The following is a 144,179-nucleotide window of genomic DNA, read 5'->3' as shown; positions in this document are numbered from 1 at the left end:
AGGCTTCTGTACTTCTTTCCCAATATTAAGAAGAGGGCATGTCCTGGGTGGTGGGCGTCCTCAAAGTTGGACGTCGTCTTTCGAAGGCACTGCTCCTTGAAACTGTCTTGGATACTACGGAAGTCCGTACCCATGACTAATTTTACAAGGTTTTGCAACTTACTTCGATCTGGTGCCATAGCAACCCCCCCCCTTCCCACCCCTACCATACCAGACGTGATGCAGCCAGTCAGAATGCTCTCCACGGTACATCTGTAGGAGTTTTCAAGTGTTTTAGTTGGCAAACCAAATCTCCTCAAACTCTGAATGAACTTAAGATTTATTTCTCGCGGGCAATTGCAGGAAAATAAAGATCTACAATAGAAATTATGAAAATCTATGTATAAATACTGACAAACAATCAATGTGTAAAAGAAGACAAGTTGCGCAAATTTAAAAACAAATCCTGAGAGCGTGAGATGTAGAGTCCTTGAAGGTAAATCTATAGGCTGTGGAATCAGTTTGGAGTTGTGATGGTTGAAGGACAATAACTATTCCTCAACCTGGCAGTGCGGAACCTAAGATTCATGTACCTCCGAACAAATGGCAGCAGTGAGAAGAGCTCCTGGCCTAAATGGACGGGGTCCTAAGTAGAAGTATTAATGGTAAATCATAACGAGTATATACTGCATAGAGAAAGGCCATTAGATTACCCCCAAGGCAGTTTTTGTACTCCACTAAAGCATTCCTTCCTTTGTCTCATCTGAAACTCATCAGCGTTGTTATCTATTCCCTTCTGCCCAGTCAGCGTGTATGGAGATACTCCACTCTGTACAGGGGACTACACCTCTGAAGTGATGTGGTGTGCCTGGTCCATGTGACACGGCGCTAGTGGTGGGGGAGGTTGGATGCCAAGGGCTAGTCATAGAACTGCTGCTGTGGTCAGTGTACATGGTTTACCATCCCCCTCGTCAGTAATTGCCCCTCACTTGCCCCAAGTGATTGCTGTTAACTTTATAAATAGTTCTATGGGATCTATTTGAAAATTCCCCATTATTGAAAGGCCTAGATGGAGTGGACATGGGACGGATGTTTCAAATAACGAGAGAGTCTAGGATCAGAGGCACAGCGTCAGAATACAAGAACATCCCTTTAGGGCAGATGAGGAGGACTTTCTTCGGGTAGAGGGTGGTAAAACTGAGGAATTTATTGCCATGGATGTCTATGGAAACCACATTATTATTTAAAGAAGAGATTGATTAAGTTCTTGATTAGTTAGGGTGTCAAAGGTTACTGGGAGAAGGCAGGGGAATGGAATTGAGAGGGATTTTAAAAAAAACAACAATCAGCTGGGCAGACTCAATGGGTCAAATGGCCCAATTATCTCCTATATCTTATGGTCTTGCATCACACAGGCACTTCCTATAAGAATTTAATAAGAACTTTAGATCTGTCTTCACTAGGGAAGACACCAGCAATCTCCCAGATGTATGGATGGGCCAAGGACATAGGGTAACAGAGGAAATGAAACAGATTGACATTAGGAAGGAAACGGTGATGAGTAGACTGATGGGACTGAAGGCTGACAAATCCCCAGGTCCAGATGGTCTGCATCCTAGGGTACTAAAGGAGGTGGCTCTGGAAATTGCGGATGCATTGGTAATCATTTTCCAATGTTCCTTAGATTCAGGATCAGTTCCTAGGATTGGAGAATGGCTAATGTTATCCCACTTTTTAAGAAAGGAGGGAGGGAGAAAACAGAGAACTATCGTTCTGTCAGCCTAACATCAGTAGTTGGGAAGATGCTAAAGTCCATTATTAAAGATGAAATAGTGGCATATCTAGATAGCAGTGATAGGATTGGGCCGAGCCAGCATGCATTTACCAAGGGCAAATCATGCTTGACTAATCTATTGGAGTTTTTCGAGGATGTAACCAGGAAGTTAGACAAGGGAGATCCAGTGGATGTAGTGTACCTCGATTTTCAGAAGGCATTTAATAAGGTCCCACATAGGAGATTGGTGGGTAAAATCAGAGCGCATGGCATAGGGGGGAAGGTATTGACATGGATAGAAAACTGGTTGGCAGATAGAAAGCAAAGGGTAACAGTGAATGTGTGTTTCTCGGAATGGCAGGTGGTGACTAGTGGGCTGCCACAGGGCGTAGTATTGGGACCACAGCTGTTTGCCTTTATCTAAATCGTTGATGTAAATGGTATTGAGAATAACATCAGCAAGTTTGCTGATGATACTAAGCTGGGTGGCAGTGTGACATGTGATGAGGATGTTAGGAGAATTCAGGGTGACTTGGATAGGCTGAGTGAGTGGGCAGATACTTGGCAGATGAAGTTTAATGGAATAAGTGTGAGGTTATCCACTTTGGGAGTAAGAACAGGAAGGCAGATTATTATCCGAACGGTGTAGAGTTAGGTAAGGGAAAAATAGAAAGAGATCTAGGAGTACTTGTTCAGCAGTCACTGAAGGTGAATGAGCAAGTGCAGCAGGCAGTGAATTACAAAGGGAATTGAGTACAAGAGCAAGGAAATCCTTTTGCATTTGTACAGGGCCCTGGTGAGACCACACCTGGTATTGTGTACAGTTTTGGTCTCCAGGGTTAAGGAAGGACATCCTGGCTATAGAGGAAATGCAGCGTAGATTCACAAGGTTAATTCCTGGGATGTCCGGACTGTCTTAAGCAGAGAGGTTAGAGAGACCGGGCTTGTACACGCTGGAATTAAGGAAATTGAGAGGGGATCTGATTGCAACATATAAGATTATTAAGGGATTGGACAAGATAGAGGCAGGAAATATGTTCCAGATGCTGGGAGAGTCCAGTACCAGAGGGCATGGTTTGAGAATAAGGGGTAGGTCATTTAGGACAGAGTTAAGGAAAAACCTCTTCTCCCAGAGAGTTGTGGGGGTCTGGAATGCACGGCCTCGGAAGGCAGTGGAGGCCAATTCTCTGGATGCTTTCAAGAAGGAGCTAGATAGGTATCTTATGGATAGGGGAATCAAGGGATATGGGGACAAGGCAGGAACCGCGTATTGATAGTAGATGATCAGCCATGATCTCAGAATGGCGGTGCAGGCTTGAAGGGCTGAATGGTCTACTTCTGCACCTATTGTCTATATTACACCATCTAAATTATAGACACCCCGCACCACTGGTGCCATGTCACGTGGGCCAGGAGCACCACATTCCTGCGATCAGCAGAATGGTTTTAGAATTGGAATCAATTTATTTTTGTCACGTGCACCAAGGTACAGTGAAAGAGTGGACAAGCTTATCTTGTGTACTGTTCATACAGAACAAATCTTTGCAGTGTGCATTGAGTTGGAACAGGATAAAACAATGAGGTACTGTCGAATTAGGTGTAACAGAGAAAGTGCTGGTAAACAATAATGTGTAAGATCATAATGAAGTAGATTGTGAGGTCGAGTCCGTCTTATCGTCGTAGGCAAATAATTCAATGGTCTTATTACAGCAGGGTAGAAACTGTTCCTCAGCCCAGTGGTTTGTGCTGCAGGCATCGGAATTTAGAGATACAGCACAGTAACAGGCTCTTCCAGTCCAATGGCATGCATGCGACCCATCAACTTACTAACCTGGTTGTCTTTTTGGAACGTGTGGGGAAACAGGGAGAACATACAGGTTCCTACACAGTGGCAGAATTGAACTGGGTTGCTGCCACTATTAACAGTGTTGTACTAACCGCTACAATACCATGCTACGCTATCTGTTGGGTGGAAGTGGGATAGGGCATTTCCGTGTACTTCATCTCCTCCTTTCTTCCCCCCTCCCTCACCTCCCCCCATTTCCCCTGCCCTAAGCTGAGCCTCAGCGATTGGGGTGGGTTAGTGGAGCTGAGCAGAGTTGGGTCACTGAACAGACTCACCCTTGCTGAGTCAGTGAGGCTGGCCGAAGAGCAGCTGAGTCCCAGTTCCACAAAGCAAAGGTACAAGGTGAGGGGAGAAAAGTTCCTGAAACTAAAACAAAATGGGAGAATCTGTCGAAAGTGTCTGCAGGGGGAGAAACAGGATTAATAATTCGGGTTGAAGAAATGGGTTGGGGTCGAAGACAAGTTACTCTTAATTTGCAGGGACAATGGAGAGGGGGATGGTTAGGAGAAAGGAAATATCTGAGATAAGGCGAGATTTGGTTTTATGGGGATGTGGAGGTCCGCTGGTTGGTATGTTAATAAGGGCAGTTGTGGGGGGTGGTTGGGGCCACAAAAGCTGTGTATCGTAGGCTGTACTTGAGACGTGTCCAGTAGAAATGTGTCTGTCAGTGGACGGAGAAGAACTGAGCTAATATACATGATATTATGTACATGAGGAGACGTGATAGAAGTGTTCAAAAACATTAAGGGTATAAGTAAGGTAGCTGCCAGCTGGTACTTCAAAAATAATCAATCAACAAGGACATGGGGCTATAGGTGGAGATTGGTTAAAGGGAGATTTCAGACTCACATCAAGAAGCATGTCTTTACTCAGTGAATTGTCGACACATGGAGCAAGCTACCTAGTTGTGTAATTGAGAATGTACCTTGGTGACTTTCAAATCTAAACTCGATAGTTATTTCAACACACGTTGTGAATAGGAAACTTTGTTGGGCCAAATGCTCTCATCAAGAACTTTCAAATGTTTGGATAACTTGCAGCAGGGCTGTCTGGCACTGATAGAGAGAGTGAGTTATCTAAAATTTATTCAAAATTTAAAGTATGCTGTTGTCCTTTAGATTCTGCTATACAGAGTCAATTAAAATTTTGCAAATCATACAGGTCAGAATATTTAAATTCAGATATAATGGGGTGGGGGGTTGGGTAAGGTATCAGCTTTGTGCCTAACTCAGAGTGCTAAGTGTAATTCAAATGGAGTTCATAACCAGTCTATTCAGGGTCACAGTCCTGATGTCAAAGACGGCAGCAATCATCACTGGGAAACAAATAGATTTTAAAATGAAATCTTGAAAAGATGATTGGCAAATGCTGGAAGAATTCAGCAGGACAGGCAGTATCTATGGAAATGAATAAAGATGTCTCAGGCTGAGACCCTTCATCAGGACCCTTCTGACCTGCTGAGTTCCTCCAGCATAGTGTGCGTTAGTGTTACCCTGGATTTCCAGCATCTGCAGAATCTCATCTTAATATATTGGTCTTGATGTCTAAGAACTTGTCTTTTGATGAATCCTGACCTATTAATGAATTGATGGGTTTTGAGTGCAAAAAATCTGTCATCTGCCACCTTATTTTCATTGGACAGGAACAGCATGAATAATGGCTTAAAGGCAGGGGGATTGCAATTGCCAATCAGAGGTTGTGCTATGATTATTTTTCTCAGTTTATGGTAAAGCCGAAACTGTGAGAGAGAAAGAGAGGCCCAGATAAGTGAAGTAGTGTTAGAAAATGTTACCTTAAATTAGTAGCGTAAAAAGAGGGGAAAAGGAAAACGTGGTGAGGTAGTGTTCATGGGTTTGTTGTTCATTCAGAAACCTGATGGCAGAGTGGAAGAAGCTTTTCCTGAATCATTCGGTGTGTGTTTTCAGACATTGCTACCCCCTCCCTCATAGTAGCAATGAGAAGAGGGCATAACCTGGTGGTGGGGGTCTTTAATGACTGCTGCCACTGTTTTGAGGCATCACTCCTTGAAGATGTCTGAATTGTGGGGGGGGGGGGTTAGTACCCATGATGGAGCTAAGGGAGTTAACAACTCTGCAGCTCATTTTGATCCTGTGCAGTGGCCCCCTCATATCGGACAGTGATGCAACCAGTTAAGATGCTCTCCACGGTACATCTATAGAAATTTGTGAGTGTTTTTGTTGGCATACCAATTCTCCTCGAACTCCTAATGAAACATAGCCACTGTCGTGCCTTCATCAATATGCTGGACCCAGGGTGGATCCTCAGAGATGCTGACACCCAAGAACCTGAAATTGTTCACCCTTTCCAATTCTGATCCCACAATGAGTCTGGGCTGTTCCCTGATCTGACCCTTGAAGTCTACACTCAGTTCTGTGGTCTTGCTGGATTTGGTTGGAAGGTTGTTGTCGTAACACCCATCAACCAGCTGATCTATCTTGACTCTGTATGCCTTCTCACCAGAATCTGAAATTCCCCAAATCATTGTGTCGCCAGCTAGCTTTTAGATGGTCTTTGAGCTGAGCCTAACCACAGAGTCACTGGTATAGAAAGAGTCGAGTGGTGGGTCAGGGAAATATACTAGAGGCGGAAATGTTACACTTGGTCTGTACATGCTTGGTCTGCTGATGAGGAAGTCGAGGATCCAGTTGCAGGTGATGCAAGGCCACGTAAAGGGCCAATGAGATTGCATCTGCTGTGGTGACAGGCAAATTGCAGTGGCTCCAGGTCCTCACTCAAGAAGGGGTTGATTCTAGCCATTACCAACCTCTCAAAGCCCATCATCACCGTAGATGTGAGTGCTACTGGATGGTGGTCATTAAGTCAGCTCACCCTGCTCTTCTTGGGTACTAGTATGATTGTTGTCCTTTTGGAGAAGGTGGGAGCTTCTGACTGTAGCAAGGAGAGATTGAAAATGTCTTTGAGCACACCTCTCGGTTGGCTGGCACAGATTTTCGGCGTCCTGCCAGGTACAACATCTGATCCTGTTACCTTGTGAGTATTTACCCTCTTGAAAGACATTCTGATGTTGACCTCTGAGAAGGAGATCACACGGTCACCAGATGCTGTGTGTGCAGATTGGTGGGTTAATTGGCCGCTAAATTCCCCCCACACCACTCCCCCCCCCCCCGCCCATGTTGCTGGCACCGTGTGGGATGGAATGTTTCAGGAGTATACAGAATTAGAGGAATGGGATTGCTCCCTTGGGAGCTGGGATGGACCTGATGGGCAGAATGGCCCTTTGTTATGATGTGATTAAGTGTGTAGTACTAATCTCAGAACACTGCTTCATCCTGGACTGTATTCACTTCTCAATCAACATTGAAAACAAAAAAGCTGCTGGAAACACTCGGCAGGTCAGGCAGATTCCATGGTGAGAGACGCAGTGTTAATGGTTCATGTCCATAAAGCTGTCTGCCCATCGAGTCTGCTCTGCCGCTTAATCATAGCTGGTTTATTTTCCATCTCTTGCCTTTTCCTCGTAGCCCCTGAAACCATTATAGTCAAGAACCTATCAATCTCCACTTTAAATCTACGCAACGACTTGGCCTCCACAGCAGTCTGTGGCAATGAACTCCACAGATTTGCCACCCTATGGCTAGAGAAATTCCTCCTCATCTCTGTTAGAAAGGATTATCCGATTCTGAGTCTATGCCCTCTGTCCTTGACTCTCCAACTATTGGAAACATCCTGTCACCGTCAATATTCAGTGGAGTTCAATGAGATCCCCCTCCCATTCTTCTAAACTCTAGTGTGTACAGGTCTAGAACCATCAATTTTTTTGTTAATTAATCAAAATAAACCTTATTTATAAATAGACAGTCGTTGTCAAATGCTCCTCATAGGTTAACCCTTTTATTCCTGGTGTCATCATTGTAAACATCCTCTCTGATTCAGCACAACATTCCATAGACAAGACATCGCTAACTCCCCATCGGGGCTTTCAGGTTGCTCCAAAGACGCAGCCAACCCACATCCCAGTTGCTGCCTCTGGGATCTTGCTGTGCACATCAGCTGCTGCGTTTCCCGAGTTACAACTGAGGCCAGAATTCAAAGTTAACCCTTTGGCCGTAAGGACCTTGGAGACCTCCCACTGCAGAGCCCTCTGAATGTTAGTGGGAATCGCTAGAGGAATTGCATGCTGGCGTAGGCAGGTTGGACTTTAGCTGCAGTTGGTGGGACCACATAAAGGGCATTGTGTACTGTACTGGTCTCCTTATTTAAGGAAGGACATTAATATGCTAATAACAGAATCAGGTTCATTATCACGGATGTGTAATGAAAGTGGTTTTGTGGCAGCCATACAGTGCAGGGACATAAAAAGGACTACAACTTGCAATATAACAAGAAATAGTACAGTAAGAAATGGACTAGTAAGGTCATCTTCATAGTTTCATGGTCCATTCAGAAATCTGATGGCAGAGGGGAGAAAAGCTGTTCCTAGAATTTTGATTGTAGGTCTTCAGGAGCAATGAGAAATGGAGATGTTCCGGACACTGGGGGTCCTTAATGATGGATACTGCCTTTTGAAGGTGTCTTCGGTGGGGCGTGTGGAGCCTGAGTGTACAGCTCTCTGCAGCCTCATTCAAACCTGTACAGGCAGCCCTGTGCTCTCCACCATACATCTGTAGAAATTTGCTAGTCTTTGGTGCCGTACGCACCTTCTTAAAACTAAGAGTCATGAGAGTATAGCAGTGGGCTAAGCACAATTCCTTGAGACACATCTGCATTGTCACTGAGGAGATGTTACTATGGATCCACACTGCCTATGGTCTACCAATGAGGAAGATGAGGAATTGGCAGGTTATCCTAGTAGGAAGGTTGCAAAAGGAAGCTTGTGTCCATAAGGATTTGATGGTGGACTTGGGTCTAGATTGGAATGGTTAAGAACTGGAAGGATCACAGCAAAGTGATGGTGGGGATGATGTTGTCTCTTGTGGGAGAATCTAGAATGGGTTACTGTTTTAAAAAGTAGTCTCCTCTTTATAACAGCGAGGGCCAAACTGTCCCGGGCCATCAGAGAGGCAAAGCGTGCACACGCCCAGCGAATCCACAGCCACTTCCAGAACAGTGGTGACATGCGGCGCATGTGGAAAGGCATCCAGGACATCACCAATTACAGGACAACATCACCTGCCTGTGCTGGTGACATCTCCCTCCCAGATGCGCTGAACAACTTCTACGCTCGTTTTGAGGCAGAAAATGACGTGGTGGCGAGGAAGTCCACCCCTCCTCCAAATGAACAGGTGCTGTGTCTCACCGTGGCTGACGTGAGAACCCTGTGCAGGGTCAACCCACGGAAGGCTGCTGGACCAGACAATATTCCTGGCAGAGTGCTTAGAGGATGTGCAAACCAGGTAGCAGATGTTCTCACTGACATCTTCAACATCTCCCAGAGCAGCGCCACCATTCCATCGTGCTTCAAGGCTGCCACCATTGTCCCAGTGCTGAAGAAATCTTCAGTGTTCTGCCTCAATGACTACCGTCCGGTTGAACACACATCCATCATCTTGAAGTGCTTCGAGAGGCTCGTCATGAGGCACATCAGGACCCTGCTGTCCCCCTCACTGGACCCCTGCAGTTTGGGTTCTGTCCCAACTGTCCAACAGACGATGCCATTGCCACCACCCTCCACCTGGCCCTAACCCACCTGGACAAAAAAGACTCATATGTTCGAATGCTGTTCATAGACGTCAGTTCAGTATTCAACACAATCATCCCTCAGAAACTGATTGGAAAGCTGAGCCTATTGGGCCTGAACAACTCCCTCTGCAACTGGATCCTAGACTTCCTGACTGGGAGACCTCAGTCAGTCTGGATCGGGAGCAGCATCTCCAACACCATCACACTGAGCACAGGGGCTCCCCAGGGTTGTGTGCTCAGTCCACTGCTGTTCACTCTGCTGACCCACGACTGTACTGCAACACACAGCTCGAACCACATCATCAAGTTCGCCGATGACACGACCATGGTGGGTCTCATCAGCAAGAACGACGAGTCAGCTTACAGAGAGGAGGTGCAGTGGCTAACGGACTGGTGCAGAGCCAACAGCCTGTCTCTGAAAGTGAATAAAACAAAAGGGATGGTTGTTGACTTCAGGAGGGCACAGAGTGACCACTCCCCGCTGAACATCGACGGCTCCTCGGTGGAGATCGTAAAGAGCACCAAATTTCCTGGTGTTCATCTGGCGGAGAATCTCACCTGGTCCCTCAACATCAGCTCCATAGCGAAGAAAGCCCAGCAGTGTCTCTACTTTCTGCGAAGGCTGAGGAAAGTCCATCTCCCACCCCCATTCTCATCACATTCTACAAGGGTTGTATTGAGAGCATCCTGAGCAGCTGCATCACTGCTGGTTCAGAAATTGCACCATCTTGGATCACAAGATCCTGCAGCGAATAGTGAGGTCAGCTAAGAAGATTATTGGGTTCTCTTTCCCCGCTATTACAGACATTTACACTACACGCTGCATCCACAAAGCAAACAGCATTATGAAGGACCCCATGCACCCCTCGTACAAACTCTTCTCCCTCCTGCCATCTGGGAAAAGGCACCAAAGCATTCGGGCTCTTACGACCAGACTATGTAACAGTTTCTTCCCCCCCCCCCCCCCCAAGCTATCAGACTCCTCATACCCAAAGCCTGGACTGACACCAACTCACTGCCCTCTACTGTTCCTATTGTCTTGTTTATTATTTATTGTAATGCCTGCACTGTTTTGTGCACTTTATTAAGTCCTGGGTAGGTCTGTAGTCTAGTGTAATTTTTTTCTGTGTTGTTTTTACATAGTTCAGTCTAGTTTTTGTACTGTTTCATGGAGCACCATGGTCCTGAAAAATGTTGTCTCGTTTTTACTATGTACTGTACCAGCTGTTATGGTCGAAATGACAATAAAAAGTGACCTGACCTGACTTGATTGACTTGAATTGTTTTCACTGAGGGGGGATAAATTGATCTCTCATCCTGGAAGGGTGATTGAAGAAGAGTTTGAATATTTTTAGGGCAGAGATGGTGGAGGTAGAGGGGACACACTCAATATTTTAGCACCAGCTTTTACCCGCTTGCTATCAGATTTCTGACGGGTCCGTGAACACTACCTCACTATTTCTCTCACACTATTTATTGTAATTTATATTAATTGTTGCATGTTTTGCATTGTACTGCTGCCATAAAACAAAATTCATGATAATGACTGGGAGGGGGGCTGTAAGGGATAAAGTGGTGAAATATTACTGGGGAGATGACGATAATAAGTGTAAATGGGTTTGCAGAGTTGAGGTTGTAGTCAGATCAGCCTTGATACAATTGGATAACAGACTAGTTTGGAAGGGCTGAGTGGCCTCCATGGACTAAAGCCCCTGTATCTGTTTTCCCCAAGATTTCTCTTCCAAAGACGTAGCACCCTCATTTCTCTCCGATGTTCTAATGGATCGGGCAATAGTTTGTCCTCGCCCGCACTCCACAGATACCCATTCCTCCCCTTGCTTTTGCACTTGGGTTCAACCATGGGCAAAGGACCTCCTGACAGTCTCACTATGCCCCCTTTCACCAGGGGTGCCAGCCTGGATGACAGGGACCAACTGGATGGTGTGTCTGACTAGAAAGACAGTAAACAACTTTTTTTTTCATTCCTTCTGCCTGAACAACATGATAAAATATTAACCATGTAGCAAACAGAGGAACAAAGCTCTGAGCTGGAATTATGTGACCTGCAGTAACAGCCTAGTACATGGTGCACAAGGTGAGATAGTGTGGTGATAATTACCCAGCAATGGTAATGCCTGCACAATACACCATTCCGGCTCCTCCCACCCCAGAGAGGGTAATGGACTGGTGTGGCAGGGGCTTCGCTCTATATCTTCCTCGGTACTGTTCTGCCTGGGCACTGTGAAAGCATCACAGGCGATTGGGAGGTTTATTGTGTCTAACCTGTCTTATCTTTGCTTCAGGAATAATGAGACAGGACTGTGTAGAGGGGGATCTTCATTTCAAAATGTGTGCAAGAAGATTTAAAAATGTATGAGGACAGAATATCCCTGTAACTCTTTTGGGAGCATGGTATTGTTCCGTAACTTAACACTGCCATTTGTCAAACATTTACAAACTTCGAGTGAAATGTTCATGAGGATTTCATGCAAATTACAGGTTTCCAGGCAATAAACAGGAGGTTCATTTGTGGTTCAATGGGGAAGGGCCAACTGGTTTCTTTATAAAAATGATGAGATTAATTTACAAATTCACAATGCTCAAAGCAATTTTAGATTTGAATGGAGTCCTCACTTGGCAGGAAGTACCCGGTTCACTGGTCCTGGAAAACCTCCAGAGAGTGAGTGGACTGTCTCTTCCTGTCACTCCTGTGAGAGTGAGGGAGATTTTCCCCATGTCTGAGCCTTTCTATGCCTGTCCCAGAAGTGTGTGGAATGGAAGTGCAGGAAGCTTCGCCTGTGTTTAACTCCTGTTGTGCCTTCCACAAGAGTCTGAGATAGTGTGGCAGGATCTTCCCTCTGTGTGTGTGTTCCTGTCCTGGGAGTGTGTGATGAGATATTGTGTGCAGGGAGCCTCACACAGTGTTTAACCCCCACTGTGCCTTATAAGACCATAAAACATTGGAGCAGATTTAGGCCATTCAACCCATTGAGTCAACTCTGCCATTTGATCATGGCTGATCAATACACTTCTCAATCCTGCCTTTCTCATCCTGACATCAAGTATCTATAAACCTCTACCTGAAAAACACCAAATAACCTAGACTCTGCAGCTGGCTATGCCAAAGAATTCCACAGATTCACCAACCTCTGGCTAACGAAATTCCTCCTCATCTCTGTTATAAATGGACATCCCCGTAGTCTGAGGCTGTGCCCTTTGGTCCTAAACTCCCCCACCATAAGAGGCATCCTCTCCACATCCACTCTATCCAGGCCTTCAACATTTGATTTGTTTCAATGAGATCCATCTCTTCCTCCGCCATTCCTCTAAGTTCCACTGAGTACAGACCCAGAGCCATCAAATGGTCTTCTTATGACAAGCTTTTCATTCTTGGAATCATTTTTGTGAACCTCCTTTGAACCCTCTCCAATGTCAGACACATCCCCTCTTAGATGAGGTGCCCAAAACTGCACTCAGTACTCCAAATGAGGCCTCCCCAAGGCCTCGGCATTACAACCTTGCCTTTACGTTCTAGACCTCTTGAAATGAACACTAACATTGCGTTTGCCTTCCTCACCACAGACTCAACCTGCAAATTAACCTTTAGGGAATCTTGCAGAAGACTCCCAATTCACTTTGCACCTTGTATTTTTGAATATTCTCTCTGTTTAGAAAAACAGACTACGCCTTTATTCCTGCTATCAAAGTGCATCACCATACACTTCGCAACACTGATTTTCATCTGCTGTTTCTTTGCCCATTCTCCTAATCTGTGTCCTTCTGCAGCCTCCCTTCTTCCTCAAAACTACCTGCCCCTCTTCAAATCTTCCGCAAACTTGGCTACAAAGCCATCAATACTGATGTACATCATTGATGTACAACGTAAAAAGAAGCGGTTCCAACACCTGCAGAATGCCACTAGTCACCGACAGCCAACCAGAAAAGACTCCCTTTGTTTCCACTCTTTGCCTATTGCCAATCAGCCAGCGCTGGTATCCAGGAGTGTGTAACAGGGCGGTGATGGGGCAGCTCCCCTCTTGTTTAATCTAGCTGTGCCTGTCTGGGACAGTCCGGTATATAATATGGAGGTCCTCTCTCCATGTTTAAGCTCTGCAGTGCCCACTCCAGTGGAGTGTGATGGGACGCCGAGTTCCCTTGGGGCAGGTTTTCTGAGGCCATGTTTTTTATTGCAGTCTGGGCGGAATCTGCAGGAATATCAAAACCAGGCCAAGCAGCTGTTCCGGAAGCTGACCGAACATTCTCCGACGCGCTGCTCCCTCGAAACCGGCTCCCTCATGTTCCAGTAAGTGCGGGGTCTGAGTGTGTGTGTGTGTGTGTGGGGGGGGGGGAAGGAGCGTTCTGAGTGCTTGTTTCAGACCCCCCCCTCCACTTTGCTGAGGCTGTTGCAGGGCAGGGCCCAGCTGGTCCTGTGTGGGGATGGGCTAAGAGGAGGTGGTGTTGGGAGGGGTGAATGTGGTACACAGATTTAGGTGAGGGGGCAGAGTCTAAATGGAGGCACTGGGTAGGAGGGGAAGGTTTTGTCAGGCTGTCTCCTTACTGGAATCCAGTGTTGACACTGGCTGCTGTGGTTACAGTGGACCTCAATCCTCTTCCCCACCCTCAACCACTCTTAACTCCTAAATCCCAGGACAGCTGCCATGGCCCAGGATGGTCTCCATGGCTGCTGAGAGGGATAGGGTGGGGACGTGAAGGGTGTCAGAGCCAGGAGTGGATGGGAAGGGCAGACTAAAGGGTGAGAAGGTCTCTTCCCACTGTGAGAGATGTAGAGGAGGAGGTGGTTGCTGGTCACCCGGGCATTGATGGTCCAGCCGCCTTCCTCTCCCCTTGCCGATCCCACTGCTTCATTTCACCCAGTTTAACCCCTTCCCACCAGCCCACATGGTGAACTTCCAATTGTTCATGTCTTCTGGCAGGCCCCTTCCTACCTTCGATACCTGGGGTGGGGTCTTCTCTAATAGACTGTGACTGGTCCCCGTCCAAACTCTCGTTTTCTCCCCCCACCTGTTGCTTCAGCTTGCTTGCTTGTGAGGGCCCAGCATTAATGGAATCTTGCTGTGTGCCAACAGTTACCTCATTGACCGTGGTGTCTGCTACCTGGTGCTGTGCGAGGGCAACTACTCCAAGAAGATGGCCTACACGTTCCTGGAGGACCTGCAGGCAGAGTTCAGCGAGCTGTACATTAAGAAGGTGGCCACTGTCTCCCGGCCCTATGTCTTCATTGAGTTCGGTGAGACCGACACCCGAGGGGCCCTTCGGGGTGGTGGTGGGGTTGCAGGAAGGGCCAGTAGAGTCGGGGCATATCTGTGGCAGGCTGGTCTGGACTGGCCTGTCTGTGGCGGATGCTTTCACTGGCCTGCACATAGTCTGGAGCGGTCACTTGTTAGTGCAAAAGGCTATAAGGCATTGGAATCTGGAATCAGGCCATTCAGCCCATCGCATGTACTCTGTCATTTTGTCATATTTTCTCTCTCAACCCATTTCTGCTTACTCCTCATAATCTTTGACACCTTTACTAATCTGGTACCTTTAAACTCCACTTTAAATATACACAATGACTTGGCCTACACAGCCATCTGTTACAATGTACACAGATTCACCTCCTCTCTATTCTAAAGGGATGTCCTTCTATTCTGGATGATGCCCTCTGGTTTTAGACTCTCCTACTATTTGTAAACATCCTCGCCCATTCACTCTATCGCAGCCTTTCAATACTCTGTAAGTTTCAAGAAGGGTCCCACAAGTTCACTCCTATTTACTGAGCTCACAATTTACCCCACCCTGTCTGTGTTTTACCCCTTCCTCGTTTTCCCAACCCCTGTTGCATAACCAAGATGGGGAAGGGCAGCATGTGGCGCCTGTGGTGGTTGAACATCCCAGTGGTACGGTATCCCCTCCCTTGGCCGTTGCGAGCAGTGAGTTCCCTGCGTTGGTCACGGAGCTGGAGGGAATATGAGGGATTCGGCCTGGAGTCTCCCTCCATCTCTGTCTGTGCGAGGCAGCTAGCGGCTGGATCTGTGGGGTGGGGCCTCTGGGGACAAAGGCAGGAAAACAGAAAAAGAGGTTACCAGGGAGACGGTGTCTCCGGGGAGATGGCTCAGCTGCCATTGTTGGTCCCTTAATTAGCCCCTGGGCCCCCAGTTAATTAGACATCGGTGTTCTTGTTCCATATTAAATGTTCCCTCCGTTCCCCCCTCTCCACATCCAGGGAGCCACTTGGGAGACCTGGATGCAGGAAGATCCCATAAACATTTGGAGATGGAATGGGGGTGGGAGGCACTTGCTGAAGCAGAAGCCTATCTGGCCTGTTTGCAGTGGGCTGCTCTGGGTGGGGCCTGTCTGTATACGAATGATGGTGAATGGGGCAGGTAATTCACAGATTGGGTTTGAGGCAGTCGTTTATGATCTGAGTAGAAGCTCAGGGGGGTGGGGGGGGAGGTTGGAGAAGATGAGAGATAGCAGGGAAACTGGCCTTTCAGCCCACTAATTCTGTGCTGACCAACAAGCCCCCATTTCTACTAATCCCATTTATGCTCCCCACATCCCCATCTATGCTCTCTAATTTTTTATATATATATATCTATCTAGCTGTACGGCCCAACCTTTGCTCTGAGCAGGATGTTTTTTAACACCGCCTGAATGTGTGGTACTTAACATAAAAGGGAATTCTAACTGCGTGGCGATGAAGGCTACGTGCACGGCAGCATTTCTGTCACTGCGTAACTTGGTGAAAACAGTGACCACCATTAACTCTTTCTTTCTTCCTGATATTTCCCGTCACCCACGTACTAGGGGCAAATAACGCACCCACCTGCATGTCTCTGGGGTGAGGAAGGAAATTGGAGCATCCTGGGAAACCTACATGGTCGCAGGGTGAATATGAGAACTCTACGACCAGAGAGTGCCGGAGTCCGGGTCCTCTGGAGCTGCCTTTCTTGCTGTGCCCATTCATTAAACTTTAACCTCCGCTGCCCAGAGGAGGGGGTGTATGCACCCTCTTTGTTATGCCCAGGGTATTTTTGCTCTCTGGTGGCTGGGGTATTTTTCCTCCTCCAATCTGGGCAAGTGTGGATTTAACCTGAAGGGTCACACAAGTAGGGTTGGGGGTGACCTCCAGGAGGTGCCCACTACGGTGGATTGGACGTTGAGGGTCTCCCTCCCTGGCGGGGTGGGAGAGCAGCCCTTGAGGCTCTCCACATGGACGGTCCCAGGGGAAACCTCCGGTCTCCAGCTGGAGAGGGTGGAGAATGGGGGCCGGCTGGAGCAGGGAGGGGCTGGGATGGGCGGTGTCAACTGCAGGAGCAGGAGGCAGGAGCAGAGAGGTACGCAGATGCATTTGGCAGAGGAAAGGTGGGAGAAGGATCAAATGCAACACAATGCTCGATGCAGATGGTCTGGATGAATGGGTGATGAGATGTGAGCTAGGATACTAGGTGACTACCCCTGAGGGAGGTGGGGGTTTGAGATGGAGAAGCCTGGGTTTAAGGGTCTTTCTCTGTGCAATCCTGGACTTGGATGAGGAGGGAGGGGGGCATTAGGGCAAGGTTGAGCAGGTTGTCCGGGTGTGGCATGGGACCGCCCATCCCAACTGATTATCAAAGGTGGGGTATGTTTAATCCTTCACTCACCGCTGAACTCTTCTCCTGTGGAGCCTGAAGAAATTTGTCATGTTCCTGTCAACACCCAGGGATTTTTACCGATTCACCTTAGAAAGCACCTGATCTTGATGCATCCTGGGTTGATACGGCAACTGACCGCAAGGAGCTGCAGAGAGTTGTCGACGCAGCTCAGCACATCACGGAAACCTCCCTTCCATGGACTGTCGACACTTCTTGCTGCATAATCCAAATTCACCCCCCACCCCCTTTTCCCTCTTCCACTCAGCAAACCCCCACAACGTGTACCAACAGGCTCAAGTTCAGCTTCTGCCCTGCTGTTATAAATCTATTGAACAGTCCCCCAGGTGTAAATTGGACTCTTGACCTTACGATCCACCTTGTCATGATGTTGCACGTTTCTGTCAACCTGCACTGTTATTCTGTTACTGTTTTACCTTGTCCTACCTCCATGCTCTGCTGTGTCTGAACAGCAGGCATGGCAGGCATTTCACTGTGTCTCGGGACATGTGCCAATAACAAACCACTTCTGATCCCACGTCCCCTCCCGTCCACAGACACCTACATACAGAAGCTGAAGAAGTCCTACAGTGACTCATGGTCTCGCCGGAAACTGGGCTCCATCAACACCGAGCTCCAGGACGTCCAGCGCATCATGGTGACCAACATTGAGGAAGTGCTGCAGCGGGGGGAGGCGCTGTCCGGTGAGTTCGTACCCACATCTGGACAAAGATGGACACGGTGTCCCGTGACGCAAAGTCGTGGAGCACTGCAGCACAGGAATGGGCCCTTCTGCCCATCGATTCTGTGCTAAACTGTTATTCTGCCTGCTCCCACGGAGCCACACCTGGACCATACCCCTCCCATCTATGTACTTGTCCAAACTTCTTATGTGACTGGATGGTGTTCTCAGTTGGGTGGGAGTTCAGTGGTGGGGTAGGGTTTGTGGAGGGGTTGGGGCCCCAGCTTCCACCACACACCACAACCCTAACGCACCGTGACTGCCTGCAACGTTCTCCGTGCTTGCTGCTCTCCAGTACGTTGGGCTCCTCAGCTTAACGTGGGATTCCTCATCACAGCACCTCCTTACTCCCACTTCCAAAGTGCTCTCAGATTCCCTGTGTATCCACTCTTCCCCTCTTTCTATATGCGCACTCTCTATTCCTACCTCACCTGTTCTGGGATCCATTCCAGTTCCTGGTTTCCATTCCTGCATGCAACTGCCCCCTTCATCCCATCTCCTGTCATTGGCGGTCTCCCCCACCCCCTCCTCCCAGTCTGTCGATCTCAATCCCGGATGCTCCTGAGGTCACGGCCCCTCTCTTCCCTTCCCACCTGTGTACAGGCTCCACTCCCACTGGCTTGGTGCCAGGATCCTCTCCCACTCTCTTGTGTCTGACTGCACCCTTTATTCTGTCCCCCGTCAGGTTTCTGAGCCCCCCGCCCCCCCGTCTGTGTATCCTGATCCTGGATGTTCCTGAGAACTGTTCTCTTCCCCTTCCCACCGAAGGGAGGGCACTTCTCCCACCTCGCTTGGTGCTGGGATCGCTTCCTGGTTCACTATCCCCATTCCCCTGTGTTTGAACATACCCTTCATCCCGTTTCCTGTCGACATCTGGGGTCCTGTCCCTGATCCTGACTCTCTTTCTCTCTCTCTCTCTCTGCGGATCTTGATCCCGAATGCCTACTATTTTCACCTGTGCACATTCCACTCCCAGGGGTCTCTCTCCCTCTCTTCCCGGTTATGCATCGACTCCACTCCCAACTTGCCCCGTGCTAGGATCCTTCCCAGTTCCGGTCCCTGGTGTCTATCTGAATCCTTAGCCCTATCTCCCATTGCTGCCCGGGTTTCTGACTGTGTCCTCGATAGCACCCCTTCCAGATCTGCAGGACCCGATTTGAGGTTCTCCTCACTGGGGATGGGGGAGGGGGTGCTCTTTCCCCTCCCGTGCCAGCTGGGCACATTGACTGGTCTGTGGTGCGGTGGTTGGGGATGGTGAGGAAGCAGGTCTGTACACTACCCCTGTTCTAAACCCTTTCCTCCTCCCCTTTCCCTCAGCCCTCAACACCAAAGCCAGCAACCTGTCCAGCCTCTCCAAGAAGTACCAGCTCGACGCGAAGGAACTGAACTCCAGGTCGCGTTTCACCAAGGTGGCGGCCACGAGCGTCTGCATCTTCATGGTGGTCCTGTACTTCTGGTGGTTGTGAGACCACCTGCGAGGGAGCGCTGGGGACACACGGCGAGGGCAGAGGAGCGGGAGGCGCTGCTGGGCACTGAGCAGCGGGCCTTCCTGCTGCTGGTCTCTGTGGGGGCGGGGAAGGAGGCGGAGGGATGCCCTCTCTGCGTAGTGTGAGTTGGGTTCTGGGGGAGACTTGCAGCCTGTGTTGGAGGCCGGCTGTCGTTCAGTGGGTGTGGATATCCTCTCTCACACATTGTTTGGCGAGTGCGCCGCTGCTACCGCAGTTCGGATGCAAAGCCACGCTTCCTTGCTGTGTGTTGGGTACGGAGTGACCCTCCCTCCATTCTGAACCATGGCGTGGATTCACTTTCGAGTAACGCTCCCTCAACACCATCTCACTACGCTGGTTGGACACAGAGTAACCGTCCCTCGGTGCCGACCCACAATGTAATTTGGATATTGGAGTTAACCCTATCTTAACGCAGTCCCAGCTCCTGGGTTGGACTCGGAATAACCGGTTTCCCTTGCAGTACCCTTCCTTCGGCGCCGTACCATAAAGCGAATTCTATACGGGATAACTCTCCCCTGGCGCCGTCCCGCAGCGCGGGTTGCACAGCGGGTAACTCTCCCCTGGCGCCGTCCCGCAGCGCGGGTAACTCTCCCCTGGCGCCGTCCCGCAGCGCGGGTTGCACAGCGGGTAACTCTCCCGCCGGGCCGTCCCGCAGCGCGGGTTGCACAGCGGGTAACTCTCCCGCCGGGCCGTCCCGCAGCGCGGGTTGCACAGCGGGTAACTCTCCCCTGGCGCCGTCCCGCAGCGCGGGTTGCACAGCGGGTAACTCTCCCGCCGGGCCGTCCCGCAGCGCGGGTTGCACAGCGGGTAACTCTCCCGCCGGGCCGTCCCGCAGCGCGGGTTGCCAGCGGGTAACTCTCCCCTGGCGCCGTCCCACTGCGCGGCTTGTTTACCGGGAACCCTTCCTGGACGAGGCGCCGGATTTCATCACGTCTGTACTGTGTGTAACCTGGGGTCGGGGGATGTTCCCTGCAGAGCTGAGCTGCCCGCCGCTGAGGCCCCTCCCCAGTGAGCGGGGAGTCCAGACTTTATCACTCGCCCGTCAGTGGCGGATTTGTTGCCGGCGCTGGCGCCAATTCTCGGGACGGTATCCAGCATCGTCGCACGTCGTCGCCTTCCCCTGCCCACACCCCTCGCCCCTGCCCCAGTGTATGACCGCCGCTGAATCTGGCGAAGGCCGGGCCTCGGGCAAGAACGAAAGGAACGGAGACCACACTTTTTTCCCACACGTTTTGATGCGATGGTGTAAACCACCCCTCCCTACCCGCGCATCTCTCGAAACGTTCTTTGGGGGCGGGGATTGAAAGGTAGAGGCGATCTGAGTGGCTAATCTGTGGTGGAGTGGGGAGCTGCCTCTTGGGGTGGGGTGCTCAGCACAGTTGCTAAGGTATGTGTGTTTGACCCGGGAGGAAGGTCGAGCCCTCAGGTGGTGAGGGAGATTGGCGGGAATGGGCCTGCAGCTTGCTCACTGACCCGCGGATTGCGTCGGACATGGCTGTCTTCGATAGGGAGGGTGGGAGAGGATTAGAGATCCACGGATGATTTGGTCGTTTCTCCGTCGATTCCTCAACCTTTGCCTGGGCGAGATGCGGGTTGGCTCACCCCGCACTCAGCCACGAGAGGCACCGGACAGGAGTTGGGCTCCAGCCCATCGTGCTTGCTACTTCAGAGATGCTGCTTCCTGTGTGCAATGCCCTGAGCTGATTCGACAAGACGGCGAGGAGAGGGTGAATGGACACCAGCCTAAGTTAGGGAGCCCTGGAGAGCGGGATGGGGGTGAGGGTGGGTGACTTAATCGTCCTTGCTTTCACGCGGGGTCCGGCTGAGCAAGTTCCTGGTTGGTGTGTGTGGGATGTGGGGCGAGTGGGACGGGCGGGATGAGGGACTGGATGCTCGAGTATTGCCGAGATGCGTACGTGATCCTGCCGGGTTCGCACTCTGCTTCGCCCTTGTCGCCGCGATTGGGCCTGCCGTCCCCGGAAGACTCACCCGGTACTGATGCACGGGAACGAGCGTCCCTCTCAGGGGGCTTTGTCCTCCTCCAGGTGCGCCAGGCGGGGAGCCTTCTTTGGGAGGCGCTGCGCACAGACTGGATACTGACGGGGTACGAGGCCACCAAGGGAGTGGCGAGCTGACTGTGTGTGGTGTGCCTCGGAGCTTCCCGGGACGTCCTGGGCAGAAGGAATTAGACGTGGCTCCTGAGGGTGAGCTTGCTAAACGGAGAGATGCCCCTCCCCCTCCCGTGGCCCAAGGTCCGCACTCTCCTGTGGTTAATGCCCACTCTGCTCCGAGACGCAATCTGGAATACTTTGGAGAGTAGGGGTCTGGAGTGCAAGGACTCTGGTCGGCCCACTGCGCACGTGTTTGCGGGCCAGGACCCCAAACATCACGAAACAAGCAACAGCCTATCAGGCCACCCCATCCTGTGAGTGCAGTGGCTCCTGATAGTGTAACCCCCTTAGTTAACGGATTGGTGGAGTCACACAGTCCGGTCGCAGGCCCGTCGACACGTATGGCCTATGCCCGTTTGGCCCGCTGCCTTTCCTATCCATTGATCTGTCCAAGTGCCTTATCGATCAGAGGGACGAGTGTTTTCACTGTGAAAGCAAAACTCCTATTTTATAAAATATCAAAAATAGCCTCTTTAATAAAATGCTGCGTTAAAGTAACCGCAAGAGATTAAGTCTATGTATAATAGAAATAAATATTAAAATACAAATACGCATAGAATGTGGCCGTTTGGCCCATCATACATTCTTAACCGCTCCCCGATTCCTGGGGGGGGGGGGGTCGGCATTACAATGATCGACACCGCTCCCCTCCGATGTTCTGAGAATGAAGGTGTGGTATCGAAGTGAGTTCAGCATCTGAGGCAGAGGGGAAGACCCACCCTCCTCCCCAGAGCAATAAACACAGGGCAGCGCAGGCTAGGGGACAGTAAAGGCCCAGTCACTGTCCGTGTGGCCGGGACTGTCGGAGACATTGCCCCTGGAACTGGTTATTCTCGCTCCGCGCCCCAACCAGATTCACCGGGGCACGTCCCGCAGATGCCCTCGTTCCAATCCCCCATCGAGCCCAAGGGCTTCGGGGTATATGGCCAACAAAACGTGCGGGGGGGGGGGCATCCAGCTTGTTCGTATGGAGCTGGGGAAGGAAATCCTGGCCCTCAGGGTTAGGCGAGGGGGCGGGTGCAAGTGCGAGTGTCGAATTTTGGGAACAGCCTCTCCTGTGTTCTCAATAACCGAAGTTATTGACCTCCTTATTCACTGGATCCTATTGTGATAGGGGATCTTTATCCCATCGAGTTAATGACAGCTCTCCCATTACAACTTTTCTCCCTGGATTTCCTGCTTCGTGCTCACCTGCCCATCTACTTCCTTTAGATCCTCTCTGAAGCTAATCGTCCTCCCAATGCAGGAGGTCGCTCAGCCGATTAGATCTCTAGCTTTCAGAGCGGAATTCGCACCTGTCCCTCCCCCTGCGACTGACTTCCTCTCACCTCTGATTAACTTCACTTTCACAGTCTTCAAACTTCCCCTTAGTTCCTTTTAGCATTGATCTACACAGATTCCCCACTTTTTTAGTGCCATGGACCGGTACCATTAAGCAGTGGACCCCAGGGTGGAAACCCCTGATCTACATTGTGTATTTGGGGGTCAGCGCAATCCAAGCGGTACAATGTCCAAACTCCGCCGAGGTAATGGCGGAGGTCGGGTTTGAACCCAATTGTCTGGAGTCCAAATCGAGGCACCTCGCTTGTTGCGTCCCTGCCTATTTCGCGACCTTCTGCCTGGCTGTCACCCTGCCTGCTGGCTTCAAAGCTGGGACTTCTACTTTCTCCTTTTGCCCCCGTCCTGTTCTAGCCTCCCGACTGCTGCCCGCGACTGTTCTCCGACCTTCTCCCACCCTGAACCCCGGTCAGACCACCTGCCCCTGTAGTTTTTTTCTAACCCTGTGCAGGAGTTATATTTAAGTTGCTCGGAGATGGAGGTATTTCCGAGGAGAGGGTGGCTGGGAGAGAGTTGTTGGATTTCTCTGGCAAAGAGATTCGCTTTTTATTTGTCCGAAGCCTCTCACTGATCGAATTTGGACTCCGCTCTCACGCAGCCTGCCCCCGCCCACAGCCCAGTTTCCCTCACGGGGCAATGGCCCTGAGGACGCAAGTCTGTAAATACTGAGGGGTTAGGGTGCGGGGAGAAATTCAACCGTCGAGGCATCAGAGAGAGACGGACTCTTTCCCCTGGGAACCGAGATTAGGTTCCCCTACTTGAGGAAAGAGAGCGGAGTAGGGTGAAAGGCGAGGGGGAGCTTCTTCGCTCAAAGCGTTGGCGCGTGTATCACATGAAGGGTGGATGTGGCTTCAGCTGCAACGCTTAGGAGGTACACGGATCTGGAGGGTTATTGTCTGCGAGTGGGTAGATGGGACAAGGAGTCGACGGGCCGAAGAGTCGGTTTCATATTTGTGCTGTAGTTTGGGTGGTAGTTCGAAGAAGAGCCCGTGGGTTAGTTCCTGAGATATGAGGGGTAATTGCAAGTAGAATGACGACTGGCATAAATCCACTTGTGGGACATACACGAACAGCAAAACAAGGGTCCAGTCATTGAAGCGTCTTCTGTCCCGAAGAAGTGAGATCTTGTAACACTCTGTCCCGGTGGGTCATCAAATATATTTACAATGGAGGTAGATAAGATAGTGGAAAGATCAAAGAGTTGAGGCTGATGGAGAAACTCGCACAGAAGAGTTGAGGCCAGCGTGGATCAGTTGTGATCATACCGAATAGCGGACAGGCTTGAGGGGCTGAATGGCCTCATGTTTACCTGAGTTCAGGGTGATTGGAGGAGGTGAAGGAGATAGGGAGAGGTCCGACCATTGGGGGTGGGTTGTTTGTTGAAGTGTGGAGGAGGAAGGGGCAGAAGAGGTGGAGGTATTAGGGCGACAGAGCGGCCGCAGACTGTCCTCAGAGCGACCCTGAGCCTCGCCGCTCTGAATCCCTCCGAATCTCACTAAGAAAGCGAGATTCCCACACCGTTGACCCTGCAGTAGCTGATGAAACTACCAAGCTTCACTACCTGTGTGGGGAGGGGGCAAATGAGGCACAAACAACCTCTCTTACTCTCATGCTCCAAGGGCTGAGGGCTGATCACTCCATCCTCACCCGCCTGTTCTGGGGAGGGGTTGGGTAGTGGGGGGTGACGAGTAACCCCAGCCCCAACCGTTCGCCCCAGGCGTCGTGGGTGTAATGGCCACCCCCACCCATCCTCTCGTCCTAAGAGGGGTATACGATGAGCTCCCGCCTTAGGATGGGGGACTGATGAGCCCGTCGGACCAGTCGGAGCGGCCGGAGTGAGGTGACGAGCTGGACCAGGGGTCGGGAGACTCGGGCGACGGAGTGAGGAAGGGGTGGTGGCCCTGCCGCCGGCTCGGGGCCTCGGTGCAGGGAGGCGAGATACAGCCGTGCTGGGAGGGGGGCGTTGGGTAGAGTCCGGGGGCCGGGATGGCAGGCCTCTCGGGAGGCCGTCCGTCCCCCTCCCCATCCGCGGGTGCCGGCTGCAGCGGCCACTCGGCCCGGCCCAGCCCGAAGACTGGCGGCACCCACAGGTGGGGCTGAAGACGAGGGTCGGTTCGCACCCTCCGGGGGCAGCCGACCCACGGGTGCCCAGGGATCCCGGGGTAGCCCGGGTGAGGAGTAGGGAGGGGCAGCGGGAAACCCGGTGGCGCGCAAGCTCGCGGGAGGTAGTGGGAGTAGTTAAGGTCGATATGTGGGGGCGGGCGGGGCGTTTCGGGGCCGCTCCCGACCCCGGGCCTGGGCCCCGGCCGCCTCCCCTTCCTGGGGGTCTTGAGGCGGGGGGAGAAGGCGGTCGATGGAGGTGGAGGGGGAGGTGGTTCCCGGACGGGACCTGGCTCCTCCAGCAGCCGCACGATGTCGTGGTGAGAGCGCTCGATGGCCACGTCGTGGGGCGTCCGGCCAAGGAAGTTGGGGGTCTCCCGCTGTGCCTGGCTTTCCAACAGAATCCGGGCCGACTCGTGGCTGCCTTCCCTGGCAGCGATGAACAGCGGCGTCTCCTCCTGGAGGGTTGTGGGGTGGACAGGAACAAGGAAACGAGGAGGGAGAGGTTAGCGGAGATACCCGAAAGGGAGAACCGCACAAATCCCGGCAATGGCGACTTGGGATGTGGGGTTACCGAGCGCCGCAAAAGGCCTGGGGCACAGGATGTCCTCACCCGCGCCACACACACATCGTCCCAAAAAACAGACTGCTGGGATCAGGCACACAATCCCGTCACACACTGCAGGGATCAGGCACACAATCCCGTCACACACTGCTGGGATCAGGCACACAATTCCGTCACACTCTGCTGGGATCAGGCACACAATCCCGTCACAGACTGCTGGGATCAGGCACACAATCCCGTCACAGACTGCTGGGATCAGGCACACAATCCCGTCACAGACTGCTGGGATCAGGCACACAATCCCGTCACACACTGCTGGGATCAGGCACACAATCCCGTCACAGACTGCTGGGATCAGGCACACAATCCCGTCACTCACTGCTGGGATCAGGCACACAATCCCGTCACAGACTGCTGGGATCAGGCACACAATTCCGTCACAGACTGCTGGGATCAGGCACACAATCCCGTCACAGACTGCTGGGATCAGGCACACAATCCCGTCACAGACTGCTGGGATCAGGCACACAATCCCGTCACACACTGCTGGGATCAGGCACACAATCCCGTCACAGACTGCTGGGATCAGGCACACAATCCCGTCACAGACTGCTGGGATCAGGCACACAATCCCGTCACTCACTGCTGGGATCAGGCACACAATCCCGTCACACACTGCTGGGATCAGGCACACAATCCCGTCGCACACTGCAGGGGTCAGGCACGCAATCCCGTCACACACTGCAGGGATCAGGCACACAATCCCGTCACAGACTGCTGGGATCAGGCACACAATTCCGTCACAGACTGCTGGGATCAGGCACACAATCCCGTCACAGACTGCTGGGATCAGGCACGCAATCCCGTCACAGACTGCTGGGATCAGGCACACAATCCCGTCACAGACTGCTGGGATCAGGCACACAATCCCGTCACAGACTGCTGGGATCAGGCACGCAATCCCGTCACAGACTGCTGCGATCAGGCACACAATCCCGTCACAGACTGCTGGGATCAGGCACACAATCCCGTCGCACACTGCTGGGATCAGGCACACAATTCCGTCACAGACTGCTGGGATCAGGCACACAATCCCGTCACACACTGCTGGGATCAGGCACACAATCCCGTCACAGACTGCTGGGATCAGGCACACAATCCCGTCACAGACTGCTGGGATCAGGCACACAATCCCGTCACACACTGCTGGGATCAGGCACACAATTCCGTCACAGACTGCTGGGATCAGGCACACAATCCCGTCACACTGCTGGGATCAGGCACACAATCCCGTCACAGACTGCTGGGATCAGGCACACAATTCCGTCACAGACTGCAGGGATCAGGCACACAATCCCGTCACACACTGCTGGGATCAGGCACACAATCCCGTCACACACTGCTGGGATCAGGCACACAATCCCGTCACAGACTGCAGGGATCAGGCACACAATCCCGTCACACACTGCAGGGATCAGGCACACAATCCCGTCACACACTGCTGGGGTCAGGCACACAATCCCGTCACACACTGCAGGGATCAGGCACACAATCCCGTCACACACTGCAGGGATCAGGCACACAATCCCGTCACAGACTGCTGGGATCAGGCACGCAATCCCGTCACAGACTGCTGGGATCAGGCACACAATCCCGTCACAGACTGCTGGGATCAGGCACACAATCCCGTCGCACACTGCTGGGATCAGGCACACAATCCCGTCACAGACTGCAGGGATCAGGCACACAATCCCGTCACAGACTGCTGGGATCAGGCACACAATCCCGTCACAGACTGCTGGGATCAGGCACACAATTCCGTCACAGACTGCTGGGATCAGGCACACAATCCCGTCACACACTGCTGGGATCAGGCACACAATCCCGTCACAGACTGCTGGGATCAGGCACACAATTCCGTCACAGACTGCAGGGATCAGGCACACAATCCCGTCACACACTGCTGGGATCAGGCACACAATCCCGTCACACACTGCTGGGATCAGGCACACAATCCCGTCACAGACTGCAGGGATCAGGCACACAATCCCGTCACACACTGCAGGGATCAGGCACACAATCCCGTCACACACTGCAGGGGTCAGGCACACAATCCCGTCACACACTGCAGGGATCAGGCACACAATCCCGTCACAGACTGCTGGGATCAGCCACACAATCCCGTCACAGACTGCTGGGATCAGGCACGCAATCCCGTCACAGACTGCAGGGGTCAGGCACACAATCCCGTCACAGACTGCTGGGATCAGGCACACAATCCCGTCACACACTGCTGGGATCAGGCACACAATCCCGTCACAGACTGCTGGGATCAGGCACACAATCCCGTCGCACACTGCTGGGATCAGGCACACAATCCCGTCACACACTGCTGGGATCAGGCACACAATCCCGTCACACACTGCTGGGATCAGGCACACAATCCCGTCACAGACTGCTGGGATCAGGCACACAATCCCGTCGCACACTGCTGGGATCAGGCACACAATCCCGTCGCACACTGCTGGGATCAGGCACACAATCCCGTCACACACTGCTGGGATCAGGCACACAATCCCGTCACAGACTGCTGGGATCAGGCACACAATCCCGTCACAGACTGCTGGGATCAGGCACACAATCTCGTCACACACTGCAGGGGTCTGACAGAGTAATGTCACCCTGTATCTTCCATTCATGCACACCTCCGCGCACAGTCGCACAGTAGCGACCCTGCACGGTCCTGTCTCACACACACCCGGAACGAAACATGAAGTAATCCGTCCCCTCACACCATCCCACAATCAAGCACTGAATAAGCTCGCCCTTCTTTGACTGGCGAGTCAGTGAGCGGCATCGCTGCAAGGCGGGAGCCATTTGAAAAGAGGGCGCCTCGTCAGGAGTGAGTTTTATTCAAGCCCATAAATAGAAGGGAGGTGTAACGGCAGCGGCCGATGTTGGAACTGGCCTGTGTTAGCGTGGTCACGTTTTAGCTCAACCGGCTAGAGAAACTGGAGAGAACGAAAGGGAGTGCGAAAGTCGGAGGTAAGAGCAGGTAAACTTTTTTAATTGTTTGTAAATGGAGCCGTGAGGTAATGTTACAGCTATATAAGACCTTAGTTAAACCCCACTTGGAGCACTGTGTTCAGTTCTGGTCACCTCACTACAGGAGGGATGTGGATACAATAGAGAGAGTGCAAAGGAGATTTGATTTACAAGGATGTTGCCAGGTTTGGAGAGCATGCCTTTTGAGAAAAGGTTGCGTGCGCTTGGCCGTTTCTCCTGTGAGGATGGGGGATGAGAGGTGACCTGATAGAGGTCTATATGGTGACGAGAGGCATGGATCATGGGGCTAGTCAGAGGCTTTTCCCCAGGACTAAAATGGCTAACACCAGTGGGCATAGTTTTAAGGAGCTTGGAAGTAGGTACAAGGGGGATGTCAGAGGTAAGTTTTTCACACAGAGAGTGGTGGGTGCATGGAATGCACTGCCAGCGATGGTGGTGGAGGCGGATACAATATGGTCTTTTAAGAGAGTCTTAGATAGGTACATGGAGTTAAGAAATAGAGGGCTGTATGATAGGGAAATTCTAAGCAGGTTCTAGAGTCGGCGCAACACTGTGGGCCGAAGGGCCTGTAATGCGCTGTAGATTCTGTTTCTATGTAAATCCTTAGTTCAGTGTAGGCAGCATGGCTAAAGCAGTGGACTGCTCCTCCGATGAGATGTGGGATGTTAAGGTATGTAACAAACTCCCTGATGACTAAATCTGCAGGGAGTGCAACCAACTTCGGCTCCTGATTGACCAAGTCAGGGAGCTGGAGCTGGATGTACTTAGAACTATCCAGAAGGCTGAAAACCTCATAGATGAAACCCTTACGGAGGTGGTCACACCCAGAGTGCAGGTTTCAGGTAGTACATTGGTGACCACCTGGAGAAGTAAGGGGAGAACGCAGTCAGTTCAAGGTTCCCCTCACTGACGAGTGTATCCTTTTGGATACTGCTGAGTGGTGGTGGTGGTGGGGGGACAACCTGTCAGGGCACAGCAGCAGCTGGACTGTGGCCAACTCTGAGGCTCAGCAGCGCAGGAAAAAGTCAGGCAGAGTGACAGGAGACTTGATAGTTCAGAGAACGGACTGGAGTTTCAGTGGCCGAGAAAGAGACGCCAGGATGATGTGTTGCTTCCCAGGTGCTTGGATCCAGAATGTGTCAGACTGGCTGCAGAAGGTTCTCAAGACAGAGGGCGAGAGGGCTGTGGTGTGCATTGGCAGCAATGACCGAGGTAGAATGGAGGAAGAGGTCCTGCGCAGTGAGTATAATGAGTTAGGGAAGAGGCTGAAGAGCAGGACCTCCAAAGTAGATGCAGGAAAGGTACAAAAACAATTGGGTTGTTGTCATGGGGGAGGCAATTTCCCTACTATTACCTGGGACCTTTTTAGTGCAAGTGATTTAGATGAGGCAAAATTTGTTAGGTGTACCCAGGAGGTAAATCGTCATGCAGATAGCCTAAGAAGATGGGACAGTGTATTAGTTCTGCTGATGAGTAATGAGCCCGGTCAAGTGACTGACCTTTCAGTGGGTGAGCCGTTAGAGAACAGTGACCACAACTCCTCTTTTAAGATAACTGTAGCGGTAACCCTCTGGCTAACTGGTGGTGCCACATACTAGCCAAGGCAGGAACTGGATGATACTTTTGATGAATGAGTGGCTGAGGAACATGTGCAGGGGGCAGGATTTCAGGTTCTTGGATCTGAACGCCTGGGGCATAGGCAAACTGGGCAAGAGGCAGGGGTTGTACCTGAACTTTGGGGAACCAATAGCCTGGCAGAGAGTTCCGCTAGTGCTACTCGGGAGGGTTTACACCAGTTTGACAGGAGGAGGGGACCAGAGCACCAAGTCAGAAAGTGGAGGGATAAGGAGGAAGACAGATGTCAGGGCTAGTTCAAACAGGCAGGAGCAAAGTAATAGATACAACAGTACGGATAGTTTGAAGTGTGTATTATTAATGCTTGGAGTATTATGGGTAAAGGGAATAAACATGAAGCATGGGTTGGTACACGGAACTACCAGGGGTGATTGATAAGTTTGTGGCCTAAGGTAGAAGGAGATGAGTTAAACAGCTCTCATGACAGGCACATGCAGGTAAACTGAAGTTAATAAGTCATCGGGGTGATTGATAAGTTCATGGCCTAAGGTAGAAGGAGAAATTTCCTTCAAACTTTCTGCATAATCACTCAAAGAGTTGAGCTGCATGTTCACGTAATGAGAGCTGTATAACTAATTTCTTTCTACCTTAGACCACGAACTTATCAATCGCCCTTCATATGATGTTGTGACCATTACAAAGATTTGATTAAGAGAAGGACTGGAATAGGTGCTCAATGTCCCAGGGTTCTGACATTTTCGAAAAGATAGAGAGAGGGGGTAAAGGGAGGGGTGGTGTGGGTGGGGGGGATGTGAGGAATTAGGCTACTGATCACGGACATCACAGCTTCACAGAGAGGGAACATAATGGAAGGCTTGTCTATGTCTATGTGGGGAGAACTCAAAAATAGGAAGGGTGCATTCACTGTGATAGGATTGTACCAGAGACCCCCCCCCCCATAAGTTACCATGACATTGAGGAACAAATATGCAGGTAGATTCAGGAATGGTACAAAAACAACTGGATTGATGTCATAGGGAAGATATTTTCCCTAATATAAACTGGGACTTCCTTAGTGCAAGTGATTTAGATGGGGCAAAATTTGTTAGGTGAATCCAGGAGGGTCTACAATACCAGGGGGCTGTACTAGATCTGGTGTTGGGTAATGAGCCTGTCCAGGTGACAGACCTTGCAGGGGATGACCATGTCTGGAACAGTGACCACAACTTAAGTTTTAAGATAACGATAGATAACCCTGTGAGAGAGTATTAAACTGGAGTAAACAAAATTTCCAGAGCATTAGGCAGGAACTCAAGAGATTTAATTGGGAGCAGTCTTCTTTTTTGGACAAATCAATATATCTGACATGCGGAGGGTGTTTCAAGCACAACTGCACAGAGTATGTTCCAGTCAGGAGGAAGGACAAGGACAGCGAGATAAGAACCTTGGATGTCGAGGGAGATGATGAATTTAGTCAAGAAGAAAATGGAAATGTATGTAATGCTTAGGAAGCTAAAATCAAAACAGAGCCTGGAGGATTATAAAGAAGCCAGAAACAAATTCAGAAAGAGGATTTGGAAAGGAAGGAGGCACCATGAGAAGTCCTTGCTGAGCAGGAGTAAAGGGAATCCCGAGGTATTCTCTGCATACGTGAAGAGCAGGAGGATAACCGGACAAGTGGGGGGGAACCTGTCAGGGATAACAGGGAGAGGGTGGGACCTCTCAGGGATAACGGGGAGAGGGTGGGACCTCTCAGGGATAACGGGGAGAGGGTGGGACCTCTCAGGGATAATGGGGAGAGGGTGGGACCTCTCAGGGATAACGAGGAGAGGGTAGGACCTCTCAGGGATAACGGGGAGAGGGTGGGACCTCTCAGGGTTAACGGGGAGAGAGTGGGACCTCTCAGGGATAACGGGGAGAGGGTGGGACCTCTCAGGGATAACAGGGAGAGGGTGGGACCTCTCAGGGATAACGGGGAGAGAGTGGGACCTCTCAGGGATAATGGGGAGAGGGTCGGACCTCTCAGGAATAACGGGGAGAGAGTGGGACCTCTCAGGGATAACGGGGAGAGGGTGGGACCTCTCACGGATAACGGGGAGAGGGTGGGACCTCTCAGGGATAACGGGGAGAGGGTGGGACCTCTCAGGGATAACGGGGAGAGGGTGGGACCTCTCAGGGATAACGGGGAGAGGGTGGGACCTCTCAGGGATAACGGGGAGAGGGTGGGACCTCTCAGGGAGAGGGGAGATTACCACGCGTGTGGCTGAGATCCTGCACATCAGTATTTACCAAGGAGAAGAACGTGGAGGGTAGGGAGATCAGTGCCGAGAGTACTAAATGTTAGGGCATTTCAAAGCAAAGGAGAGTCTGTTAAAAAGCATTGGGGTGGATAAATCCCCAGGGCCTGACGGGATATACCCCAGGTTATTGAGAGAGGGAAGTGAAGAGACAGTATCTTTTTCCCCAGGGTTGAAATATCCATTACCCAAGGGCATGTATTTAAGGTGAGAGGTGGTGATTTCAAAGGGGATGTGAGAGGCAAGGTGTTTTACACAGTAAGTGGCGGGTTCATTGAATGCGCTGCACGGGGTAGTGACGGGGCAGATTCATTAGGGAATTTAAACAGACACATGAATGTGAGGCAAATGAAGAGATGCCGACCTTGTCTGGGCATAAGGGCCTGTTTTATTTGGGCATTTGTTTACAAAGTTATTTATTTCTTCACGACATTGTGGGCCGAAGAGCCTGGCCCGTGCTGTTCTGTCATATGTTCTACGTACACCTTCATTCACACACTGCGGGGTCGGACTGACTAACCCCTCAGACATTCCGACAGTCGGAAGCAGAGTAAAGAACACGATTCAATCACACATGTCTGGACTCGGACACGGGGAAACCTCCCACTACACTGTTCCAATCATCTGTGCTTGGAGTCAGAGACAGCGTGAAGCTCGCTGCACATCGTCCCAGTCATGCACTCCTGGGCAATCACAGAGTGAAGCACCCACCCTTTCCACCCCTGACAAGCTGACCATCTTGAATAGTTGGGGTCTAGTGGGACGGCGATGCGAATGTGGGAGCTGCCTTCCCGCCGAGGCGGCCCAGCTCTGTCGGAATCCACCGCCGACTCCAAGCACGGTTCCATCACCTCTCTCTCAGCTCTCCCCACCCTCGCGGACCCAACCCCCTCCCTCACCTTGCTGTCCTGCATGTCCTTGTCCGCTCCATTCCTCAGCAGCACTACCAGAGCCTCCACGTTGTTGACGGCAGCAGCCCAGTGCAGGGCAGATTTACCTGAAGGTCAAAGGGAAGGCAGGGGGTCAGGGGCAACGCCAGAGGTTGGTGGGGTGAGGGTGCGACACAGGGAGGAAGCGCGGGGCGCGATGAGAGGTATGAAGGAATAGAGAGGTCTGGAGGACGCGAGAGTTCGTGAAAGTTCCGATGTCTTTCACCGGCATCACAAAGGAAATGTCGGATGAATTCAGCAAGGGGCGACAGCGCCCGCGATTCCTTTCGCTGTCGGTAATGGGAGGTCTGTCAGGAATTTGCCTGAGGTTTCCCTCTGGTGTCCCGGTTTTCTCCTACAGTTCAGATGTACGCTTAGGTGTAGTGGGTCGAGGGCATGTAGAGTTGGCGCCGGAGGCACGGAGAAACTTGGGGGCTGCCGCAAGCATATTCTCTGAGAGGACTGGTCGTCGGTGCAAACACGAACACTTTCTCTGTATGTTTGGTTCTGACAAATAAGAGTAACCTTTAACCTTCCAGTCAGCCAGCATCTCTGGCAGGGAAACGAAACAGTCGACGTTCCGGGACGAGACATTTCATCAGGAATGTCTGTCTGTGTACTTGCTGCTGACATTTACCTCCTGAGTGGCCAGGGGGCAGGTGGGGGTGGGCGGGGAGGACCGGAACATGTTTTGGCCCCGAGCAGGTGAAATCGACGTACAGGGATTATTATCACTGGCCTATGTCGTGAAATTAGTTTTTTTGAGGAGGTACTGCAGTGCAAGACATTAAAAAATACTATAAGTTACAATAAATAAATGGCGCAAGAGAGAAATAGCGAGGTGTTCACGGGGTGTTCGGAAATCTGATTGCAAGGGGGGAATCAGTCAATCCCGCAGGTTTCTAGACCGATGGTGGCAATGAAGGGGGCATGCCGTCACGGATGATGTCTCGGTGGCGGAATTAGATGCACACAGAGCAATAATATGCCGAGAAGGCGCGGTGGAGGTGGCCAAGCGGCTGGCCTTACTGCGCAGCGGGAAGAGCCGTCACAGACACATTACCGTGAGACTCGGGAGAGGAGGGAGCGACTTGTCAAATGGCGATTCCGTTCCCCTCCCGTACACCAGCGCACATCCTGGCCTCCTCCCCACTGCTGGTCTCATTTATCCCCCGTTCTCCCGTAACCCCCCTGCGCAGGTGCATGGGATTGTACTGTTCTGGTCCGTCTTTAAGTCGGCAAGAGTAGTTCTGGGTGGGCAGCAAACGTTTCCACGGAAATCCGTCTGCCGGGCGACCCCACCGGTCTACGGACCCCCCGAACAGACCAGATAAAACCGTCGGATGCCACCCTTGCTCCTTGCCTCTCCCCCAGCAGCTGGGACGTCCCTCCCGCCACCAGTCTCCCGAGATCGCAGGCGACCCGAGGCGGCTGGCGGGACCCCGCGGCCGCACGAACCTACCGTGGGCGTCTGTGGCGCTGAGGTCTGCCCCGCAGTTGATGAGCTCCTCCACCACGTTGTCGATGGCCAGGCGCACAGCCAGGATCAGCGGCGTGGTCCCGTCCTGAGTCCGCGCGTCCACGTCCGTCGACCGGTTGCGCACGAGGATCTGCGGGGTAGTGTGGGATGAAACCCGGCTGCGCTTGGCTCCCACCCGCCCAGTACCCTAGTTCCCTCCCCGTGACGCCACCTCCTGTCCGTGGTTTTCAAGGGATTCCCTATGTAAACTTTCTGAGTCACGCTGCAGATGAGCACAATGAACCCTAGGTGGCGTTCTATTTCCGCCGCCTCCAGTGTTTTGCTCAGCGCGGACTCAGACCCTGTGACGGCGGAGAAAATGGCGAGATCACTCCCATTTTGGATGGTGTGTGGCTCGGAGGGGGGAGGCTTGCAGGCGGCGGTGCTTCCATGCACCTGCTGCCCTCGCCCTCCTGGGCGGGCGAGGTGGTGGGCTTGGGATGAGTAACCGCGGTGCATTCCGCGGACGGAGCACATTGCAGCCATCTGTAGTGGAGAGTGGGAGTTGGAAGAACAGCCAACTCTAACCTGGACCATGTCGGCATGCATTTTCATCCCCACTCAGCCAGCAGAGTGAGGGCGTCCTCTCGCACCCCTGCCTCCCGATGTACAACGGCCATTCACCCACAGTAAAGCTAATATACGCCGGTCGTTACACGGAGGAGCCCACCCAACACATCCTCCCGGGAATTTAGGCTAGTTTGTTGAATGACACAGTCACGCAGACACTGTGAGCAGTGTATGGCGTTCTCCCTATGACCGTCTACCTCCAACAGCACCCCCACCATCACCACCATGTGCTCCAGTTTCCACCCACATCCTAAAAACATGGGGACTGGACAATTGACCAATGATACATAGCAGGCCTTTTGGTCCATCAAGTCCGTGCTGACCATTAACCGATCCTGTTCTCCCCATATCTCCATCAATTTCCCGCATTAACTCGACGGAAATGTGGGAAGAATAAGTAACGGGAAGTAAATCGGAAATGAGATGGCGCAGTGAACTGTCGTAGACTTGCTGGGCTGAATGGGTTCCTTTCCTACACCTATGGAAATACGATGAATTTCAAGGGGCGGGGCCAATTAGATTATTCCCCTGGTAAATCTGTTGGTTGGATTCCATTCCCGGGATCCTGCCTATCTGGATAGCCCCCTTGTACCCCCAAAAATTCAAGTCCTACAAGAGTTTACTCCCCTCTGTAGATGTTGCCTGACTTACTGAGTTCCGCCAGTACACTATGTGTGTTGGTGAAGATTTCTAGCATCTGCAGAATCTCTTGAGTGTCTAACCCATAGCCGGGTTGCGTCTCTGAATAGTGTCGTGGGCGCTGATGAGAGACGGCTCAAATCACATGGGGCCGGTACGCAGGTAGGATTTAGGGGACTGGATCCGACGAGCAATCCTGGCTGAGTAGAGGTGAGCCTCGGGATTCCCCTTACCTGAAAGACCCCTTGAGCATCAGCAGCGATGGCTGTGTGCAGCGGAGTGCGCCCTGTCCGGTCCTGAACATTGGTGTCCGCGCCCATGTCCAGCATGCACTTGGCGGCGTCCGCCCGGGAGAAGCGGGCGGCCAGGTGAAGGGCGCTCTCACCCGTCACCTCGGTCTGGGGCTGCAGGCTAGCCCCCTGCCCCATCAGCTCCAGAATAGCCTCCTGGGCGCCGGCCTCGCCAGGGTCAGGGCCTCCAACCGCGCTGGCAGCCAGCATCAGTGGCGTCACTCCATCTGCCAACGGGAGAGTGCGGTCAGCAGAGCCGGAGACCGCAAGGATGGCGAGGTCGGAGGAGAGAGACGGAGGTAGCAGGCAGTGAACACGGAAGGAAGACGCCAGAGAAGACTGCAGAGATGAGAAACGATGGAGAGGAGGGCAGGGGGTTTGTGTGTGCGTTGGGGGGGGTGTCGGGGGGGGGGGAGAGAGAGAGAGAGAGAGAGAGAGGAGAGCAGCGGAAAGGGCCGCAGAGAAGGAGAGGGTTAAAGATGTGGAGGCAGGGAATGGGGCGGAGACTGGGGGGGGCTGACGGGAACTGGGGACAATGAGGGTTAAGTAGGAGGGGAGAGGATTGGAGTGACAGAGTGGGGAGGGGAGGGGAGGGGATAGAGGTCAAGAGAAGACAGAGACAGTCATGGGACAGAGGGAGACAGGCGATGTGATGAGGAATAGAAAGAGAAAGGGTTGGAGGGACAAAGAGAGGGAGAGTGAAGATGGTAGAGGAAAAGGAGGCGAGAAGTTTGAAGGAAGGGACAAGTGTCTGGGCGATGCAGAGGAACAGAAAGAGAGAGGGAGACGGACACAAGGTTGTTTGGGTCAGTGAGAGGGAGGGAGTGGAGAGATAGGGAGGGGAGGGAGTGAGAGGAAGGGTGGGCAGTATGGACGGTAATAAAAAGGAGGGGAGATGGGATCGAGATAGGAAGGGGAGGGGATAGAAAGAAAGACAGGGGTTGGGACAGAAAAGGGGAGGGGCAAGATCCAGAGGGAGGGCGGTAAAAGTGCAGGGGGCTGATTGGCTTTGGTTTATCAGCGTGTGAGTAGGCCTTGATTGTGTAACCGAGCCCCTGAGCCACATTCTGCATCAGGACTAGAACAGGTCGTCATGTAGATCCTGTTGTCTTGAAGACTTTGCCAGTAGGCTGGACAATCAGGTCTGAGGAGAAGCTATTGTTCTGGAGAACCTGGAGTGATCCAAGTTAATAGGGAGCAGCGGAAGTAGGCCACATCATCACTGAGCCCAGGCAGACACCACACTTGCATGGAAACGAGGGATCAGGCCATTTTATCAGAGAGCTCAGAGATGTGGCCATGTCATGGTGGATCCTAGAGACCAGTCATAATGTAACGGAGCCTGGGGAGAAGGCCCAATAGCTACGAGGCTTTGGGAGGATGAACAGCTCTGATGGGCAGAAGGGTGCAGGGTTGCCCATGTCCCCCTCCTCTGGGAGAATTATAAACCATCACTGTTCCAGGCTGCTAATGAGAGAGAGAGATGGAACAAAAACATACTGGGACTGGAACATTTGCTTCAGATAAGGGAGAGATAACACCGGGAGAAAGAGACTTGTTGTTCCACCATATTATGACTCCTGAAAGACTTATGGCTCCGGAGAGGGCTGTTTACTTGGTACCATTCTGTTCATTAAAATTCCTCAGTGGACAGCCGGAGTGGGCTGGTTTGATGGACTAAGCCATTCAAAACTGATTGACACCTGAGACCCCGTGAGTAGGGATAAAAGTGAGGTCTGGGGAGACACCCCTCAGACGCACCAGGAGATACACTAGTGAGCACTGCTTAAGTGTTGGAACCCACGAGAAGGTGTGGGGGGATAGGAGACCGAATGAAGGATCGGTCAATTTTAACTCACATTGTTTATAGCGAGACTGGTGGGGGTGTGTGTGTGTGTGTGTCCACCCTTGCCTGGGTGATGAGTCCACCACAGAAGAACGGTCTAGCTAAAGGACAGAGGGGTCATACCTGAATGGCCACAACAACACATCGACGGATCAAGATCGTAAAGGAAGGTTTGACTAGCTGTCACTGTTTGCTCGCCCCCCCCCCTCTCTCTCTCTCTCTCTCTCCAACAATTTCAACAAATCGACCAACAACTAACTACCTCAGCCTGTATGAACTGAACTTTATACTTTCCGATGATAATTTATTATCCCCTAGACAACGATAAAGCTTGTTTATTATTGATTGTTATTATACCCACACTTTTAGGTTTAGTATTGCTAACGTGTATTATCTATATATTTACATTGTTGATATTGATTTGTATATTTTACTAATAAACCCTGTTTGAAAATAGTACCAGACTCCAACGGACACTTCTCTCTTTGCTGGTAAGACAGCCAGTTACGGGGTTTCCTAACAGGGAGAGAGCCCTTTTCCCATAGAGCCTGGTTTATGTCAGTATGTTAAACCTCTGTGCTGTAGTCATCAGTTTAAAACAGTAACGCAGCTGTATCTGCGTAAAGGGCAGAGAGGATGGACGTAGGGTGTTCCATTCTGGAGACGTGAGGGTCAAGCAGGGTGGTGGTGGCGGGGCAGGAGCAGGAGAGGGAAGATAGGAAGGGAGGAGGGTTTGGGGAATTGAGGACACGGGGATAGTTCAGGGACGTATGGGAAGAGGGTTCAGCTGTGATGGAGAGGTGAGGGCGGTGGGGGTGGGGTTTAGGATGGGGAGGAAGGATAGTTGGAAGAGAATGGGGAGATGTGAAAGAAGGATGGGAAGAAGGGGGAGGAGGAGGGGCACAGATGAAACGGGGTCTGGGATTCGGCAGGCATAGACATTGCCTAATGGGCCAAACGGCCATTTGTAGCTCAGTGAGAACAGGAAGGGAGAGGCTCGGAGCTGTGTGGTCCCGAGGGAAGAGTCAAGTTGTCCCAGGAGGTCCAATAAGGTAGTGAGCCCGTGGGCCCAGCCTTCTGTCCCATCTTCCTCATGCACCGACTCCCTCCACTCACTGCCACCCTCTGCTTCATCCACTCACCCAATGCCCCTCTGCTCCCAATCTCTCCCTCGCCGTTCCCAACTCACTAACCCGTCTGCCTTCAACGCCCCCAAACCCCTGGCCCTGTCCCCATTGCATCACTCCCTCTGCTCTCTCCATTCCCTGCCCCCTCACCACTCTGCTCCCCAATCCTCCCGCTGCCCCTCTGCAGCCTTTCCCTCTGCTTCCTGCCTCTCCTCACCCCTCTACTCCCGGCCTAACCACTCTGCTCATGCCTCCCTCCTCATTCCCTGCTCCCCAGCCCCAACCTCCCCCCCCCCACCACCACCACAATCTCCCCAAACTGTGACCACTTATACACTGTGGGTCCCAACGATTCCGGCGTGGTAGGCAGGGGGATGAGATATACTCCCCACCGGAAGCAGTTGGGTCTGTACCGGGTGCTCTTTCACTCGTCACTCTACCACCACGGGGTACACCTACCTGGGCCCCTCACATCCACGTCGACGCTCTCGGGACTGTCCTGCGGAGGGGTCATGTTGGGCGGCTGCGGGACTGACCCCACCGCTCGGATGTGCTTTTGGGTCCATTTCCTCTGGTCGGGCAGCACCGGGGCCGTCTCTACCTGTGGGAATTGGGAGGGAAGTGGTGAGAAAAGAGAGAGAGAGAGAGAGAGAGAGAGAGAGAGAGAGAGAGAGAGAGAGAGAGAGAGAGAGAGAGAGAGAGAGAGAGAGAGAGAGAGAGAGAGAGAGTAAGAGAGTAAGAGTAGGGGGAAGGAGAGAGAAAGGGGGGAACAGAGAGAGAGAGAAAGGGAGAGAGATGTATATATAGCGAGACAGAGATTGTGAGAGAGGCGGGATAGAGAGGAGAGAGAATTTGGCGTAGGGGGACAGAGAAAGAGATAGAGAGAGTGGAGGGAGGAATGAGGAAGTGGAGAAGAAAGGAACGGGGGAGGGAGAGAGGGTGGAGAGAGAAGGAGATCAGGGAGAGCCAAGCACCTGCCATCTCCTTCCCTTTCCCTTCAGCTTTCCTGTTACATCTGCTCCTCATTCTCCCCTTCCCTCTTAGTGTCTCTCTAATGCACTCCACTCCCTTTTCCCATTACATGCATTTCCCTGCCTCCCCTATCACTCGAATTCCTCCCCTCCACGCAACCCTTCCACCCTCCACCCTTCTGAACATCCCTCACCTCCAATCCTCACTGCCCACCCCATAACGCCCTACTCCTCTTCTCTGCCCACCCACTTCTCTGCCGTGCACGCACACACTGCTGGACAGCGACCCCCACCCCCCTACACACACACAGCAATACAACAGGAACAAAACAAACACGAGGAAATCTGCAGATGCTGGAAATTCAAACAACACACACAAAATGCTGGTGGAACACAGCAGGCCAGGCAGCATTCATAAGGAGAAGCACTGTCGACGTTACGGGCCGAGTCCTGACGAAGGGTCTTGGCCCGAAACGTCGACAGCGCTTCTCCTTATGGATGCTGCCTGGCCTGCTGTGTTCCACCAGCATTCTGTGTGTGTGTTGTAGGAACAAAACAAAAATGGCTCACTCCGCTTCAGCTTTCCCACTAATGATACCCTGTCTCCCTCCCTCAATCTTCGTGGGGGGAGTGTGAGTGTCACACTGTCAGCATCTCCCCGAAAAGACAAAATATTGAACCAGATGTGTTACTCTGTGGCTTTTTCCAGGTGTTTTGATCATTTTGTAGGATAAAGATCAAATTCCAGGTGTCACTGGAATCATGGACCAAATCCTAAATGAGAAGCAAATCCATGGAGCTTATTGGGCCAATGATCGTGCCATAAGTTTGGGATTAAGGCTGGACTCTAGGAATTGTGCAGAGATTCCAGTGAATGGTATCAGATCCCTTTAACACAGCTGGGGTTCTTGGAATTTCTCCCACCAGGATTTCCCTACCAATATCCAGCAGCAGTTCAGGTATCTCTTTAACCCGTCTGCCCTCGGTACCTTTTGTCTCTTGCTGGCTGGCGGCCCCTTCACCGTGGAGTTCTCATTGTCCTCTTCCTCCTCACAGTCTGTCTCCTGGCTCAGGATCCTGGAGATGGAGTTGAAACATTACATTGTTAGTCTAACTTCTTCAGATTCCTTCCCAAACCCACTTAAGGCCCAGGTGCCACGTCTCTGCCAGCTCTAGGCTATCCCGCAGAAAGTTGGCTAAAACAGCAATACCCGAGATCGTGAAGAGACGGGGGCTGCAAACTGCAGTGTATGCACCTTCCTATCGGCCATGGCCAAGCACTGGCCCAAGCCTTTGGCGCCTCGCAGCTGGAGTCCAACCAATCACTTGCCTCCTTGCCTGCTGACGTCACCCCACAGATTGGTTTGAAGGTCGTTGAAGAAGTCACGCCATAGCACGCCTCCATCGGCGTGACGCCCCGATAATCCCAAACGAAAACTCAGGCCAGTTGACAGTAGAGCAACGGGACAAACTGAGGCCTCATTCCCAGGGACAGGCTCTCACCACAAGCAGCTTCCCGAGGATACCAAGAGGGGGAGAAGGGCTTCGGGGCGCCCTCTGATGGGGCCGATGATATGAAGTTCGGCTGAGAGTTTCGAGGTGCTGGGGGAGGTGGGAGGGAGTACGCAGAGAAGAGCCGGAATCAGAAAGCGCGCCAGATGTCCTGGGGGGACTCACCCCGATACCCCGGACCCTCACGCTCGGTACTCCCACTGCACGGCCGCAAATCACCGCACTTCCGTCCCTCACCACGCTCCCTCTCGGTCCCTACCCCTCGCCTTCCCCCACCATCCTCTCCCTCTCGTTCCCCTGTCACTATCCCACCCCAACACTCCTCACTCCCCACATCACAAACACACTCCTCTCCCCATCACTCCTTACTCACTTCATGCCAATGGCGTCCTCGCCCACGGGCTCCCTCCTCCGATGCTTGCGGTTCTGGTGGATGGGGTCAAAGCCCGGGGGCAGCCAGAGTGGGCCTCGTTGGCGCTTGGGTTGCCTGGCCACGCGAACTCCGACCAGGATTCCCGCTACGACGGCCAAGAAGACGGCTAGAGAAGCTCCTGCCAGCTCCCACGGGAACGAGGACGGTTCTGTGATTATAAGACAGGGGTTAAGGTGGGAAGGGACGGGGCGTAAAAACGCAGTGGTGGGGCACATTTGCCTCCCTCCAGCAAGCTGTCCTGCAGAGAGGAGGGGCGGTCAGACATTTCACCACCGTCCCCGCCCCCAGAACTCCTATGTCAGATTTTACACTGTAATTAAAACCTAAACAAATCTCCACCCAGTCTAACCGACTGGAACATTAAATCCGTGCTAATGGGGAGACGATTGGCAAGCTAAACCTGTTCTAATCGGGAGAGTATAACCAAATGTGAGTCGGAGATGGCGGCAAGCTGAGGCCGCTCCATTCGGGAGATGGCCGTAAACTAAACCGGCTCCTTCAGAGAGACAGACCATGATTTAAACACACGGGTCTGACTCCGGCCCCAGCCCATCATCTGAAGCAGTTAAATTAAGCTGGAGCTTTATTGTCATCGAGGTTGCAGTGCTGCTCCATTCAATGCAAACAGCACACTGGCGATTCAATTACTAAAGCACAATGACTCAATTAAAACACCGTCTTAGTTCTTTAGAACGACATCGGTTAAAAATGAAATAAAAGCAGCGAACAACGAGATATAGGAAGCCTGAGAAGGTGTAGCTCACTCAGGTTCACCGAGTGCAGAAGTCAGCGGCTCAGGCAGTTCGGTGCTCTGAGCAGCGGGCAATCAGCAATCTGGTTTGATTGGCAAGAACAAATTAATAAGGCAGGAGCGAGCGGAGCGGCCGTTGTTGAAGTGGACAGTGTTAGAGTGGGGATTTCGAAGCTTTACTTGCGAAGAGAGGCTTGAGTGAGAGAAAGCAACAAAAAAAAAACTGTAGGTAGATTGTTCCCCCGGTTTAGTTGTTTTTAGCTTTCTTTATATTTGCTCAGTTAGAACAGCGGCGATGCCAGCCAGGATAGGTAAATGATCCTCTTATGGGATGTGAGAAGGCAGGGTAACCTTCACTTTCCTTGACGACTACACCTGCGAAAAGTGCATCCAGCTACAGCTTCTAACATTCTGCGTTAAAGAGTTGGGGCTGGAAGTGGATGGACGCCGGCTCATTCGGGAGGATGAGGGGGCGATAGATAGGACATATAGAGAGATGGTTGCACCCAGGCTGCAGGAAACAGGACACTGGGTGACAGTCAGGAAGGGGAAAGGGGTTAAACAGCCAGTGCAGAGTACGCCGGTGGCCATCGCCATCAACAACATGTATTTTACGTTGGATACTGTTGTATTGAAGGGATGGATGACCGAGTAGAAGGAAGTCACAGCAGTCGGGTCTCTGGCACTGAATCTGGCTCCGTGACTCAGAAGGGAAGGGAGCAGAAGAAGGGGCGAGCTGTGGTGAAAGGGGAACAGAAAGAAGACTCTGTGGACGAGAACGAGATGCCCCGATGGTATGTTGCCTCCCGGGTGCCAGGGTCCGGGACGTCTCGGAATGAGTTCTCGGCATTCTTAACCGAGAGGCTGAACAGCCAGAGGTCGTGATCCATGTTGGTGCCACGATACGGGTAGGAAGAGTGACGAGATCCTGCGAAGTGAGTTCAGGGAGTTGGACGCTAAGTTACAGGGCAAGACCTTCAGGGTTGTGATCTCAGGATTACTACCCGTGACACGGGCTGATCAGGCCAGAAGTCCAAAGATTATACAGTTTAACACGTGGCTAAGGAGTTGGAATAGGAGGGAACGCGACAGAGTTTTGGATCATTGGGCTCCTTTCCAGGGAAAGTGCGCGTTTAAACTGGCGTTGCGGAGGTGGGGAGGGGGGGGGGGGGGCGGGAACCAGAGTGCCAGAACAGATTGTGCGAGGTTGTGGAGACAGCTCTTGTTAAAACTTCAGACTAAGTCAGGATTCAAAAGACAGAATGTAGTGCAACTGACATCCTGAGTTGCATTATATCTCAATGGATTTTGGTCTTCATAAATCAGAGTATTGAGTACAGGAGATGGGTTGTTATGTTGAAGTTATAGAAGACGTTGGTGAGGCGTAATTTAGAGTATAGTGTGCAGTTTTGATCACCGACTTGCAGGAAAGATGTAAATAAGATGAATGAGTACAAAGAAGATTTCCAGGACCTGAGTTCTAAGGAAAGATTGAATAGGTTAGGACTTTATTCCTTGGAATGTAGAAAATTGAAGGGAGATTTGATAAAGATATACAAAATTATGAGGGATATAGATAGGGTAAATGCCTCTTTCCACTGAGATCGTGTTAAGGGTGAAAGGAGAAACGTTTAAGGGGAACAGGAAGGAAAGCTTCTTCCCCCAAAGGGTCGTGAGAGTGTGGCAAGAGCTGCCAGCGCAAATGCTACACGCAAGCTCGATTTCACCGTTTAAGAGGATTTGGATAGGTACATGGATGGTAGGGGTATGGAGGGCTAATGTCCCGGTGCAGGTCGATGGGAGTAGGCAGTTTGAATGGTTCTGCACACACTAGATGGGCCGAAGGGCCTCCGCTGCGATGTGCTTTTCTTTGAATCTATGAGTCTTTTACATACAACTAAAATTAAAAGAAACTGGGGCTGTCCCATTCAAGTATGGCACTTGTTATAAAAAAAGATTAAACATGTCATAAAATACAATGATTAAATATAACATAGCATCAATAATTAAAGCTGAGTTTAAACAAAAATTCTGAAATCAAAGGAAAGTAACTGTCCCAAATATTGCACAGAGAATGGGAGGGTGGGGAGGCAGTCACTTGCACGACAGCTGTTTTTCAGTCCTTGCAGAGGTGTTCCTGTACCTCATGCCCGACGGCAGGAGATTGAACTGGTGATTACGGGGCGGGGATGCGACAATCACGTTGTTGCGAGCCCGCTGCAGACATCGTCAGTTGCAGGTAGCGTCCGTATCTGGTCGTGTGTCCCATTGGTGCTCTGTGCAGTCCCGATCACACGCCGGAGTGCTATGTGGTCTATCACACTGTACCATGCTGTGATGCAGTGAGTCACTATGTCCTCAATTACACATTGATAAAGCTTTACCAGCGGTATTTGGCGCAGATTTGCTCTCTTTAAGCTCCTAAGATGGAATAGTTACTGCTGAACCTTCCCTACTATCAAGGAGGAGCTGGTGGTCCAAGATGTTGTGTGATGTTCACTCCCAAGGACATAAAGCTGGAGACCCTTTCCTCTGCTTCACCGTTTATGACTAGTGGAGTTTGTTCACAGCTTCTATGTTTCCTGAAATCGATGATTATTTATTTAGTTTTTGTGATGTTGAGTGAAAGTTCATTGCACCATTCAGATAGTGCCTGCACCTCCTCTCTGGATGCTGTTTCCTGGTAACTTGTAATTAGGGCGGTATTGTCATTGTTATCATTGTGGTGGTGTCTGCAAATTTGATGACGGAGTTTGTGGCTCAGGCAGGGACACAGTCATGGAGTCATGGGTAGAAAGAATTACCAGGATGTCTCCCACCCGGGGGCTGTGCTGTGCTCTCCCGACAGCGGTATCTCCGGTCTCGTTCAGTGTGCTGTATGTTGTGGGTGACGTCTGCTGACGTCATCCGCAGTTGTCCCAGTCCTGCGTCACAGCGCGCTGTGGGATGCCTCGCGAACTCATTACGCACCGCCCCTTTACTGTGACCTTCCCGTGTACACACCGCCCCTTTACTGTGACCTTCCCGTGTACACACCGCCCCTTTACTGTGACCTTCCCGTGTACACACCGCCCCTTTACTGTGACCTTCCCGTGTACACACCGCCCCTTTACTGTGACCTTCCCGTGTACACACCGGCCCGTGACTGCGACCCTCCCGTATACACACCGGCCCGTGACTGCGACCCTCCCGTGTACACACCGGCCCGTGACTGCGACCCTCCCGTATACACACCGGCCCGTGACTGCGACCCTCCCGTGTACACACCGGCCCGTGACTGCGACCCTCCCGTGTACACACCGGCCCGTGACTGCGACCCTCCCGTATACACACCGGCCCGTGACTGCGACCCTCCCGTGTACACACCGGCCCGTGACTGCGACCCTCCCGTATACACACTGGCCCGTGACTGCGACCCTCCCGTATGTACGTTGTACCCTGACTCTGAGCAGCCCTGGCCGGCAGGTTTTGGACGTCCACTGACCTTCCTCGGGCATTACACCGACGGCCTGAAGGGGAATGGGGAACTCCTGGCCATTGTGGGAGGAGGCGAGAACCACCACGAACTCGGCCGCCTGCAGGGCGGAGGAAAAGCAGCTGCTGTAGGTCTCCAAGCAGGGCTGCTGGTTTATCTCCACCAACACGATGGAGCTGCCGGGGGAAAAGTCAGAGGCTGATACCGCACCCCAAAGTTCACCCGTTCCACACCCAACAGCCTGTCCCGACCTTCAGCTCTTCTCCCACCACCCAACCACGCCCTGTACCTTCAGCACTTCCACACTCTCAATCCCGCCCCTCGACAATTCCATCCCTTCAGCCTCCCCTTGACATTTGACATTTCCACTCCTTCAACCCTGTCCTAGACCCTCGACATTTCCAACCTCTCAAAACCCCTCGACTCCTTCCAACTTGCCCTCAAGCCTCTCATCCCTCAACTAGAGCTGTCAAACCTTGCCCCTTCCATTTCCCTCAATACATCCCTGCTGCCTCTCAAAACCTCCCCCTTTCATCCCACCCTCATTCAAACCCCATTCTGGGGGCCAAACATGCTGTACTAGACCCCAAACCCCAGCTCCCACCGCTCTTTCCCCCTCCACGCCCCTCTGCACTGTCGCCCTACCATCCACACTTGCCCAAGAACCGGATCCCGTGGCTGGTTTCTAGTGTCCCACCTCCGCCGCCAGCTCCCCCTCACCCACCCCCTCTCGATTCACCCCACTCACCCGAAGATGGTGTCCTGTGGTGAGGGTGTGGTGTCCACCGCCAGACTCCTCCTCCTCCGGCCATGGCCCGGGCCGCTGACGTTGTAGACCAGGGCGGTGAGTCTGTCGAGGTCCCTCCAGCCGCGGTAGGGGTAGACCATGTCCTCGCCGGCTGCTCCCGAGCGGATCCGCACCGGGCAGCGCAGGGCCAAACCCAGCGCCCACAGGAAGGCAGAGAGGCGGAGGCGCAGATTGGCCGGGCTCACGGAGGCCACCAGCACCAGGGTTCCGCCCGCCAGGTTCCTCCGGCCGGGGATGGGAGCAGTCCACGCCGTCCCATCCGCAGTCGGCCGTGCTGCAGCCCCGGTCGCAGTGACCGTTGTTGTAGTGGTGCCGGCAGTAGGCGTTGTGGTGTGGGCTGCAGGGGGAAGGCAGAGATCAGTGCAGGCCAAGAACTGAGAGGAGGGGTGAACGGGGAGAACAGAGGGAAGGGAGTTGGCAGTGGGGCGAAGGAAAAGAGTTAAGGGGGAGCCGAGTGAAGGGGGAGAACTGAGGGGAGAGTGATAAGGGAGAGGGAGGGAGAAAGAGGCGGAAGAAGGGAAGAACTGAATGAGGGCGAGGGAGAGGGAGAATAAGGGAAGGAGGGAAAGAGGTGAGGAAAGGGGAGCGTGAGGGCGAGAGAGAAAGGAGGAGGGAAGGGGATGGCCGAGGTAAGAAAGGGAGAGAGTGAGGGGAAGATAGGAGGTAAATATAGACACGGAGAGACAAAGAGTGAAACTGAGAAAACAGGGAGGAACGGAATGTGTAAGAATTCGAGAGAGAGAGAGAGGGGAGGGGAACAGAGAGGGTGTGGAGGCTGTTCCGAGAAAGGGTGGGTATTGGTGGGGTTGGGGGGAGTGTGGGGTAGGACGTGGTGTGGGAGTGATTGGTCATGTGTGAATTGGAGTGGTGAGGGGTGGGCGCGGCTGGGACGTTAGAGGTCGCATAATCAATTACACAGCCTTGTCGGTATAGGAAGAATAGCGCCGCTTTGCGGATGGTGCGTACTTACAGACCGAGCTGTGGGTGGTGAGAAAGGAGATAGCGGGTGCGGGATAGGCTGCAGGGTGGGGGCGTTTGGGTGGCCGGTGAGGGGCAGAACGCGTTCCGGGGATCGCGCAGTTGCGCGCACTCATTGGAGACAGCCTCGTGTGTGGGGAGAGTGAGGGAAGATATACTGTTGGTGGAGGGGGCTGTGGTGCTTGATGTGGGGGGTGCGTGAAGGAGGTGGGTGATGTGCTTGCGGATAAGTTGTGACGACGGGACACTTTGATAAGGTCGCCTTGCGGAGTTAGGCGCGCACTCGGTGACGTAGGTGTGGGGGCAAGGTGTGAGGGAAAGCTTAGGAGGTATAGTGGGTGTCGATCGGTGGCTGGGAGTTCCGTGGGGGGTGCGTGTGATGGGGGGCCGGGCCACTTTACGAAGACCGTGTTGCGGAGTCCAAGCGCACTTCGGATGGCAGAGCGGTGGTGGGATGTGATAGGTGGAGTGGTTTGGATGGGGGACGGGACAGGACATGTTACGGGGAGAGCGGTGGTGGGATGTGATAGGTGGAGTGGTTTGGATCGGGGACGGGACATGTTACGGGGAGAGCGGTGGTGGGATGTGATAGGTGGAGTGGTTTGGATCGGGGACGGGACATGTTACGGGGAGAGCGATGGTGGGATGTGATAGGTGCAGTGGTTTGGATCGGGGACGGGACGGGACATGTTACGGGAGAGCGGTGGTGGGATGTGATAGGTGGAGTGGTTTGGATCGGGGACGGGACGGGGCATGTTACGGGGAGAGCGGTGGTGGGATGTGATAGGTAGAGTGGTTTGGATGGGGGACGGGACAGGACATGTTACGGGGAGAGCGGTGGTGGGATGTGATAGGTGGAGTGGTTTGGATCGGGACGGGACGGGATATGTTACGGGGAGAGCGGTGGTGGGATGTGATAGGTAGAGTGGTTTGGATGGGGAAAGGGACATGTTACGGGGAGAGCGGTGGTGGGATGTGATAGTGGAGTGGTTTGGATCGGGGACGGGACAGGACATGTTACGGGGAGAGCGGTGGTGGGATGTGGTAGGTGGAGTGGTTTGGATGGGGAAAGGGACGGGATATGTTACGGGGAGAGCGGTGATGGGATGTGATAGGTGGAGTGGTTTGGATGGGGGACGGGACAGGACATGTTACGGGGAGAGCAGTGGTGGGATGTGATAGGTGGAGTGGTTTGGATGGGGTCGGGACGGGACATGTTACGGGGAGATTGGTGGTGGGATGTGATAGGTGGAGTGGTTTGGATGGGGAAAGGGACATGTTACGGGGAGAGCAGTGGTGGGATGTGATAGGTGGAGTGGTTTGGATGGGGAAAGGGACATGTTCCGGGGAGAGCGGTGGTGGGATGCGATAGGTGGAGTGGTTTGGATCGGGGACGGGACGGGGCATGTTACGGGGAGAGCGGTGATGTGATGTGATGTGATAGGTGCAGTGGTTTGGATGGGGGACGGGACGGGATATGTTACGGGAGAGCGGTGGTGGGATGCGATAGGTGGAGTGGTTTGGATCGGGGACGGGACGGGGCATGTTACGGGGGAGAGCGGTGATGTGATGTGATGTGATAGGTGCAGTGGTTTGGATGGGGGACGGACAGGACATGTTACGGGGGAGAGCGGTGATGGGATGTGATAGGTGGAGTGTTTTGGATGGGGTCGGGACGGGACATGTTACGGGGAGAGCGGTGATGTGATGTGATAGGTAGAGTGGTTTGGATGGGGTCGGGACGGGACATGTTACGGGGAGATTGGTGGTGGATGTGATAGGTGGAGTGGTTTGGATGGGGAAAGGGACATGTTACGGGGAGAGCGGTGGTGGGATGTGATAGGTGGAGTGGTTTGGATCGGGGACGGGACGGGACATGTTACGGGGAGATTGGTGGTGGAATGCGATAGGTAGAGTTGTTTGGATCGGGGACGGGACGGGATATGTTACGGGGAGAGCGGTGGTGGGATGCGATAGGTGGAGTGGTTTGGATCGGGGACGGGACGGGACATGTTACGGGGGAGAGCGGTGATGTGATGTGATGTGATAGGTGCAGTGGTTTGGATGGGGTCGGGACGGGACATGTTACGGGGAGAGCGGTGATGTGATGCGATAGGTGGGGGTGGTTTGGATCGGGGACGGGACGGGACATGTTACGGGGAGAGCGGTGATGTGATGTGATAGGTAGAGTGGTTTGGATGGGGTCGGGACGGGACATGCTCTGGGGATCACTCACTTTGCAGACGGCCACGCGTTGCTGGCAGTCGAAGCCGTCGAACTGGCAGTCCGGATTGTCACAGTCCGAGTCGCAGGTGCCGTCTTTGAAGCTGGCGCGGCAGGATTCCGCCAGCGGGCACCTCCACCACGGGTCGGTCGCGCAGCCTCGGCCCTCGCAGCCCTTTCCCTCCCCCGGCCCCGGCTCGGACCCTGTACCCGGCCGCTGGCAGCGCAGGCCCCCGAAGGCGGGTGGGCAGAGGCAGAGGAAGTAGGGAGGCAGGGGCCGCTCGGAACAGGTGCCCCCGTTGAGGCAGGTGCCGGGGTGAGCAGCGTCCGGCGCTGGGAATAGAGCAGTCGGGGCCGCGGAAAGCCGGTGGGCAGGCGCATCGGCCCGCCACGCACAGCCCGCCGTTCCGGCAGCGCCGGCAGGAGGAGAGGAGCTGGCAGCGTCCGCCGTGGTGCGTCTGCGGGGTTAGAGAAGGTGTTGGTAAGGGGCAGCGCGGTACCTCTCTCCGTCATTCCATTTCCTCCTTCCATCCCTCACCCACTTCTTCCTCCTCTCGCCCTCTCACATCCTTCCCTCCCTCCTTTCTCACCCGTCATCATTCCGTCCTTCACTCTCCCCCGTCCGTCCATCGCTCCCACGTCCCTCGCTGTTTCCCATCCGTCCTGCCCTCCCTCCCTGTCTCCTATCCCTCCCTCTTTTCTCCCCTCCCCTCCTCTCTCTTCTCTTCCTCTCCCCGTCCCGCTCTCAACATCCCCCCATCCCACCTTCACCTCACCACTCCCCACACCCGCCTCGCTCCTTCCCATTCCTGGCATCTGGCCTGTTCCCTGTCCGAGTTGTTAGGACGGGGACGAAAGCGTCACCGACCCCCGCCCACATCCCCCACCACGCACACCCACATCCCGAGGTACCAACTCACAGGCGGGCATTTGCATAGGAACCCGAACGGGGTGTTGAGGGCCAGGACGCAGGTGCCACCGTTCTGGCAGGGCGCCGACGTGCAGTGGTCGATCACCGAGTCACAGTGCTGTCCTGTGGGGAGACCGGGGCTCGGTAATCACTCAGGCCAACGGCCCACCTCACCCTTACCCCGCTCCCCCGGTTCCCTGGCCCTCTTCCTCCCACTTCGACGCCCCGCTCCATCACAAGTCCTCAACTTCCTCACCTCTCCACTGACCTCCCACAGATGCGCGGATCTCCCCACCTCCCCCTCTCACCAGGACTCCCAACCTCTCTCCTCTCCGCGGACCTCCACATTCCCCCCCCCCCCACCCCCGGACTGCTCGACCTACCACCAGCACTGCTCTCAGCCCCGCACCACCCCCCCCAAGCACCTCTCCGCACCACCAGTCCTCTTCAGTGATCCTTCCTCAACCCCCACACCAGCCTTCTCCCTCCCTCCTCGGGACTCCCCATCCCTACTGACCCTTCTCCTCTCTCGCGCCTGTCCACTTGCTGCCCTCGGTGACGGGTCCTCATGCCCCGATGGAATATTCTTCAGCCCTCCCGGGAAGGTACATTTTGCTCTCCGAACCTGGTTCTATCTGCTGCTGGAATATTTCTCCTGGTTCAGAATATTGAATAGTTCCCTGGCACTGTGTAATGAATCGCAACTGTATGGACAGTATACCAGTCAAACTTTTCACTAGTATTGATACACGTGACAATATTAAACCAATTTCGACATCACTGCTCCCTTTCCCTGAACTTTGCCCTTTTCCACCTTCCATCCCGGAGAGCCCTGCCCGATCTTCCGATCGCTGGCGCTGATTTGTGCCCCCCCCTCCCCTTCAACGCTCTAAGCTCTTCCACCCCCACCGTTTTGCGTTCCTTCGCCGTTGGACTCTGCCGCCTCTCTCGCTGATTCCCCTCCGCCGGCGCGGCGATATCACTGACCTGTGTAGCCCGGCCGGCAGTGGCACAGGTAGCTGTTCACCAGATGAGTGCATCCGAGGCTCCCGCTACCCTGGCAGGGGCCGGACAGGCACTCGTCCACGTCGCCCTCGCAGCGCTCCCCCACGAAGCCGGGCGGGCACTCGCAGCTGTAGAACCCCAGGCCGTCCACACACCGGCCCCCGTGGTAGCACCGGGGCTCCTGGCTGGGGGGTAAGGCGCAGTCATCCACGTCGTGCTCACAGTGCACCCCTGGGGGGGGGGGCGGGAAGCAGAGAGAGGTACTGTCACTGCCCGATATCCCCGTCTCCCACCCTCGACACACCCACCCAACTTTGTGATCCTGATGTTTCCAAACACAAGAGATTCTGCAGATTTGGAGAACCCTGTGTTACACATACAGAGTGCTGGAGGAGGAACTCAGCAGATCACACAGGAGGTGAATAAACGAGGGCATTTCGAGCCAAGACCCTCCTCATATCACCTCACCCACGATGTTGGCGAGCGCCTGTCTACGTGCTTGGGTAACAGCAGCCCCCCCTCCCCCACCACTCCCCCGTTCCATTCCCTTTCCTGAACATCCCATCGCTGTCCTGCCAGGTCTTCCCACTGGCACAGTCCCATGAAATTCCCAGCTTTCCAACCCTGAACTCCTTTTCGTCCTGCATTTCAGACCGGCGGATCTGGAGGACGGCAGGAATTCAATGGGATTGCTAAAAGGAGATCGATTCCCACCACCCCGGGGCATCTGGCGTCCGACTCTGGAGGTAGTCCTGCAGACGCGGGATCAGAGCTGGGTAGGGCTCGCCGGGTGCAGGAGGAGGGGAGGGGGACAGTGATGCCTGTTCGACCCTGCAGAGGGGGAATGCACAGGAGGAGGGTTGTCCAACCTCACCGTGTGGGGAAGGGCTGTCCCAGAGACACCCGAGGAGGTCCCTGGGTTCCGTGGAGAGGGGGTGGTGGCTGCTCCAGGGTGTATCCACAGCTGGTATTCCCCACCTTGGGATATGCTCCTTCGCAGCCTGAACCCTCGGTCTCTCTGCAGGATGTAATTCTGACAGCGCTGGGACAAACACCCAGTTGTGGTCTGCACTCCCCGCTGCTGAACCCTCTCCCTACCCACCACTTGCACCCATCTGACCTCAGGGCTACGCTCTCACTCCCCCTCCCCCACCACTGCACACTGATTCCCCTCACATCTCCCCCTCCCGCTGTGCACTCTATTCCCCCTTCACTCTTCATTCATTCATCCACCTTCACCTCCACAACCCACGCTGCACACTCCCTCTCCGCTCCCGCTGCGTGCTCACCCTCCTTCCCACTGGGTCCTCACTCACTCCTCCATCACTGGTCCCTCTTAGCTGCGCGGGTGCACAGACAGATGGTAACTGAAATGATCCCACACACATTGCAGCGAAGGCGCAATTGTCTTTTATATAATGTTACTATAATTTTGAAATCTATGTTAATATAATTATGAAAAAGTTTTGTAATTAGTTGTGTTAATGAATATAATCCATAAAATTCCTGAATAATAATTTACTTGGGACGTTATCGAGCTTCAATGTATTTACATTGTCAGTGTTACAAACGGTAACAACACACAGAGAACGGAAGTCGGCAGCTCTTTGTTAATAAACCGCAGGCCAGCTGAGCGCCGACGCTATCCAGTAACAACTCGTTTCTTTTTCCGCCGTTGTGTCTGTCAGTTGTTTTAACTGACATCATTTACTTATTTGTGGGTTGGGGGGGGGGGTTATACTTATTGTTTGTTCAAAAAGGATGTGATTTTCTAATTTTCATTCTAAGTATTCGTTGTCTGCATATTACACACTCACAAAAAAACTTAAAGTAGCGCAGTTCTGTGTAAAAGAAATCCTGTCCAGTGTAGTGGTTGGTCTGCACGGCTGTAAAAAAAGAGGGATCTCTGCCATCGGCTGCGCATTCACCCCCCTTCCTCCCACTGCCTGCTGCCCGCCCCTTCCACTGCGCATTCACCCCCCTCCTTCCACTGCCCGCTGCCCGCCCCTTCCACTGCGCATTCACCCCCTCCTCCCACTGCCCGCTACCCGCCCCTGCCACTGCTCATTCACCCCCCTCCTTCCACTGCCCGCTGCCCGCCCCTTCCACTGCGCATTCACTCCTCTCCTCCCACTGCCCGCTGCCCGCCCCTTCCACTGCGCATTCACCCCCCTCCTCCCGCTGCCCGCTACCCGCCCCTGCCACTGTGCATTCACTCCTCTCCTCCCACTGCCCGCTGCCCGCCCCTGCCACTGCGTATTCACCCCCTCCTCCCACTGCCCGCTACCCGCCCCTGCTACTGTGCATTCACCACCCCCCTCCTCCTGCTGCCCGCTGCCCGCCCCTGCTACTGCGCATTCACCCCCCTCCTCCCGCTGCCCGCCCCTGCCACTGCTCATTCACACACCTCCTCCCGCTGCCCGCTGCCCGCCCCTGCCACTGCTCATTCACCCCCTCCTCCCGCTGCCCGCCCCTGCCACTGCTCATTCACCCCCCTCCTCCCGCTGCCCGCCCCTGTCACTGCTCATTCACCCCCCTCCTCCCGCTGCCCGCTCCTTCCACTGTGCATTCACCCCCCCTCCTCCCGCTGCCCGCCCCTGCCACTGCTCATTCACCCCCCTCCTCCCGCTGCCCGCCCCTGCCACTGCTCATTCACCGCCTCCTCCCGCTGCCCGCCCCTGTCACTGCTCATTCACCCCCTCCTCACGCTGCCCGCTGCCCGCCCCTGCCACTGTGCATACACCGCCTCCTCCCGCTGCCCGCTGCCCGCCCCTGCCACTGCTCATTCACCGCCTCCTCCCGCTGCCAGCCCCTGCCACTGCTCATTCACCCCCTCCTCACGCTGCCCGCTGCCCGCCCCTGCCACTGCTCATTCACCCCCCTCCTCACGCTGCCCGCTGCCCGCCCCTGCCACTGTGCATTCACCGCCTCCTCCCGCTGCCCGCTGCCCGCCCCTGCCACTGCTCATTCACCGCCTCCTCCCGCTGCACGCCCCTGCCACTGCTCATTCACCCCCTCCTCCCGCTGCCCGCTGCCCGCCCCTGCCACTGCTCATTCACCCACCTCCTCCCGCTGCCCGCCCCTGCCACTGCTCATTCACCCCCTCCTCCCGCTGCCCGCCCCTGCCACTGCTCATTCACCCCCCTCCTCCCGCTGCCCGCTCCTTCCACTGTGCATTCACCCCCCTCATCCCGCTGCCCGCCCCTGCCACTGCTCATTCACCCCCCTCCTCCCGCTGCCCGCTGCCCGCCCCTGCCACTGCTCATTCACCGCCTCCTCCCGCTGCCCGCCCCTGCCACTGCTCATTCACCCCCTCCTCACGCTGCCCGCTGCCCGCCCCTGCCACTGCTCATTCACCCCCCTCCTCACGCTGCCCGCTGCCCGCCCCTGCCACTGTGCATTCACCGCCTCCTCCCGCTGCCCGCTGCCCGCCCCTGCCACTGCTCATTCACCCCCCTCCTCACGCTGCCCGCCCCTGCCACTGTGCATTCACCGCCTCCTCCCGCTGCCCGCCCCTGCCACTGCTCATTCACCGCCTCCTCCCGCTGCCCGCTGCCCGCCCCTGCCACTGCTCATTCACCCCCTCCTCCCGCTGCCCGCTGCCCGCCCCTGCCACTGCTCATTCACCCCCCCTCCTCCCGCTGCCCGCTGCCCGCCCCTGCCACTGCTCATTCACCGCCTCCTCCCGCTGCCCGCTGCCCGCCCCTGCCACTGCTCATTCACCCCCCTCCTCCCGCTGCCCGCTGCCCGCCCCTGCCACTGTGCATTCACCGCCTCCTCCCGCTGCCCGCTGCCCGCCCCTGCCACTGCTCATTCACCGCCTCCTCCCGCTGCCCGCTGCCCGCCCCTGCCACTGCTCATTCACCGCCTCCTCACGCTGCCCGCTGCCCGCCCCTGCCACTGCTCATTCACCCCCTCCTCACGCTGCCCGCTGCCCGCCCCTGCCACTGCTCATTCACCGCCTCCTCCCGCTGCCCGCTGCCCGCCCCTGCCACTGCTCATTCACCGCCTCCTCCCGCTGCCCGCTGCCCACCCCTGCCACTGCTCATTCACCGCCTCCTCCCGCTGCCCGCCCCTGCCACTGCTCATTCAACCCCCTCCTCCCGCTGCCGCTGCCCGCCCCTGCCACTGCTCATTCACCGCCTCCTCACGCTGCCCGCTGCCCGCCCCTGCCACTGCTCATTCACCGCCTCCTCCCGCTGCCCGCTGCCCGCCCCTGCCACTGCTCATTCACCCCCTCCTCCCGCTGCCCGCCCCTGCCACTGCTCATTCAACCCCCTCCTCCCGCTGCCCGCTGCCCGCCCCTGCCACTGCTCATTCACCGCCTCCTCCCGCTGCCCGCTGCCCTTCCCCGCCACTGCTCATTCACCCCCTCCTCCCGCTGCCCGCCCCTGCCACTGCTCATTCACCGCCTCCTCACGCTGCCCGCTGCCCGCCTCTGCCACTGCTCATTCACCGCCTCCTCCCGCTGCCCGCTGCCCGCCCCTGCCACTGCTCATTCACCCCGTCCTCCCGCTGCCCTCTGCCCGCCCCTGCCACTGCTCATTCACCCCCTCCTCCCGCTGCCCGCCCCTGCCACTGCTCATTCAACCCCCTCCTCCCGCTGCCCGCTGCCCGCCCCTGCCACTGCTCATTCACCCCCTCCTCCCGCTGCCCGCTGCCCGCCCCTGCCACTGCTCATTCACCCCCCTCCTCCCGCTGCCCGCTGCCCGCCCCTGCCACTGCTCATTCACCGCCTCCTCCCGCTGCCCGCTGCCCGCCCCTGCCACTGCTCATTCACCCCCTCCTCCCGCTGCCCGCCCCTGCCACTGCTCATTCACCCCCACCTCCCGCTGCCGCTGCCCGCCCCTGCCACTGCTCATTCACCGCCTCCTCACGCTGCCCGCTGTCCGCCCCTGCAACTGCTCATTCACCGCCTCCTCCCGCTGCCCGCTGCCCGCCCCTGCCACTGCTCATTCACCCCCCTCCTCACGCTGCCTGCTGCCCGCCCCTGCCACTGCTCATTCACCCCCCTCCTCCCGCTGCCCGCTGCCCGCCCCTGCCACTGCTCATTCACCGCCTCCTCCCGCTGCCCGCTGCCCGCCCCTGCCACTGCTCATTCACCCCCTCCTCACGCTGCCCGCTGCCCGCCCCTGCCACTGCTCATTCACCCCCTCCTCCCGCTGCCCGCCCCTGCCACTGCTCATTCACCGCCTCCTCCCGCTGCCCGCTGCCCGCCCCTGCCACTGCTCATTCACCCCCCTCCTCCCGCTGCCCACTGCCCGCCCCTGCCACTGCTCATTCACCGCCTCCTCCCGCTGCCCGCTGCCCGCCCCTGCCACTGTGCTTTGCAGCCTCCAGCTGTGGGAGGAATCATTTCCAGCTGCAATAGGCACTCTTGATTTCGGTCTCCGCGGCACCTTGACCAGATGTTTATGTAAAGAGGGTTTCTTCTTTTTGTTAACTAGCAGGAATGCTAATTTACTGATAACGAGAATGGTATTCCTTTGTAAACCAAATGGGGATTAATGTTCTTTCTTCTGAGTCTGTAAGCTTTTGTTGACGGGCTTTTGGGCAGATCGGCGCGAGGGGGTGAGAGAGAGAGGACGCAATGCTCTAAGCTGGGCGAGGATCGGACCCCAAAGGGGGGTCCGAGGCCGGGAGATTCTCCGAGGAGGGGGGGGAATGAAGCTAGATGTGCTTGGTTGACCACTCGGAGGGTCCTGAGCTGTTTGGAGAGTCGAGGAGTTTGGAGGGTCCTGAGCTGCGAGTCGAGGAGTTCGGAGGGTCCTGAGCTGTTTGGAGAGTCGAGGAGTTTGGAGGGTCCTGAGCTGCGAGTCGAGGAGTTCGGAGGGTCCTGAGCTGTTTGGAGAGTCGAGGAGTTCGGAGGGTCCTGAGCTGCGAGTCGAGGAGTTCGGAGGGGATCGAATGGTGGCCAGAAGACTTCAGAAATTGAGCTCCAACGGTTGTGCACGAAGTGGTTTGGACTTTGATAAGTTTGGCGCCTTTTCTTTAATTTTCTCTTCATATATACTGTATCATTATTAATCACTTAGTTATAGTAACCTTTATAAATTGTACTCATTTAATCGCATATGGTGTACTGTCTGTTTTTGGGCGAGGCGGGGACATCACACAGCATCCACACAAGCTGATTACCCAGTGTGGCGGGGCCGAAGGCTGCTCCCCCTAGACAAGAACGAGCTGAGCGAGCCTGAGGCGACCCAGGGGGTTACATTGTGGGGTGCTCGTCCGGGGTTGATTTCTGTGGAAGCTGTGTGATCACCCTCTTTAAATTGTGTCTGCGGCGAAGAGCTGGTGTGCCTTTGTGGGTGTGCGATTGCTGGTTATCGCTGCGTGTGTGTTGGGTGGGGTGGCTGCTGTTGCTAGCCTGGAGGTCGTTGTTCGAGTTCCGACTAGTGCTGACGAAATGGTGGTGGGACCATGGACTGTCCGTACTTTTTGGAGAGTGAGGAGTGACAGGTTGGGATGTTTCAGCAGTGGTGGGCTCCGCCCGGTTGTTGGAATAACGTCCAGCCCTAAAGGGGCGGAGGCGTGGGCGGAGCGGACCTCTCAGTTGTTGGGTGAGTGGCAGTGCTTGGCTGAGGGAAAGCGACAGGGACGGGTTGAAAGTTTGAGTGGGCGGGCTGGTGACTTTGTTAGAACTGTCGGGCGCAATTACCTCGAAGTGACCGCTGCCAGTTCTGGGAAAGTGTGAGAAAATGCGTGTGGTTCGACTGGAAGTCAAATGCCGCAGCTGGGGGGCTTATCATATCCGTGGCAGGAGATTGGTGGGAAGTTTTTAGGGTATCCCTTTTTGCCTAGGGGGGGGGGGGCAGATAAATTGCTTGTGGTGCCAAGGGGATCTGTCAAGGGGATCAGTTGTTCCGTTGATTCGAGAGGTGTCGGGAAACTTAGAGGAGGCCCAGTGGGGGAACGGCTTGGGGTCTCTGGGGGAGCACGTTCCCAGCAATGTACCAAGCAACTCCCGAAAGGAACAGACTCTATTCCTGAAGGCTTAGAGGGGCCATGCGCACAGGTGTTGTTACGGATGGATGGAAGTCAAGTTAAAGCCATCCTCGGCACCGGGGTGCCGGTGAAGTTGCTGTACAGTTTGTTTCATAACCGTTATTGGAAGCATTTACCCTTGACGACATTGAGGACACTGGAGATTCGGGGTACCAGTGCCGGTGATTATCCAGACAACGGTTGTTGGTCAGTGAAAATGGAGTTCTTAGAGGCAAATGTGGAGGAGACTGAGGTTCATGAATCGTTAATGCTGATGTGTTCGGACCCTGTTGAGACGGGCAGCGTTTCTGTTCTAGAGAGAACCAAAATCCTGCTGGTGCGCTTGGGGGCCTGCCCAGAGGAGGCGGGTGAGCGCTGTTTGGAGGCATTGTCGATGCACCCAGAGTTTCGAGTTGCTTGTGTGGACGTGTGTAGCAGCATTGGGCCGATACCGAATTCAAACAAGAGCCAGTGGCGGTACGGCCTGGGGGAAGTATCTCAGGGTGAGACCCTCTTAGTGGACGCTGCGAAATACCACAAGGGAGGGGAGTTGACTGCTGAAGACACCTCGGAGAGAGAGGTTGCGGCGACTGGCCCCTGAAGCCGTGGAAGACGTAGGCAGCGTGTGTGTGGATTATATTGCGTTGAAGAGGCGCACTGTCAGTGACCAGAATATGGCCCTGAGGGCCAGAGAGGCGATGGCCTGTCTGAGTGGTGGGAAATGGTTTAAGGTGCTGGATCTGAGGAGTGGATGTTGCCAGATCCCGATGAGTGGGGCTGACAAGGAGAAGACGGCCGTTATAAATTCCCTAGGAGTCTTCGGGTCCGAAAAGATGCCACAGGGCGTATTTGGAGCCCTTGCAACCTTCCTGCTGGGCAGGTGGAAGACCATAGGGGATGTGGAGGCGTTTGGAGTTTTGGTGTATGTGGATGATCTCTTGGTGTTTGGATTTGCCTCAGGAGAATATGAAGTGTGGTCGTTGCAGGAGCAGCTGAGAACTACCGAGTTAAAGTGTTTTCCGGACACGTGCCAGGGCTGGCGAAGGTCGCAGCTCGTGAGTGACTGTCTCTACGGAATCAAGTTTGAAATGAAGACGGAGAGACTGGAGAAAGCGAGCTGGAACCAGTCGGAAGACTTACAAGTTGGAGAGAATGAAAAAAGTTGTCTGACTGAGGGTAATAGCAAACTGAGAACCCGGAGAGGGGAGTTTGCGGAGGTGAAGAAATTACAGACGAATCTCAGAAGAGAGAAGCGGAAGCTTGAAGGGAACCTGAAGATGACCATCGACAGTTCAAATGAAGTGCAGAACCTGAAAGTTGATCTGGAAGAAGTCATGAGGAAGAAAAAGCTGGAGAGAAGTGCAGTGAATACTGAACAGGAGGCTGAAGAGACTGCGGGAGCAGTGCAGGCCACGTGTTTCCGTTCGGAGAAGATCAAACAGCAGCTACCGATCACAGGAATGAGGAAGAATACAGATTCGATGGATGATGTGCTGGATGTGTGGTACATGCTGCCTTTTGCTGACTTTCCCTCGATTGAGGAAGAGACCTTTGGCCCTTCTCCCATTGAGTCAGGTGTAGCGGGGAGGGTTAGCTGTGTGCAGTGTGGGGCATGAATGAGAGGTTGAGAGAGGAGTTGGTAGTGGGCCCAAGGTATCCCCAGTTGTGTTCGAGCCTGAAGGGTTTAGGTGAGGGGGTACGGAGGCCTCAGAAGGGTTAGGGAACTCTCAGATAGTTGGCCTAAGTAGCGCCTGAGGAACAGGGCGTGAGGGTTACTGTGTGGGGAGGAGATGTCACTGTTTGTGCTTGGGTTACGGTGTGTTGGCAGGAAAGGTGGCGAGTTATTTAGTAGTCATGAGGACATGACTTTTATTTGGTGGAGGGAGAGTGTAAAGAGGGTTTCTTCTTTTTGTTAACTAGCAGGAATGCTAATTTACTGATAACGAGAATGGTATTCCTTTGTAAACCAAATGGGGATTAATGTTCTTTCTTCTGAGTCTGTAAGCTTTTGTTGACGGGCTTTTGGGCAGATCGGCGCGAGGGGGTCGAGAGAGAGGACGCAATGCTCTAAGCTGGGCGAGGATCGGACCCCAAAGGGGGGTCCGAGGCCGGGAGATTCTCCGAGGAGGGGGGGGGGGGGTGAAGCTAGATGTGCTTGGAGGGTCCTGAGCTGTTTGGAGAGTCGAGGAGTTCGGAGGGTCCTGAGCTGCTTGGAGAGTCGAGGAGTTCGGAGGGTCCTGAGCTGTTTGGAGAGTCGAGGAGTTCGGAGGGTCCTGAGCTGCCAGTCGGGGAGTTCGGAGGGGATCGAATGGTGGCCAGAAGACTTCAGTAATTGAGCTCCAACGGTTGTGCACGAAGTGGTTTGGACTTTGATAAGTTTGGCGCCTTTTCTTTAATTTTCTCTTCATATATACTGTATCGTTATTAATCACTTAGTTATAGTAACCTTTATAAATTGTACTCATTTAATCGCATATGGTGTACTGTCTGTTTTTGGGCGAGGCGGGGACATCACACAGCATCTGCACCAGCTGATTACCCAGTGTGGTGGGGCCGAAGGCTGCTCCCCCCAGACGAGAACGAGCTGAGCGAGCCTGAGGCGACCCAGGGAGTTACATTTACGACGCTCCTTCCAGTGGTTCAGGCACCTCCAGTTGTGTGTGACCCCTCCTGCAGTTTATAACATCTCACCCAGCTCTACACCCCACCCCATCCGGGGCTATCCACAACCCTCCCCACCCCTCCTTCACCTCCAGCCGTGTGCAAACCGCCTCCACCCGGGCTGTGCACAAAGTTCCTCCTCCGGTTGTGCGCAACGTGCCACCTCCTTCCCCCTCCCCCCACGATAGTGCGCAACCCGCTACCGTTCGACTGTGCGTAACCCCCACTGTCCAGCAGTGCCTCTTTACCTTCAGTGCCGTGCAGACAGGAACATCGGTATCCATCCAACAGGTCAACGCAGGTCCCTCCGTTCTGACAAGGCTGGGAACGGCACTCATCAACCTCCTCCGAACAGTTCCGGCCTTGGTACCCGGGGAGACACTGGACATGGGAACAAAGCGACATCAGGATATGGGACGGAGGGCAAACTGAGCGGCCCCTCGCGATTTTAATCCCAATAGCACTAATCTTTCCAACTCGATACAATTCTCCCGCTTCAACCCCAGCATCGACTCCTTAAAATCTACACAGGGAATCCTATCGTTGCATTCGTTCTGGGAAGACCCTGGAACGCGTTGGAAGACAGGCGCGGACGTGGAGAGAATGGAGGGAAAAGCAGATCAGATTAGATAGAATGGGATCACGATCATCTCAGATACCGTAGGACTGAGGGCCTGTTCACGCACTGCACTGTTCTCTGTGTTGTTCTGAACATGGCGCCGGTTCCGGGCTGGAGACTGGGTAACATAGCCTGCCCAGGGAGTATCAGCACCTGGGCCCCGGGCTGGAGAGGGAGCTGGCCCAGCTCCAGAGAGAAAAGTGAGAGAGTGTGTAAGAGAAAGCGAGCGTGGGAGTGAGCTCCGGGCACCTCTGCTGAGTGTAAAAAACGCAAGGTAGGAACAGGAAAAAAAGTCACTCGGCTCCTCGAGTCTGTTCAGGTGATCTGATTGGAACCTAGCTCCACGTCCTCACCTTGCCTGGCGACATTTCATTCCTTCGCTTATCAAGAATCTATCCATCTCCGCCGTAGCAACATCAGAAAGCTTCGGCTTCCAGTTGTCTTTTCGAAAGTGAGTTCTAAAAACTCACCTCTCTCGGGAGGTAAACAAATGTTATCCTTTCCTTATTAACTAAGGACGATCCCTGATATGCAAGCAGCGATTCCCGAATCTGGTATCTCCATACACGCCCTGCCAAAGCACTCAGGATTTTAAAAATATATCTCAAGCAATACATTCTAATTCCTCATCTTACTCTGAATGGCTTCATTTGTTTTATTTTTCTCCCAACCCAGAGACGTTTCCTGTGAACAAGAGAAAACCTGCGGATGCTGGAAATCCGAACAGCACGCACAAACTGCTGGAGGATCTCAGCAGGCCAGGCAGCATCTATGGAGAAGAGTACAGTCAACGTTTCGGCCCGAGTCCCTTCGGTAGGATTGGAGAGAAAAAGCTGAGGAGTAGATTTGAAAAGTGGGCGGAGGGGAGAGAGAAACGCCAGGCGACAGGCGAAGCAAAGAGCTAGGAAGTTGATTGGTGAAAGAGACGGAAGACCATTAAAAAGAAAGTGGGGGGGGGGGGGAGGAGGAGCACCAGAAGGAGGCGATGAGACGATGAGACCCGACGTAGATTGGGAGACCGCTTCGCCGAGCATCTACGCGCCGTCCACCAGAACAAGCGGGATCTCCCAGTGGCCACCCATTTTAATTCCCATCTCAATATGTCCATCCATGGCCCCCCTACTGTTGGGATAAGACTACACTTAGGTTGGAGGAACGACACCTTATATTCCATTTGGGTAGCCTCCAACCTGATGGCACGGGCATCAATTTCTCGAACTTCCAGTAATACCTCCTCCCCACCACCATTTCCCCTCCTTTGGTCCCTCTCTCCTATTGTCTTTGCTCGCCCACCGTCTCCCTCTGGAGTTCCTCCCGCTTTTTCTTTCTTCCATGGCCTTCTGTCTCTTTTACCAATCAACTTCCTAGCTCCTTGCTTCATCCTGCCCCCTCTCCAAGTTTCACCTATCACCTGGCGTTTCTCTCTCCGCTCTCCCCACCTTTATAATCTACTCCTCAGCTTTGTTTCTCTAGTCCTGATGAAGGGTTTCCGCCCGAAACGTCGATTGTACTTTTTTTTCCATAGATGTCGCCTGACCTCCAAACGTCCTCCAGTATTTTGTGTGTGGTGCTGAGAGCTTGTGCAGTTGATTTGGAAAGTTATGTGTTTCTTTCATGCACCAGCAGGTGGCGGTGTTGTCCACCTTTTGGTTACCAGCCGGACTTTATGGTGCTCGTGTCCCAATGCGTCAAGCACACAACGATCCCATGAAGTCATTATCATATTTTGGTATATACCGTGGTATAGTCTCCAACAGGACCACAACTATGTCATGATGTGGAGGCTTGCGTGCCTCAGTGACCCAGAGAGCTATACTGGCTGGACTCCAGCTCATAGTAGGGTCACCCATGCCAAACACGTCCAAGGGCCAGACTAAGAGGTCCACTGGTCCTCCAGGTTCGGGGGTCCAGATCAGAGCCAATAATCCTGACTGGCGAAGCAAACTTTACGCAAAAACAATGAAGAACCCTTCTACATCTGTATGCAACGATATTCTTGAGTTTGTGCCCGGAAATTGCATGACTGACAGGAGTGAAAACCGAGAGGAAACTGCTGACACGATGAAGGAAGCTGTGAACTCTGCCAGAGATGGAGGACCTTCATTGCTGCCCTCAACGCCAGTGGCTTGACGGGCAGTAAGGGACGAAGCAGCGGCCTGTCTCGCAGCTCCGTATCCCTCGTGCTGTAACTCAGGATTAGACCATTCAGCAAATCGAGCCTGCTCCACCATTTCATCATGGCTGATGTATCGTCCCTCTCAACCCCATTCTCCTTCATTCTCTCTGTAGCCTCTGACGGTCTTACTAATCAAAAACTATTAGTTTTGCTCCGTTCTGGTCACCTCACTACAGGAAGGATGTGGAAGCCATAGAAAGGGTGCAGAGGAGATTTACATGGATGTTGCCTGGATTGGGGAGCATGTCTTATGAGAATAGGTTGAATGAACTCGGCCTTTTCTCCTTGGAGCAATGGAGGATGAGACATGACCTGATAGAGGTATATAAGATGATGAGAGGCATTGATCATGTGGATAGTCAGAGGCTTTTTCCCAGGGCTGAAATGGTTGCCACAAGAGGACACGGGTTTAAGGTGCTGGGGAGTAGGTACAGAGGAGATGTCAGGGGTAAGTTTTTTTACGCAGAGTGGTGAGTGCGTGGAATGGGCTGCCGGCAACGGTGGTGGAGGCGGATACAGTATTGTATTTTAAAAGACTTTTAGATAGGTACATGGAGATAGAGGGCTATAGGTAAGCCTAGTAATTTCTAAGGTGGGGACACGTTCGGCACAGCTTCGTGGGCCAAAGGGCTTGTATTGTGCTGTAGGTTTCTATGTTCCTATCCACCTCCGCTTTAATTATTCCCAATGATTTGGCCTTCACAGCCGCCTGTGGTAATAAATACCACATATTCACCACCCTCCGGCTAAAGAAATTTCTCCTCATCTCTGTTCGAAAGGGACGTCCATTTATCGGGAGGCTGCGTTTTAAGGCTCGGAATTCCCATCCTCTCCGCGTCCAATATTCACTAATCGTACTGTCTGTGTTGAGTCTCCCTGGGACTGTGTGCCCCGGTCTTCTCGCCCATCCCAAAGAGGAATTGCTCGCGTAATTAGCTGCTGTAAGTTATCTCCGAGCAGAATCGGTGGTTGTTGGGAATGTGGGAGAGAGCAGGTTGCAGGGAGATGAGTGGGGCGGGGGATGGAAGCTGGTATGGGCTAGTGAGCTGAACGACCCCTCCTGTAATGGAGCAGGGAACGACAGGACACTCAGCCTTTAAGGAAGAAAGTTTGAAGGAGGGGATTCAGGAGGACAGACGCTGACAACGTAGATACTACAGCACAGAGGCAGGCAGAGAAAGAGAGGCCAGAGCTCACGGCTTGTCAGCTGGAGAGGATACAGAGGGAGGGAGGGAGAGTGGTAGTGAGAGAGAGAGAGAGAGAGAGAGAGAGAGAGGAAGAGAGAGAGAGAGAGAGAGAGAGAGAGAGAGAATGTGTATGTGTGTGTATGTGTGAGAGAGAGTGAGAGACTCTGTGTGTGTGTGTGTGTGTGAGTGAGAGAGAGAGAGAGAGAGAGGGGGGGAAGGAAAGATGGAAAAATGGAGGAAGGGAGGGAGAGATGGAGAAAAGAGTGAGAAAGAGTGAGAGAGTGTGTATGTGTGAGAGAGAGAGGGAGAGAGGAAAAGGAGAGAGAGAGAGAGAGAAATGGAGGAAGAGAGGGAAGAGAGAGACGGCGTGAGGGAGGGAGAAAGGGAAAGAGAGAAGGTGTGTGTGTGTGTGTGAGAGAGAGAGAGAGAGAGAGAGAGAGAGAGAGCGTCATTGACAAAACCATCAATAAAAGAGTTCACGTTTTTGGGATCTGCTAAAAAATCACGGGACGAGAGATTTATCATTGCTTCTCTCTGCATGGACGCTGCCTGATCTGCAGTGTGTCTCCGGGGTGGATACATTCGCCATCCTGGAGCAGCCAGTTCACTTTCCAGGATGGTGACATTCAGAGCTGTAACTGCGCGCTGGCGAGGAAGATCAGGCCAGGAACGCGAGGAAGCGTCTACCTGGCAAGAGTACTTTGCGACCAGGTCGAGGCAGGTGGCTCCGTTCTGGCAAGGGTTGTCCTGACACTCGTCCACCTCAGTCTCGCAGTAGGTGCCCACGAATCCCGCGGGACACTGGCAGTAGTGGGTGCTCCCAGCGTCGATGCAGCGCCCACCGTTCCGGCAGAGCTCCTCGATGCTCACCCCTGCAGGAGGAAGAGAGGAATATCGGACAGTACGTTAGGAAACGCCCCTGGCGCCGTTCCAGGAAGTGCCGTACGCCCCTGTCGGGGGGAATGACGCGATGGATGAAACCGAGAGGATAGCAATGAGCTGCCAGTGAGGAACAGTTGGAGTGTGCTTAAGGACTGTACTGATATCAAGTCTCGTACAATCCTAGCATGACCCATCAACGCGTTGTCCCGGAGGAGATGTGACTGCAGAAACTTGCAGAAACGAATACTTTGCTGGTTGTCAGCTCGCTCGTGTTATGAGTGATGAACAGACCCGCTGGAAATGGGGTGCAGAGTTAACCATCCCTCCCCCCTCGAGAACTATGAACTATTGCTGTTGCTATGATGCTAATGAGAGAGAGAGAGAGAGAGAGAGAGAGAGAGAGAGAGAGAGAGAGAGAGAGAGAGAGAGAGAGAGAGGAGAGACGAGAGAGAGAGAGAGAGAGAGAGAGAGAGGCAGGAACATCTGCTACAGATAAGAGGGACAGAGAGACTGTTGATTTATTGTATTTTGACTCTTCCTGGATTATTTACCTTTCACTACAAGGACTTTACTTTGCTCGTTAACGTTCCTTAGGAGACAGCAGGAGTGGCCTGATTTGATGGACACAGTCATTCAGAGTTGATGGATAGCTGAGACCCGTTAGTAGGGATAAAAGACAGGTCTGGGGAGACACCCTCAGATACACCAGTGGACACTGAACGAGTGTTGTGCACCCACAGGAAGTTGGGGGCTTCGAGGACCAAATCAGGAGATCGGTCAATAAAGCTCACAGTGTGACAGCAGGGCCGGTGGGGACTTGTGTGTGTGTCCACTCATGCCAGAGTGACGAGTCCACTCCGGAAGAACGGTCTAGCTGAAGAACAGAGGGGTCATAACTGAATGACCACATGATACGATGGAATAAGAAAGCAACAGAAGGTTTGCCTGCTGCAGCTGCCCAGTCTCCTGCTCTCTCTCTCTCTCTCTCTCTCTCCAACGATTACGACACATCGACCACAACTACCTCAGCACGCATGAACTGAACTTTCTATTCTTCTATGACAATTCATTTACCCCTGACATCGATAGAGCTTGTTTATTATTGATTATTATTATTCCTACACTTTTATGTTTATTATTGCTAACGTGTTATATGTATATTTGCATTTTGTTGATTCTGTATTGTGTAGTTTACTAATAGACATTTTAGATTTCAGTACCACCAGACTCCAACAGATTTTTCTATTTCTGCTGGGCTGTAAACCCAGTTACGGGGTACGTAACGTTCGCCAGGCCCCGTCTCGGCCGAGCAGGAGGGCGTTTGCCAGTCTGAGTTTGTGCAGGTCTCTTACAATCCGTCACTGATTCTCCGGGAATCCAATTGTTGCCATTAACACTCCAACCCCACCCACTCCCTTTTAAACCTAGGCAGCTTTTATTGCGCGATAGCGCCTAACAGGAACAGCGAGACCTCATCTCTCCTCGCTCGCTCCCCAGTGGCGCAGCAGATGCTCGCAAGACGGAAGGGGCGGGGAGCGTCAGAGGGCAGAGGCCGGCTGCTCTGTAGGCAGGATATTGAAACGTTTCTTCAGCGTCAGCCTGTGCCTGAAGCATTTGTCGTCCCGGGAGAACCGTCCTGGGTGGGCTGTTGTGTCCAACTTTTTCAGCGTGTATGCCAGATCCCTGACACTGCCGTACGGGAACATGGTCGCGACTCCATGAGGGAATCAGCTCTAACTTCCCCCAGCCCCTGTTCTCTTCACCCACCTGCCCCAGACCCAACTTACAGCGGCCAGTGGCCGTCTGGGATGCGAGCGGAACCCGGAGCAGGGTGGGATCGGGGCGGGCGGAGCCCACGCGGACACCGGGAGACCATGCAGACTCTTCACCCAGAGCAGGGGTCGCCCGTGCTGGGAAGCGGCACGACACAGGATTCATCGCAAACACAAGAGATGTGCGAGTAGCCCAGAGCGACAGGCTGGAGGACCGTCCGTGCGTGTCGCAGAGAATTCACCATCCTCACCGCTTGCCCCTTTACTCGTGAATCACTCCCGGGTCTAAAAGTTCCGTACGGGCCCAACTAGGTAAGGGCCGGGGAGAAAGACCAGCCTTCCCTTTAACTATCCATCTCGTTCACCTGACCCCGCTGATGCCAGCTTTCAGGGAAGCTACCACTCTCCTTCCCCACCACCCAGCCTTGAGGACAACTCATCTTGGCCGGGACTGTATTTATAATTCGTCGGTCACGGCCCCTCGAACAGATGAAGCGCAGCTGCTTCCTCAAGCTTTTCCGGTGAAGATGCCCTCAATGTGCTGTTGCCCCTCCTCTCCCAACAGCGGGGGTGGCAGAGGTAGTTGCTTCTGGTGCTCCGGTTTTATCCCACATTCCAAAGACAAACCGTATGGGTTAGGGTTAGTAAGTTGTGGGCATGCTGCGCTGGCGCCGGGAGAATGTCGATGTTTGGTGACTGCGCCCAGTGTTGAACGGCGACGCAAGCGACGCATTTCACTGTACGTACACATGCCAATAAAATCAATGTAATCTATCCGGCCCTTGGCTTGCACACTCCATGCTCCTCTGCAGCCCCGACTGCTTTCTACCCTCCCGATTCTTCACAGCATCGCATCCCCACACCCCACTCCGGAGCAGAGAAGAATCACTTACCCTTCAGGCCCGCCTCCAGCTCACACGAGTCCTTAGGAACGTCGCAGTAGGGCCCGCTCCAGCCCGCTCCGCACCGGCATCGGAAGCCGGTCCCGGTGGGCTCACACCTTCCCTCGTTCTTGCACACGGGCTCCGCGCACCAGTCGATCGGCGTCTGTGCAGTGGGGGTGGGGGGTTGGAAAGAGAAATGAGCGGCCGGGGAGTGGACGGAACGGTAGCGCGGAGCGTCGGCCAAGCCCCGCTAAGTACGTGTTGCGGATGCTGTTTTCCCACTGGTGACACTTGCCGGCTGTCCCCAGCCCCTGCGCGGACTTTATTGGTAATTGATGCAAACGATCTTTAATCAATTAATGGTGGAACAGTCACAGGAGATTGAATCCCGGTAGTAAGATTCATGCAGCGGGAAGCAGGGCTGAGACGTCAGGGAGACTGCCTCTTCCTGATTGGTGATCCTCAAATCACCGTCTCGCCACCGTGTGCCAGTGAAGTCTGGATCCAGTCCCAGCATCCCATTGCCCGATCAGTGAAGGCCGCTACATCAGGGAGATCTGTTTCTCCAAGATGGGACATGACTAGAAGTGTTCAAAATGGGAGGGGGAGTGGGAGTGAGTTTTAATACTGATGGGGTCGGGATTGCCAGGGAAAGCCCTTAATAGTTCCGTCAAACCGCGTGAAATATCGTCATTGGTCACCACTAACTTCGCCTTTCACGCCTTGCAACGTTGAGCGACCTTGTTTTGAAGCACCCCCAGAATGAGAACCGATGGGCCGAATGGATTCCTGGACGTGGCTGTGACGGAGAAATAGAAAACTGCTCGGGGCCCCGCAGGAGAGTGCGGGGAGGTGTGTTGGTGGTCGGGTGAAGGGTGGGGAGGTGTGCAGGATGGGAGCGATCTCTTCTGGAATAGGGGACGCTTCTTGGGACAGAGATGAGGAAATCCCTCTTCACCCCCAGGGCTCTGACTGCTTGTTTCTATGCCCTGCGCCCCGGGGAGCCTCCATCACCGATCAGGGGAGCTGGTACGAAAGGGGCTGGAGGGTCAGCCCTAATCTCGGGTGGGTCACGTCCTCCGATACAAGCGGCACGGGCCCGTGGGACTCAACGACACCCTTTACAAATACTTTCCATGTAATAATGGGCCGGGATCGAGTTGATGAATTCTATCGCGGATTTCCCGCATTATATTTGCTTGTAGGATCGGCTCTTGCTCTAGTTTGAGGTAAATTGGGAAAGTCTACAGGGGCTGAATGGCCTTTTGTTATAATATTGTCTGAAGTCATAGAATAGGCAGGAAGGGCTGAATGGCTTCCTGCAATTTTAATGTGAAGTTATGGGATAGTTCAAGGGACGGGATGGCCTGCTCTTACTATGTTGAGGTAATAGTGAGCTGGTATCGTGACGCTGGGTGATCTCTCCCGCTCCAACACCCGGAACCTACTTCAGGCGACAGTAACAGCTCGCACCCCACTCGACGCGACAGCGGGCCGGCGGTAACACACAAGCGCTCAACCCGCCCACACGGACAACCCCCGGCCCGCGGGCGGTACATTCCCGCGTTGTCCCGGCCCGGTTACCTGGCAAGTGCTCCCGGTGTAGCCCTGCGCGCAGGAGCAACTGAAGGCGCCGTAGCCATCTCGGCAGGTGCCCCCGTTCAGGCACGGCTGTGACTCGCACTCGTCGACCTCTTCCTGGCAGCGCCAGCCCGTGAACCCGGCCGGACAGAGGCAGGAGAAGTTGGCCACTCGGTCGAGGCAGGTGCCCCCGTTCAGACACGAGCTGTGGGACGAAGGGGCTGACCTCAGTGATTCACGGAATTTCACAGGGGGCATTGCGCAGAATTTACACGTCAGAACCTGGGGCATCAGACCCAACTGCTGATGCCGCGTTATTCCGGCAGTAAATGGGAACCTCCACTGCTCCCGCAGTCTGGATTCTACATCCTAGACTTTAAAACAACCGCGAAACCCCTCGCAACCTCCTCTGTCCTGCCTCTCCGGTTTATCCTGGTGACGCTCAGTGTAGCGGGCAGAACCGCTGCTTCTCAGCTTTATGGAATCCGGATTTGATCCCGATTTACGGTGTGTGTGTGTGTGTGTGTGTGTGTGTGTGTGTGTGTGTGTGTGTGTGTGTGTGTGTGCATGCGTGCGTGTGTGTGTGTGTGTGTCAGAGAGAGAGAGAAAGAGAGTGTGAGTGTGTGTGTGTGTGTGTGTGAGAGAGAGTGTGTGTGTGTGTGTGAGAGAGAGAGTGTGTGTGTGTGTGAGAGAGAGAGAGAGAGTGTGTGTGTTAGACAGAGAGAGAGAGAGAGTGTGTGTGTGTGTGTGTGTGTGTGTGTGTGTGTGTGTGTGTGTGTGTGTGTGTGTGTGCGTGCGCGCGCAGCTTTCAATTTCTCCCTGTGACCACGTGGATTTTTCTACCTCTCCTAACCAACACCAACACCACCCCCACCCCCCACGCATCGCAAAGACTCTCTGTTGTAAACTAACCCCTGGTATGTCAGGATCAGTTTTAATATCACCGGCATATGTTGCGTGAAAGTTGTTAACTTGCTAACAGTACAATGATGCAATACATGATAATATGGAAATAAATCAATTACAGTAAATATATGTATGTATATTAAATAGTTAAAAACAATGCCAAAAAAGAAATATTATAAAAAAGTGAGGTCATGTTCATGGGTTCAATTTCCTTTTAGAAGTCGGATGGCAGAGGGGAAGAAGTTGTTCCCGAAACGCTGAGTGTGTGGCTTCAGGCGTCTGTACCTCCTTCCCGAAGGTAACAATGAGAAAAGGGCGTGGCCTGTCTGAAGCGGAGGCGGATCCCAGTGCAAGCCTCTGCGCAGGGCTGCTTCCCGTGTACACTGGGGACCTGGGGTGGAAGGTGTTACATTGGGCAGTACCGTACAACAGGATTTTTGAGCTGGTTCACGCACACCACGTCCGCCTGTCCATTCTATGGGCGGGAAGAGTCAGTGCTGACAGGGAATGTGAGAGGTTGCGGCCCCTCTTTGAGTTTCTCAAAGGGCTGCTGGGGAGTTCTGGCTCTACTCAGTCCCACACTCCTCATATCTGGGCACCCAGTTCCGAACGGGTCGGGTTGTGAGAAGGATCTCCTAGCGGGCTTGCTCCTGGGCCTGGCCAAGATGGCTACTCATGGGTCAAGGCAGCGAAAAGTGGAGGGCGCCGCCCGAGCCGACGACCTGTCCTTTTCCGAGAATACGTTCGTGCCCGGCTGTCCATGGAGAGGACGTACGCGTTCGCAATGGGTCAGTGGGGGACTTCCGGGAGCGGTGCCCCCCCCCCCCGCCCCCGGGTATTGACTGTTCTATAGACGGCAGTAACCGTATTTTCAACCGAGTTTACTTACTACCTTGTAAATACTGAATGTCTGTACCTTGTGTATTTGTGATGCAAATAAACTTCTGTAGTTTTGTAAAAAAAGGGCATGGCCTGGGTGAAGAGGGTCCTTAATGACGGACGCCTCCTTTCTGAGACTCCTTGATGTCTTGGATACCCCGGAGGCTGGTGCCCATGATGGAGCTGACTAACGTTACAACTTTCCGTAGCTTCTGTCGATCCTGTGCAGTCCCCACCCCCCCCCCCCCCACCTCAACCCCATACCAGACAGCGATGCAGCCTGTCAGAATGCTCTCCACGATACATCTGTGGGTGACAGGTGGAAACTGGGGGAGGAATTGATAGGAATTTAAGTTGGTAAATTATTTACAGTATTATTGTCAAATGTACCGAGTTACATTGAACAACTGGTTTATATGTCATCCATACAGGTAATTACATTTTGACATCCCTGTCATATGAAAATTTTGACTATTTACCTCTCCATATATTATTGCGGCAGGTCACTCTTTACTCTGGAGAAAACACGCCCTGTCTATCCAATCTCTCCTCATATTTGCCCCTCCAGTCTGAGTAACAACCCGCTGAATCTCCTATGCACTCTCTCTAATGGATCCTTATCGTTCCTATACTGTGGTGACCAGAACTTCACTGAAGTGGTGAATTTCTCACTGCCTCGGTAAAGCAGACGACATCATCTTGGAGTATGGTGTTCAGTTCTGGTCGCCACATTCTAGGAAGGGCTGCCCGGATTAGAGAACACGTCTCCCGTGGAAACTTTAAGCCAGCCAGGGCTTTTCTCTGTCGAGCGATGGAGGATGAGAATTTGACTTGATAGTGGAGTAACGGATGATTAGAGGTGCGGACTGGACAACCAGAGACCTTTTCTCCGAATGGTATTGGCTAAAACGAGAGGGGATACTTTAATGCGATTGGAGGATAACTCTGGGTGAGATGTCAGACATCGGTTTTTTTCGTACAGAGCGGTAATTGCCGGGGTGGCGGGAGAGGCGGATACACTAGGGATAATTACGCACATGGATGAAATAAAAATGGAGGACTGCGTGAGAGGGAAAGAAAACGGCATGATGGGCTGAAGAACTTGTACTGTGCTGTGTAGTTCTATATTTTATAATCAAGGACTCTTCCTGCGCTGGGTCGCCAGGGACCTGTTATTCGTACCTCGGAGTGCAGTCCGGACTGTCAGCCTGGCACTGCGTGCCCTCGTACCCTGGCGGACAGACGCAGGTGTACATCCCCTGGAGATCGCGGCACCGCGCCCCGTTCTGGCAGGGGCCGCTGGCACACTCGTCCACGTCGTGCTGGCACCGCTGGCCGGCGAACCCAGGCGGGCAGGAGCAGGAAAAGGAGTCGGGCTCGACCTGGCAGGAGCCCCCGTTGAGGCAGGGTTCTGCGGGAGAGAGGGGCTAGGAGTGAGGTCTCGGCACGCTGCCACCCTCTCTGGTACCCTCATATTCGTCCGATGTTCATCGCCACCCCCAAATCCGAGACCCAGCCATTAACCCAGCAGGCCAGGTGGCATCTATGAAACAAAGTGGAGTCGACTTTCCGGACAGAGACCTCCGGGAGGGTCCTGCCGAAGGGTCTCGGCCCGAAACGTCGACTGTTCTTCTTTCTATAGATGCTGCCTGGCCTGCCGGAGTTCCTCCAGCATTTGATGTGTGTTGCTCGGATTCCAGCATCTGCTTGTTTGTCACCCAGTAACCCCACCCAGCCTCAACATCACCCCCCCACCCTGTCTGATGTCTACGCCCGACCACACACCCAGCCATTTCCTCTTACTCACCCTGTCCGATATACAACCCTTCCCTTAGCCCCACCCCTAACCAGACCCCCCACCCTGTCTGATGTCTACGCCCGACGAAACACCCAGCCACTCCCCCTTACTCACCCTGTCCGATATACAACCCTTCCCTTAGCCCCACCCCTAACCAGACCCCCCCACCCTGTCTGATGTCTACGCCCGACCACACACCCAGCCACTCCCCCTTACTCACCCTGTCCGATATACAACCCTTCCCTTAGCCCCACCCCTAACGAGACCCCCCACCACCCTGTCTGATGTCTACACCCGACCAAACACCCAGCCACTCCCCCTTACTCACTTTGTCCGATATACAACCCTTCCCTTAGCCCCACCCCTAACCAGACCCCCCCCACCCTGTCTGATGTCTACGCCCGACGAAACACCCAGCCACTCCCCCTTACTCACCCTGTCCGATATACAACCCTTCCCTTAGCCCCACCCCTAACCAGACCCCCCCACCCTGTCTGATGTCTACGCCCGACCACACACCCAGCCACTCCCCCTTACTCACCCTGTCCGATATACAACCCTTCCCTTAGCCCCACCCCTAACCAGACCCCCCCACCCTGTCTGATGTCTACGCCCGACCACACACCCAGCCACTCCCCCTTACTCACCATGTCCGATATACAACCCTTCCCTTAGCCCCACCCCTAACGAGACCCCCCACCCTGTCTGATGTCTACACCCGACCAAACACCCAGCCACTCCCCCTTACTCACCCTGTCCGATATACAACCCTTCCCTTAATCCCACCCCTAACCAGACCCCCCCACCCTGTCTGATGTCTACGCCCGACCAAACACCCAGCCACTCCCCCTTACTCACCCTGTCCGATATACAACCCTTCCCTTAGCCCCACCCCTAACGAGACCCCCCACCCTGTCTGATGTCTACACCCGACCAAACACCCAGCCACTCCCCTTTACTCACCCTGTCCGATATACAACCCTTCCCTTAATCCCACCCCTAACCAGACCCCCCACCCTGTCTGATGTCTACGCCCGACCAAACACCCAGCCACTCCCTCTTACTCACCCTGTCCGATATACAACCCTTCCCTTAGTCCCACCCCTAACGAGACCACCGACCTTGTCTGATGTCTACGCCCGACCAAACACCCACCACTCCGTATCACTCACCCTGTCCGACATACAACCCCTCCCTGACGAGACCCACCCACCCTCACACCACGCTGTGCAATGAGCACGCCCAGCTCCACGCGAACATTCAGCCGCACCTTCGGCCCCACCCCTACCTAACAACCTCCCTGCATCCTCAACACGCTCTGTAGTATGTCTACAACCGAACAAACCACCCCAAAACTGAGCAACACTCATCCACCCCCACCCTCAACCAACCCCAATCCCACTCTTCACCCAACGCCCACACTCCGTGCAACAACCTTCACCTCCACCCAGCCTCACTCTTACTCCAAATCCTGCCTCACCCTGAAACGGGAGGAGAGTAGCGATGATGGGGGCAGGGAGTAGTTGGGGTGGGGGGGGGAGAGGGATGGGTGCTGAGTATGTAGGAGGAGAACAGATATGGGGGAGAGGGATGGCAATAGAGGAGGTGAGAGTATTGACGAGGAAGTGGATGCACCAGGTGGAGGAGAGGATGGGTAGTGGAGGAGAGTGTGGGGCAGGAGGTGGAGGGAGCGGAGCCGAGAAGGGGGAGAAGAATGCGGAGAACGGGCGGAGGAAGCGGTTGTGGAGAAGGGGAAAGGGAGGAAGGAATTGGGAAGGAAGGTTGGAGGGTGTGGGTAAGAGTTGGAGGGAGAGAGGGTCAGAGAAAGTAAGAGGAATTGCAGAAGGGTGTGGGAAGGCGGAAGAGGAGGAAAGGGAAGGTGAGGAAGGAGGAGGTGGAGGGGAGGAGGGAGGAGGGGAAGTTGAGGGGAGGAGGAGGAGGGAGAAAGGAAGGAGAAGGGAAGGAGAGGATAACGTGGAGGGGCAGAGGGGAGGAGTGACTGGGTAAAGGAGGAGGGGTTTGTGGGCGGGATGGTGTGGGGTAGAGGGCAGGGAGAGAGTATGGAGCTGGCATGTACTCACCGGGAGAACAGTAGTCGATGTCCACCTCACAATTCAGCCCAGTGTAACCCGCTGAGCAGAGGCAGCTATGCCCCCCTGGTAGGTTGTGGCATTCTCCTTGGTGGGAGCAAGGGTCAGAGATACACTCGTCCACGTCCTCCTCGCAGAGCCGTCCTGCGACGGGAGGGAAAAGGTATTCCAGCTGAGCCTTTCCGTCCCATTCTGTGCGGTCCTGTGCCCAATTCCTGAGGAGGGTCCCCACTGGAAGTCCCTTTACGCCGGGGTTCTTCCCATGCACCTGGGGGATCTCGGCTGGAGGGTACTGCATAGGGCAGTGCCCTGCAATAAGTTTTTCAGTTTGTACATGGACTTCCCACCCGCATGCCACTTCTGCGGGCTGGAGGAGACCGTGTACCACATGTACATGGAGTGTGTGAGGCTGCAGCCTCTTTTTGCATATTTGCGTGGGCTGCTTCTCGCCTTCTGGCTGCATTTTAGTCCCACCCTGTTTATATATGGTCATCCAGTAAGGAAGGGGGCATGGAGGGATGAGGATGTCCTAGTCAACTTGCTCCTGGGGCTGGCGAAATCCGCCATCCGAGGGTCTTGGAAACGGGTGGCGGGAGGATCTCCCCGGGCAGACTGCCTGGCAATGTTTAGGGGGTATGTTCGTGCTCGGGTAACTATTGAAAAGGAACACGCGCAGTCCACAGTGGCCTTGGAGGGGTTTCGAGACCGTTGGGCTCCGCGGGGTGTAAATGCCATCGTGGATAGAGATGGCAACATTCTGGTGTAATGTCTATTGTCTATTTGTAGTGCAGTAATTGTGTTTGCCACTGTTTTGTATATATTGTATAGCACCGAAATTTGTAATAAAGGATTTTGTAATAAAAAAAAACACCCCGCACCGAGTCAAACACCCCGTCACACCAGGAGGCCGGGTCACGGCTGGGGTGGGAAATGGTGTGTAGCTCAACGTCAAAGCACTGTGCTGGATTCACACCACAACCGCTGAGGGCTGGCGGAGACGCCTCGCACGGAGCCTTCAAGTGGCTCTGTCTGTGATTGACCTTGCTCGTCCTGAACCACCCTCCGTATTTCCTCCCAAGACCTTCTGATCTCCCCACCCTGAGTTACTGTACCCCAATTCCCCCCAACTCTATCCATTGACACGCACTACACACCCATTCCCACTCCCGTGAGTCACTGAGTTAGACTCTCCCCACCATCTTCATTTGTCACCTGACGCCAACCCCCTCTCCCCACCCTCGGTCACCAAAAACCCTTCTCCCCCCATTCCACTCCACTCCACTAAAACCTGACACGTCACATCCTCTCACATCCCTGGGTCGAAAGACCTTGCTTTTTACCCGCCCGGGCTTCCTGCACCCCAGTGGGGCCCAAGACCCTGACTCTGCGACTCTGGGTCTGCCCCTGGAGTGCTCTCGGTGACCTGCCAGCCTCAGTGAATGACCCGCAGGCTCAGAGACAGGGAGAGGATAAGCCCGCTGTGCGGACCAGGTACTCTGGTCGCGTGAAGCTGTGCTCCGAGGCCAGAGATCACAGAGCAGGGTGCGGAGCTGGCACCTCGGGAACAGAATCGCCGTGCTCCTGACCTGTCCAGCCGCTCGGGCAGTCGCAGGAGAAGGTCTGGTGGTCCTCTGACTCTCTGCACCTTCCGCCGTTCGCACAAGGGTCCTGTGCACAAGGGGCGAGGAGGGTCTCGCACTGCGAACCTGAAGGAAAGAGGAAAGAACAGGCTGAGGTACCGGGCGTAGGGGTTTGATGAGGGTGTTGTTCAACACTTTCTGACTCTGCTACCCCATATTCATCACCAACTCGGGTTCCCTCAGATACTGGGTCTGTCCATTCACAGTGGCACCCACCTCCAACCATACAACCTCACCCACAGTCCATCCAATGAAATCAATTCAACAATCCAGCCAACCCAACCTCACCCACAGTCCATCCAATGAAATCTATTCAACAATCCAGCCAACCCAACCTCACCCATAGTCCAGCCAATGAAATCAATTCTACAATCCAGCCAACCCAACCTCACCCATAGTCCATCCAATGAAATCAACGATACAATCCAGCCAACCCAACCTCACCCACAGTTCATCCAATGAAATCAATTCTACAATCCAGCCAACCCAACCTCACCCATAGTCCAGCCAATGAAATCAACGATTCCACCCCAACCATTCCACCCCATCCAACTCCACCCACTCTCACCCACAGTCTGCCCAACTCGACCGCTCTCATCCCACTGCACTCCATCTAACCCAACCCCATACATGATCACTCCAACCCCCCCTCATTCAGAGTCCAACCAACCACCCAGAGTCTACCCTATCTAGCCCCACCCACACTCACCCACAGTCCATCCAACTTCACTCACCTTCACCCACAGTCTGCCCAGCTCAACCGCTCTCATCCCACTGTACTCCATTTAACCCAATCCCATACATAATCACTCCAACCCCCCCCCCCTCACCCAGTGTCCACCGCTCCCCACCCAACCGAAACACACACACACACACACCACCAACAGTCAATCCTGCCCCACCCACAGTTCACTAAACCTACCATCATACCATCCAGGCTCACCCACTGTTCTCTGAAGCCCCCACCTGGTCCCCATCCAACCTTAACCGTGCTATCAAGAAACCGTCTCCAATCAGAATTGCTCGTAACCTCTCTTTCCACGAGAACAGGTTTTCACGTGTCGAGAACCTGGAGCTGCGGCCCGACACACTGATGCCTGCTGTTGACCCTCAGCCTCCCTCCTTCTCTCTTCTTCAGAACCCCCACTATTCTCCAAGACGCTGCAACTACACCCATCACACTCTCCTCACTTCCCCACACTCCCAACAGTCCCAATCAACAACATTCCCATCAAGACCAGAGTCCCACACCTCCATCTCCACTACCCTCCCACCCCTATTTCCATCTCCACCTACAGAAAGCCCCCAGTAAAACTCCACAGCCCCACTGGCCCGCTCCCCACATCCCACCCGCCCCACGCCCGGACGACTGGTGTACCTGTGTATGGAAGTTGGCACTGGCACTGGTAGCCACCTTCATCCGCAGTGCATTGACCCCCGTTCCGGCAGGGAGAGGACAGGCAGTGACTCAGGTTTACCTGGCAGTTCTGGCCTGTCAGGAGAGGTGCGTAACAGAGGGGTTAGCCGAAGAGCGATAGTCTGCCAGGAAGCTGGCAGTGCCACCTGCTGGGTTGAAGGGAATTGGCATCCTGCAGACACCAGTTCCCTGGCATGAAAACCCACCCTCTAATCACAGGCCTCGACACAAGGTCTTTGAGAGGTAGGGTCGGGGTGTGGTGTGAGTTAAAAGACGAGTGCCGGGTGTTCAGTTTGAAGTACCCTGCTCCCCTCAGACTGCAGCGAGGAAAGACTCCCTTTGCGCAATACTGAACACAGTGCAGGAGGGTCAAGGTTACATGGTTCGCTTTCTGTCCTCTGTTCTCCTTTCTCCTTCACCTTCTCCCCACCTTTCCCTCCCTTCCCCTCAATTCTACACTCTCCCTATTCCATCCTTCCTTTGGCCCTACCTTCTGCAATCCATTTTCAATATTCCCTCCATTACTCCCCTGTTTCCCCCTAAATTACCCTTCCCCTCCCCATTACCCGTCATCCCTTTCCATCCCATCCTATCCCTCTGCTTCCCTGCACCTCCATATCCTATCCCTTATTCCCAAGCACTCCTCCCTATCCCATCTCCCTGTCCCCATACACCCATCCCTATACCATCCCTCGGTTTCCCCTCACTCCCCCTATCCCATCCCCCTGTTCCCGCTCACTCCTCTCTAACCCATCCCCCTGTTCCCATACACTCCTCTCTATACCATCCACGTGTTCCCGTACACTCCTCCTTATCCCATCCCCAAGTTCCTCTAGTGCTCCCTATTCATAAATCTCTTATTATCCCATTCCTCCAGTACCCTACACCTCTCCTTATTCCTTCCCTCTGTAATAGCATCGCCCACATCACATCGCTCCGTTACTCTACGTCCCTCTTCTCTGCGGCCCTTCGCTACATACGTGTCACCCTATCCCACCCCATTACTCATGTCTTTCCTTATTCCATCAATCCCGATCCCATCTCTCCCTTATTCCATCCCATCTCTCTGTTACCCGTCCCTCCTCTTTCTATCCCTCTGTTACCCTATGACCCTCCATATCCCATTACACTGTTATCTGACATCTCTGTTATTCCACGCTCCTCCCCCTTCCCTTCCTATCCCATCCCTCCGGCTCGCTGTGTCCCGTCTCCAGTCCTGCCCTGCTGTGGTATTTCCCCCCCCCCCCCCCCCCCCGCTCACCTTCGAATCCCGCTGGGCATGCGCAGCTGTAGCCGTTGACCAGGTCGCTGCAGGAGCCCCCGTGCAGACATGGTTGCGACGCGCATTCCTCCACATCCTCCTGGCACAGGGAGCCGGTCCACCCCGGCTGGCACTCACAGTCGAAGCTGCAGGAGCGAAACACAATCCCCGCCCCGGGGCCAGTGAGCAACCGAGCCCGACCACCGGCGCCCTCTCCTGCTGTGTGATCCCGCCGCTCCAAATCAAGATCGTAACTAGATTCCCTAACCCTCGCCATTTAATACTAACTAATTCAGAAATCCGGAACAATCCCAGGCCCAGAAATGGAGCAGCACAGAGACTGCTTGAGTAGAGCGGCTGCCTCTCAGCTCCTGTGACTCAGGATCGTTCCCGACTTCCGTTGGTACCTCTGTATGTGGCCTGCGTTCTCCCACATCCCACCGACGAGTGGACTGGTGGGTCTCCGACCTTTTCGAAAACCTACAGCACAATACAGGATCTTCGGCCCACAAAGCTAAGCAGAATATGTCCTTACCTCAGAACTACCTAGGCTTATCGTAGCCCCCTATTTTTCTAAGCTCCATGTGCATATCCAGGAGTCTCTTAAAAGACCCTATCGTTTCCGCCTCCATGACTGCCGCCGACAGCCCATTCCACGCATTCACCACTCTCTGCGCTTTTTTTTTTAAAAACTTACCCCTGACATCTCCTCTGTACCTTCTTCCAGGCACCTTAAATCTATGCTCTCTCGTGTTAGCCATTTCAGCCCTGGGAAAAAAGCCTCTGACTATCCACACGATCAATGCCTCCCATTATCTTGTACACCTCTATCAGGTCACCTCTCATCCTCCGTCGCTCCAAGGAGAAAAGGTTGAATCCACTCAACCTATACTCAGTAGGCATGCTCCCCAATCTATAACTCTATACTTCTATTGTACACCCTATAGAACATCCTTCCTGGCTGCGAACCTCTTGACACCATTTGAATTAAAACCATGTTCCCTCAAAGTTCAAAAGATTCAAAATAAATTGTTATCTAAGTACGTATATGTCACCAAATACAAAGCAGAGAATCGTTTTCTTGCGGGCATACTTGGTAAATCGAAGGAGCATAATAGAACCAATGAAAGACAGCCCCCAGCAGAGCGGACAAACAAACAAAAGACAACAAAATGTGCAAACACAAAAGAAGAAAAAACAAATAATAATACATAAATAAGCAATAGACATCGAGAACATGAGATGAAGAGTCCTTAAAAGCGAGTCCACAGGCTGTGGGAACAGTTCAGAAATGGGGCAAATGTAACTGAGTGAAGTTATTGCCAGTGGTTGGAGAGCCTGGTGGTTGAGGGGTAAATTACTGTCCTGAACTTGATAGCGTTAGTCCTGAGGTTCCTGTACTTTCTTCCTGATGGCAGCAGCGAGAAGAAAGCGTGACTAGGGTTCTGTGTGTCCCTTATGATGCATGTTGCTTTCCTGCAACAGTGCTCCATGTAAATGTGCTCACCCGTGGTGGGGAAGGTTTTACCCATGATGGACTGCACCGTATCCACTACATTTTGTAGGATTTTCTGTTCAAATGCACTGTTGTTTTTATGCCAGGCAATGGTGCAACCATTCAATACGCTCTCCACCACATAGCTACAGAAGTTTGTCAAAGTTTTAGGTGTCATGCCAAACCTTCACAAACTTTTGAGGAAGTATCGATTTTTCCATGCTCTTATGTGTTTGGCTCAGGACAGATCCTCTGAAAACATAGCACCGAGGAACTTAAAGCTGTTAACCCTCCCCACCTATGTTCCTCCAAGGAGGACTGGCTTATGACCTCCGGTTTCCTCCTCTACAAGTCAATTTTCATCTCCTTGGTCTTGCTGACATTGAGCGAGAGGTTGTTCTGGCACCACTCAGCCAGATTTTCAATCTTCCTCATATATATGTTCATTCGTCACCGCCTTTGAATTGGCTAACGACAGAGCTATCGTCAGAAAACGTAAATATGACCTGTGTTCGCCTGCAGTCATAGGTGGAAAGTGAGTTGAGCAGCCTTGTGGTGCACCTGTGCTGATGGAGATTGTAGAGGAGAAGTTGTTGCCAATCCGAATTGACTGGGGTCTGCAGAAGAGGATATCAAAGATCCAATTGCATAGGGAGGTATTGAAGCCAAAGTCCTGAAGATTATTATATAGATTTGAGTTCCTAATTTTTGAAGCCTTATTTCTTCTTCTAAATCCGTAACACTTTTTATTTTTGGGTCCAGAATCTCTCCTTGGAGAGAAAAACATCTGTTTCCATTAAAAGCTGATTAAAGAATCTGCTATCCCCACTAAAACTATTAAAACTACTACTGTCCAAAACATCTAAACCAGGGGCATTAAAATCATTATTAAGACCATTACTTAAACGCAAATATCCTCAGCACTGTTTCATTATATTTCTCAATAATGCCCTCAATATCATCATCAGGAGCGACCACTAACTCCTCCAGCTTATTCTTTACATATAAAATGCTGGAGGAACTCAGCAGGCCAGCAGCATCTAGAAAAAGAGCACAGTCGACGTTTTGGGCTGACACCCTTCAGCAGGACTGGAGACAAAAGTTGAGGAATAGATATAGAAGGTGGGGGAGCGAAGAGGTGATAGGTGAAACCTGAAGGAAGCCTCCCCCAACCTTTTAAATTTATTCCTCAACCTTTTTCTCCAGTCCTGCCAAAAGGTTTTGGTCCGAAAAATCGATTGTATTCTTTTCCTAGAAGCTGCCTGGCCTGCTGAGCTCCTCCAGCATTTTGTGAGTGTTGCATCTGCAGATTTTCTCTTGGTTTTTTTTCTTTACATATTGCCTCTTTTTCGATTTACCGATTTCCATCAAACACTGACGGTAAGTCGCCCTTGGTGGGTGGGGGGTTTAATGGGAATTAGGGTCAGTGGGTTACGGGAAACATCAGTGAAGAGGTGACATTGCTCTGTGAGCCAGCCAGGAAGACTGGTTGAATGGTGTTCTATGCTGTAAGGAAAGAAGGAATATGGAAAAATGCTGGCAACATTGACCGCAATTAATCAGATTCTTAATCAAAGTACGAATGTCCTTTCCCCTTCCCTACTGACCACCACGAGCCTATAGACAGTGAACAGTGACACAGGGAAATAGGAATCTCTCCACCTTCCTGTTCCACCATTCACAGCTAATCTTTCACCTCAATTGCATTTTCTAGGGCTTTGTTCTTCCGAGTGAAGGACGTTGAGGGGCAATTTGATAGAATTGTCAGACTGGGCAACAGTTTCTTCCTTCAGGCTGTGAGACTAATCAATACCCTGCCAGCACTGAGGTCTTGTCACTGGGACAACGACTGACTCGCTGTTTACTGTACTGTTTACCTGTGCTGCGCATGACATGCATTTTGAATTATATTTCATCAATATTTTGTTTCATGTAGTGTGTGTAATATGTGTTTTGTGGATGCACCGTGGTCCAGAGAAATGGCGTTTCATTTGGTTGCATATATGTACAGACAGATGACAATAAACTTGACCTTGACATTGAATGTAAAATGATAGGTGATAGAGGTAGAACGGATAGACAAAGACTTCTATCAAGCCGACATTCTTTTAAGGTGATTGCTGTAAAACTTAGCCCTGCAGGAACCCCCATGTCCCATTGAATGTTTAAAATAACTGAGGCAGCACAAAAATAAAACCCTGCAGATAATCACCAACCTGAAACAAAATCAGGCCAGCTTGTCAGACAGCATCAGAGAGAGGAATAAGTTTGTCCACCGCCGGCTGACTGCCATATTTTCTGGCTTCGTGCCACCAAACAAAGATTACCCGCTTTTACCCGCTTGTTGCTTTGTGGGATCTTGCTGGACACACTCGAGCTGTTCCGATTCCCAGATCCCAGCGGTTCTGAGGTGCACAGCTGCTGAGAACATGCTTTGGGGAGTCAGGAGATGGCGAGGGAAATTGCTGTGAACATTCCCTTTTGCATTTCCCAAACAAGATATTTACGCTGCATTAATCCGGCATGTATACATTCCCCGTTAACTTCAATTCTTTCCCAAGGTCCCTTAGTCTTCCGAATGAAGCAGGAGAAAGTCGGACCCTTCAGTCTACTGAAACCACGCCAAACATCAGGCAAGTGTTTCTACCAATCTTATATTATTCTCCCCACCTTCTCTTTACATTCTCTTCTCTTTTCATTCCCCACCTTCTCTCCAGTCGCGCAGAAGATACAAACGGCTGAAATCATGAAACATCGGGCTCAAGGACAGCTTCTATCCCACTGTTATGAGATTACTGAACGGTCACCTTGTATAAAAGACTCTAGATCTCAAAATCTACCTTGTTATGACCTTGCACCTCATTGCTCACCTGTAGTATGCGCTCTCTGTAAAATAACGCTAGATTCTCCATTCTGTTTTTCCCGTTGTTCTACCTCGATGTAATGACGCAGACAAAGCTTTTCACCGTAACTCCGTATATGTAACAATAGTAAACAGACCGACCCGAATTTCCCAATTTACAATCCCGCCAACTCACCCTCTCTCCATCCTCCCAGATTCCACCCTCACGCACACACCGAGGACAGTTAACAGCAGCCAATGATCCCCAATCCCCTATCCTTTGGGATGGGGTGGGGGGAACTGAAGCACCGGGTTGCGGCTGGGGGGGGGGGTGAGTGTGGCTCTAGGGAGGACACAGCCAGCACCACGGAGCCAGCGCTGGACTGTTACGCAGCAGCTCTGCCCGCTGCACCACGATGCCTTCTTGTTGGACTCTCTCCGCGCTCTCTCCCGTTCGACTAAGAGACAACCCCCGCCCCCAATCCTTACTTAGTGCTGAAGTGGTTAACTGATCCAGGAGCTCGGGAGGGTGAACGGAGTGAGGTGCGTGACTTCCAGGAGCATGTGTATCTCTAACCCAGAACGTACACCGGCAATCCCTTTCGCGATTATCAGCCCGGAAGCATCTGTTTCCTGCTGAGTTCTGTTTCCTCTGGAAGTGTGGCCGGGGAAAAACTGGGGCCAGGGCTGGATGATAACGGATCGCGGAGGAACGAAAGGGGTGGGGGCCGGCTGGATGATAACAGGGTGTGGAGGCTCGAGAGGGGTGGAGAGAGGTCGTACTGGATGATAACAGACCGGAGGCTCTGGAGTGGGTTTAGGGATGGGATGGGCTACATCAACGTCAAAAGCAAAGTAAATTTACCATCAAAGTGCTGGTGTTACCATATTCTACATTGAGCTTTATTTAGTTCTAGATAATTACAAGGGCGTGGGGTGGGGAAAATACAATACAATTTAAAACAGGACATAAAATAGAATGATAACGGACAGCAGAGTGTGCCGAGATCTGTAGTGGTGCCTGCGGGGTACGAAGCTGACTGCTCAATGGAAAGGACCTCAGGCCCAGTGACGTCAGTGGATCGGGGTCCGGGACCCTGAGGCCCGGGGGGTTGGGGGGAGGGTATTGAAGTCACATCAGATGATGGCCAGCAATGGGATGCCTAGCCTGAAGCACTGGCTGGGGCGAAGGACACCTGCTGTTAAAGTAAGCGTGGTCTCGGGCACTGAGCAACGAGATATCTCATACTGGCCAGGAGCTGGGTCCTAACTTGGGCTAATACAGTGCCAACACTTCCTAAACCAGCAAGGGAATCTTGTACTTACACTACCCCCCCTCCCCACCTTTGAACACTTGGTCCCGTTACCAAAGGGAAAGGATCATCACCCGAGCCCAAGGGGTGGGTCGGTCGGGAGAATCCCCTAGTCGGTTTGCGCCTGGTCTTCACCGAGGTGACAATTCGCAGTTAAGGCCGACTGGCTATGCAGGGTTCTGTCCGAGCCGACTACATGCGGCTCTCTCGGGTGTCCCTGGAAGAGGGCAAATTCCGGCGATTTCCGAGGCTGGTGGATGTCTCGAGGCTCGAATGGGTTCCGAATAGAATTAGTCGGCTCATAATTTGGAACTGTAGGTATTGTGTACCACAAAGCGTTAAAACATTGTACATTGAATAAACCACATCTGGAGAAGGAGGGTAAACGAGAGCTTAAGGGGGAAGGGCGCCTTTCAAGGACAAGAAAGTCTGTGTCAGACAAGAAGTGTTGGCCTTGTCCATCCTCTGAATTTCCCAGAGAAACACATTACACCTGACCAGAAAAACAAAACAGGCGCCACAGTGGCGTTTCAGCTCCGGACAGCCGGGTTCGATCCTGGCTGCTGGCGCTGTCCGTGCGTGGAGCTTACACCCCCACCCAGTCCGTGTGGATTTCTCCCGGTAGCTCCGATTTCCTCCCACATCCCACATCGTGCAGGGCGGTGGGTTAACTGGTCTGCTCTGAGCTGCCCCAGATGTGTGGGCGAGGGTGGAATCTAGGGGCTGGGGGAGAGTGTTGATGGGAATGTGGGGAGGGTAAACTGGGATGGGTGTAGGATTGGTGTTAATGGGTGATAGGTGGTCCGCACGGACCCCGATGGGCAGTAGATCATGTTGCCGGGCTTTTTGACTCCACGCCGGGAAAAAACGCTTCTGCGTCCAGCTCAAGCACCTTCCGCAGTATATTATCCCGGGGCCTTACGAGTCGGAGGCCAGATAATGTAGCATTCAACCACAGAAAACAAATCAGTGAAGCGCAGGAATAGCCTCTTCCACCCAAAAATATTGTACCAAACTAATTACTAATTAAATGCACTTCCGCCCTGCGTGGACTCTGTCTGTATTTCTTGCTGCCTCAATAAAGCAGCCAGCATAATCAGTCCCCACCCACCCCAGGCATTCTCTCGTCCTTCCTTTCCCATCGGACAGAATATACAGAAGCCCAAACTCACGGACCAAGGACAGCTGTTATAAGACTATTAAATATTTACCAAGTATGATATGTTGGACCGTTACAACCAGCGTCGTTATGGTCTTGCATCTTATTGTTAACCTGTACTCTGCAGCTGTTACACTTTATTCTGCATTGTGATTGTTTCACCTCGATGCACTGTGTAATGAATGAACTGTTCACTGTCTCCACCACCACCCCAGGCAGTACATCCACCGCTCTGTGTAAAAAAAACCACGCCCCACAAATCGCCTTTGAACTCACACCTCTGACCATAAATGAATATCCTCTGGTATTAGATATTTCAATCCTGGGATAAAGATACCAGATGCCCACCTATGCCTCTCGTAATCTTATAAATGCCTATCATTTTTCCCTCGCCTGCGCCAATACAGAGAAAAGAACCAAACCTCTCCTTGCTATAATGGGGTGACCAGAACTGTATGCATTACTCCTAACTGATCTTCCGCTATACATACCACCGTCCATCTTCATATCGTCTGTAAACTTACTAACACAACCATCCACACGGGGGCGGCACGCAGCTTTACAGACCAGCTGACCTGGTTTGTTCCTGCCGCTACCCGTAAGGAGTTTGTGTGTTCTCCCTGTGACCGAGTGGGTTTCCCCTGGGTGCTCCAGTTCCCTGCTATAGTCCGAAGGCAGACCGGTTGGCAGGTTAATTGGTCATTGCAAATTGTTCCGTTATTAGACTCGGATTAAATTGGGTGATTGCGGGGAGGCGTATCTCGAAGGGCCGGGAGGGCCTATTACACGTGTATCTCAATAAATAAAATACATTTTAATCCAGGTAATTTACATATACATCCTTCAGGATAATCATGATGACACCGCCTCTGCCTTTAAAATCCCAACGTCTTCCAATCTCTGGCCCCGAATCCTTACCCATTGCTGTGGTTGAGGCAGGTCCCATGGGCGCAAGGCTGGTTCTCGCACTCGTCCACTCTCGACAAACACTGGGGTCCGAGGAACCCACTGGGGCAGACGCAATCGAAGCGATTCAGGCCGTCACTGCAGTTCCCGCCGTTGTAACAGGGGCCGGAGGCGCACTCGTCCACGTCAACGTCACACAGAGAGCCTGCAACCAAAGCCGGCACTGGTCAGGAAATGGGAGAAGAGAGCCCGACCCCGCACTGGTCTTTTTTGGGGCTGAGCCGGTAGAGGCTTCAGTGACCCGCGTTTGATCTCAACCTCCGACTCTGTCTGGGTGTGGAGTTTACACCTTCTACCTGTGTCCCATGGATTTCCCAGCCATCCAGCAGCACAGTGCAAAACATAACTATCATTAAGGATAGATAGATAAAGGAGACAGATAGATAGATAGAAGAGATAAATAGATAGATAGATGGATGGATGGAAGAGATGTGTTGACATAGGAAAGAGTTCAGAGAAGTTTATATGCATGATTCCAGGAATGAAAAGCTTAACGTAGGAGGGGCATTTGATGGCTCTGAGCCTGTACATGCTGGAGTTTGGAAAAATGGGAGAGGATCTCATTGGAACCTATTGACTGTGGAAAGGCTTCGATAGAGAGCACGTGGAGAGGATGTGGCTCAGTAGAGTGCACAGCCTCAGAGTAGATAGAACAGAGATGAGGAGGAGTTTCTTTAGCCAGAGGGTGGCAAAACTGTAAAATTCATTGCCACAGAGGAGATCAAGACTTTGGACATATTTAAAGCAAAGGTTGATAGGTTCTTGATTAGTCAGGGCATTGAAGGTTTAGTGGAGAAGGCAGGAGAATGGTTTTGACAGGGATAAACAGCCATGATAAAATGGTGGAGCAAACTCAATGGGCCTAATTATGCTCCTATTTCTTACGGTCTTATTGTCAATTCAGGAAACTGAGAGCCCTGGGGAGCCAGCAGGGAGGGGCAGTGCAGCCGGTAGAACTGTTGTCTCAGAGCCCCAAAGACCCAGGCTTGATCCCGACCTCTGCCACTGCATGGAGTTTGGAAGTTCACCCTTATGGGTTTCCCGCAAGTGGCCTGGCTTTCCAAGCTATGTTAATTTGCCCCTGTAAATTACCCCTATGTGGAGTAAACTGGGTAGGTTGGGGGCAGAAACTCGATGGAGAGATTATAATGGTTAGGTTACGATTGGTGTAAACAAGGGTGCTTGAGAGTCAGCACAGATCTGATGGGCTGAAGGGTCTGCTTCCCAGCAGTACAAGTAGGTCAAACATGATCACATTTAATGGTGGGAGAGGCTAGTGAGGCCGAGTAGCCCTCTCCTGTTCCTTTTACCTGGAGTTCTAAATAGCTGATGTTTCCTAAGTCACACCCTTATCTCTAATACAGTCCTGAACACTCCAATGGCCTCCTACGTGTGTAGGTGAAATCGTCCCTCATCATTCAAGGCTCCCGTGGGTCACCCCATCCTGGTCTCTCTGTGGTGGGTAGTCCCAGTGAACATGGGGGAGCTGTGGGACTCCGGTCTCTCCTGAGACAGGCTGTGACGCTCCACACATGTCTGGGCAAACAGGTGGCCTGGTGCTCCGAACGCAGAGGCAGGAAGCACAAAACTGACTGCTGAACGAAGCCCCAGTCTCGCTCAGCGGCCGGGCTGGTGGGTAGATGAGGGTGGTCAGGACTCAGGGAGAGGAGCTGGGCTGAGTTTACCTGTGAAGCCGGGGTCACACTCGCAGGTGTAGTGGTCGATGTGGTCCTTGCAGCGCCCGGAGTGGCAGAGGTTGCCCACGCATTCGTCGATGTCAATCTCACAGTGCGGTCCTTAGGAGAGCGATGGTTGAAGGAGCGGTGCAGGGGGAGGGAAGGGAATGAGGAGGGAGGGGAGAAGCAAAAAAAGAAGAGGGGAGGGAGGATGAGGAAGTGGAGGTGGCGAAGGGGACCAGGAGGGGATAGGGGGAAATGGAGTGAATGGGGGTGAGGGGCGGGGGGATGACCATAGTGTGAGAAGGGGACGTGGAGATAGGGAGAGGGAAGAGAGAGAGAGAGAAGGCAAATTGGTGGTAGTGAGGGCAGGGTGAGTGAGAGAGAGAGAGAGAAGGAGAGACTGTGAGGCTGGAATAGTGAGGCAGCACAGCTAGGTGCAATTATCCCCTGAGTTAACCCTGGGAGAGGCATTTGGCTCTCTCTTTCTCCGGTGACACCACCTTTCATACAGTCTTCAATCCATACCCCCTACCCCTCACACCCAGTACCACCGCTCTTTGACAATTGACTACACTGATCTTCCCACGTGAGCCACCTCGCCGGGGTTCCTGATGCTGACTGCGTGTGTCACCTGTTGCCTGTTACCCTGCCTCATCTTCTTTAGTCCACTGGAACACCGATACCCCCCCCCCCCCACCCCTGATAGTCTGCCCTCCCACTGCAAATAGGGCTGAGAACAAGCTCAACGCTCAGTGATGAAAATCAGCAAGGAAAAACAAAATAACTGCAGGAGTCCTAAAACTGAGAAATTCTGGGCATATTCATCAAATTGGACGGTTTTAGATCAAAAGATTGAATCATTTTAAGAAGATTCAGAGTCATAGAGTCACAGAACAATACAGCACAGAATCAATCCAGTGATCACATCTATACCGTTTCAAAGGGATGGTGGGGGAGGAGACTGTTTGGGGATCTCCACAACATTATTATTATTTGTCTATTTTTGTCACATGCACTGAGATGTTCTCATCAAAAAGCTTGTCCTGCATGCTGTCCGTATGGATCAAATTACACAGAACACTGGGGCAAAACAGGGTAAAACAACAACAGAATGCAGAATGAAGTGTAACAGCTACAGCAAACGCGCTATGCAGGTAAACAATAAGGAGATAAATTATTACGAGATAGATAATGAGTTCATCCTATTGTACCACAGATCGGTTCGAGAGTCTTATAACAGTGGGATAGACTCTGTCCTTGAGCCTGATGGGATGTGTCTTCCCTATGAAAGAGGGGCAAGTTCGGGTGGACGAGGTAATTGATTACACTGGCAGCTTTACCGAGGCAGCAAGAATGTGGTCAGACACTCTCGACTGTCCTCCTGACCACACCTGCGACAAGACGGATTCTTGACACCACAAACTTGTCATCACGGTCTTATTGTTTACCTGCACTGCTCTCTCTCTGCAGCTGCTACCCTTAATATTAATGTTCTTCCTCAATGCGCAGTGTAATGAACAGTATGCAAGACAAGCTTTTCACTATAGTTTGGTACCTGTGACAATAATACACTGAGTCCAAATCATCTCCAGAGCCCTCACAACTCTGCCACCACCTTCCCCACACTAAACTTTGTTCCTAAGTTGCCCCTTGATCTCACAATATATCATGGTATGATCTTGCATCTTATAGTTTTCTCTTCCTTCATTCCACATTCTGTTATAGTTTCCCTTTGTTCCACCTCAAAACTCTGCATAATGAACTGATCTGTATGAACATTGACCAAGGCAAGGTACTTCAATGCATCTTGGTACATGTGACAATAATCGACCAATAGCAATTCCAGTTCCTGCTGGACAGCCCTTTTCTGAACCCGCCCTGCAGTGGGAGACAGGGCAGGCCTTTCCACACACACTGACCCTTCCCTGAGGCCCCAGTTACCTGTGGTCCCGGCCAGGCAGACGCAGACGTAACCGTTGACCCGGTTGGTGCATCGGCCCCCATTCTGGCAGGGGCCGCTTTGACACTCATCCACCTCGACACTGCAGTCTGGCTCCGTGTAGCCAGGGGAGCAGACGCACGAGTACGCAGCCACCCCGTCCAAGCATGACCCATTGTGGCACGGGCTTCCCGCACAGTCATCGGTGTCTGTCTGGCAGAGGGCCCCCTCGAAACCTGCCGAGGGGAGAAGGAGGGGAGCGGGGGAGGGAGAGAGAAGGGGAGGGGGGAAAGAGGGGTGGTGAAAGAGTGGGGGAGGTGCAGAGAGAGGGGTTGGCAGTGAGGAGAGAGAGGCAGTGGCAGCAAGGGATGAGAGGGGCAGGTGGCGAGGGGAGGGGAGGGGAGGAGGAGCAGGAGGGGTAAGTGAAGACAGAGAGGAAGGGGAGAAGAGAAAGGGGAGAGGGGAGGGCAGGGAGGAATAGGGGAGAGTGGGGGATGATGCTGTCAGTACATTGAGGGAGGAAGTGTCCTCAGGTGAATGAGATAAGGGCACCTGTATCAAGGCCAGCATTTACCACCCATCAGTTACTGCCCCAGAGAAGGTGGGGTAGAACCGCTGCAGTCCTTTGGGTGTAGATGCCCCAAGGGTGTTGTCTGGGACGAAGTTCCAGTTTTGGGATCCAGTGATCTTTGACGATGGATGACCAACAGCAGGTTTCTAATTCAGGATCGTAGGGGACCCACAGGGAAAACCTGCAGGTGGTGGTGTCCTCTGTTCCTGCTGCTTCCTCCTTCCCGAAGGTCAAAGGAGAGGCTTTGGGACGATCAGGTAGAGTGGTCTGTGAGATTAGCTGAGTGCAGCTTTTACACAGTGTATATGGCAGCCATTTGTGTACAACGGGGTGCGGTTACAATGCCTAGGGTGGGAGGCTACACGCACTGGAGAGTACAACTTCAAGGCGATTACTTGAGCCACAGACACTCCCACTGCCCACTGGGAACTGGACACAGCTCACTGAGCACTGGCAACCAGAGCTGCTACTACCCACTGCCCAATGGTCTCTTAACTGCCCACTGGGTGCTTCCCCCATGATGCCCACTTGACAGAACCCGAAGTCAAAAGAGCAAGACTCACCCTTTGGACAGTCACAGTGGAATTGGTCAGGACCATCGACGCACGTCCCCCCATTGAAGCAGGGAGCACTGGAGCACTCATCGATGTTTACCTCACACCACTGCCCTGTAAACCCTGGGCACGGAAAGAAGAGAGGGTGTTAATGGTCACAGTCATTTGTGGAAAGGTCACCATAAGCTCATTGAATTGCAAAGCAGACTCAAGGGACTGAGTGTCCTGCTCCTTCTGCATTTACATGCAAGGATCAAGGATCTCGGACTACAGACTGGAAGGATGGGACTGGAGGGAATTTGTCCTCCATCTCTGGGATCCACAGTGTGGATTAGCTGTAGTTGGCCAATCAGCCCCTCGAATTTGCTGCAAACTCTAATGAGAGCACTGCTGATCCGAGTTTCTCTTCAGCACCAAATTTCTGCCCAACCCCCCTCACCACCTTTCACCCACTCTCTTATCAAGAATCAATCTGCCTCTAAGTTGAAAATATCCAAAGACCCTGCTTCCAACAAAGAAAAACATTCCAGAGAATCTCTGCCCTTGAAGGGGAAGGAAAAGTTTCACCCCATCTCATCCATAAAAGTGCCAATCTAAAGTTTTAAACAGTGAACTCTCATTCTAGATGTTGAATACCCGCACCGCAGAAGTTCCTCGGGATTTTTACCTTAATGGGAACAATACTACACAGAACATGCATTCTCATGTCAAAATATTTCAGTAGATAGTGGAATAATCTATAAGCAGAAAGTGTAAGGAGAAGGAAAGAGGTCAGAAATGGAAGGGAGAGAGAGAGTGAGAGACAGACAGACATGGTGAGACAGAGACAGAGACGGTGAGAAAGAGAAAGACATCAAGGCAGAGGGAGTAACAGAGAAAGTGGGAGACAGAAATAGACAGAGAAAAAGAGTGTTTGACGGATACTAAGAGGAGTGTGTTCAGAGGAGAGTGAGTGGGAGAGTGAGAAAGAGTGATTGATGTGTGTGAGAGAATGTGAGACAGTTTAAGAGAGAGCATTGGGTTGATGGGTGGAGCTTAGGTTGAAGGGGAAGCAGAATGAGAAGAGAGAGAGGGAGATTGAGATAGAGATCAAGATACAATCCCAGGAAGAGACAGATACACAAGCCCCCCACTTTGATGCCAGTGTTGGTCCTGGCTGAGTGCTGCCACCTTACCTGGGTTACACTGGCAGAGCACCTCATTCACCCGGTCCTCACACTCAGCACCATTCAAGCATGGGTTGCTCTGACACTCGTCGCGGTTGATTTCACAGTAGAGGCCCTCATAGCCTGAGGACACAGCACATAGAGTTAGGAAGCGATCATATTCCATCACCCTCCTCCCTTGGGCTGGGTGCACCAAATCCCACCCTGAGCTTGAGTGAGATAGATCTAAACTGTTGCTTATCCCACTCCAAGCTCTGCCGCAGTTCTGTCTCCAAGGCTCACAGCCAATGTGGAAGGACTGCCCCCTCTACTGTCACACCTCACTGGGGATTTCTTACCTGTCAGCCAATCTCCTGCACTTTATTAAAACTAATCAATGAAAATTTCAGAAAAAGGAAATTTTATTTTAAATTTTGAGTTTGTTTTTTCTTACTCACTGCAACTTGCTGACAACCAGGCCATCTTCGGAGATACCAGGATAGTCATAAAAATGAGAGCGAGAATCAGGTTTAATATCACTGGCAAATGTCATGAAATTTGTTTTCCACTACCTTCTCTTTGATGGTACTGTTGAGAAGAGGGCATATTCGAGGTGATGGAGTTCCTTAACGATGGTTGCCACCGTTTTGTGGCATCACCTTTCGAAGGTGTCATCAATGTTGGGGAGCCTAGTGCCCAGTATGGAGCTGACAAAGTTCACAACTTTCTGCAACTTCTAATGTTGTTCAGTTGTCCCTCTATACCAGACAGTCATGCATCCAGTTAGAATGCCGTCCACAGTTCATCTGTAGAAATTTGCAACAGTCTTTGGTGATATAGCAATTTGCCACATACTGTACTCCTAATAAAGTATAGCCACTGTTGTGTAATTGCATCAAAAATGTTGGGCCCAGGATAGATCTTCAGAAATGTTGACACCCAGGAACTTGATACTGCTCACCCTTTCCATGTCTGATCCTGCATTGAGTATTGGTGTATATTCCCTCAGCATCCCCTTCCTGAAGTCCACAATCAATTCCTTGGCCTTACTAATGTTGAGTGCAAGTTTGCTGATGCAATACCACTCAACCAGTTGATCTATCTCACTCCTGTACACCTCCACGTCACCATCTGAAATTTTGCCAATAGTTGTGTCATCAGTGAATTTATAGATGGTGTTTGAGCTGTGCCTAGCCACAGAATCCAGGGCGTAAAGCAGTAGGATAAACACACACCCTTGAGGTGTGCCAGTTCATTGTCAGTGAGGAGGAGATGTTATTTCTCATCTGCACCTACTATGGTCTCCCAGTGAGGAAGTCAAGGAGCCATTTGCAGAGGGAGGTACAGAGGCCCAGACTTCGGAGCTTTTTGATTAGATCTGAGTGTTGATTGTGCTGAACACTGAGTTCTAATCAATAAACAGAGGCTTGGCATAGGTATTATTATTGTCCAGGTGATCCAAAGACAAGTGGAGATTGCACCCACTGTAGATGTACTGTGGTGCTAGGAAAATTGCAGTAAGTTCAGGTCCTTGCTTAGTCCGGAGTTGATGCTAGCCATGAACAACATCTCAGAGCACTTCAAGGCTCCTCTGCTCTCCTTGACCAAACCTTCTTGGTCCTTACCACTGGTGCTGTGGTCTTTAGGCTCTACCTATACTCTGAGAGTAGAAGAATGACTAGGTGATTGGAGTTTCCAAAATGCGGGTGTGGGATAGCATGGCTACTGTTCTTGATGGTGGCACAACAATGGTCAAGCCTGTTGGTTCCTCCAGTTCAGCAAGTGTTAAGTTGGTGGAAGTTGTTCGGAGGCTTCTTCAAGCTGGACTGGTTGAAATCTCCCACAATGATAGGGATGGCGTCGGGCTGCTCATAATGTTGCACAGCTCCTCCAGTTCCTGCTGGATGATGGCCTGATGTAGAACATACATCACTGCCAGGATGATGGTGGGAGACTTCCTTGGCAGATAAAACAGACATTTGACTGATAGATATTCCAGGTTGGGTGAGCAGGACTGAGTCAGAATGGCTTCAGTTGATGTTAATCATAAAGCATGAGTTAATCATAACTCATAACTCATTAACCATGAGTTAATCATAAAGCAAATTCCAGCTGCTCTGCCTTGAAAAGACTCAGCTGTCCTGGTTTTGCAGGGAATGATAAAGCCATCGGGCTGCAGTGCTATGTCTGAAATTGTGATTTGAGCCATGTTTCTATAAAACAAGTATACAGCAGTCTCTGATGTTCCTCTGGCAAAGCAATTTTACTCTGAGGTCTTCAGTACTATTTTCCAGAGACCGTACATTCACCAGCTGGATCGTTGGAAGTTTAAGTCTAAATCCTCTGCATTTCAATTCAACCTGTAGACCAGCACAGCATCCCCACTTCCATCTTCTTAAAGGTGAACTGCACCTGCAATCTGAGTCTGCCATCCAAGATTCGACAATTTTGAGTATCAGTCAATTTTGTAAATGTCTTCAGACAGTGCTGCGTACCTACCCATGGCTGTGACTGTGGACTTCAACGGAACATTCCTAACAGGGATATTTGATGACTCCCATCAGAACTGCACACAAAAAGTTGTCACTTAATGCACCTTCTTACCAGACCGGACCATAGCAGCAGAATGAGGTTGTCTGGCCCATCGAATCTGCTGCCATTCCATCATGGCTAATTTATTATCCCTCTGAACCCCATTCTCCAGCTTTCACCCCATAACTTTTGATGCCCTTACTAATCAATAACTTATCAAAATCCACTTTAATATACCCAATGACTTGGCCTCCTTACCTATCTGTCGCAATGAAGTCCACAGATACACCACCCACCGGCCAAAGAAATTCCTCCTTTGTTCTAAGGGAATATCCTTCTATTCTGAGGCGGTGCCCTCTAGTCCTACACTCTCCACTAAAGGAAGCAACTGCTCCATGTCCACTCAATTTAGACCTTTCAATATTCAACAGTTTTTAATGAGATTCCCCACCTTATTCTAAACTCCAGTGAGTTCAAGCCCAGAGCCATTAAAAACTCTATATATTAATCCTGTCATTCCTGGATCATTCTCATGAACCCCTCTGGACCCTCTCCAGTGCCAGCACATCCTTTTTTTAGATAAGGAGTCCAAAACTGCTCACAGTACACCAAGAGGAATCTGACCAATGCCCTTTCACTAATCCTGGACAACCCAGTTGCCAAGTCAAATGATTGTTTTTATAACAAGAACACAGAAACATTCAAACATTGGAGCACCACCTTCTTCAACACCATTCTTGTACCTGAACAGTCCTTCACCTTCACCTGTGAGTCTGTTGGTGTTATCTACTGCATCAGGTGCTCCCAGTGCAGCTTCTGCTATGTTGGTGAGACCTACACAGATTGGGAGACCCCTTCATCGAGTAGCTTTGCTCAGTCCACCACAGCAGTTAGGATATCCCAGTGGCCACCCATTTCAGTTCCAATTCCAACATGTCTGTCCATTGCCTCTTCTATGTTGACAACGAGGCCACAATGAACTTGGAGCAACACCTCATATTTCATGTTGGTAGTCTCCAAGCTTACAGTATCTCCAACGGGTAACCACTCCCCTCTGTTTCCCCCATCCCTCAACTGACCTTTCCTTTTCCCTCATACCCATGGCCTTCTGAACCCTTCTCTTCTCCTCCCTCACACTCATGGCCTTCCCAATGTGTTCCTCTGGTTCCCTAACTCCTTCCCTTTATTCCATGGTCCATTGCCCTCTCCTATCAGATTCCCATTTCTTCTCTTTCCCTCTTCCACATTTCTCATTTTCTCAGTTTCTCACATTAACCCCCTTGCACTACCCACCCACTTTCCTTTCCACCAAGCTTCGCCTATCACCCGCCAGCTTATGCTTCCACACCCCACCCAGCATTCACCTTTTTATTCGGCTTCTACTCCCTTCCTTTCCCGTCCTGATGAAGGGTCACGGTCCAACGCGTTGACTGTTCTGTAGCTTGCTTTCTTTTAGCTCCAGTTTACCTGTTTACCCATAGTCCTCTGCTTCTACAACTGCAGCAAGGCATCCTAGATGTTCCCACTCCCCTCCTTTCCCATCAGTGTGAAGTTGCAAAATCCTGGAAGCATGCGACACCAGGCTCAAGGACGGTCTCTACCCTGTTGTTATAAAGCTGCTGAGTGGCTCCCTAGTACGATATGATGGACTTCTGACCTCACAGTATACCTCACTGTGACCCTGCGCCTTATAGTCTGCCTGCACTGCACTTTCTCTGTAACTGTGACACTTTATTCTGCAATCTATTGCTGTTTTTCCTTGAGCTACCTCAATGCACTCTACGGTTATGTTACGGATGGCATGCAAAACAAAGCTTTTCACTGTACCTCAGGACACGCGGTAATATTAAACCAATTTACTAATTTTTGCAGACATTTAGTGGTGAACACTAATTGCTTGTGGTGCCTGCATGCTGAACTTCACCGAATTGTGTACAAGTGCAGTTCAGCTTGGTTTCTATGAAGGACACCAGTACCACCCAGTCCCTCGCCAGGTACTGGACCCTCTGTGCTGAGCACCGGAATGAGTAACCTCACCTACCTCCACATTATATCCCACCTGCCTCCCACAGGGCCAGCCTGCTGCACCTACCTGGCATGCAGATGCACTTGAACTCTCCGATCTGGTCGAGGCAGGTGGCCTCGTGGCGGCAGGGGTTGGACAGGCACTCGTTGACGTCCTGCTCACAGCGGGCGCCGGTGTACCCCGCCAGGCAGCGGCACTCAAAGGAGCCCACGTTGTTCTCGCAGCGGCCGTTCAGCTCACACGGGTTGGGCCCTAGCAGAGAAGATTCCGGAAAACAGACGGGTTTCAGTTGGTCTCTCAAAGGCAATGGTGGATTGGTGAGTACGAGGTAAGGTTAAAGGTTGAAGGTACAGGCACCTCCCCCATTTCACAGGCAGGGCTTCCACAAAGACTACCCTTACACATTCATTAGTGAAGATCTGGGCATCATTGGCAGGGCCAGCATTTATTGCCCACCCATACCTGCCCTTCAGAAGGTAGGGGTGAGTCACCTCATGGAACTGCTGCAGCCCTTCTGGTGTTATCACATAATCAATGTGATTATGAGTGTTGTAAGTTGTAGTGATTAGGGCTGTGCCAGGAATTCAGCAGGTCAGGCAGAATCTGTGGAGGGGAATAAACAGCCTAGTCTGAGACCCTTTCTCAGGACTGGAAAGGAAGGGTGCGGACACCAAGATAAGGTGGGGTCATGAAGTACGACACTGGGAACGATAGGTGGAAGGCGTGACATACTTCACCTCCTCCCTCCCCCACATGCACCTATCGTCCCCCTCAGCTGCCTCTCCTACCCCAACCTCATTCTGACCTGCCCTCTTCCTTTCCAGTCCTGGTGAATGGCTTTGGCCTGAAATGCCAACTCTTTACTCCCCACCATTGATGCTGTATGACTCCTGCCTGTTGTTTCCTTAACAGCACAACAGCTATTAAGTCCACAGTGGTTGCCCAGCCTGGTGGGACATAAACACAATAGATTCTGCAGGTGCTGGAAATCACATCAAAATCCTGGAGACACTTAGGAGGTAAGTGTCTATGGAGGGGAATAAACAGTCAAAGTTTTGGGTCAAGTACTGAAGAACAGTGGCATTACTGATTTTGGATGGACATCCTTTCCTGAAGACTGTTGATCTGCCTTGAATTTGGCCATCAAAGTCTGGGTCTTTGAACCAAACCCTATGAAGAAGCAATGAGATGGTTGATGATGTACAATATCTTGCTGTGGAGATGCTGCCCAACTCTTTGGGCAGGAGGAGCTTGGCTTGTGAACTGGCTGTGCCTCAGTTGACTAGAAAGAGCTTTCTCCCTGTCGGGGGTGATGAACCTGTGGTGGCACCTGTGCCCAGGATGGCACATGCAAACATTTTGCTGGCACATGGAAAGCAATGCCATTCCTCCATTCTTTAAACCTGACCCACAAAAGGAAAGATACATAATGATGTTCTTTCCTCCAAGAGGATCACAATTTTGTCCTGGTTTGGAGGCTTGCCTGCCTCAGTGACCCAGAGAACTATGTTGGCTGGAGTCAGGGCTTTATGCTTTGGCTCTTGGTAGGGTCACCAATGCCAAACAGGTCAAAGGGCAGAGGCCAGACTAAGAGTGGTCCACCGGTCCTCCAGGGTCACGGTTTCAGCTCAAGGCTAACGACCCTGACTGGTAAAACAAAATTGTTACAGAAATGGCAATGAAGAATCCTTCTACACCAGAGCGTGATGGTATTCCTGAATCTCCACCCGGGACTTGCATGACTGACGGTAGTGAAATCCAAGAGGAAGCTGCTGATACAACAAAGGAAGCTTTGAATATTGCCAGAGATGGAGGACCTTCATTGCTGCCCGAAACACCAACGGCATAGTTGGCAGTAAGTTAGAAGTGAAGTTATTTTCCAACTGTATTTAAAAGTTTAATATGAATGTTGAACAGTTTTAATAAACATTTAATTTGTTTCAATCTGTCTCTGACATACTTTTATGAATAGTAAAAGAATGTATATGTGGAAATAATCATCAGGGTCTATCCTTAAAAGTCTATAAATATACTTACTAATTCATTAATCAATGATAATCTCTGCTCAGAATTACCATGGCAACAAGATGTATATATTTTTCAGAGATTATCATCAATTTGGGCATATGCTCCCAGAATGGTTTGCCAGCCCTGCACTTGGATTAGTCTTGCTGAATGGCCCATTTCAGCAGTTAAAGGGTTAATAGGCCTGAGGAACTTGGGAGGATCCCCAGGGGAGGAAAACAAGGAGAACAGCAGCACACGGCACACTCACCCATCGAACACTCGTCGATGTCCTGCTTACACGATGGCCCAGTGAAGCCCAGGGGACACTGGCACATGGCCTGTCCCGTCAGCGGGTTCATCTCACACACAGCGCTCTCGTGACAAGGATTGTTCACGCATGGGTCATCGAGGTGGCACATCAGTCCTGGGAAAGAGACACAGTACGGGTTAGCAAGGGGCAGCAGGCAGCCCTAGGGGTGTGTGGTGGAGGATGAGGGTGGGACTGAGAGACAAGAGGGGAGGAGGGAGAGAGGGGAGGAGGTACTGCTGTTGCAAAACAACAAATTTCGTGACATACATATGTCAGTGATAATAAACCCGATTCTAGTTCTGAAACCATCACACGTTCATGGGAAATCTACTCCCTCTGAGCTCCTGAACTGTCTTTGGTCCCACTGTTATCCCTTGGACATGACCCCAGCATGACCTTACCCCACCGACCACTGACACCGCTGTCTCCTGACCCCAGTGTGGTCCTCACCCCACCAACACCCGACCTCATCCCACCAACCCCCATCACCATCATCAACGGGATGCCTGGGGCTTCTGACTCACCTTTCTTGCCCGGGGGACACTCACACACGAAGTTGGCCACCTTGTCGTGGCAGGTGGCTCCCTGGGAGCAGGCGGTCTCGGTGCAGTCGTTGTCATTTTCGCTGCAGTCAGCGCCCGACCAGCCGTTGACGCAGATGCAGCTGAAGCCGCCGTCCTGGTTGGAGCAGGTGCCCCCGTTCTGGCAAGGGTTGGGCTGCATCTGGCACTCATCCACGTCCTCCGTGCAGCGCGGGCCTGCGGGGGGGAGGGGGCAGAGGGTTGACAGCTGGTACTCCCCAGCTCACGTTGGCACCCCATCCCGCTGTCCAAACTCATGCTCTGCTAACCTTCCACCTCACCATCAGAGCTCAGCAACACTCCCAAGATTCCTGACCCTTCTGTGACCTTACCCCACTGATCCCTGACTCTGTGACCTTACCTCACCAAGCTGACCCTGTGTCCTTACCTCACTGACGTCTGATCCCTCCGTAACCATACCACTTGACCCCTGACCCCTTACCCACTGATCCCTAACCTTGTGACCTTATTTCCCTGAGTGCTGGCACATGGCCAAGTGGTTAAGGCGTTGGTCTAGTGATCTGAAGGTCGCTAGATCGAGTCTTGGCTGAGGTTGCGTGTCTGTCCTTGAGCAAGGCACTTAACCACACATTGCTCTGCGACGACACCAGTGCCAAGCTGTATGGGTCCTAATGCCCTTCCCTTGGACAACATTGGTGATGTGGAGAGGGGAGACTTGCACCATGGGCAACTGTCGGTTTTCCACACAACCTTGCCCAGGCTTCTGCCCTGGAAACTTTCCAAGGCGCAAATCCATGGACTATTTGACTGATGGAGGCCTACACACTTCCCTGAGCCCTGACCCCACCAGCTTGATCTGGTGACCATACTCCTCTAACTGCTGTCCCTGTAACCTTACCCCATGAACACAGCCCAGTGATTTTACCACAGTGACCCCTGATCCCGTGATACTGACTCAACACTCTTACCTCACTAACCATTGACCCTGTGACGCAAACACATGACTTTATTTCACTGACCCCTAACCCCATGACCTTACCCCACCAATCCAAATACACGACCTTACCCCACTAACCCTTGGCTCTGTGACTCACACCATCAACTCCTCAGCCTACTATGAACTTTATCCATCTGACACCTGACCCCCATCACGACTCTATTCCTCAACCTGTGATTGCATTATTCCACTATCCCCAGAATGAATTGCATTATTCCCCTATCCCCAGAGTGAATTGTATTATTCCCCTATCCCCAGAGTGAGTTGCATTATTCCCCCATCCCCAGAGCGAGTTGCATTATTCCCCTATCGCCAGAATGAATTGCATTATTCCTCTATCCCCAGAGCGAATTGCATTATTCCCCTATCCCCAGAGCGAGTTGCATTATTCCCCTATCCCCAGAGTGAGTTGCATTATTCCCCCATCCCCAGAGCGAGTTGCATTATTCCCCCATCCCCAGAGCGAGTTGCATTATTCCCCTATCGCCAGAATGAATTGCATTATTCCCCTATCCCCAGAGTGAATTGCATTATTCCCCTATCCCCAGAGCGAATTGTATTATTCCCCTATCCCCAGAGTGAATTGCATTATTCCCCTATCCCCAGAGCGAATTGTATTATTCCCCTATCCCCAGAATGAATTGCATTATTCCCCTATCCCCAGAGTGAATTGCATTATTCCCCTATCCCCAGAGCGAATTGTATTATTCCCCTATCCCCAGAATGAATTGCATTATTCCCCTATCCCCAGAGTGAATTGCATTATTCCCCTATCCCCAGAGCGAATTGCATTATTCCCCTATCCCCTGAATGAGTTGCATTATTCCCCTATCCCCAGAATGAATTGCATTATTCCCCTATCCCCAGAATGAGTTGCATTATTCCCCTATCCCCAGAATGAATTGCATTATTCCCCTATCCCCAGAGTGAATTGCATTATTCCCCTATCCCCGGAGCGAGTTGCATTATTCCCCTATCCCCAGAGTGAATTGCATTATTCCCCTATCCCCAGAATGAGTTGCATTATTCCCCTATCCCCAGAATGAGTTGCATTATTCCCCTATCCCCGGAGCGAGTTGCATTATTCCCCTATCCCCAGAGCGAGTTGCATTATTCCCCTATCCCCTGAATGAGTTGCATTATTCCCCTATCCCCAGAATGAATTGCATTATTCCCCTATCCCCAGAGCAAACTTATCCTACCAACTCTTGATCCCACCTTGACCTTACCCTGCCAACCCCAGAATATATTCCAAGCTTTGCCATTTTCTCTTGAATCCATGATGAACTTAACCCCCTAATCCTTAAACCTATGGCACAACCATCCCACTAACCCTCGAAATGTCAGAGGACACATCCCGCTAGCACCTGAACCCTCAGAGAACTCATCCTCCTAGCACTTGAGCTCTCAGAGAAATTGTTCCTCTGACCCTTGGACCCATGGTGAACTCGTCCTACTAACCCTTGAACTCAGGTGACTTAATTTCCCCCCCCCCAATACACTGTCACCCCTTGCTGTTTGCCCTCCTGCTACAGCAGCTGGCGCTCTGCTGGAATAGGTCAGGCGCTGGCAGGTCCTCACCGGTCCATGATGAGGGGCACTTGCATTCATAGGTACCGATCCCGTCCACACAGGTCCCTCCCTTCTGACACTGATGACCAATGCAGTCGTCGATGTTCACTTCGCAGAACCGGCCAGTGAAACCTGCAGTAAAACAGGTGTCAAACTGAAGGGAGAGTGACATCGCGCACCCTTCCCGAAGGTTCTCCTGGTTCTGCACCACCAGCAGACCCCTCTCCCCCAGGGACACGTCAGCTCTTTCAGGTGGAGGTGGACTCAACAACTCTCCCCGGGAGTAACAGTCGATGTGAGTCCTTCTGAGATTGAGTCATCATCTCATTGATATTTGTGGGATCCTGCTGTGCACAGTTTGGCTGCAGTCCCTCTGGGGACAGCGTTTCAAAAGCAGTTTGCTGGTTATATGAACGTTGAGTTGTCTCTCTGAGCCTGTGAAACCAGCCTGTTCTTCCAATTCCACTGCTGAGGACCTCTGTGAAGGTGGGGGAGTTGTCCTGGGGTTGCAAGAGTAGAGACTCTTTGTTCAACTCTCTGGATCCCTAGGGAGGTGACACGGGGAACTGCACAGCTCTGGTCTCTGCCTCAGGAGCGAGATACTCGTAATCGTGGGAGAATGGTAAAGGTCCACTAGACTGACTCCTGACTCTGAGTTTACTCTGTGAGAACAGGTTAAGCAGACTGGACATGTACTCTCTTGAGTTTACAAGAAGAGGACTGAATCTAATTGAAAACTGAGGAACTATAGAGCTTCTGAGGGTTTCCCGGCTGAGGTGTCCACAACAGATATGGTCAGACATTCAGGACAGATATGAGAAATAGGTGTATCTTTAAAATTTTCTACTCAGGAGGGCTGTGGAGAATCACTCATTAGGTATATTCAAGACAGAGAATGACTTATTTAAAATTTTAGAATATATTGTAGGGATGTGGCAAATGAGATAGATTAGGAGTGATCTCACTGAGTGATGGAGCAAGTACCAGTGTACCAGTGACTTCATCTGTGCTCTTGTCACCTTCTGAGTCTCCCTGCTCATCCCCGGTGAAGATACAGCATCCAACACACACACACACACACGCACGCACACACACACACACACACACACACACACACACACACACACTTCCTGTTACTGGTGCTGAATCAGCACCAACTCCCCATAAACACCGGGTTCAGAAATGAAAACCGACGATGCAGGGATCACTCAGACAGCTCCATCATGGGGACGGTGCTCCCTGGCGTTACGGACATCTTCAAAAGGTGATGTCTCCAGAAGGTGGCATTCATCGCCAAGGAGCCTCACCACCATCAGGGAGGGGGTATGGCAGTCTAAAGGCCCAGACTCAACAATGCAGAAATGCTTCTTTCCCTCCACCATTGGGTATCTGAGCAGTCTATGAGCACCAACTCATTATCCTATTTTGCATAATATGTTTACTTCTGTCATTCACAGTAATTTCTGCATATTGCAGTGCACTCCTGCCACAAAACAATGAATTCCATGATGTACGTCAGTGAAAAGATCCCGATTGAGAGCCTAAATCTTGCCCTGTCCCAGAGGTAAATATTGGTGGTAGTAAAACAATAAATTGCATGAATTACTGTAGATTAGTAATAATAAACTCAATTCCGACTAGGAGGTCAGAAGAACCTCAGTGAAGACAATTGAAAATTCAACATCAGAGATAAATAGATGTGGAGATGAATTTTGGATAGTGAGAGAGTCTAGTACCAGAGAATAGAACAACGACCCTTTAGAACAGAAACGAGAAGCAATTTCTTTAGCTAGGGAGAGGTGAATCTGTGGAATTTATTGTGGATAGATTTCAAGCAGAGGCTGATAGGTTCTTGATTGGTATGGGTGGCAAAGGTTATGGGGAGTAGGTGGTATAACAGGATTGAGAGGGAAATTTTGAAGAAAAGACGGCAGCATCCCGACTTTCTTAGGAGTTTGCGACATGAGTCTAAAGCTTTGACAAACTTCTACAGATGTGTGGTGGAGAGTATATTGACTGGCTGCATCACAGCCTGGTATGCAAACACCAATGCCCTTGAATGGAAAGTCCTACAAAAAGAAGACAGTATAGCCCACTTCATTAGAGGTAAAGCTCTGCAGCACACACAAAATGCTGAAGGAACTCAGCAGGCCAGGAAGCATCCATAGAAAAGAGTAAACAGCCACGTTTCAGACCGAGACTCTTCATCTGCTCTATGTTCTGTGATCTGAAACTTACAGAACAACAAATTTCATGACAGGCGTCTGTGAAAATAAAACTGATTCTGAGAAGCAGGTCAGAGTCTTACCTGGCAGGCAGGCACAGTGGTCGGTGGTGGCAGCCCCCGGCATGCAGCTGCCCCCATTGCGGCAGGAGAAGTGGAAGCAGGAGGAGGTGGGCACCTTGCAGCCGGCACCGGTGTAGGCGGGCGGGCAGAGGCAGAGGTAGGAGCCACGCCGATTGAGGCAGGTGGCCCCGTTGTGGCAGGGCCCGGGGCCCCCAGCAGCACACTCGTCCACGTCCAGCTCACACACCTGGCCCCGGTAGCCCCTGATACACAGGCAGGTGAAGTGGTCCCAGGTGCTGAGGCAGCGGCCACCGTTGGTGCAGGGGTTGGCGGCGCACAGGTCCGCCTGCTCGCACCTCTGTCCTGTGGGGGCAGAGACAGTGTCAGTGGTACATAACCACACCATAACGTATGAAGTTAGATATGGCCCTTGTGGCTAAAGGGATCAGGGGGTATGGAGAGAAAGCAGGTACAGGGTTCTGAGTTGGATGATCAGCCATGATCATACTGAATGGCGGTGCAGGCTTGAAGGGCCGAATGGCCTACTCCTGCACCTATTTTCTATGTTTCTATGTTTACCCCCACCTTTACTAACCCTCCCCACCACCCTGGCACCATCAATGGTATATAAACCTCACTAACCTTCACCCTCCCCTCCATCTCCTCTCCACAAATGGCATTGTAGGGGCAGAGACACCAATGTGGTACATTACCCCCACCCAACCTTCACTAACATTCCTCTAAACATACTCCCCCTCTCCCCACCCAGAACCACTGTCCTGTACGGGCAGGGACACCAGCGTGGTAAATTACCCCCACCCAACCTTACCAACACAGCCCCTCTCCACAGCTGGAACCACTGTCCTGTAGGGGCAGGGACACCAGTGTGGTAAATTACCCCCACCCAACCTTACCAACACTCCCCCTGGCCACGTTTGGCACTGCAGTCCTGTAGATTCTGAGAGAACGTCAGTTGTATGTAGCCACACCACGTCTCACAAACCCGTCCTCACCCTCACCCCCTCCCCTCTCCACAGCCAGCTTCACAATCCCATTGGATCCGGGATTGATTCTTTCTCCGTGGTCAACTGCCTTCTCAGGTCTGGAAAAATTAGGTTGGGCAATAAATTTCAGCCCCTCGCAATGTGGGTCATGATCGGAGTTCTGCTACCTCACGACAGCAGAGCAGCCCACCTACCACGGCATCACCATCTTTTGGGTTCCAGAAACAGCCCCTCTCCCTCCAAGCTTGTTGCCTGACTCCGAATTTTATTGGCACCTGGTTAGATGCAGTCAATCAGCCTTGTCCACTGGTATCATCCACTCCCTCTGTAGGGAGGGGTCCAGCAACGTGCTGGGGGGCCGTGCAGGTGACATTCTCTTCTGGCCAAATCCATCAGCTTCTCTCAGAGTGGCAGGGGCACTGGTTGTCTGGCGGGAAGTCCATTTCCTGGCTCCCTACACCAGAGCCCGAGGGCAAAGTGTGTGAGTGGTGGGCCGAAGGGCTTCTGGAGGCTGCGAATCTCGAGCTGCTCACACCGAGTGCTGGAGGAACTCAGTAGGTTGGGCAGCCTCTACGGAGGGAAATAAACAGTCGGCGTTTCGACTGACTGGGATGGGGTGATGAGGAGGAGACTGAGTTCAACCTGGAGGGTGGAAATCAGGAGGGACCCTCCCACTGCCTGGGGACCGCAGAGGCACAGTTGGTGGCTGGGGTCAAAGGAAGAGTTGGGAGAGAGGATGCAGGGATCTGGGACTGAAGATCCATTGGATGCGGTCAGGATCAATCCTTAGGTCGGGAGTGGGACTAAGAGAGGAATTGCGATCTCAGTAACTCAACCTCGAGCTGTCGGACAGCGAACGTCACTCACGCCCGGCTCCGACCCCTGACTGTCAGTACCGTGAGGAAGGAAAGCCCATGAACCGGGGTGAGGGGGGCATGTGGTACCTCTCTTACCTCTCCAGCCGTGGAGACAGCTACATTTGTAGCCGGTGCCGGGGGCTCGATCACACCTTCCTCCATTCAGGCAGGGGCTTGACAAGCAGGGATCGCCCACGGGGGTCTCACACTGCCCTCCGGTGAACCCCGGCGGGCAGACGCAGACGGCAGTGGCTGTGCCGTTCCGGATGACGGGCTCACAGGTGGCACCGTGCTGGCAGAAGACACTGGAGCAGGGGTCCTGGTACTGACACCGGGCACCCAGGTAGAACGGCAGGCAGCTGCAAGAGAAACAGGAGCATCATTAGGGGAGGCCAAAGGAGCATTAGGTGAAGTGGGGTGGGGGGGGGGGGAGAGGGGCTGTCTCGGCCCTGCAAGAAATACTGGTTGCCGGTCAGCATTCTCCAGGACAGCATTCCCAGTGCAGTACCAAGGGAGTGCCACGCTGTGCTCTGTCACAGTTCTCATGCCTAATCAGTTACCCAACTGACCCTGCAACAGTTTCCAAATGTCATTTCCCAGTGTCCTGCCATGTTCAGACAGTAACTATGTAGGGCATTACAGGACATGGGCTATTACAGGTCTTAAGGTATTAAGACAGAATATGTTACAAGACAGGGTATTGCAGGGCAGGGCACTGAGACACAGAAGACATTAGGTTAAGGAACAGAGACAGAAGGCAGTACAAGGCATGGCATTGCAGACCGGGTATAGTAAGACAAGTTACATCCGGAGAGGGTTTGTGGGCAGGGTTTTCCTGGACAAGGCACTAGCTGACGTAAGGTATTAAAGGATAGGACACTAGAATGGCAGGTGGCATTACAGGACTAGGAACCAAGACACAGACAATACAGGATCACTGACACTGGCAGAGAGCATTAAGGCACAGAATATTTCTTATAGAATCAGGTACGGTTTTGGCAGTGCCCTGTTCTCTACCAATAGATGCACAGTGACTAGTTGTATCAGTGCCTGGTATGGAAGCACCAATAACCAAGAACAGAAAGAGTAGTGGATACAGCCCAGTCCACCAGAGGAGAAGCCATCCAGTCGGTCACAGGAGAAGCCCGCCCCACCACTGTGCACATCGACAAGCAGCAACCATCGTCAAGGACTCCCACCATCCAAGCCATGATCTCTTCTGGCTGCTGTCATTGGAAAGGAGGTACAGGAGATTAGGTCCCACACCATCAGGCTCAGGGACAGTTCCATAACCCTCCCGAACCGGCATGGATGACTTCACTCACTTCAGCACTGAACTAATTCCACAACCCAAGGACTCAGTTTCAATGATTCTACAATTCATGTTCTCAGTATTATTTATTTTATTATTATTATATTTTTGTATTAGCACAGCTTGCCTTCTTTTGCTTACTAGTTGTTTGTCGGTCTGTGTGTAGTTTTTCATTGATTCTATTGTATTTCTTTGTTCTACTGTGAATGCCTGCTAGAAAATGAATCACAGGGTAGTATATGGTGACACATATATACACTTTGAGAATAAAATTGCTTTGAGCTTTTAACTTTGAGAACGTTACTGTAGGACAGGGCTTTGTGAACATATTGCAAGATGATATTTCAGAGCACTTAGAATAAAGGTATCTTATGACAGGGCACAGAGCGGCATAGAAAAATAGAACCATACAACATTACAGCACAGAAACAGGCCTTTTGGCCCTTCTTGGCTGTGCCAAACCATTATTCTGCCTAGTCCCACTGACCTGCACCTGGCCCATATCCCTCCATACCCCTCTCATCCATATACCTGTCCAAGCTTTTCTTAAATGTCAAAAGTGAGCCCGCATTCACCACTTCATCTGGCAGCTCATTCCACACTCCCACCACTCTCTGTGTGAAGAAGCCCCCCCAAATGTTCCCTTTAAACTTTTCCCCCTTCGCCCTTAACCCATGTCCTCTGGTTTTTTTCTCCCCTAGCCTCAGTGGAAAAAGCCTGCTTGCATAGAATAGAAAATATAGCACTGTGGTTGAGACAATGTCTAACAGAACAACGTAGACTGGCAGAGAGCACCGCAGAACACAGTGCATTATAGGAAGTAGTACTTATAGATGTGTAGGGTGAAAGGTAAAATAGTGAGCTGCCATGGGATATTAGAGGGCAGTTCATTAAGGCTGTAGGTATTACATGTCAGAGCAGAGATACTGGCAAAGGGCATCCTAGTGAAATAATGACGTCACTTTCAGGGAACGATGGACTTGCAACCCATTCCTCACTGTTCACTCACATTCCCTGTGAATATGTCGATATCCTACTTGACTTCGGAAAATACATCACCTCCTACTTGCACCAGACCCGATCTTCGACTGTGCCCCCCCCCACAGACCCTGATCTTTAGCCACCTCTCCCCTCCCCCCCCCCCGCCACCACACAGACTCTGATGTCCAGCTCTCCCTCCTCCACAGACCCAGATCTCCAGCTGCTGCCGCCCATCGGGACCTCAGTCTCCAGCCCCCCACCATCCCCCCGATCTCCAGCCCCAATTTCAGACACACAGTTTTACATCCCCACTTCCACACATGCCCCCTTTCTCACACACAAACAGAAACTTACACACAATGCACTCACACCCACAACACCCCGAAACACATGCACACAATCAATCTCTGTGTGTATCCCTGTCACACACACACACACGCGCGCGCGATGCTTTCTGGGACCAGCCGGATTTGCTTCAGCATGTTGTCACTTACAGGCAGCTCTTGGTTCCGTTATCATAGGACGTGCAGCCTCCACCGTTGAGGCAGGAATCCAGAGGGTTTAGACAGTCAAATCCTAGAGATCAGGAAATCAGAAATAAGTTAGTGTCACAGATAACATGTGAAAAGTACAAGCAAGTCACCATTGGAACGATATGCACTGAATAAAGCAAAGGAACCACCAGTGTAAACATGGGAGACTCTGCAGATGCTGGAAATTCAGAGTAATACACAAAAAGCACTGGTGGAATTCAGCAGTTCAGGTTGCCTCCATGGATAGGAATAGAGTCAATATTTTGGGCTGAGTGGTAATCTATGTAAGGGGCTGAAAGAGATGGGGGAGATCTTGAATGGATTTTTTGCATCTGAATTTATGTGGGGGTTGGACGCAGAGTCTGCAGAAGAGAGACAAAACAGCAGTGAGTCATAGACCCGATACAGGTCACAGAGGAGGAGGTGATAGCTGTCTTGAGGCAAACCAGGGTGGATAAACCCCCAGGACCGACAAGGTGTTCCCACGGACCCTGTGGGAGGCTGGTGGAGAAATTGCAGGGGCCCGAGCAGAGATATTTAAAACATCCTTAGCCATGGGTGAGGTGCCAGAGGATTGGAGGATAGCTAATGTTGTTCAGTTGTTAAAGAAAAGCTTTAAGTACAGGCCGGGAAATTATAGTCCTGTGAGCCAGACATCAGTAGTGGGAAAGTTATTGGAAGGTGTTCTAAAGGACCAGATATATAAGCAAGTATTTGGATAGATAGGGACAGATTAGAGATAGTCAACATGGCTGTGTGCATGGTAACTCTTGTCTAAGAGTTTTTCAAAGGAGTTCTCAGGAAATATGACAAAGGCAAGGCAGTGGGCAGTGTCTACATGGTCTTTAGCAAGGTCCCAAATGGGAGGTTAGTCAAGAAGGATCATGCAAGATGAGATAGTAAATTGGATTAGACATTGTCTTTGTGGGAGAAGCCAGGGAGAGGTAGTAGATGGTTGCTCTCCGACTGGATTACTGTGACTAGTGGAGTGCTGCAGGGATCATGGCCAGCATGATAATGTGGTTAACTAGATCAGCAAACTTGTGGATGATACCGTGTTTGAGGGTGTAGTGGACGGTGAGGAAGACTATCAAAGCTTGCATTGGGATCTGGACCAGCTGGAAAAAATAAATTGAAAAATGGCAGATGGAACTTAATTCAGATAAGTGAGAGGACCAACCAGGGTAGGTTTTACACCTGGAGTGGTAGGACACTGAGCGGTATGGGAAAACAGAGTGATCAGGCTTGAGAGTGGTGGCACAGGTAGAGAGGGATGCCAAGAAAGCTTTTGGCACATTGGCCTTCATAATTCAAAGTATTGTGTACAGGAGTTGGGATGTTGAAATTGTGTGTTTGTGAGGCCTAATTTGGAGCATTGTGTGCAGTTTTGGCCACTTACCTACATGAAGGATGTAAATCAGGTTGAAAGAGTATAGAGAAGATTTACAAGGATATTGCCAGGACTTGAGGATCTGAGTAATAGGGAAAGATGGAATAGGTTAGGACTTTGTTCCATGGAGCATAGAGGATTGAAGGGAGATTTGATAGAGGTATGCAGAATTATGAAGGGTATAGATATGGGAAAACGCAAGCAGGCTTTTTTCACTGGTGTTAGGTGACACTAGAACTTGAGGTCATGTGTTAAAGGTGAAAAGTGAAATGTAAAAAACATTCCTTCAACAGATTGAAATACATTGTCAATGAAAAGAAATGCTCATGAATCCCGATGAAGGGCCTTGGCCCAATAGGTTGACTGTTCATTCCCACCAGAGATGTTGCCTAACCTGCTGAGCTTCTCCAGCATTTTGTGCGTGTTGCATCGAGAGAATCTCCCTGAATAATCAATGATTAAAAAATGGTCTGTCCATTGAATAAAAGAGTCCTTGTACTCACTGCCATACATAATCAAAAACTACACTTTAACTGAGATTCGAGTTCAGTCTGGTGGGCTGCTATGAATAGAGCACTCCATCCACTGAGACTTCACATTGACTGAACCAGAATCAGGTTTCCTATCATTATTTTATATGATTTGATATGTCAGAGTACCAGTCAAATATATAACATTGCTATAAAATACAACATAAATAGTGTACAGAAAATGAGGAATGATGTATTATCCATCCAGGACACCAAGTCTAATGACTCAAAGCAGCGCAGTTACAAAGGAAATGATCAAATACCTCAATTTTAGCTTGCTACAGCTGAGAACCACAACTGCATTTAAGCCGTGTACAGTCAGTAACAATGTTTTAATGTAATGCAATCTATTGTAGCTTAAAACCAATGGAAACAGATTGGAGTGTGTCCAGCCGACTGTCCCCTTAACATGGTGGCGGTAATGAGTCGATGTGATGGGCTATGTGCATTTAAAAACCCAAGGTTTTTGACTCCCAATCTTGACTATCTTTTAACAAATTTCACAACATATGCCGATGATAATGAACTTGATTCTGATTCTATAAATAGGTTCACAGACTGTTCAGAAAACTGATGGAAGAGGGGAATCAAAATAAGCTTTAATATCACTGACAGATAGGTAGACATGTTATTGAACCCAAAGGACATCACAACGTCACAGTGCACAGGTATACAGATATAGAAGAAGTAAGAAAGGATGAAGTATAGTTTAGTTCAAACAGTCTACCAGGAGGGGGCCATCAATCCCCCAGCTACAGGTTGACTCAATATAGAGCCTAATGGCCAAGGGTAAGAATGACCTTATATAGTGCTCTTTGAAACAGCGCAGCTGTCTTAGTCTATTACTGAAAGTGCTCCTCTGTTCAGCCAAGGTGGCATGCAGAGGGTGAGATACATTGTCCAGAATTGCCAGGATTTTCTGTGGGGTCCTTTGTTCTGCCACAGGCTCCAATGTGAACATTTTGACTCCTGTAACAGAACCAGCCTTTCTAATCAGTTTGTTGAGCCTGTTGGTATCATCCATGTTGCTGCCATTGCCCCAGCATGCCATCATACAAAATATTGTACTGGCGACAACAGACTGGCAGAACATGTGAAGGAGAGGCCTGCGTACTCCGAAGGACCTCAGTCTCCTCAGGAAGTGGAGGCAACTCTGGCCCTTCTTGTACACAGCCTCTGTGTTGGTGCTCCACTCAGGTCTGTCATCCAGGTGCACCCCAGGTCCTCACCACATCCACGTCCTCACCATCAATAGTAATAGCGAGCAGTGCAGGCTTAGTCTTCCTAAAGTCTATCATCATCTTCTTTGTCGTACTGATGTTGAGCTGCAGGTGATTCAGCTTGCACCATTTGACAAAGTCCTCCACCAGGGCCCTGTATTCATCCTCCTGTCCTCCCTTTATACTCCCAACTATTGCTGAGTCATCAGAGAATGGCATGACTATAAAATAAGCAAGTATACAGAGTAAACAGGAATGTAACTAATGCTGCTTGTAGCCATGTCTGTCACAACATTGAAGCCGCACAAACTGTGGTCTGCCAGTCAGGTGGTCCATTATCCAGGATACAATGGAAGTGACAACCTGCATTGAATGGAGCTTTTCCCCCAGACATGAGGGCTGTGTGGTATTGAAGGCACTTAAGAAATAAAAAAAACACGATCCTCACAGTGCTGGCCTGCCTATCCAAACGGGAGTAGGCTCTGTTGGGTGGGTCGGTGACTGCAGCATTGACTTCAGTGTGCTGCTGGCAGGCAAACTGCAGTGGATCGAGGGCTGATCTGACCAGGACCAGCCTCTGCAGACCTGTGAGGTCAGGGCCAATGGACCGTGTCATTCAAGCCTTTCAGTTGGTCCTTCTTAGGCAGCGGGACCACACATGATGTTTTCAACACAGCCGGGACCCTTTCTAGGCTGAGATGGAAAATGCGCTTGGGAAATCCAAGCAGATTTGTTGTCTTGCGGCAGCAGCACAGTGCAACACACACACAAGCTATAAATTACAATTGTGTGTGTGTGTGTGTGTGTGTGTGTGTTAAATAAGGAATGCAAAAAGAGAGCAAAATAGTGAGGTAGTGTTCAAATTGTCCGGTCAGAGATCCGATGACAGAATGGAAGAAGCAATTCCTAAAACGTCGATTCTGTCTCTTCAGGCTTATGTACCTTCTCCGGGATGATAGTAATGGGAAGAGAGGTGACTGGGCTCTTAACGCTGGATGCTGTCTTTTGGAGGCTTCGGGTTTTGAAGATGTCCCCGATGCTGGAGCTGCCTGAGTTTCTGAATCGCTGAATGCAATAAGACGTGGATGATTAAAACATTAGGGCCGTCACGATCAATATTAATTAGTCAAATGATAAAAGACATGAATGACGTCAATCCATCAAATAGATTAAAAAACACGGAGACATAAAGATATTCTGCAAATGCTGGGTATCTTGAGCAACACACACACGTACAAAATGCTGGAGGGACTCAACAGGTCAGGCTGCATCAGTGGAGGGAAATAAACAGTTGATGTTTCCGAATGTCAGGACATGAAAATCTTCGTCCTCTCAAGGAATCGTTGTCTTAGAATGAACGGAACTTTATATCCACTATTTACAACAAAAATGACAGAATGAAATATTGTCTACCATAATATTCTGTTATGAATGAAACACTCTGTGAACTCAGAGAAACCTTGTGTCAAATTAATCTGTCCTTTCCAGGAATGGATCATACAGTAAACGCTTCGTCCTCTGAATAAACACGCTGTTAGTTTGTTCACCCACCGAGCACCATGAAATGCCGATGGGCTAAAAGATTCCATCTAGCGAGATAAAAACGTTCTGCTCTGAACGAAAGGCCAAAAAAAACAACACACTGAATTGTTGCATCTATGGAGTGAATCGCTCTGACAGTTCAATGTATCGATAAATGTTCAATGAATCGCTCCGTCCACTGAAAGAAACATTCTGTCCACCATTACACACTCCGTCCACTCAGTGAGACCCTCCATCCACCGATTACACACTCCATCCACCGATTACACACTCCGTCCACTCAGTGAAACCCTCCATCCACTGATTACACACTCTGTCCGCTCAGTGAGACCCTCCATCCACCGATTACACACTCCATCCACTCAGTGAGACCCTCCATCCACCGATTACACACTCCATCCACTCAGTGAAACCCTCCATCCACCGATTACACACTCCGTCCACTCAGTGTGACCCTCCGTCAATTACACACTCCATCCACTCAGTGAGACCCTCCATCCACCGATTACACACTCCGTCCTCTCAGTGAGACCCTCCATCCACCGATTACACACTCCATCCACTCAGTGAGACCCTCCATCCACCGATTACACACTCCATCCATTGATTACACACTCCATCCACTCAGTGAGACCCTCCATCCACCGATTACACACTCCATCCACTCAGTGAGACCTTCCATCCACTGATTACACACTCCATCCACTCAGTGAGCCCCTCCATCCACCGATTACACACTCTGTCCGCTCAGTGAGACCCTCCGTCAATTACACACTCCGTCCACTCAGTGAGACCCTCCATCCACCGATTACACACTCCATCCATTGATTACACACTCCATCCACTCAGTGAAACCCTCCATCCACCGATTACACACTCTGTCCGCTCAGTGAGACCCTCCATCCACCGATTACACACTCCATCCACTCAGTGAAACCCTCCATCCACCGATTACACACTCCGTCCACTCAGTGAGACCCTCCGTCAATTACACACTCCGTCCACTCAGTGAGACCCTCCATCCACCGATTACACACTCCATCCACTCAGTGAGACCCTCCATCCACCGATTACACACTCCATCCATTGATTACACACTCCATCCACTCAGTGAAACCCTCCATCCACCGATTACACACTCTGTCCGCTCAGTGAGACCCTCCGTCAATTACACACTCCGTCCACTCAGTGAGACCCTCCATCCACCGATTACACACTCCATCCATTGATTACACACTCCATCCACTCAGTGAAACCCTCCATCCACTGATTACACACTCTGTCCGCTCAGTGAGACCCTCCATCCACCGATTACACACTCCATCCACTCAGTGAGACCCTCCATCCACCGATTACACACTCCATCCACTCAGTGAAACCCTCCATCCACCGATTACACACTCCGTCCACTCAGTGTGACCCTCCGTCAATTACACACTCCATCCACTCAGTGAGACCCTCCATCCACCGATTACACACTCCGTCCACTCAGTCAAACTCCCCGTCCACTGATTACACACTCTGTCCACTCAGTGAGACCCTCCATCCACCAATTACACACTCCGTTCACTCAGTGAGACCCTCCATCCACCAATTACACACTCCGTCCACTCAGTGAGACCCTCCATCCACCGATTACACACTCCATCCATTGATTACACACTCCATCCACTCAGTGAAACCCTCCATCCACTGATTACACACTCTGTCCGCTCAGTGAGACCCTCCATCCACCGATTACACACTCCATCCACTCAGTGAGACCCTCCATCCACCGATTACACACTCTGTCCGCTCAGTGAGACCCTCCATCCACCGATTACACACTCCATCCACTCAGTGAAACCCTCCATCCACCGATTACACACTCCGTCCACTCAGTGAGACCCTCCGTCAATTACACACTCCGTCCACTCAGTGAGACCCTCCATCCACCGATTACACACTCCGTCCACTCAGTCAAACTCCCCGTCCACTGATTACACACTCTGTCCACTCAGTGAGACCCTCCATCCACCAATTACACACTCCGTCCACTCAGTGAGACCCTCCATCCACCAATTACACACTCCGTCCACTCAGTGAGACCCTCCATCCACCGATTACACACTCCGTCCTCTCAGTGAGACCCTCCATCCACCGATTACACACTCCATCCACTCAGTGAGACCCTCCATCCACCGATTACACACTCCATCCATTGATTACACACACCATCCACTCAGTGAGACCCTCCATCCACCGATTACACACTCCATCCACTCAGTGAGACCTTCCATCCACTGATTACACACTCCATCCACTCAGTGAGCCCCTCCATCCACCGATTACACACTCCGTCGACTCAGTGAGACCCTCCATCCACCGATTACACACTCCATCCATTCAGTGAAACCCTCCATCCACCGATTACACATTCCATCCACTCAGTGAGACCCTCCATCCACCGATTACACACTCTGTCCGCTCAGTGAGACCCTCCATCAATTACACACTCCGTCCACTCAGTGAGACCCTCCATCCACCGATTACACACTCCATCCATTGATTACACACTCCATCCACTCAGTGAAACCCTCCATCCACCGATTACACACTCTGTCCGCTCAGTGAGACCCTCCATCCACCGATTACACACTCCATCCACTCAGTGAAACCCTCCATCCACCGATTACACACTCCGTCCACTCAGTGAGACCCTCCGTCAATTACACACTCCGTCCACTCAGTGAGACCCTCCATCCACCGATTACACACTCCATCCACTCAGTGAGACCCTCCATCCACCGATTACACACTCCATCCATTGATTACACACTCCATCCACTCAGTGAAACCCTCCATCCACCGATTACACACTCTGTCCGCTCAGTGAGACCCTCCGTCAATTACACACTCCGTCCACTCAGTGAGACCCTCCATCCACCGATTACACACTCCATCCATTGATTACACACTCCATCCACTCAGTGAAACCCTCCATCCACTGATTACACACTCTGTCCGCTCAGTGAGACCCTCCATCCACCGATTACACACTCCATCCACTCAGTGAGACCCTCCATCCACCGATTACACACTCCATCCACTCAGTGAAACCCTCCATCCACCGATTACACACTCCGTCCACTCAGTGTGACCCTCCGTCAATTACACACTCCATCCACTCAGTGAGACCCTCCATCCACCGATTACACACTCCGTCCACTCAGTCAAACTCCCCGTCCACTGATTACACACTCTGTCCACTCAGTGAGACCCTCCATCCACCAATTACACACTCCGTTCACTCAGTGAGACCCTCCATCCACCAATTACACACTCCGTCCACTCAGTGAGACCCTCCATCCACCGATTACACACTCCGTCCTCTCAGTGAGACCCTCCATCCACCGATTACACACTCCATCCACTCAGTGAAACCCTCCATCCACCGATTACACCATCCACTCAGTCAGACCCTCCGTCCACTGATTACACACTCCATCCACTGATTACACACTCCATCCACTGAATGAAACCCTCCATCCACCGATTATACACTCCATCCACTGATTACACACTCCATCCACTCAGTGAAACCCTCCATCCACCGATTACACACTCCATCCACTCAGTGAAACCCTCCATCCACCGATTACACACTTTGTCCACTCAGTGAGACCCTCCATCCACCTATTATACACTCCGTCCACCCAGTGAGACCCTCCGTCCACTGATTACACACTCCGTCCACTGTCAAACTCCCCGTCCAGTGATTACACACTCCGTCCTCTCAGTGAGACCCTCCATCCACCAATTACACACTCCGTCCACTGATTACACACTTTGTCCACTCAGTGAGACCCTCCATCCACCAATTACGCACTCCATCCACTCAGTGAAACCCTCCATCCACCAATTACGCACTCCATCCACTCAGTGAAACCCTCCATGCACCGATTACACACTCCGTCCACGGAATGAAGTTTCCCATCTATAAGATTCCCTGATTAAATTTACACCATTAGATTAAATAACCAAGTGCTGGATTTTTCAAAGACCAGCTGTTTGCACAGACAACCCTGTGATTAAACACACACACACTCACTGGATTAAGTAACCACATATTACATCTACAAGCTTACACACACATTGCTTTGAGCACACACAGAGTAGATGTGACAATTGTCTCTGACCTGACAAGAAATCTGTATTTCTTCCCCCTTCTTTGATGACGAACCTGCAGTTTCTAATATTTCATTTCTATTTCAGACTGCCTGCATCTGCAGTGTCCTATCCGGATGTATCACCACTTGGTTTGACTACTGCTCTGCTGATGACCACACAAAATGGCAGAGAGTTGTGGACACAGCTCAGCACGTCACAAGATCTAGCCTCCCTTCCACAGATTCTGCCTGTTGTTCATTTTGCCTTAGTAATGCAGCCAGCACCATCAAAGACCCCACTCACCCCGGACACTCTCACTCCACCAGTAAGATTGAAAAACCCAAACGTACATGCCACCAAGCTCAAGATCAACTTTGACCTCATTGTTATAATACTATTGAAAGGACAGCTAATGCAATAATATCAATCCTTGAGCTCATAGTATAACTTGTCATGATGTTGAATCTTGCTGCCTGCCTTCACTGCACTTTCTCTTTAGCTGAAGCACTTCATTCTGCATTCTGTTATTTCTGTCCTTGTACTCCCTCTATGTACTTTCGAAGTGGTCTGTATCGATGACATGCTGTACAAAGATATTCACTGTAGCTTGGTACATGTGAAAATAATAAGCCACTTCACTAATTTATATCTACATTAAAAACAAAAACACGGGATAAAGCCGGAAGGATATAATGGCTATAACTCCCAGAACTGCTGATTCTAGAGAATGGATTCTTACAGATCCTGCCACCCAACCCCTCCCCTCTCCCCACTCATTCTGACACCCAGCTCATGTACCTTGCCAACCAACCCACAAACCCTGGCACTAAATATCAGCAAGGCCAAATAATTAATTGTAGACTTCAGAATGGGAAGTCAGTCAAACATACACAGACCTCCTTGAGGGACTAGTGGTGAGCAGGTTCAAGTCTCTTGGCGTTAACATCTCAGAAGATCTATCGTATCACATAACATATTGATGCAATCATGAAAAATGTTGCCAATGGCTATACTGCTTTAGGAGTTTAAGAAGGTGTCACCAAAGACCCTTACAAATATCAGCAGATGCATTGTGGAGAGCATTCTAACTGGTTGGATTACAGCCTGTTTCGGACGTATCAATGGATAGGATTGTAAGAGGATGCAGAGGGCTGTAGACTTAGTGAGCTCCATCAGGGACACATACCTCCGCACCACTGATCACATCTTCAAAAGGTATTGCTTGAAGAAGGGACCATTCCTTCTTGAAGGGTCAGCACAACTCGTGGGCCAAAGGGCCTGTACTGTGCTGTACTGTTCTATGTTCTAGGTCATTTGGTGGCTGATAAAACCATTCTGGAAGGCACTGATGGGGCAAGCGGCAGGGTTGGTTTGTGAGCTGGCCCTACCCTGACATGGTCTCCACACCTCCCAGTGTCTGAGCCTCGAGGTTCTCCACACTATCCCGAATGCTGCTTCTCCACTTTGAGAGCTCGTGAGCTGGAGGTGCCCAGGGCTCCGGGGGACAGCTGTGCTTCCTTGAGGTGTGGAGAAAATCAGGCAGCAGGGTGGGGCTGAGATCAAGATCAGATTGACCTGGAGTTAATTGACTGGTGAAGCACTCTTCTTCTGTTGCTTAAGAAGGACTCTGTGTTTCTGATGTTCAGAATCAGAATCAGGTTTATTGTCACTCTCTCAAATGTTGTGAGATTTGTTGTTCTGCTACAACAGTACAGTGCAAGGACACAAAATTACCATCAGTTCAATGGGAGGGAGGCAGAAGAAGTGGGGGAGTGACATTGCTAATCAGGGATAGTATCATGGCTGCAGAAAAGGAGGAAGTCATGGAGGGATTGTCTACTGAGCCATTGTGAGTGGAAGTCAGAAATAGGAAGGGGGCAATAACTCTACTGGGTGTATTTATAGACCCTCTCCTAACAGTAAAAGAGATATTGAGGAGCAGATAGGGAGGCAGATTCTGGAATGGCGCAATAATAATAGGGTTGTTGTGATGGGTGATTTTAATTTTCCTAATATTGACTGGCATCTCCTTAGAGCAAGGGATTTAAATGGGATGGAGTTTGTTAGGTGTGTTCAGGAAGGTTTCCTGACACAATATGTAGATAAGTCAACTAGAGGAAGGCTGTACTTGATCTGATATTGGGAAATGAATCAGGTGTCAGATCTTTCGGTGGGAGAGCAATAATTAGAGGTAGTGATCGCAACTCTATCTCATTTGCCATAGCACTGGAGAGGAATAGGAGCAGACAATTTGGGAAAACAATTAATTTGGGTAGGGGGGGATATATGATGCTATTAGGCAGGAACTTGGAAAATGAAGTGAGAGCAGGCATACCATACCCAGGAGCAGCCTGGAATTGGGCACGTCTGAGTCAGCAAGTGCAGAGGTGAGAGCCCTGATGTCTGAGAATCTGTGAGTCAGGAGCTTGGGCCAAAGACTGGAGGTTGGAGGTGCTGACATGGCCTGTACTGGGTTTATGTGTGTGAGAGAGGAAGGGGCTTGCTTTGCTGTTGTTGTTTCATTTCCTGCTTTTGTTGCTGCATGTTGACTGTACGTTGTTCCGTTGTGTTGGTGCTAGAAAGCGTGCTGAACTTTGTGGGCTTCCCCCAGCACATAGAGTCATAGAGCCACAGAGTCATAGAGAAGTACAGCATAGAAACACAGCCTTTGGTCTATCTAGTCCATGTCAAAACCATTTAAACTGCCTACTCCCATCGACCTGCAACAAGACCATAGCCCTCCATATCCCTACTATCCATGTACCTATCCAAACTTCTCTTAAATGTTCAAATTGAGCTTGCATGCATCACTTATACCGGCAACTCATTCCATATTCTCACAACCCTCTGAGTGAAGAAACTTCCACTCATGTTCCTCTTACACTTCTCATCTTATCTTTCACCCTTATCCCATGAGCTCTGGTTGTAGTCCTACTCAACCTCTGTGGAAAAAGCTTGTTTGCATTTACCCTTTCTATACTCCCCATACTTTTGTATACCTCTATCAAATCTCCTCTCAATCTTCTGTGCTCTAAAGAATACAGTCCTAGCATAGTCAATCTTTCATTATAACTCAGATCCGCCTGAACCAGCAACATCCTTGCAAATTTTTTGTGTATTCTTTCAACTTTGTTTATATCTTTCCTGTAGGTAAGTGACCAAAACTGCACACTATACTCCAAATTAGGCCTCACCAACTTTGACATAATATCCAATTTTCTGTACTCAATACATTGATTTATGAAGGCCAATGTGCCAAAAGTTTTCTTTACAACCCTATCTACCCATGACACCACTTTCAATGAATTATGGGCCTGTATTCCCAGGTCCCTTGGTTCTACCCCACTCCTCTGTGCTCTACCATTGACTGTGTAAACCTTCCCTGGTTGGTCCTACTAAAGTGCAAAACCTCACACTTGTCTAGTAAATTCCATCTGCTATTTTTCAGCAGAATTTTCCAGTTGATGCAAGCCATGATAGCCTTCCTCACTGTCCACTACACCCCCAATATTGGTGTCATCCACAAATTTGCTGATCCATTAGCACATTGCCATCCAGATCATTGATTGTAGATGGACCCAGCACCGATTCCTGCGGCACACCACAAGTCATGGGCCTCCAGTCAGACATTCAACCCTCTACTACCTTCTGTCTTCTTCCACAAAGCCAACATCTAATCGAATTTACTACTTCAGCCTGAATGCCGAGTGTTTGAACCTTCTTGACCAGTCTCCCATGTGGGACCTTATCAAATGCCTTACTAAAGTACATGTAGACATTCTCTGCCTTGCCTTCATCCACTTTCCTGGTAACTTCCTTGAAAAACTCTACAAGATTGGTTAGATATCTCCTACTATGCACAAAGCCATGCTGCCTATCCTTAATCAGTCCATGTCTATCCAAGTACTTATGTATCTGGTCTTTTAGAATACCTCCGATAACTTTCCCACCACTGATGTCAATAATTTCCTCGTTTCTGTTTTTTTTAAACAGTGGAACAACATTGGCTATCCTCCAATTCTCTGGTACCTTTCCTGTCACTAAGGATGTTTAAAATATCTCTGCTAGAGCCCCAGCAATTTCTGCACTTGCCTCCATAGGGTTTGAGGCAAAACCTTGTTAGCCCCTGGGGATTTAGCCACTTTGATTTGCCTCAGGGTAGTAAAGACCTCTTCCTCTGTAATCTGTACAGGGTCCACGAAGTTGATGCTGCTTTGCTTCACTTCTATAGACTCTCTATCTGTCTCTCTGGTGAATACAGATGCAAAGAATGCATTTAAGATCTCCTTGAATTATTTTGGCTCCACAAATGGATTACCAGTCTGGTCTTAAGAGGACCAACTTTGTCCTTTGCAATACTTTTGCTTTTAATAGATCTGTAGGATCCCTTAGGCGTCTCCCTCACCTTGTCTGCTAGAGCACCTTCATGCCTTATTTTGCCTTCCTGTTTTTTTCTCAAGTGTTCTCTTGCATGTCTTGGTCTCCACAAGCACCTCATTTTTTCCTACTTGCCTATTACTTCTATGCACCTCCTTTTCTCTCTTAACTAGTGCCACAATATCTCTTGAATATCAAAATCCAAGATTCCTTATACTTGTTATCCTTACCTTTTACTCTGAAAGGCACATATGAGCTTTATACTCTCAAAATTTCATTTTTGAAGGCCTTCCACCTATCTTTTTGCATATTTACTTTGAAACTAATTGCACTGTGGCCACTGGATGCAAAGTGTTCCCCTACACAAACTTCTGGCACCTGTCCTGTCCCATTCCCTAATAGCAGATCCAGTATTACATGCTCTCTCACTGGGACTTCTACATTCTGATGAAGGAAACTTTCCTGAACACATTTGACAAACTACCCAATCTAGTCCTTTTACAGTATGGGATTCCCAGTCAACACGTAAAAAGTTAAAATCACCTACTATAACAACCTTAAGTTTCTTGCAAAAGTTTACAATCTCTTTACAAATTTGTTCCTCTAAATCCCTAGGACTGTTGGGCCGTTGATAATATAGCCCCATTAAAGTGATCATACATTTCTTATTTCTCATTTCCACCCCTAACGTCTCACTAGTCGAATTCTCTGGTCTGTCCTGATGGAGCACTGCTGTGACATTTTCCTTGACTAGTTATGCCACCCCTCCTTCTTTACTCCCTCCCTCTCTGTCACATCTAAAACAATGGAACCCCGGAATACTGAGCTGCCAGTCCTGCCCCTCCTGCAACCAAATCTCACTAATGTCATAATTCCAGGTGTTGATCTATGCCCTTGAAATATATGCAGCTCAGGACATTAGCCACACAATGCTCAACTTTTTGGTTCCTAACTCTGTCTGAGATTTTACTAATTTCTGCCTCCACAATCTCTCCACTATCTGTTCTGGCACACTGATTCCCGTACCCCTGCAACCTTAGTTTAAACCCCACAGTGGAACATTAATAAACCTTCCCGCTAGGATATTAGTCCCCCTCCAATTCAGGTGCAAACCATCCTTTCTGCACAGCTCCCACCTTTCCTGAAAGGGAGTCGAATGCACCCCATTGCCCCTCACTCTAAAGCTCTCTTGCCTTCCCTGTCACCCTGAGCTTTAAGTTATCAGTTATTGATGAGACAACACCTTCCCCGTGGACCGAGATGGTGGCCACCATTCACCACCCAGTCACCTTTGTCCCACTTTGTCCTCTCCACAGTCATGTTCACTTCTAGGACGGAACATCACCTATGGCTTCTCCTGGTCCAGCCTTGTAGATGCTATGGCCAAGTAACCTCACTCCCCTCAGGGGGCTAAAGAAATTTGACACAGCCCCGTTGCCCCTCACTAATTTTTATTGATGCATCATAGAAATCACCCAGTATGGATGCATCTTGGTTTGATATGGCAACTGCCCAGGACTTCAAGAAATTGAAGAATTATGGACACAGCTCAGCAAATCATAGAAACCAGCCTCTCCTCCATGGACGCTGTCTGTACTTCTCACTGCCTTAGCAGAGCATCCAGCAAAATGAAGGACCCCACCCACCCTGGTCAAGGGGAAGAAACAAAAGTTGAAAGCAGGCTAAAGAACAACTTGTATCTCTCTGTTGGATGATTGAACAGTCCCCTAGAATGATAAGTTGGACTCTTGACCTCACAATCTATCTCGTTATCTTATACTTTATTGCTTCCATGTGCCGTGCTTTCTCTGTAGCTGTTACGCTTTATTCTGCATTCTGTTACTGTTTTATCTGTTCTACCTCGATGCACTGTGTAATGATCAGATCTGCAGGACAAACCTTTCACAATAATAAAGCAATTCCTATTCCAGTTCCCATTAACCTCTCCATATGGGAGCAAGATGAAACACACTGCTCCCTTACCCTCCGTGAGTTGCGGTCTTTGATTATTCTGCGTCAGCCCTCACAGAAACTGGGCATTCGGCCCACCAGTCTATGCTGGCCATCTTGCACCCGCTTACACTAACCCCACTGTATTTCCCCTACATCCACACCACCTTCTCCCCATCCTAGTTTCCACCATTCACCCACTGTAGTTGGAATGGACTTATCAGTGGTGTGCCCTTCCTCATGGGGGCCCCCATCACCCAGACCAATTGCCCCAACTCGCAGAGCAGGGGGAATCCCACAGCTCCAACAGTCAACTATAATACAAACAGGACATGCTGGAGACACACAGGTGGTCAGGCAGCATCTACAGAGGGAGAAATAGGGTCAGCACTTCAGGAGGAGAGCTTCCCCAGAACTGTTCAGGGCAGAAGTACTAGAGGAGGAACGAGATGCCAGTGGAAGTGGTGGATGAAGGTCCAATTTCAAGATTTAAGAGAAGTTTGAATAAGTATGTGGATTTGAGGGGTATGAAGGGCTATGGTTCAGCTGTGACTTAATGGAACTAGGTCAAATAACACACAGAACTTCTTCTTTGCTGTAGCACTCTATGGGTCTAAGAGAAACAGTGGGAGTGGGACAAACAGTACACAAGCAGGGTGGGTCCTTCCTGATGTTACTGGCCCTTTTCCAGCAGCTTTTTGTATATACTGTATGTCCTTGATGGTGGGTCGGCTGGTGCCAGTGATGCATGGGGCAGTTTTGACTATCCATTGTAGAGTCTTCATCTCTGTTTGATTAAGTGAGAGAAAATAAATTATAGTGGAAGTTAGGGGCACATGAACTCGGAGGCACAGGAGGATAGAACGCAGGAGGACTGGGTCACAGATTGCGCTTCTCAGACCGTGTTACATATTGCTGACAACAGGTCTCTGTAACATACCCAGGAGGCCAGACTGCAGAAAGGAATGAGGCCAGTAACATGATCAGGCAGTATCTGCCCATCTATTCACCCGCCTGCCCTGGTGCCCTTCCCCCCCCTTCCCAACTTCCCTGTCTCCATCCAACTCTCCGACTGTTTATATTTTTGCCATCTTCTCAATCGCCTGCCTGTCTGCCCACCCAATAACAACATCTACTGTACAAAGGGAAGCACCCATAATCCAACAACATGTCGCAAGATGCCTCGGTTAGCAATCAAAATTAACACAGTGGATTCCTTTGGGGTGGCACGGTAGCATAATGCTATGATAGTGCCAGTGACCCTGCTGTCTGTAGGGAGGTTGCGTGTTCTCCCGATGCCCGTATGGCTTTCCTGCAGTTGCTCCAGTTTCCTCCCACATCCAAAGACATAGGGGTTAGTAGGGTTGGCCACAAATTGGGCAGCATGGGCTCATTAGGCCGGAAAGGCTGTAACTCATGACAAAAATAAAACTGATGCACTTGACTACAGATGGCGAGAATAGGGAAGAGAATTAAATGGTGCAGGGATTAAGGAGGCAGAGAAAGATCTTCTCAGGCTAAGAGGAATGGGAATCATTTCACTGTCTCACGTTGACGTTCAAGTAAGTACATAGACAGGAGGGCAATGGGCCAATGGTCATACGGCTCAATGTTTAGCACAACCAATCCTACAGTTCTGATCAAAAGATTCTAAAACCTAGGCCTCTGTACCGCCCTCTGCAAATGGACATTCTATTTCCCCAGTCTATATGGATCAGAAGCTCCATCTTACTGATAATCAACACTGGCACACCTCAAGGGTGTGTGCTTAGACCACAGCTCTGCTCTCTACATCCATGATCGTATGGCTGGTCACAGCTCAAACACCATCTATAAATTTGCTGATGACACCAGTATTGTTGGCAGAGTTTCAGATGGTGATGAGAAATGCGAAGACGTGTGTGATAGATCAGCTGGTTGATTGGCGTCACGGCAACAACCTTGTACTGAACGCCACTAGGAAAAATTGATTACGGACTGCTAAAAGGATAAGATGAGGGAACACACACCAGTCCTTATTGAGGGGTCAGAAGTGGAGAGGGTGAGCAATTTCAAGTTCCTGGGTGTCAATGTCTCTGAGAATCTATCCTGGGCTCAGCACATCAGTCTAGTTACAAAGGAGGCACAACAGTGGCTATACTTCATTTGGAGTTTGAGGGGATTTTGTATAGCCATCAAAGATTCTTGCAAATTTCTGCAGATATACCGTGCAGAGCATTCTAACTGGCTGCGTCACTGTGTGGTATGGAGGGAGCACTGAACAGGATCGAAATAAGCTGCAGAAAGAGGAAAACTCAGTCAGCTCCATCATGGGCACTGGCCTCCCCAGCATCCACAACATCTTCAAGGAGCATCTCAAGAAGGTGGTATCCATTTTTAAGGACCCCCATCACGCAGGATGTGCCCTCGTGTTATTGCTACCATTAGGAAGCAATAATATCTGTCTGTCTGTCTGTCTGTCTGATTGTCTGTCTAGGAAGTGGGTACAAGAGCCTGAAGGCACACACTCAATGATTCAGGAACAGCTTCCTCCCTTCTGCCATCAGAATTCTGAATGGATATTGAACCCATAGACACTACCTCACTGTTTTTTCTCTTAATTAACTTTATAAATATATATATATACTTACAATAATGCAGAGTTTTTTAAATTATCAATTGCATTGTATAACTCCTGCAAAACAACACATTTCACAATACATGCCAGTGATTTAGAACCTGATCCTGAATCTGAGGTGGGCAAATAAGACGAGTCAAGGGCAACACAGTAACTATGGCTTCTAAAATTCCGCTTTAAGGAGCTGGAGCTGGAACTGGATGAACTCCAGATCATTCGGGAGGCTTTGGGAGTGCGAGATTAGAGCCAAGGAGAGGTATTTACTCCCAAGGTGCAGGAAATAGGAAACTGGGTGACATCATGAAGGGGAAAGGGCTTAAGGAGCAGTGCAGAGTGCCCCTGTGGTCATCCCCCTCAACAACAGGTATATCATTTTGGACACTGTCGGGGGTGGGGGCGGGTGTGGGAGGACAACCTCACAGAGGAAAATCACAGTGGTCAAGTCTCTGGCACAGAGTCTGCCTCTTTGACTCAGAAGGTTAGGGGGGAGAAGAGGCACACTGTGGTGGTAGGGGATTTGTTAGCTGCAAGAACGGACACGTGCTTCTGTGGGCAAGAACAAGATTCCTGAATGGTATGTTGCCTCCTGGATGTCAGGCTCCGGGACATCTTGGATCAAATCCTCAGCGTTCTTCAAAGGGAGGATGAGCAGCTAGAAATCATGGTCCATGTAGGTATTAATAACATGGGTAGGACGATTGACGAGGTTCTGCTTAGAGAGTTCATGGATTTAGGTGCTAAGTTAAAGGGCCGGACCTCTATGGTTGTCATCTCAGTATTGCTACCTGTGCCACATACTAGTGAGGCTAGAACTAGGAAGATTATACAGTTTAATATATCGCTAAGCAAGTTGGTCCAGGAGGGAGATCATAAGAGTTTTGGATCATTGGGCTCTCTTTCAAAGAAGATGGGACGTGTACAGAAGAGACAGTTGGCACTTGAATGGAGGGGGACTAATATCCTGGTAGTAATGTTTGTAAATGCTGCACGGTGGGGTTTAAACTAAAGTTGCAGAGGGATGGGAACCAGAGTGCCAGAGGAGATAGTAGAGAGGTTGTCAGGGCAGATGTTGGTAAGATCTCAGACAAAGTTAGGAATCAAAAATTTGAGCATGGTGCGACTAGTGTCCTGAGCTGCCGATGTTTCTATGCAAGAAGTATCGTAGGAAAGGCAGATAATAGTGGCAAAGATGGTGTAGATGGTTTACAAACAGAGGCAATGTGTAGTGAGGAGGGGCTGTTGATAGGGTAAAACTGCAGTCAACAGGATGACTTGCAATGCAAAAGTGGACAAAATCAAAGGGGTGAATACAGGACTGAAGGTGCTGCACCTGAACGTGTGCAGTATATGGAACAAGGTAGATGAACTCACAGCATGTTTGCAGTTTGGCAGGTACTGCATGAGTTTGTAGGCATCTCTGAATCATAGCTGAATGGTTATATCTGGGAACTTAAAGTCCAAGGATACACATTGTGGTGTTGTTCTGTTGGTAAAAAATGAAATCAAATCATTAGAAAGAGGTGACACAGAGTCAGAAGGTGTTAAATCATCATGGATAGAGTTAAGGAAATGCAGGGGTAAAAAGACCCAGACCCCCAAACTGTAGTAAGGATGTGGCCTACAAATTACAACAGGAGATAGAAAATGCATGCCAAAAGGGCAAGGTTACAATCAACATGGGGTCTTCAATATGCAGGTTGATTGGAAAAATCAGGTTGGTGCTGAATTACAGGAGGGGGATTTTCTAGGATGCCTATGAGATGGCATTTTAGAGTAGCTTGTGGTTGAGCCCACCAGAGGATCAGCCATTCTGGATTGGGTGTTGTGCAATAAACCAGAATTGATTAGAGGTAACAGAGGGGCAAGTAATCATAATATGATCAAATTCACCCTGAAATTTGAGAAAGAGAAACTAAAGTCAGATGCATCAATATTACAATGAACTAAAGAGAATTACAGAGGCATGCGAGAGGATTTGGCCTTTGGCCAGAACTAATGAGTAAAAAACACTGGCAGGGATGACAGTAGAGCAGCAATGGTTGGAATTTCTGGAGGCAATTTGGAAGGCACAGGCTATATACATCCCAAAGAGGAAGAAATATTCTAAAGGAAAGATGACACAACTGTGGCTAACAAGAGAAGTCAAAGTCAACATAAAAGCCAAAGGGAGTGTATATAGTAGAGTAAAAATTAGTGGCAAGTTAGAGGACTGGTAAGCTTTTAAAAACCAACAGAAGGCAACTAAAAATGTCATTAAGAAGAAAAAGATGGAATACAAAAGTAAGCTAGCCAATAATATTAAAGAGGATACCAAACTTTTCTTCAGATACATAAGGTGTAAAAGAGAGAGGACAGTGGATAGCAGATTGCTGGAAAATGATGCCGATGGGGGACAAGGAAACAGAATTAGTTCACTGTGGAAGACACTAGCAATATGACTAGCAAGTGTCAGGGGTCATGAAGTGCGTGAAGTTACCATGACTAGAGAGAAGGTTCTTGGGAAACTGAAATGTCTGAAGGTGAATAAGTCACCTGGACCAGATAGTATTCACCACAGAGATTGGAATGAGGTGGGTGAAGAGATCGTGGAAGCATTAGTAATGAACTTTCAAATATCATTAGATTCTGGAATGGTTCTGGAAGACTAGCAAATTTTCAAATGGCACTCCACTCTCCAACAAGGGAGAGAGGCAGGAGAGAAACAGAGGAAAGGAAACTATAGGCCAGTTAGCTTGACCTCAGTGGGTGGAAAGATGTTGGAGTCGAAGATTAAGGATGAGGTCTCAGGTATTTGGAGGCACATGATAAAATAGACCACAGTCAGCTTAGTTTTTCCAAGGGAAAATCTTGCCTGACAAATTTGTTGGAATTCTTTGAAGATATAACAAGCAGGATAGACAAAGGAGAATCAGCTGATGTTGTGCACTTGGATTTTCAGAAGGCCTTTGTCAAGGCATCACACATGAGGCTGCTTAATAAGTTACGAGCCCATGGTATTACAGGGAAGATTCTAGCATGCATAAAGCAGAGGTTGACTGGCAGGAGGCAAAGAGTGGGAGCCTTTTCTGACTGGCTGTCGGTGACAGTGGTGTTTCTCGGGGGTCTGTGTTGGGATCGATTCTTTTTACATTATAGGCCAATGATTTGGATGCAGGAATTGATGGCTTTGCTGTAAAGTTTGCAGATGATATGAGGGTAGGTGGAGGGACAGATAGTTTTGAGGAAGTAGAGAGGCTACAGAAGGATTTAAACAGATTGGGAGAATGGGCAAAGAAGTGGCAGATGGAATACAGTGTTGGGAAGTGTACGGTCTTGGAAGAAGAAATGAAAGGGTTGAGTGTTTTCTAAATTAAGAAAAAATGCAAAAAATTGAAATGCAAGAGGGACTTGGGAGTCCTTGTGCCGGATTAACTAAAGGTTAATTTACAGGTTGTGTGTGGTGGAGGCAAACGCGATGCTAGAATTCATTTCAAGAGATCTAGAATATAAGCAAGAAGGTAGTGTTGAGACTTCATAAAGCACTGGTGAGGCCTCACTCGCAGTATCATGAGCAGTCTTGGGCCCATTGTCTTAGAAATTCGAGAGGGTTCAACGGAGGATTACAAAAATGATTCCAGGATTGGAATGACTTGTCATATGAAGAGCATTTGATGGCTCTGGGCCTCTATTCTGTAGAGAAGAATGAGTGATGACTTCATTAAAACCTATCAAACGGTGAAAGGCCTTTACAGAGTGGATGCGGAGAGGATATGTGGGATATTCTAAGAACAGAAGACACTGCCTCAGAATAGAGGGGCATCCTTTTAGAACTTTAATGAGCAGGAATTTCTTTCTCTGGAGCGTGGTGAATTTGTGGAACACTTTGCCACAGGCAGCTGTGGAGGCCAAGTCTTTGTGTGTACTTAAGGCAGAGATTGATAGAATCTTGATTAGCCAGGGCATGAAGGGACACAGGGAGAAGGCAGGAGATTGTAGCGGGGTAAATTAGAGCAGCCATGATAAAATGGCGGAGCAGACTCGTTGGGCCAAATGGCATCGTTCTGCTCCTGTATCTAATGGTTTTTTGGTCATGGATGAGTTGTGCTGGTGCCCTGTGCTGTATGACAGTATGGCATCACCTACGTGTTGCCGGGTCTTCGATTCAAAAGCTTAACTCTGTTTCCCTTACTGTCCCATAGGTGTGACCTCTTCCACTAATGGTCTCTGGCATCTTCTATTTTTATTTTAGATCTTGATTTATTCTTATTTTCATATTGCCCTTAACCAGATAAGATCTCAAACCCAGAACTCTTCAGCTCAGATAAGTGAAATGGCCTTTGCAGCAGCACCTGCATCTCTTCCATGCATTCCAAGAAACCTCAGCAATCAATGGCTATTGATCCGTTGACTGACACAAAATGCAGGAGGAACTCAGGGGGTCAGGCAGCATCAATGCAGGGAAATAAACAGTCAACATTTCAGACCAAGACCCTCCATCCAGACTGGAAAGGAATTAGACAGAAGCTGGATAAGGAGGTGGGAAGAAGGGATGGGAGGTTGTCACAAGCTGGCAAGTGATACCAGGTGAAGGGGATGGAGATGTGTTGAAGTGAGTAGCTGTCAGCTATCACCTGACAGCCTGCATTTGGCAGCTTCCCCTCCATCCTCTTTCTCTGGATTCATCCCCTTCCTTTCCAGCCCTGAAGAAGGGACTCAGCCTGAAACATCGGCTGTTCATTTCCCTCCATAGATGTGGCCTGACCTGCTGAGTTCCTCCACACTTCGTGCGTGCTGCTCAAGATGTCCAGCATCTGCAGAATCTCTTCCGAATACTGATCCTTCACTTTCTATTCACAACCGGATGCTGCTACCTCTGCATATATTGTCACCTGTATTGAATTGTCATCTGCATTCAAGTTTATTGTCACCTGACTACAAATATACAACCAAATGAAACAACGTTTTCCCGGAGCCCGGTGCACCCACAAAATATATAACACACACAGCTCATAAAACCAAATATTACCATAAGTAAGTTGATAAAATATCATTGAAAATGCATGCAGCACAGGTAAACAGTTCATAGTACTGTATACAGTAAACAGTTCCCTGACCTGGTGATGAGACCCAAGTGGTGGCAGGGTATTCGTTAGTCTCACGGCCCGAGGGAAGAAGCTGTACCCAGTCTGGCAGTCCTAGTCCTGATGCTTCTGTATCTCCTTCCTGATGGTAGCAGGTCAAAGAGATTGTGGGATGGGTGGCAGAGATCCTCAACAATGCTTTGGGACCTTCATCTACAACTACAACACCATAGGGTATAGGAGTAGAATTAGGCCATTTGGCCCATCGAGTCTACTCCACACTTTCATCATGGCTGAGCCAATTTTCCTTCTCAGCCCCAACCTTTTGCCTTCTCCTATATCTCTACATGCCCTAGCCTCAAAAATCTATCAACCTGTGCCTTAAGTATATATAAAGACTTGGCCTCCATAGATTCACCACTAAAGAAATTCATTGACATCTCCATTCTAAAAGAATGCCCTTCTACTCTGGGGCTGTGTCCTCTTAGCCATCCCTACCACAGGAAACATCTTCTCCTCATCCACTCTTCTGAGGCCATTCAACACTCCATATGTTTCAATTAGGTCACCCTTCATTCTTCTGAGTTCCAGTGATTGCAGGCCCAGATCAAGCACTCTTCGACTGACAAGCTGCTCAATTCTGGAATCACTTTTGTGAACCTCCTTTGAACCCTCTCCAGTGTCAGCACGTCCTTTCTAAGATAAGGGGCCCAAAGCCGTTCATAACTGTCCAAGTGAGGCCTCACCAGTGCTTTCCAAAGCCTCAACACTACAGCCTTGCTTTTGTATTCTAGTCCTCTTGAAATGAATACTAACAGCACATTTACCTTCCTCCCACCAACCAGACCTGCAAATTAACCTTTAGTGAACTTTGCACAAGGACTCCCAAGTCCCGTTGCACCTCACATTTTTGAATTTTGAATTTTAAAATAGTCTACACTTTTATTTCTTCTAACAAAGTACGCAAGCATACATTTCTCAACACTGTATTCCATTTACCACTTCTTTGCCCATTCTCCTAATCTGTCTAAGTCCTATAGTCTCTCTATTTGCTCAGAACGACCTGCCCCTCCACCCATCTTTGTATCATCCACAAACTTTACAGCAATGCCATCAATTATATCTTCCAAGTCATTGACATAAAAATTCCACAATGCAGACCCCTGTGGAACACTTCTAATCACTGGTAGCCAGCCGGAAAAAAGCTCCCTTTATCCCCATTCTTTGCCTCTTGCCAATAAGCCACTGTTTTATCCATGCTAGTATCTTTCCTGTATTACCATGTGTATTTAACTTGCTAAGCAGCCTCATATATGGCACCATGTCAAAGGCCTTCTGAAAATCCAAGTATACAACATCAATCAATTCTCCTTTGTCTATTGTGCTTGTTGTCTCTTCAAGGAATTCCAACTGATTTGTCAGGAAAGTTTTTACCTTGAGGAAACCCTGCTGACCATAGCCTATTTTATCATGTGCCTCTATGTACCCCAAAACCACATCCTTAGTAATTGACTCCAACATCTTCGAAACCACTGAGGTCAGACTAACTGGCCTATAATTTCCTTTCTTCTGCCTCTCTCCTGGTAAATGTCACAGTCGTGGGGGATTGAGACCCCCAGTGATTGTCTCAGTAGTTTCAAATGTTCTCTGTTGGGTCATGTGGTCCGACGCTTTGCGGCCCCCGTACCACAACTAGGACATTCTCGATGTTGCTCCTGTAGAAAGTTGCTAGAATGAGGGTGGGGAGCTTTGCATGCCTCAACTTCCTCAGAAAATGTAGGCATTGATCTGCCTTCTTGAATAGTGAGGAAGTGTTGTGGGTCCAGGTTAGATCATTCGTCATGTACACACCAAGGAACTTTGTGCTCTTCGCTCTCTCCACAGTAGAGTTGTTGATGTGTAATGGAGAGTGGTCAAGCTGTGCCTTCCCAAAGTTCTCACTCACCTCTTTTGTCTTGTTCACTTTGAGACCCAGGTTGTTATTCTCTTATTTTATCTATAATATTAAATATTTATTCATTCACTTATTCGTTTCTTTTACAAACTTCTGCACTTCTGAATTGCACCAGGAACTCCTTGGAGCCTTTGACAGCAGAAAAGGCTACGGGCATTTAAAACAATAGTGCAGATTATTAGGTAGCGAGCCTGGATCAGTCAAAGGGAAGAGTTTTAAGGAAGAGGAGGAAGGAAGGAGGGTGAATGGAAGGGGGTTCAGAGATTGGGACCAGGAGGCTGAAGGTCTAAGCTCATAGGGTGGTGCACAGAGAGTGGCTGAAGGGTCTCTATTGTTTTAGCCTCTTCCAATCCATGTCAGACTTCCTGTGCATGCAACCAGTGCTCAGGCATCTCTTGAGCCTACGCTTTCATTTGGTCTTTCTCAGAGTTGGTGGCCTCCAAACGTTATTGGTAAGATTCTCCACAGCCCAGCCCCACACAAAAGAACTCCCCATTAATTGAAACACTTCCTGATTAGATTCCCAGAACAAACACTATCCCGGCTGTTTTTGTTTCAGGCTTAGGCTGCTGGAGGATGTGTGACTGAATTTGCCGAGCAAAATAAGAATAAGAGGAGGAAGTGAGTAAAGACCGCAGCCCATCCTGCGAGCCTTATCCCAGACAAACATTCACGGATCACTAGAGAATGCCCATTATGTTGTGGCAGCAGCTGTAATCCCAGCCTGTCAGAGAATAGTAAATACCAGGAGCTTTAATGCTTAGATCACCATCATTTCTCCCTACTCACTTGGGGAGGAGGCTCAGGCTTCATCACAGTGCAGGAATTAGTAAGAGGCCACTCAGCCCCTCCAGCCTGTCCTGTGATTCATAACGGTCGATCTTAATTTCCAACCCCATTGTCCTGGTCTATCCCCCTGATTCCTTTAATAATCTTTGAACTGAGAGAGTGTCTCCACACTCTACTTGCTCCCTATCTCAATTCTAAATCCCCTACTCTGAGAGTGTGACCCTTGGTTCCAGCCTCCTTAGCCAGGGGAAAATGCCCCACCTGCCTGCCCTGCTACTCTCTCATTTATCTTTTCGCATGTACATGGTCAATCCTGCTCATGAACCCAAGCCAGCTACTTAACTGAGGCCTTCACCAGAACTTACTGTTAAGGCATTTGGATAATAGGACACCTACCTTCACAGGACCATCTACAAGATCCACCTATGTACTCTAGACTGGTGCTAGCTGGCTTGTGCATGCATTCTGCAACACGTTAGTCAGGTATTTGGAGTCTAACATGACTGCACCTCTTCCTTACTCTGTTCCTTCATCTCTCTATTCTCTTTCCTGATGACCATCCTTAATCTCCTCTAAGACCTCCAGACCACCATCCTTCCCTGCACGACACTGGGTCAGAGGATCCCATCATCTTCTATACCAGAGCACTCCACCTTTCTTTTGACCCCTCGAACTGATAAAAAGTTGCAGGTTCTAAAGTAAGACAAAATCAAAGGCTGTCTATAGAAGATAGTCAAAGATTGTCCTAGTCTCTGAAGTTGTACTGTGTTCTCCATCTCCAAAGCAGCTCTGAGTTCCGGGGGGAAGGAGTTCAGCTCCTTTGGAGTTTGTTGTGTTCATTCCTTGGGGAACTGCCATCCTCTAACCAAAGACAGAGCTTCGCTTAACCTTTCCGTTGTTGAAAATAACACAAATAGAGCATCTTTCCGTCTGTACAGGGAATCGCAGCCAGCTGATAGGATCAGCTGGCTGATCTCAAGTTTTACCTTTGAAACCAGCTTTAAGAAGCGGCGACTCAGGAAGGCAGCATCCATCACTAAGGAGGATCACTACCCAGTTCATGCCCTCTCCTCCATCAGGGAGGAGGTGCAGGAGCCCGGAGATCGATACTTAATGATTCAAGAGCAGTTTCTTTGTCTCTGCTGTCAAGATCCTGAAGTGTCTATGGATCCATGAACACCACCTCACTCTTCCTCTTTTGCCCTGTTTCTTTATTGTAACATGCTAATTTTTAACATGTATTAATTTGTAACATGCTAATGTGCACAGCTGCCACAGAACAACCAGTTTAATGACACACAGTACGTCGATGACGATAAACCCGATTCACTTTCTGATTTTGGTGGAGATCATTCCAGCTGGTTGCACTGAACCACATTATAAACACAACCATTGCCAAGGACTCTCACCATGTGGGATGAAGCCTCTTCTCCATACTACCATCAGGGAAGAGATTCAGGAGCCTGAAAACCCACACTTGAGGATTCAAGAACAGTTTCCTCCCTTCTTTCACCAGATTTCTGAGCATTCCATGAACTCATGAAAGCTAGCCTGTTGTTCCTTCTTCTGTACTCCTTATGTATTTTGTAATTTATAGCAAATTTATGCATTTGGACAGTACAAATTTCCTGTCATACATGCCAATGATAATAGATTTGATTCTGATTCTGAGCTGTACTCAAATAAGACACACTGGTCTCTGAGATGAAAGGCCAAGAAGAGAAGAGGGGGGTTTGTGATTGGGAGGGTGTTGTGCAATTTGGAGGAAGGCCAAATTGATTCTTCCAAGTTCTTGGCTGAGATGCTTTATAGAACTGGGGAGAATGGGGTTCAGAGCTGAGGGATAATGTTCCTGTCCAAACCAACTGTGGATAAGAGGGAGGCCCAGTTGTTACCAAGGGGTCCTGATATGCTTTGAGAAGATATGTGAAGACATAGCCCTGCCTGGGGTTTATCCCCCTGTTGACATCCCCGTCTCATGCCCACACATTTTCTCGTGGAATCTTGCCATGTGGAAACTAGCAGCCACTATTCCCAGCTGACAACGTTCCGCTTTAGATTCATTAATTTATCATATGTACATCAAAACTTACTGTGAAATGCATCATTTACATTGACACTTGATGCACCAAAGGATATGCTGAGGGCAGCCCACAAGAGTCACCACACAGTACGGTACCAAACTAAAATGGCCATAATGTTTGGCAGAACAACACAGGCGGCAACAACAAAAGAAAGTAAGACAACAACAGCAAAACAAGCCCCTTCGCCAACCTACCACCCACTCACACGCACAGAGATAGGCCTCCGATCCTTAGCCCTGGACAGGCCGCCTCTGGACCTCCAGTCTTTGGCCTGGGACAGATTCATAGGTATCAAAGCCTTCATCTTTGGACTGAACACTGAAATGGTGAAAGCATTTTTCTTTATCCCCTTACAAAATATGGAGAGTGCTGACAAGGCTGGTATTTCTTGCCCACCATGTGTGTCCCCTAGCTTCCTATTCCACTGCAACATTAACCAAGAACTGTTAAGAGTCAAGAAAACAAAGCAACCTGCTGGAACACTGATTTCCAACCTTTTTTATGCCATAGACCAATACAATTAAGTAAGGGGTCTGATGCCTATGAGTTGGGATCCCCTGTGCTAAATAGACTCAGTAAATCATACAATGATGGTTGGCTCCTCTCAGCCCTGACATGCCATGTTATCCCAAAACACTGGCTATGCCTTTTCCTCCACAGTAACTGCCTGATCTCAAGTTCAAGTTCAAGGTTTCTTGTCACTCAACCCTCAAAAACTGCCAAACGAAACAATGTTCCTCCGGACCAAGCTGCACAACACAATGCGAAGAACTGACACACAAAACATAAATATTACCACAAATGAATTAACAATTAGTAAAATATATTCTGGATGATTAACATTTAGCATAAGGTTAATTTAGGTCACAAGTGAAAAAATAAACAGTAAACGCGTAAACGCTACTGGCCCATCATAAAATTTACATGACTGTTGTCAGGGAAGTCAGTAGTCTCACAGCCTGGGGGAAGAAACTGTTTCTCATCCTAACTGTCCTTATCCTAATGCTACAATACCTCCTGTCTGATTTCAAACGGTAAAAGGGATTGTGGGATGGGTGGGGGGTGGAATTCTTGACAAAGCTAAGAGCCCTGCATAAATATCTTGAATGGGTGGAAGAGAGGCCCGATGATCCTCTCAGCAACCCTCACAGTCCTTTGCCGGGAGTTGCGGTCAGATGCCTTGCAATCCCCCGTACCAGACAGTGTTGCAGCTGGTAAAGACACTCTCCGGGTCTCCCATTTACTCTCAGTTCTAATTCAGGCTCTTTACCCAAACTATTAACTATTAATATTAATATTAACCAGGGTCTACCGATTACATTACAGTCTAGTCGGACAATAGTAACTGAAAGTTGACCCTGATCCCTTCTCCACAGGAGCTGGATGACCTGCTGTGTATCCAACATTTTCGGTTCTATTTAAAACTCTCCCGTGAACTTACTTCTCCTCTCAGTCCCTAACGGCCAACAATGTGGATCGCACCGGGTCAGTCTTGCTCTGTGACTGAAGTGGAAACAGGGGCGCGCTTTCTGCCGCCTCTCGCTCTTGGGGCTCGAGCACCGGTTTGCTGACAACTTCGCCGGCGTGAATCGTTACTCTCTGCCTGCGCAACGCTCTCTGTGATTCCGCATTCTGTTACTGTTTTCCCTGGCACTACTTCAACGCATTGACGAGCATGACACACGAAATCAACTTGTTCACGGTTTCTCGGTACACGTGACAATATTAAACCGTCTGTGAAAGCGTCAGATCTGATCCCGACACTGAGCACTGCCAAACCCGTAAACGCAACGCGATTGTGCGGTTGACCATTGTGAAGTTTCCAAACTTTCCCGTGTGCGCGTCCAGCCTATTTCTTCCCGTGATTATCTACCCGTGTGTTTGGATCCCTTTACGTTTGTGTGCGACAGGCATGTGTCTACGTGAGTATCTGCGCCGGTCTGTTTACCCACCTTCAGAACTTGGGAGAATCAGCAGAAATATCCCCAACAGGTGCACCATCCCTCTCCCGCAGACCGCCAGCTGGTCGGAAACGCCCACACGAGGAAACCGAGAGAAAAGTATATGGATGCCTGCTAACAAATCCAAACGAATCTCCAGGACGAACGGCGGCCGGTTCCCAGATCACGACGCGGTCGGCTGGTTTCGCCCCCGGGCTTGTCCCGGGCGCCGTGTGTCTGAGAGTGGACGGCAAGACCAGAGGTCGGATCTAGAGGCGTAGAGGAAGCGATCACACATCGTCGTTGGGACCCTGCCAAAGGCAGGCGGCTGGAGTGAGCGCGCTCCGCTGGGTGGGAGCTCTCTGCGAGCAGGGAGGGGAGAGCTCCGCCTTCAGCGCTCGCAAGGGCGCCAGTGTTTCCCAGCGGCTGAGGGAAATCAGGTCAAAATGCAGGAAAACCTCGGCGTGTCAGGTCTCAGCGCTCTCCGACCCCCGAAACCGCGGCGGTGACCCTAAGGTTCCCGCTGCATTCCGACCTCACTCCGGGAACCGTCTATGGGAGCCGACCTCCAGCGGTTAAAAATATCCAAAAGCTCCGTGTGAAATGTTAATTTAAACAAAACTAAATTAAAATTGGATTTTAATTTTATTATTCAATTATTTTTATTAAATGCACAATAATTGCTATCGTTATTTACTTTTAATAAGTAATAGATAGTTTATTGATCCCAAAGGAAATTACAGTGTCACAGTAGCATTACAAGTACACAGATATAGATATTAGAAGAAAAGTAGAAAGAATAAAAGATAAGTTGCCACAAACAGTCTAACAGGAGGGGGTCATCACTTCCCCAGCTCTGGGTCGACTCATTATAGCGTCTAATGGCCGAGGATAAGAATGACTTCATGCAGCGCTCTTTGGAACGGCGCAGTTGTATTAGTCTAGTACTAAAAGTTTTACTCGGTTTAGCCAAGTACTAAAAGTGTTACTCGGTTTAGCCAAGGTGGCATGCAGAGGGTGAGAAACATTGTCCAGAATTGCCAGGATTTTCCAGAGGGTCATTTGTTCAACCACAGCTTCCAGTGTGTCCAAAACACTGACTCCAAAACAGAGCCAGCCTTTCTACTCAGTTTATTGAGCCTGTTGGCATCACCCATGTTGATGCCATTGTCCCAGCACATAGAAGACTGTACTGGCAATACCAGGCAGGTAGAACCTGTGAAGGAGAGGCCTGCACACTCCAAAGGATCTCAGTCTCCTCAGGAAGCAGAGGTGATTCTGGCCCTTCTTGTACACAGCTTCTGGTTGGTGCTCCACTCAAGTCTGTCATCTAGGTGCACCCCCAAGTACTTGTAGATCCTCAGTGCATCCATGTTCTCACCATCAACAGTAACAGGAGCAGTGTGGACTTGATATTCCTAAAGTCCATCACCATCTCCTTTGTCTTACATTTGACAAAATCCTCCACCTTGGCCTTGTATTCATCTTCCCATCCTCTATTTATACACCCAACTATTACTGAGTCATCAGAGAATTTCTGCAGATGACATGATTCAATTTTGTATCTAAAGTCTGTGGTATATAGGATAAACAGGAGGGGAGCTAATACAGTCCCCTGGGAGCCCAGTACTGCTTATAGCCATGATAACAACTTTTAAAAATATTATTTTAAAATAATAGATTATTACTTATTTTGTTAGTTTTCTATTAATTATTATTACATTTTAATAGGAATTAATTACTGAATAATAACTATAAACATTTAATATTATAATCCTATTTAATACATACTTAATATAATTACTAATTTTTGAACAGGTTATTATACAAACATATAAGCAAGCATAAAGAGAGTTAAACTACAATAAAATTGACAATTTAAAGCCTAATCCACCAACATCTTCTCTGGTACAATCACTCTTCTGAATATAATATATAATATTATTCTTATAATAATGAAATATTAAATGTAGACCATGAATTAAAAACAAATTTACAGGTCTTTCTGTCAAGTCTTGTTTATAAACAAAGGGCAGGTGTTTTTAATTTCAATTTCATAATATGGAGTATGCTTTCATTTCTGGTCACCATGTTATAGGAAGGATGCATTATCTGAGGGGCTGACCAGATTTAAATGATGGTTGGTGGGATGAGGGGTGACAGTGAACAAGGACAGATTAGAGAGGACGGTTTTTCTCGGAGAAGAGGACTGAGAGTAGAGAAGAGGGTGGGGGTCTGCACAGTGAGGGACAGGGACAGCTGTTCATGTAGGGTCCAGATTGTTGGATCCTGACACATTTGTGATTCAACATTTCTTTGGAACTTCCTTAGGAGTTTGCAAAGATTTGACATGACATCTGAACCTTTGACAAACTTCTATAGATATGTTGTGGAGAGAATATTGACTGGCTGCATCACAGCCTGGTTTGGAAACACCAATGAACAGAAGATAAGGTACGTTTCTTGAAACAAAAGAGATTGAGAGCAGATTTAATTGAAGAATATGAAATGATGATGATTCTGGAGAGAGCAAATAGGAAGAACTCATTTCTCTAAGCAAACTGGGTAAAAATCAAACAGCAGGCCATTAATCTGATTGGTAGAAAGATTGGGGGGGGGGGTGATATCAATGTAAAATATTTTGCCCTGAGGACAGTGGAAGTGTAGAACACAGTGTCCAAAAGGTTGGGAGAGGCAAAATCCTCCATCACATTGAGATCATATTTGGAGAGTTGCACATGCCAGACAATGGACCTAATGGTGGCTGTTGGGGTGAGAGTAAATAGCTCTTTTCAGTTGTGGAGAAAATTGTATAACTGCAAATATTATAAAACAGAAGTACATCTTTGGAAAATAAAACTCTTATCCAATTGGAAGAGAAAAGATGGGCCAAATGGCTTCTTTCATTGTTACCAGGTTTCACTGATTGTTAAGCGCTCTTTTTGTTTACATGTTTATTACTAATTAAATTC

The 144,179-nt window shown here is 50.9% G+C and overlaps 2 protein-coding genes across 2 annotated transcripts in view; one reads left to right on the top strand and one right to left on the bottom strand.

The window, feature by feature from the left end:
* The window catches only part of LOC132394537 (vesicle-trafficking protein SEC22b-like), a 20,960-nt gene extending 1,398 nt beyond the window's left edge, over positions 1-19,562 (top strand). Inside the window, exons 2-5 of the mRNA XM_059970819.1 lie at positions 13,454-13,563; positions 14,348-14,508; positions 17,452-17,598; positions 18,954-19,562. Of these exons, the coding sequence (XP_059826802.1) occupies positions 13,454-13,563; positions 14,348-14,508; positions 17,452-17,598; positions 18,954-19,102 (567 nt within the window). The 3' untranslated portion in view covers positions 19,103-19,562. The remainder of the gene's footprint in view (positions 1-13,453; positions 13,564-14,347; positions 14,509-17,451; positions 17,599-18,953) is intronic.
* Positions 19,563-24,433: 4,871 nt separating this feature from the next.
* On the bottom strand, positions 24,434-141,664 carry LOC132394813 (neurogenic locus notch homolog protein 1-like). The gene is given in 36 exon segments (XM_059971220.1): positions 24,434-25,211; positions 33,156-33,253; positions 34,648-34,795; positions 36,147-36,430; positions 39,636-39,777; positions 41,137-41,224; positions 42,033-42,240; positions 46,328-46,494; positions 47,067-47,200; positions 47,202-47,463; positions 49,988-50,522; positions 50,524-50,785; positions 51,248-51,360; positions 52,225-52,473; positions 62,139-62,271; positions 66,560-66,744; positions 69,420-69,573; positions 70,995-71,196; positions 73,959-74,187; positions 76,656-76,808; positions 78,251-78,520; positions 79,683-79,796; positions 80,983-81,128; positions 88,710-88,902; positions 90,443-90,553; positions 92,378-92,611; positions 93,510-93,623; positions 94,676-94,789; positions 99,270-99,455; positions 101,479-101,634; positions 102,045-102,278; positions 104,641-104,763; positions 106,940-107,281; positions 108,876-109,138; positions 111,567-111,648; positions 141,220-141,664. Coding segments are annotated over 36 exon segments (7,248 nt in total). The 5' UTR covers positions 141,269-141,664; the 3' UTR covers positions 24,434-24,440.
* Between the last annotated feature and the right edge of the window lie 2,515 nt (positions 141,665-144,179).

This window comes from Hypanus sabinus, chromosome 5 (assembly GCF_030144855.1).
Source record: "Hypanus sabinus isolate sHypSab1 chromosome 5, sHypSab1.hap1, whole genome shotgun sequence".
Lineage (NCBI taxonomy): Eukaryota > Metazoa > Chordata > Chondrichthyes > Myliobatiformes > Dasyatidae > Hypanus > Hypanus sabinus.
This window is presented reverse-complemented; position numbering and strand designations above follow the sequence as displayed.